The sequence below is a fragment of the Trachinotus anak genome, unplaced genomic scaffold (genome assembly GCF_046630095.1).
Source record: "Trachinotus anak isolate AG129_WGS33_773 ecotype Australia unplaced genomic scaffold, CSIRO_AGI_Tana_v1 ptg000024l, whole genome shotgun sequence".
Taxonomy (NCBI): Eukaryota; Metazoa; Chordata; class Actinopteri; order Carangiformes; family Carangidae; genus Trachinotus; species Trachinotus anak.
Genome location: NW_027273875.1, coordinates 2621285 through 2763536, shown reverse-complemented (window position 1 = coordinate 2763536; position 142252 = coordinate 2621285). Strand labels below are relative to the sequence as shown.

The 142252-nt window shown below is 37.9% G+C and overlaps 10 protein-coding genes and 6 long non-coding RNA genes across 18 annotated transcripts in view; 11 read left to right on the top strand and 5 right to left on the bottom strand.

The window, feature by feature from the left end:
- Positions 1-5496: 5496 nt before the first annotated feature.
- Positions 5497-10332, top strand: irf1b (interferon regulatory factor 1b). Of its 2 annotated transcripts, XM_071460553.1 has the most exons (10): positions 5497-5636; positions 6349-6441; positions 7203-7302; positions 7409-7576; positions 7772-7812; positions 8068-8194; positions 8370-8489; positions 8626-8654; positions 8839-8962; positions 9490-10332. In XM_071460553.1, the coding sequence occupies exons 2-10, from the start codon at positions 6355-6357 to the stop codon at positions 9591-9593; spliced, it is 900 nt and encodes a 299-aa protein (XP_071316654.1). In that variant the 5' UTR covers positions 5497-5636; positions 6349-6354; the 3' UTR covers positions 9594-10332. The 2 variants fall into 2 exon arrangements, with proteins under 2 accessions (XP_071316654.1, XP_071316655.1); XM_071460554.1 differs by lacking the exon at positions 8839-8962 and having other exon boundaries at positions 9490-9641.
- A 4789-nt stretch (positions 10333-15121) lies between these two features.
- LOC139607572 (uncharacterized) lies at positions 15122-33475 on the bottom strand. Its single transcript, XR_011684871.1, has 2 exons — positions 33338-33475; positions 15122-15167 (listed from the first exon to the last, which is right to left on the bottom strand). It is a non-coding gene; the product is annotated as an uncharacterized lncRNA (long non-coding RNA).
- An 890-nt stretch (positions 33476-34365) lies between these two features.
- Positions 34366-40315, bottom strand: LOC139607570 (solute carrier family 22 member 4-like). Its single transcript, XM_071460552.1, has 10 exons — positions 39818-40315; positions 39077-39180; positions 38797-38951; positions 38216-38387; positions 37843-37969; positions 37386-37486; positions 37043-37257; positions 36139-36321; positions 35417-35552; positions 34366-35097 (listed from the first exon to the last, which is right to left on the bottom strand). The coding sequence occupies exons 1-10, from the start codon at positions 40223-40225 to the stop codon at positions 35019-35021; spliced, it is 1680 nt and encodes a 559-aa protein (XP_071316653.1). The 5' UTR covers positions 40226-40315; the 3' UTR covers positions 34366-35018.
- A 1139-nt stretch (positions 40316-41454) lies between these two features.
- On the bottom strand, positions 41455-47954 carry slc22a5 (solute carrier family 22 member 5). The gene is made up of 10 exons (XM_071461603.1): positions 47437-47954; positions 47242-47345; positions 45155-45309; positions 44830-45001; positions 44568-44688; positions 44147-44241; positions 43705-43919; positions 42456-42638; positions 42203-42338; positions 41455-41560 (listed from the first exon to the last, which is right to left on the bottom strand). The coding sequence occupies exons 1-10, from the start codon at positions 47824-47826 to the stop codon at positions 41455-41457; spliced, it is 1677 nt and encodes a 558-aa protein (XP_071317704.1). The 5' UTR covers positions 47827-47954.
- Positions 47955-52398: 4444 nt separating this feature from the next.
- Positions 52399-64656, top strand: LOC139608008 (organic cation/carnitine transporter 2-like). Its single transcript, XM_071461425.1, has 10 exons — positions 52399-53066; positions 53434-53537; positions 55345-55499; positions 55607-55778; positions 58223-58349; positions 59841-59938; positions 60523-60737; positions 61039-61221; positions 62216-62351; positions 62591-64656. The coding sequence occupies exons 1-10, from the start codon at positions 52668-52670 to the stop codon at positions 62673-62675; spliced, it is 1674 nt and encodes a 557-aa protein (XP_071317526.1). The 5' UTR covers positions 52399-52667; the 3' UTR covers positions 62676-64656.
- LOC139608009 (uncharacterized) lies at positions 59943-65026 on the bottom strand. The gene is made up of 3 exons (XR_011684937.1): positions 64892-65026; positions 64530-64630; positions 59943-60068 (listed from the first exon to the last, which is right to left on the bottom strand). It is a non-coding gene; the product is annotated as an uncharacterized lncRNA (long non-coding RNA).
- A 1956-nt stretch (positions 65027-66982) lies between these two features.
- On the bottom strand, positions 66983-90823 carry LOC139607954 (organic cation/carnitine transporter 2-like). Of its 2 annotated transcripts, XM_071461331.1 has the most exons (16): positions 90781-90823; positions 90445-90681; positions 84067-84146; positions 83685-83782; positions 82504-83306; positions 79992-80115; positions 78142-78324; positions 76711-76814; positions 75512-75666; positions 75181-75352; positions 74435-74561; positions 73672-73772; positions 72628-72842; positions 71123-71305; positions 70836-70971; positions 66983-67326 (listed from the first exon to the last, which is right to left on the bottom strand). In XM_071461331.1, the coding sequence occupies exons 6-16, from the start codon at positions 80109-80111 to the stop codon at positions 67257-67259; spliced, it is 1566 nt and encodes a 521-aa protein (XP_071317432.1). In that variant the 5' UTR covers positions 80112-80115; positions 82504-83306; positions 83685-83782; positions 84067-84146; positions 90445-90681; positions 90781-90823; the 3' UTR covers positions 66983-67256. The 2 variants fall into 2 exon arrangements, with proteins under 2 accessions (XP_071317432.1, XP_071317431.1); XM_071461330.1 differs by lacking the exons at positions 82504-83306; positions 83685-83782; positions 84067-84146; positions 90445-90681; positions 90781-90823 and having other exon boundaries at positions 79992-80330.
- LOC139608114 (sodium-dependent phosphate transport protein 2A-like) lies at positions 85222-91095 on the top strand. Its single transcript, XM_071461602.1, has 12 exons — positions 85222-85357; positions 85480-85623; positions 85773-85884; positions 85977-86172; positions 86778-86897; positions 87117-87165; positions 87489-87656; positions 87783-87899; positions 88665-88789; positions 89766-89878; positions 90420-90703; positions 90812-91095. Exons 1-12 carry the CDS (start codon positions 85222-85224, stop codon positions 91093-91095), a joined length of 1848 nt encoding a protein of 615 aa, XP_071317703.1.
- On the top strand, positions 90834-97097 carry LOC139607953 (uncharacterized). Its single transcript, XM_071461329.1, has 7 exons — positions 90834-93022; positions 93364-93465; positions 93713-93774; positions 93970-94290; positions 94489-94812; positions 95438-95560; positions 96829-97097. Exons 3-7 carry the CDS (start codon positions 93720-93722, stop codon positions 96876-96878), a joined length of 873 nt encoding a protein of 290 aa, XP_071317430.1. The 5' UTR covers positions 90834-93022; positions 93364-93465; positions 93713-93719; the 3' UTR covers positions 96879-97097.
- Positions 97098-102582: 5485 nt separating this feature from the next.
- Positions 102583-105922, top strand: LOC139607929 (uncharacterized). Its single transcript, XM_071461286.1, has 5 exons — positions 102583-102639; positions 102887-103207; positions 103390-103713; positions 104332-104454; positions 105704-105922. The coding sequence occupies exons 1-5, from the start codon at positions 102585-102587 to the stop codon at positions 105751-105753; spliced, it is 873 nt and encodes a 290-aa protein (XP_071317387.1). The 5' UTR covers positions 102583-102584; the 3' UTR covers positions 105754-105922.
- A 4893-nt stretch (positions 105923-110815) lies between these two features.
- On the top strand, positions 110816-111725 carry LOC139607562 (uncharacterized). The gene is made up of 3 exons (XR_011684867.1): positions 110816-110924; positions 111087-111148; positions 111429-111725. It is a non-coding gene; the product is annotated as an uncharacterized lncRNA (long non-coding RNA).
- Positions 111726-112506: 781 nt separating this feature from the next.
- On the top strand, positions 112507-113798 carry LOC139608060 (uncharacterized). The gene is made up of 3 exons (XR_011684941.1): positions 112507-112824; positions 113144-113269; positions 113495-113798. It is a non-coding gene; the product is annotated as an uncharacterized lncRNA (long non-coding RNA).
- A 1228-nt stretch (positions 113799-115026) lies between these two features.
- LOC139607436 (uncharacterized) lies at positions 115027-117821 on the top strand. Its single transcript, XR_011684857.1, has 3 exons — positions 115027-115132; positions 115757-115879; positions 117406-117821. It is a non-coding gene; the product is annotated as an uncharacterized lncRNA (long non-coding RNA).
- A 5009-nt stretch (positions 117822-122830) lies between these two features.
- On the top strand, positions 122831-126086 carry LOC139608088 (uncharacterized). Its single transcript, XR_011684948.1, has 4 exons — positions 122831-122893; positions 123155-123475; positions 124017-124340; positions 126025-126086. It is a non-coding gene; the product is annotated as an uncharacterized lncRNA (long non-coding RNA).
- Positions 126087-132184: 6098 nt separating this feature from the next.
- Positions 132185-138929, top strand: LOC139607786 (uncharacterized). The gene is made up of 6 exons (XM_071460993.1): positions 132185-132289; positions 132573-132634; positions 132899-133219; positions 134158-134481; positions 134796-134921; positions 135147-138929. The coding sequence occupies exons 2-6, from the start codon at positions 132580-132582 to the stop codon at positions 135233-135235; spliced, it is 915 nt and encodes a 304-aa protein (XP_071317094.1). The 5' UTR covers positions 132185-132289; positions 132573-132579; the 3' UTR covers positions 135236-138929.
- A 1693-nt stretch (positions 138930-140622) lies between these two features.
- The window catches only part of LOC139608065 (cell adhesion molecule CEACAM5-like), a 3416-nt gene continuing 1786 nt past the window's right edge, over positions 140623-142252 (top strand). The window contains exons 1-3 of the mRNA XM_071461519.1: positions 140623-140710; positions 140945-141002; positions 141526-141846. Coding sequence (XP_071317620.1) covers positions 140948-141002; positions 141526-141846 — 376 coding nt within the window. The 5' untranslated portion in view covers positions 140623-140710; positions 140945-140947. The remainder of the gene's footprint in view (positions 140711-140944; positions 141003-141525; positions 141847-142252) is intronic.

The window sequence follows — 142252 nt, the reverse complement described above, 5'->3', positions numbered from 1 at the left end:
ACAAATAAACATTTTGACCTGTGGATAAAAACTTAAAGGATCACCAAAGTTAGTTCTTTAGCTCTTTTTATGGCAACCCATTCAATAACTGATGAGACTCTTAAATGGGCTATTTGTAAGTGCTGCTATTGCTACATAGCCAACTTTAGCATCAACAGCTGTTCATTTACCAGGATTAGTGAAAGATTTAGCCATCATTATGTTTAGAGGTTATAATAAGCACTCTGAGCAGCACTACTTCTTCAAGGCAGGGTAGATGCTATTGGCATTGGAAAGTGACAAGACAGTCTAGCCCGTCTGGGGCTAACCTATTCTCATGCTAACTTCAGTAGAAGTAAAGAAGTGACAGAAATAGAGGCAAAACAAGCATTAACATTGGTGTTACTTTCCACTGATGGATACAGCTCTTGTTGAGTAAAGGAATAAAGTTTGACATTGAACTCACAATGTATCGTCTACTGGTAAGTTAACAGCTGTAAATGCTGATGTTGGCTATGTAGCATTAGTAAAACTTACAAATAGCTCCTTTAGTCAGTCTCTTGGAAGCACCACAGAGAACATCACCAGAGTCATTAGGTATATCCTCTGAACACCATGAATTTCTGTACCAAATCATGGGAATACATCAGACAGTTGTTGAGCTATTTCCCAAAGTGGTGAATTGACTGACAGCATCAAAAAAAGTTTGGAGTTACCAAACAGTGTTATGCTGCAAGACCTGTGCCTATAATTAGAACTTTGCAAAGTCTAGAAGCAATAAACACAAAGTAAATGAAATTTGAGAAAACAGCTGAAACTTATGACTGGAAGAGGGAGAGATCTTTCAGATGTGTGGACGAGTGGCCTCATAAAACCAGCTAGGAGGATAAAAGAGGACAAATGTTGAGAGGACAAATAACCAGCAAAAACTGTCCATGTAAAAACCAGTACAAGGCAAGAGATTAAGATAAAAGGATGAAACTGACAAACTATAAAAGGAATGGAAACATATTGATTGTATTTTTATGTGCAAGAGAAAAGGGCCTTTTCTGTCTGTCTAGCTCTGGTTTCTTTATCTTTCCATATGTTTAAGATGTTTTTATAGCACTGGAGATAAGACACAGACGCCACAAGCATGACAACACTTTGACCCAGTGACCTTCTCGCAGGAAATGTAACAGTTTTACTACTGTCCTCTTTATCATTACCCAGATGTGTTCAGATAACTACGTCAATTCTTTCTAATGCACCCATCAAATGTGATACTTTTACACAATGTAACTTCAGTATAATTTAAGGCTACATCTATCTGACAGTTTTAGTTGCTGGTTACTTTTTAGATTTGACTCATTATTTCATTATTTCTGAGGTTCATGAGTTGCTAGCAGTGTCGCCAAATAGTGATTTCCCATCTTACATTGCTACATTTAAACTTTTTTGAGGTCCAAAGAGGTGAATATTTCACACAAAAAAAAAAGACCAAAAAAATCGGACACATTTATCCATATGTATCCATGGTTAGCAGAATTTTATTTTTCTTTGTTCCTCTGCCATTAATCATCTCATGATCCCTCAGATCTTTCTTGAACAAAATGAATAGTTTTACTTTTAAAACTTTAAGTAAATTTAGTGTATAAAACATCAGTTCTTTTGCTCAAGTAGGATTTTAAATGCAGAACCTTTAAGATGGAGTATATTTACTTATATTATGCGCCCCTGCTTATTACTTGCAGCCCAACTGACCATCCTCATGTTGCAGACAAAACTGCTGCTTTTGCTGAGCTTGCATGGTTTTATTGTGTTTTGGCTCTTAAGCAATACACTTGTTTGGCTGTTGGGAGTGCTAAACTGTAAAACCACAAAAGAAAAAATAGCACAACCAGGCCAGTTCGGGTGAAACCTGAGATTATTTAGGCCTGATTGCCCTGAGGGTTGAAGTCATTCATGGAAAGTTGACATGTTTACTCATGTTTTAAATTGTAATGATATTGCTAATATTGCCAACTTGTTGCAATAATACATTTAGCACTTTATCACCTCAATAGCTTGTCTTGCCTACTTCCCCACCTTTCCTCCACCTCCCCCCCCCCCCCCCCTCCTCCCCCACTCCACCCCCTTTTTTTCCACCAGAGTCACAAGGAAACTGAAACCTAGGGGAAAAAATCTTGGAATTTAAAATTATGGAACAATGGACTTTGATATAGCAGTGGACTGATTCTTTTTTTCTCACATGATCACAATTAATGTTTTTATACAAGAAATTCTCTACTTCATGGGTTTGTAATTTTCAAATAATTTCCTAATAATTTTGAATAGGTGTCCTGGAAATAACTATGGTTTGAATTTGACTGAATTGAAAAGATGCAAAAATACAAAACAACCTTAACAGTTGATGGAAGGCCTGCGGGCAGTATCAAGAGATGTAAAAACAAACAGAAATGTTTGTCTTACCATGTGAATGCTATATGCCCAATATATGTAACACAAAGGTGTCATAAATGAACTAAGTTTCACCTATAATTCCCCTGAAATTCAGATCTAATGGGGTACAATAGGTAGATCTTGTACTTTACCCCCCCCGCCCCCTGCATGAGGTTGCAGTGTAATCGCAAGCCAACTAACAAGGGCTTTGACTTGATCCAGTGTCAGTGAGCTGTCAAAGCAGATGGTCGAGGGCAAGATTGGATGCTCAAGCAGCTTGCCTCATGCCAAAGCCTCAAATTACTGTCTTATCCTTGCAGGTGGCCTAAATAGTCAGAATTAGCATCACTGTTTGCACAACAGTGTGAAAAACTGTGAAGGAATTTGCCAGTTTGGGTTTGAAAACACCTTATATGCAGTTCAGCAACGACAGTGCAAAGTAAACCATCACTGGTGTTAGACTAAGGTACAGTATATCCCAGGAATAGGTGAGGTAGTAAATAAAGTAGATTTGGGCTGAAACTTGAAAAATTGGTTATCTGTCACTGTGTAGTTATAGAAGATAGTCATAGATGAATTATGGATTGGGCCTACCGAGCACGGGCGCAGGGGCCCAAAGGGTCAGGGGCCGCTGGACCAGACAATGTGTATGAAGTGACTGTTAATAGTTCTTGTTCGAAAGTAAATCAGGCAAGTAAACATAAACGCAACAAAATACAAAGAGACACAAAATGAGACACGTTATTTTGTGAGACACAAAATAACGTGTCTCTTTAATTCTGTCAGTTTTGCTCATATACTGTAGGCGGGGGATCTTTTACATGTATATTCTCAGTAGTTAGTAATCTCAGATCCAAAAGATTTAAATTGGGAATGTATAAAGTATGATGGGTGGCATGGTGGTGCAGTGGTTAGCGCTGGGCTCGAACCCAGGGGCCTTTCTGTGTGGAGTTTGCATGTTCTCCCCATGTCTGCGTGGGCTCCCTCCGTGGATGGATGGATGGACAAAGTATGACTTTCAGGTTGCCAGATATTGTCTTAATAAATGAATAAAAATTATGTGTATTTCAAATGAATAACATCCTACAACTGCATAGCTCAGAGGGCTCATGTTCCCTTAAAATGAAGTGATGTCTCCATGTAAAATTGTTTTGTTATATAATATTTTAAAAGGTCTGACACTATCTAGCACTTCGCCAGAGAGCATGAATTACGAGAGAAAGGTCATGAAAATGTCCACAGTGTTCAGAGGAAATGCGTTTTTAATTCACTCCTTCTATTAATTATCTTGTGACACGTTTGGGGGGGGTCCTGACCTCCAGCTTGGCAGCCTTAAGACGCACAGCCTAAAGAACAACCCCTAGACAGGTCCACCTGTTTTGCCTCAGCCGCTGACTGAATTCCCATAATTCACTCTCACGGCGTTATCATCCATCAACAGTTTGCTTCAAACGCCCAAACAAAGCACCAGCAGGTAAGAAAAACCGGGATGATTTTCCCCTACAAATCCAGATTTCTGCCCTCATTGGGAAATCCCACGCACTGAGTGTCGGTGTAAAGTCCGCGGGAAAACTCCCTGCTATTCCCTGCCACGGACGCGCGCGCGCGCGAGCCTCACATGACGCGAGCGCGCAATCGCACCCCGCGGGAAGCCCCTATATGGACATGGACAGCACCGGCAGCTGCTGAGGCACCAGCGTGGGGCTTCCCACATTCCCATGAAGATAGCGAACCATGTGTATGCTCCCATGCTGTTATATAATATCAACCCCCCCCCAGGATTTATTAAGGGGGGAATCAGTGAAAGTGAGTAGGCTAGAATTCGAAATTTATGGCCCAATAAAATATGATGAAATCTTTGCGTGTATGTATATATATATATATATATATATATATATATATCATATCCTGTCATGTCAGTGTGCTTTACTTTTATGCGTTTCGTGCACTCTGAATGGTAAAGTGTGCGAAAAGCTTTGCATTCTGTCACACTGAGCAGCAGCAGCAGCAGCAGCAGCAGCGGCAGCAGCAGCAGCCGCAGCTTCCGTGTCGTCCAGCCCGGCTCATACCCGCTGTGCCGTCATCGCGTCAGACCTCCATGCTGCACGGCCCCGCACGGCCCACGTCCCAATGGCAGGAGAAAGCCTGTGCCACATTGCCCCTGTCGGTGACTGATATTACTACACCATTTCTTGTAAACGCCTGACTTCTCTGCTGGGTTGTCGTTTATACTAAAGGGCTGGTCCCCAGCACATGCTCATCATGCCAGATTGTGGGATGAATGCGCGTGTGAGAGAGAGAGAGAGTGTGTGCGCGTGTGTGTGTGTGTGTTAGGTAATCATGCTCTCTAAGCTTATTATGTTAGTTTATATGCATATTCTTTTAACAATAAGATACACTCTGCACAATCTCCAAAGCGCAGTATTATAGTTTATATCAATACTATTAAAAATAAAGCCCAAAGCCTACTGTGCATGATGCAACATACTACAATCAAATGACAGGCTGTCATGATTTAGCATTTCATTATGCTTTGTGTAAATATCGCATCAAAACAAAATTTGCAGTGTGTGACTTCACCTGCAAATAGGCCTATTTCATCGTTTGCAACAAGCAGTCCGACTGCAGAGTGTGCGGAGGTGTCACAAAAACAGTCAAAGACCGTCACAAACGACTCAGGTCAGCCAGGTGTAGTCTACGTGCAGCCAGCCACCGTCATTAACCCGTGTTGTTATTGACTTCCCTCTTGCTCTCAACAGCATGATTTCTCGGAAACGCATGGACTGCTGTAAATGAGGATCAACAGCGCATGCGCCACACGCTGTAAAAAGAGCAAAAAAACAACAAACACTCATCTTGACTTAATCAATATATTTGATGGTTTAGCACACTTCGTTTTTAAAAAGGCATGGCATGAATGAACCTGTAGTAGTAAAAACTGGGAAAGCTCTCATCATATCGTGTAGAGAGTTTTTAAATGATCTGTGAGAAACTTCATAGTTTTTCCGGTGTGGACATTTTTTACAGTGTGCCCAGCCTCCGTGGACAGCCGGGGAAAACCCGCTCGAACATCTACATATATATTGCAGCTCTCCTCACTGTCTTTACTTCTGTCTCAGAACTGTCTCTAGGTGGATAACACAAAGCCGAGGAGAAGTCTCTCTAGAGCAAACGAAATCCAAGCGGATTATTTTTTGTGCATTTTCCTCTTAAGGATCATTGAACAAACAAAGCCCGTAAGTGATCTGATAGTAATTTTACATTTCTACTTGCATGGAATACCTCATATTCAAATGTTTTGTTTTTTGTTTTTTTTATATTGCTGGGAGCTACTTATTTGGAATATATATATAGCAAATTTTGCAATAATGCACAAAACATCCCGAAGTGTCTAATTCAGTACTGCTTTTAATTTTTGCGGATGGTAGAGTTCGTGTAAATTTAACTCTTAGTTTTTGTCACAGAAGACGATTAAACAAGGGCTGAGGAGACTTTTTATTTTTTAGAACATGTGTGTGCTGTGTTGCATGCAGCGGTGCAGGAGGAGGCGTGCGCTCAGACGATCTTTTGGCGCACGTCTCTAAATGCTTCCTGCCTGAAAGAAATCAAGTTGCAAGAAGATTTTTCAACTTTTGGACTGCAAAATTGGTCCACGTAGATTTGTAAGCGCAAAAACCCTTAAAAAGAAAAAAGACTGTTTAATTTAGATCCGGAGTGACCCTCATAAGTAGGTTCACTCCTACGCGTAAGCGCCCCCTTTGCTCTCCTCCGTGCCCTGGCCGTGAACTCTGCTCACTCTTCCGCGCGGCGCGCTGCAGCAGTAAATCTAAAAGCGGAGGCAGATGTGGGAGTTCGTTTGCTCTCACTACTACATATCACACACAGCAATTCCTCCACCCCCCCTCCCCTCGTTTGTCTTACGACTTTACCCGTTGCTTCATATTTTAGGCAAACATGCCTGTGTCTCGGATGAGGATGAGGCCGTGGCTGGAGAAGATGATCGAGTCCAACACCATCTCGGGCCTGATGTGGGTGGACAAGGTGAGAGGCTTATTTCTCCCTGCAAAACACTGGATTGAGTCATTGTAAATGCCTTTACTAAAGATCTAGTATCTTGAAATAAGTAGAGGAATAGATGTTTACAAATGTATGTGTTGTAGGGGTGAAGCTCCTTCTCACCAAACAGAGAGGGAAATGATCTTTGTAAGGCTGACTTTTTTTTTTTTTTTTTTTAAATATTATCCTCCAGCCAAACACTGGATATCTGCATGCTACTGGTAAAGCGCCTTGTTTGAAGCTCCAGCTGGGCTGAATTTTGGTGTTGTACAGGACAAAAATAAAAAATAAATAAAGTGATATATTAGGGAGTTCAAGGATCAGCAAAACATTTGGAAAGTATGGCAGCCTTTTAAACTAAACACCCTCTGGAACTGCGAACAGGTGAAAATAGACACCAGGAGTTAGTAGTAACCCATATAGCAGATATCACAGCGTATTCTATCTCTCTTCCTGACATGATATGGTGTTTGTCACCTGGGTCAAACTAAAAAAAAAAAATTTTAAAAACTCACAAAAGTTTGTTTGCTGTGTGTGTGTTTTTCCAGTTACTACTACAACTACACTATGCTGGTTTTTTTTAAAACATTATATAGAATACTGCTAACAGCAGCCTGCCCAGTAGACGCTCAGTCCGAATGGCAGCTTGTTGCAACATTTTTGCTTGTGCTCATGTTTTCACTTATTCTATGTTGAATGTGTGCCCATCTTCATTCCAACTCAGTATGTCCTTTTGTATTTTACAGGAGAAGACCATGTTCTCAATTCCCTGGAAGCATGCAGCTCGACACGGCTGGGAGCTGGACAAGGATGCATGTCTGTTCAAACAGTGGGCCATCCACACAGGTGAGCAAGTGTGAACACACACAGCAACTGCAAAATAACAAAGCAGAAAATAATTCTTTGCTTTGGGTGAAAAAGGTGATGAAACTGAACAAAAGTCATTCTGCAGGGAAATACGTTGAGGGCCAGAACTGTGACCCAAAGACGTGGAAAGCCAACTTCCGCTGTGCGATGAATTCACTGCCTGACATAGAGGAGGTGAAAGACAAGAGCATCAACAAGGGCCACCAAGCCATGCGTGTGTTCAGGATGCTGCCTGCCACCCCAAAAACTAGAGGTGAGACAACTGACAGGAAGTGAGCGAGCAGGTTTTTTTTTTTTTTTATGAATTAGCACTGGTGTGAAGCATCTGCTGGCTGCCCATTCTTATTTTCTTTTTCTTTTTTACTCATGAAGTCAGTTTGTTCTACAGTCAAACTATGAACTGTTAAAGATGTAAAGTGACCAAAATGTTTTTCTTTCATCTGCACAGATAAACGAAGCAAAGGAAAGGAAGCAAAGTTAAGGAGGAAGGTAAATACTGCAGATATTGCACTATTGTGACATTGTATTATAGATTCCATGACACTTACTTATTCAAATTATGCCTATTCAAATAATGCGACACTCACACTGATGTAGATAATGTAATGGTATTATCAAATGATGTTCTTGTAGTGGCATTTGCGCAGTAGCTAGACATGTACCACATTGTACATTTCTTTGTTTTTGTTTTATGTTGAGTATTTCCTAAATGTCACTGATTTGGGCTATTATTTGCCTCTGCAGGACCCAATGGTAAAGATGGAGGAAGACATGGACTACAGTGATACTCAGTCTCCCTCGGATGCATCACTGCCGGATGAGACAACTCAGGAAAACACAGTGGACAGTACAGTGCACACAGAGCAGCGAGGTGAGGATGAAAACTTGGAGTAGTTGAAGAATACACCTGATAGCATTGTAATTTCCCGCGGCATGCAGTCAAAAATGTGAAATAAGCAGATACATGCATAAGCGCAAACTGCCTTGGATTTGGCACCAAAGGGTGGAGCAAGTGTATTTAATGTTATTGTTTACCACCCTTGCAGATTTCATGTGCGTGGCTTCATCTGAGGTTCCTGAGTGGTCTCATTCAGTTGAGATTGGGTCTGAGACCTTCTCAAGGAGCTTCTACGAGAGATTTGAAGTTTCACCTGAGCACAGCTTCGGTAAGACAACGACACATGTCACACTGGCTAATAAATGTTTTAGGATTAGTGTAAATTCACACAGTTGGAACGATATCAGTGCTGTACTCATGCATCCTCCCTCTTTTCTCCCTCTGTCTTCGATGTGATCCTCTAGACGGCAGCTATACCGACGACATTGTTGAGGTAAGCATGGACTTTGGCTTCTACTCTTTATAGCATGCGTTTTCATTGACAGGAATACCCATGTTTGTCTTATTCTGCCTGTTTGGCTTGTGTAATAATACCCAAAAACTATAAGATTAATTGTTAAAAAGTGGTGTGGGAAAACTGAAACGTAGATATACTCAGTCCAGTGTTGCTCTTTCAGATCTGCGAGCAGCTGGAGAGAGACTCACAATTTCAGTGGATGTCAAGCAGTGTAGATGGCAGGGGGTTCCTGAGCAATGAACCATGCACCAGTCCAGAGAGCCGGTGGAGTGACTCCTCCTCAGGTAAATGTTGCTAGTTGATGGGTCAGATGGACAACTTCCTCTAAATTCATCTGCAAAATAACACTGTGACATGAAGTTCATATGGTATCTAAATGATGGCTTTCCATCTGCTGTTTGAAAATTGCACTCCATGCTGGCAATTTAGGAGTTTAAGTGTAAAGATAAAGATGTAAATGTGTTTATTCAAGGATTTGCTCACCTAAAACACACTTAGTCATTGCCATTCATTTAGCCTACAAAATGAAGTACATATGCTTAGATATGGGAAAGGGATTTGTTGAAGACATGTAACTATAGCTGAAATTAGTATTCAAATATTTTTCAGAAACACTATTAAGTGCTTCTGGCTTTGAATGGAAGTAGGTGTAACTAGTGGTTAGAAAGATGATACAAGTCTTAAATCTTAAAGTCACTTTTTGAAAGTTTAGTCCCTCACCTTAGACCACATCTCCAATAAGCTACTAGTAGTCTAAGTTTGCATTGTCCTTCAACATCCTGACCATGGATTTCTTCTGTTTGATTTACAGTCGACGAATTAGACGACATGCCAAGTTACACAACACTGGGCTCAGACTTTACAAATTCCACAGACGAAATCTGGAACACCTTTTGCCAACCATACCTCCACTGAGAGCCTCAGGACGGACAGGACAGGACAATGCTTTGACATTTTGGACTAAAAAAGCTGTTTCTGCCCACCGTCTCCCCCCATCTTTTCAGCTGAGTCACCCATCATCACCCCTCCAGTCTGTGACAGGCAGTGTCCACAATTTAAGCTAAAACACTGCCCCTCAACTGCGTCTACTGTGCGTCTGACTCTGTACCAGTTTGGAGAGCTTTCCTCATTTCCCTCAACCTTTATGTGAAGTTATGAAGAGAAGATATGAAGTGCACTGCTGTTAAAGGACATTCTGTTCATTGTCTCTGTTTTTGGCTGGTTCAAGGCATTGTGGTGCTCAGTTTTTTGTCATGTTTAGTTCTAATTGGATAGAACTGTGTTTTGCTCAGGAAGGGTATTTACATGGTCATACTCAGCTATGAATACATACAAGCTAGTCAACACTTAACCATAAAGTGCAAATAGGCTCACATTCAGTGCTCTTCACATTTGATAGTAAGTCAGTAATTGTAGTGTCAAATAGTTATCACATAAATCATTTATTTTTCCGTTATGTGTACCCATCAATTCTAGTTAAAGGGATTATAAGACATTTTGTCAAATTATCTTCTTAACTCTCAACTTCTGGTAAAAGCGCTACTTCATTATCTGAGTTTTTCTTACTTCGGGAATTGTAGAAAGTTTCTGTAAATAGTTGTGTCTGTCTGTGTGTTTTTCATAAAATAAAAAAAAACTACTGTGTAAATGTGAATTAATATGAATCCTTATTATTAACACAAAGGGCTTTACGTTTATGCATGCAGAGATGAATGACTTTAAATTCTGTGTGGTGATGAAATCAATGACTTTATTCACTGATCCAACCACTAAATGTCCCTCCATTGGCAAATTAAGGGTCTTATTAAAAAAAGACAAATGATCTTGGTCCAGATGATCACAATATACAGTATAGGATTATATTAATAATCACTAAATCCTAAAAGACAGTCTAAAAAGGCCATAAAATATTTAATAGTATTTAATATCACATATCTCATTAATGTTTTATTATTAACAGTACAGCATGCGGGTTAAACTGGATTTGACTTCCAATTTAAGAAACCATTAAGACTAACTAAAAAACAAACAATACAAATTTTGTTTTTCTCACAAAAGAGGTAACTGCCTTATTGTGGAGTATAAATTATAAGGGTTGTTACTGCAATAGATATCACTATTGATTAACCACATAATTTATTTTTTACTTCCTTATCTGGGTTTCCCCTATAATCCCCTCAGACTTTGAGGAAATAGTGTCATTGCACAACATATATTTACTGAGCACATTATTAGGAACACCATAGTGCTGGGTAGGGCCCTTCCTTCGCTCTGAAAACACCCTCAATTTATTTAAAAGTATTTATCTTAAGAGATTTATTCACCATTTGTACACACACAGGTACAAAGGATTTTTTTGTGCAGAGTCTCTCAAGTCAGCAGTAGAAATGAAAGAAGTAAAATTCAGAAAAGATGATAAAGTCATGATAAAATGCAATAAAACACATGCTAAGACACTGTAGAAATTCCATTTAGATACAAGATAAATAATAAAATAAATCCTTCCTTCAATTTTTTGTGGCGTGGTTCATGTCAGCTGCACATTCATGCTACCAGCCCCCACTTCTACCACATCTGAAAAGTGTCCTGTTGGATTCAGATCTGGTGACCGGGGGTCAGGTGTAGTGCTGCTGGAGCGCACCACAATGATGCTCTTCCAATTCTTAAGCGCTTTTAGATCTGATCAACACTGAAGCGTGTATCATGCAAGAGAGCTAATAAAAACGAATTAAGTGGTCAAAGTTGCTTAGCTTCATTTTCACAGCCTAGCCTATTCGCTTCACTTGACCTCTTCCTAGACTGCAACTTTTCCTTTGGATGTTTCCAGTGCAGCTTCACTTGCTTGGCACTAGTAAGTAAATGAAATCACGACCTCTCTCATCAACAAGGCATTTCCGTCTGCAGAACTGCTGCTCACTGGATTTTGTTTGTTTTTGAGTAAACTTTGACTCTGTTGTGTGTCCCAGGAGAGCAGTTTCAGACCCCACCAAAAATCATCCCATGGTCAAAGTTCTTCATACTGCTGTTTGCTCCTGACCTGTATCTGCATGATTTTATGCATTTCACTGCACAAATAAGCAGATGTCCAAGTGGTCTTAATGAAGTACTCAGTGAGTGTACTGTGCCATGCAAGGTGCCATTACTCACAATATGCACAACAATAGACAGCATTAAGAAAGGCAGGAGGTGTGACGAATGCCCGCATCTTGATTGATGTGACAGAGATGTCTGCATATTTTTGGCAGCTGCCATTTTCCATCCTGCCAGACCACTGCACTGGCAGTACAGACTGAACAGTGATGAGATCTGCTTCATTCATTAAGTAACTCTTGTCAGATTAGCCCGGGTCTTTGTTGATGATTGTAAGCCGCAGTGATAGACATGTTAATCCACTTGAAAGATGAAAATGTGACGATAACCAGGTGATGAAGGCTGGAGGATTAAGTGTTATGTGGCACTTGTAGATACATTTTACAGTATATCATGTGACTTCATATAAGTGAAGCATTTTAAAGGAAAACCACACAGTTCCTGTTAAACTTTCAGAATAAAGGCAGAAGCTGCTAATTCGGTTAATTGTACTCTAAACCACACTTCTCTTTCCGCCACAACAACCGACAACTTTTGAGTTGACTGTATACCAATGAGAAACTTGTCTGCACTTCCACCGCTTCTAACTTCTCACCACATAAACAACCATCATCCAGCAGCAGAAGGTTACCATTTCATGTTCACAGTAAGCTAATGATACTCTGCAGGAATGTTTTGAGGCCACAGATGGGAAAAGAAGAAGCTGAAAAACAAGCTCCAACAAAACAACATGAGGGATGTTTGGTCTGGTACAAAAGAGATCACAGGTGTCAAGGATAAGGGAAATAATCAATCAGAAGGAAACCTCAGCCTCATTCTCCCCTCAACAGGTCCAAGACAGTACACTCCGCTGCCCCCCCACTCCTCCTCTGCCAGCCACACAGACCCCACACCCTTCTTGCCCCCACAGCTGCCAACCTCTTACACCATGAAGTAATCTCCGTCTGCCCTCAGTGACAACAAACTGGTTGCCCTCACATCCCACATAACGAAAGTCCTGAAGAGACTGGTATTGGTCCATCTCAGACTTCAAGATAATACCTCTCCAGACCCGCTGCAGTTTGCCTATGGCCCTCAGGCTGGAGTTGACGCCTCCTGCTCTCACCTGGACAAAGCTGCCACCACTGACAATCATGTTCTTTGACTTTTCTAGTGGCTCAAACAAATTCCAGCCTGTCCTGCTGAGAAGGAAGCTCTATAATATGCAGGTTGACGCTCCCTCTATCTCCTTGATCACCGACCACCTGACAGACTGATCACAGTTTGTGCGGCTGCAGGGATGTGTGTCTGAATGTGTGGTCAGCTATACAGGGTTGCCGCAGGGGACTGTTCTCTCACCTCATTTTTTATTTGTATACTTTTTATTAAGTTATTGCACAGAACTGCATAAACTCTACATGAGTAGTTGAGATCAAAATGAAGGCTGACTTTAAAGATGGTTATAATGTATTTTTAAAAAAGTATAATGTTATGATGTAGTAATAATGTAGTAATGACTACTGAGCACTCATGGGTCAGAATGTCAACCTGCTGCCAGGTGCCATGGCTGGTGTGACCCCATCACATGATGGTCTTTGGATTTATTTATTTTTTCCTTCCTACTATTATTAAGTCTTAATAAATAACATATCAACAACAGTCAAGTAAACAAAAAATGTTATGTTGTATTATGTTGTGTTATGTTTTGTTATGTCTTGCTATCTTATGTTTCATGTCTATGTCTTATGTCTATTCTATGTCTTAGGTCACTTTCTTTATCTTGCTTCATCAAATAAAATTATTAAAAAGATTATGATTAAATAGAATTTAAATGGAACAGAAGAATAAAACATGAATAAAAACCAGTATGACATTCAGCAATACAAAGGATCTAATGCCAGTTATTCTTTGCTGTTGAAATCACATTCCTTAGTGTATTTACACATTTCTTTGTGTATAAATAAAGTTGTTCCTCACAGGGCTTTTTCCGTTTCTACTTGATAAAGTGATTACCTACATTTTCCTGAATGTCTTTCAAAAACATTCAGAAAAAAGGACAAGTCAGGACCATAAAACTTGATTATATGGATTACATGCACAGTAGCTTGCAGGTCAAGTAGCTTGTAAAACACCTCAGTGCAGCTTGTAGCGGCAGCCCTTTGTCCAAAACACAAAGAGCGGCTCTGTAGCTGCACGCCACTCTGGTTTATCAGATTATTGTCAGTGGAGAAATGTAAGCTTCATATACAATCCATTTCTGACAGTGTGATTAATGAATGTTAGCGCAAAACTGTGAGTTTGTAAAGACGCAGTTGATAATAGTTCTGTTATGCTACAGAGGTGGAAAAAATATCCCAATACGACATGGCACTGTGTATTTTCATGACATATGTAACCACCGAACAAGTAAAGGTTTTCCAGGTTTTTAAATATTTTAATTTTACCCCCACATTTCAGAGTCCAATATTGTATTTTTACTCACAGTGGTCTGACAGATATAGCTGTTATTTTACAAATTAAGATTGTAGATACAAAACACTTAGTTGTTCGACCTTTGATAACTACAACAATTATTAATGCATCAATAAAAATGTTCTGAAAACATAATATATGATAGTCAGGGCTATAGCCAGGAAATTAGAAATGTTAAGGTCACAAGTCTAAGCCCCCTTGATGTGCCACCCTTCCACCCAAATCTGTAAAGGGATTGATATGAGCAACAATTATCTTGACCATTTAAAATACTTACTGGGGATTATAAAGCTCCCAAATGCCACTGTTTCTATTTATGAAACATGGATAGCTTTAATGGCTGTATTGAAAACCAGTGAATATAGCCTGAATCATCTTTCTTCACTCCTTTGTGCTTGAACAAAGGAGTGAGGGCTGTTGTGGTCTAACAGTCTGTCCCACCAGTTTGATAGACTGATGCACAGATACTCAAACGCTCACACCAAACTGCATTTGCTGCACTTTTTTTCTCACTCAGTGGTAAATTAGTCAAAAGGGATTATATAACTCTTTTCTTAAACACTCACAAACATGTGGAGAGTACAGATTTCCAGTTATAAAACATTTCACAAGTAATACACACAAAAAAGCTAATTCAATATGAATTGTATAGTTTTATTAAAACATATGGAAAATAGCAGCCTACAACATCCTTCCTGCGGTTGCTAAACTTCGGACTGGACAAACTGGTAAAACCATTAAAAAGCAGATGTGAAAGACTGTGTATTGTCTACAGACACGTACATGTAAATGTACCCATATTTTATTGCTGAATGTATATTTTCGCAGTTCCCACAGTCCGTCTTCATCTTCAGACATAGTTTACAGACTGTCATCTTCCTTCTTCTGTTGCACACGTAGAGTTTGGTGGCACCAGGACTACTTTTGATCCTTGATGCAGATATTAACCTATCAGAAAGAAGAACAAATAATTTAAAATGAAACACATTTATGCTTTATAATATTGTATATGCTAAATTTTGTGGTACACCTGTGAAAAACAATTAAACAAACAGGAGCATTCCCATCCTTTCCTGTAACTATACATAGGTACCAGCCATGTTAAACCATGTGTCAGATCTGAGGAATTGTACCATACGTGAATCAGACAAAGCAAGACAGAAAAAAGAGCTTGAGGAAGTTGCAAGGAAGAAATAAAAAAACCCAAAGGAAGAGAAAACACTGGAATTTTAGACGTGTTGATCTAAATCAACCAAAACAAGGAGTTAAGATGTGGAAGTTCCACAAATTTGAGAGAAAATTTTGTAATTGTTGCATTCAGTTGCAACATCGAGTAACATCCATACCAGTAGTAACCACAAAATGAAAATAATGGCACCTACCTAATGCCAACACAAACTCTATAAGCTCAAACAAAAAGTTGGAGGTCAAGGATGGAGTCATTGCACTATTGAGAAAGAAGGGCACTTAATATATGACACCAGAACACTGTACTCAAAGAATGAACATAAGCTGGTAGGCTAAATTACCTTTGCAATGAGCATTTAACTTATATATTTCCTCAATAACCCCTCCATGTGAGCCTTTTTCATTATCCTTTGGTAGCATATTGTAAAATATAATATATGATAATAATAATAATAATAATAATAATAATAATAATAATAACAACAATAATAATAATAATAATAATAATAATAATAAAATATTAGTGTTGTTAAAAATATTTTTCCAAAATTCAGTTTTGTTTCCCAATACTATACCCCATGGGTACCCTATAATAATAAGTATATTTTTTTCATTTCCTCTTAATTGACCAGGTGTTACTCCCATTTTCTTATTTTCTGCCACTGTACCTATATTTTAATATCCGAGGGAGCCGGTAAATATTTTACTGGTGCCTGATTCATACAATGAAATTACATTGTAAATAATGAGCTTCACTATAAAATGTTATCCTGAATTCCAATATTAGGATTTCTTCAACTAACTGACAAGCAGATTTTATTATATGGAGTTCATACACGTTGCTTACGAGTCAGCGTGTGTTATCAGTGGTTAGGGCCAATATGACAACAAATTGATCACAATTTGATCAAAGTGCAGGTGGAAAGGGATGCAACAGTTTTACTGTAATGATTTGTACTAATATGCAGCAAAGGTCATTAGTGAATTAAGAAAAACAAGTGCAGGCATGGGCGGCATGTGGTGCAGGCATTAGCAATGTCTTACGGTGCCTGTGTAGTTTTCCTCTGGGTGCTCTGGCTTCCTCTCACATTCCACACACATGCGGGTTAGGTTAACTGCCGACTTTAAAAAGAAATTACCCATAGGTGTTGTCTCTATATGTCAGCTGTATGATTGATGTATGACTGGTGACCTGTCCAGTGTGAACAGCATCTCTCACCCAGTGTCATTTGTCTATTTTACTGGAAATTGATCAGAAGTCACTCACAATGTGATCTTTTCTTTTCTTTTCTTTGCTTTAAAAAAAAAAAAAACATATTTCTTCTGCGTTTCTCTATGTTCCCTGAATTATCATCAAATGTTTGATTATTTATATGTGACTTTTCAAATTAATACTTTTACCATGTGTTTCGTTATAAATAATATGTTTCATAAAAAACAATCACCCTAAGTTCCAGAAATATTTTTCAGTATGAAACTACACTGTCATTTTTTTTGACTACATCAGATATAAAAAAAATAAATAAATAAAATAAAATTCTAATCTTTTTATAATTTCTAATGCTGTAGTTCAGTCTGAGGCAGAATATATCTCACAACAGACCAGTTTAAATAATTCACCTGAAACATTATTAATATTTGATGTAAATAAATAACAGGTGTGACTTCTGTATAGTAAACTCCGTCCAGGTGAAGTGAACAGGTGCTGGTTATGGTAAAAACACACACATACACACAGTATGAAAGGCAGTAACCTTTTATACTGTTTAATTTCAGTTAACTGAAACTCCGGGAATTAAATGACATAATAAAAATAATGTATAAAAACATCTATATGTTCAGGTTTTTTCTATAAATTAAGTATAATAAAGAAACTCAAAAGTTTCACATTCCTATTTTACACTACTGCACTGATGCATGCAACACACACACTATAGGCAACTAAATCTAGACCATAATGTCTGAAGTTCTTAAGTTCAAGTTCAGGTGTAACTGAATTGGGATTTCAACCATGACAAAAGGATTTCTTCAGAATCATGGCACATGGGGCTGCAGCAAAAAAACACCTGATTTCAAAAAAAGATCTGAGCTTTAACCAAAACAATATGCTTGATGGCAGAGCAAAAATAAAAACATGACACATATACAGGTAGGGTGACTAGCTTGAGATTGGGTCAACTGTTTTAACTTTGTTTAAATGTGTGGTCTGTTTTTTTTTTTTTTTCCTCCTTTGTGTTCGACCAGAGGTATAAATCTGCTGCAGCAGTGCGCTCGGTCATACAACCAAAGGTCACTGAAGTAGGAAGTGGAAAATGCCTCCTAGGAAATGTCTTAACTGACGTTTTCTTTCTTAAGAAAACGTTGACACAGAAGACCTACACCAACCAATTTGGTCTAGGGGGAGAAAACTAATGACAGGGGTGATGACTTATGGATATGTGTCTGGCTCTGCAACTATTAACATCAGGTTACTGTGGCAGCTAAGTGCTGTTGCAAGCAATATCTACTTCATTTACAGTTTTCAGCTTTTATTATCCCTTAGGTAGATTTAAGTCTGGAAAAATTATCTTATTCTCCTCTGTCTGATTGTATCACATACGTATTCTTTATTGATACTCTTCATTGGATTTTACACCAAGTGAAATATTCAAACCCTGTATTCCATATTTTCTTCACATCATTTAATGAAATGAAAATATTCTGGATATCTTGGGTAACATAAACCAGGCAATAATTATATTTCTCACCGCAACATATAAAGTAGCACACCTTACTGTAAATGCTAGGGGACAGGGTTGCATTTTATAAACATTTCCCGCAAAATTTAGCCTCAAATGTTAAGTATCTTTGGTATTATTGGGACCTGCAGTATAGTTTAAATTGAATATCTGAGGGTGTAAAAAATATGAAAATGGAGCTCTGTGAATGTAAGAACTTTATTTGGCTGTGTATATTTATATTTATATAAGCTGCTAGCATCAAAATTATTCAGGTTATTGCTGCTATGTGGATGTGCAATCCACTGACCATTAAGCAGTAGTTAAGATACTATAGTAAGTGCAAGAAAGTTGTTTACCATGTCTTTGTAAAAGGATATTTTTCTCATTATCAAATCCCAAGAACAAGTGACCCCGAAATGGGTCACACATATCTAGTTTAATTTAAAACAAAAAGGGCCAAATAATCTCCTAAACCAGATGGGAACTGTAGTTTTTAGCAAATGTAACTCAAACAGGAAAACATTTGTTGGGGATTATTTTCAATATTTAAACAGAAATTTAGTGCAGTAGTGAGTATTAAGGCCCAAAAGCATACAAAAGAATATGAAGTATTGTGCACCCTGTCCGCCTTTTTTAAAATGTGTTTGACTAAATTTCAGTGTCTGTATTCATGCTAATGAAGAAACATGTCACTGAGTGCAATACTGTGGCTTGTTGATGCGTTTTTAATAGTTTCTTGACAATAATGGAGGCACAGGCACTAATCTTATGAACAAAGAAATAAAATAAATTAAGCTTTGGCTACACCGACAACAGTTTTTAGCAGGATTGTTGGCGTTGAAACGAATCTGGTTGCAATCATGACAGCTATCCCAGAATTCAAAGAAAAGTGAGGAACTTAGGTGAGAACCCAAAATTCATAACTGTTCGTTCCCACCCTGTGCATAGATGAGATGGCTGCACCACACCTACCTAGAATGTTAAAACCACAAGAGAAGACAGTGGAAGGAAATAAAGAGGGAGGGGTACTGTCTGTGTGTGTGTGTGTGTGTGTGTGGTGGTGATTCAGCAGGGAAACGGAGCGAGATATCTCTGGTGCTTTCCACTGGCAAGTATAAACATTTCACTTGACTCGTGCTCATTTTAACAACCCTACACACTGACTCAGTTCAAACTGAGAATCAGCCGGAGTTGTTTTTCTTTTTTGTAAATAGTTGTGAAATGACAAAATTGTAGAAGTGAGGTTACTTCCCCTGCAGCTTCACAGATACATACACACCACAGCGGCCAGCATGGTAAAATCAAGCACACTTGGTATTTCCCTTGTTTTTTCTCTCTCGTGACACTGATATCACTCAAAATCCAACATGGGTTAATACCATGTTACACATTTACACATTTGATTGCATAGCACCTGTACTGCAATCAGGAATCTTGTGTCAAAATTCCACATTCTTTATCCAAAATTACATCATGTGCTCTTTAACATAGTTTTCGTGATAAAATTTACATGAAAGGTAATCCTGAGTTTTAGATGATTTCAAACAAGCTTATTAGTCGGAAGTTTGATAACAGAAACCCACAAGAGTATGTGTGTGTGTGTATATGTGTCCACACAGTCTGCTTACCCAGACTGGTTAACATGGTTTATTTTTAAAATTCATAATAAACATATCTTTGGAGACGGGTCAAATGTTTTAATATTGTTAATTATAGGAATATTTTTTATTTTCTTTTATTGTTCCAAAATCTGTTGTTTACAGTCAAAACTTCACTGACAATGTATTTAATGTGTTTTTGCCCAAACATTTGTTCTTGCACTACAATATCCGCTCGTAGTGACTATTATTAATATGTTTTAAAACTGGCAGCCCTTGGTTCAAGTTATGTCTGCTAATACAGAAAAATGTTCAGTGTGACTTGAGACACAACATGTTCATATACATTTAACCAAAACCACAATATTTCCCTAACCTTAACAGAATACTAGACTACCACACAGACGGGAGTCAGGATGCAAACTATGTACTTTGGTGTGACAGTCCTGCACTTGGTGGATAGTGAATATACAAAGCAGAGTTGCACAGGCAGTGCTACACACTGCGGCTTTGAAAACAGTTGTATTATGTCCTCTGTAGCTCTGTAGGAGATTTGGAAAAAAATGAAGTCTGAAAAAATTTGGTATCACTTTTGTCTTTGACTTTGACACTACATTTTTTTTTAACCACATTCCCTGAGTCATAAACTTGGATAAAGATGAACTAAACGTAAAAACATATACAGTGTAAGACTGAAAGTCAGGATATCTCTGACTTTCCTTCTCAGTTTCATTAGTTAATAGTATAGTATTTTATTTAGTATTTTGATTAGGAATTGCTGATTTGCTCAGCCTCCTAAAAACGCAGAACAATGGGCTATGCAACTGACTAATTTTTCCAGCTGGCAAATGAGCTGAGCGAACGCTGGCAGTCTATGATAACCCTGCAGCATCTGGACATGGGCCATCGTCTGGCATGGTGAAATATAACTGCTGAAGGAACCATTTATTATTTTTGTGTATGTTTTGTCTACAGCAAACCATATCACAGGTGGTAGTGTGGTCTAATGAGAGGTGGAGTTCATATGCGGCACAGGTGCAACAGACCTGCTAATGATGCATAGGTGACGGGGAGATTGCACGGAGATTGCAAGCTGGACACAGATGCTAAGCCAGTCATCATACTACATTCTCTTGTCCGCAATATGAAAGTTATCTACTGTGAACCTGAACCTTGATTAAACGGGAACTTCACCCATCAGTATATTTTGCTTGAACATCCAATGAAGCACGTCAAAACAGGATCTTCTCCCGCACCAAGCAGATTGGCTAATTTCTGGTCAGAATAGTCGCTACAACTGTCATTTGGGGACATATATATATATATGAAGTATAATAGAGTCAAGTTCATGAGAGGGCGATGTAGTAGTTATATAACAAATCTGCACAGAGATTGGCCCAATGATCTATGATCTGAAAGTTCTTAGTCATGTTTGGTATGTACATCATTATCTCTTTCTGTCAAATATTGGCTGCAACCTTTTCTGCTCTTCCAGTTCGGGCGCATTATAGTACCATGCATGTGTTTGCGTGCATATGCATTCATCTGTCATCTGAACATGTTTGTCCTGGCATAATGACAACAGATGACAGTTTACTGGAAACGGAACCCAGACAAGAGAAGCTATATGCCTTCCTAAAACAGGCCATCTTCTACCTGGGCACAAGCACAAAGGAATTTTCAGTGAACTTAAAAACAAACAACAACAACACAACACAAACAGCTGAATATGGGAGTAACTACAAACTGTGTTTTGTATATCCTTGGCTCTCCAAACATTAGGAACTCTTGGTGCTAATTGCTAAAACACATTAAAACTGAAATTCATCAAAACAAGAAAATGCAATTTCACTGCAGATGGAGGCCCACATTTTCAGGGGTCCCATTGTGCCTTTTTATTGCCACCAATTTTAAGATATCTCAAAGACAAATGAACCAATTGTGAGGAGGAAACTTCAGTTTCAATAAACTGCTTCAATTACACTTCCACACATTATTCTAAGAGGGTTACTGCTGCTAGCCTTGCATACACAGCCAATATTAGTTTTTATTGTGTTGTTTTATTGTAGTTTTTTTGGTGCGGTTTGTTAGCAAATGAAACCAGATACCAACAGAAAATGTGTTACTACTCTGTAATTAGCTGCCGGCGAGGGAGGTTTTTCAACCAGCTTGCAGCCAGTGTGTAGTTCTTCTCACCAGGCGGGAGATAGTGTAGTCATCAGAAATTAACAGTCCCAACAAAACTAAAAAAGCAGAACAGAAGACAAGAGGAGTTAAGTCTAGTTTAGAGCTGTAGATGAATATATCAATTACATGTCAACAGCGGGCAAAGTGCTGTATTTTCAGGTTTTAATAAGCATGTGCAATGTCATTTTCAGTGTGCCCTTAGTTTGACACTGACAGGAAATGATATCAAGCAGTGCTGAAAAACAACCATCTCCTTGTCTTTCATGTCATAGCCACAGTCTGTCAGTTTAACCTGGATGTGCTGGTCCCACATAATAATGATTCATTTTCACGATACTGGAACTGTTGTGATTTTAAGTTGCAAATAGCTCAAGGAATGTAATTATAATTCCCTTTTAATCACAGGGATTGGTCTGGGAAGTAGTACAGCAATTTGAGAGAATAGAGGCGTGTAGGTAAATGGGTACATCTTGTTACACCACTTTGCTGTCTACATTTATTTTGCAGATTTGATAAAATATGATGCATGGTTATAAATTACTCCATATTTATAAAGTAGTTTAAATTAGCTACCTTTCAACCAGCTACAGTATTTAAAAGCTGCTTCTGTGCTAATGCATCAGTAGTAATAATTAATCCAATAATATATTATTATGGCCATAATAATTACTTGTACTTTGCATATTATAACTGCATTTTTCAGAAAATAATTTCACTTAAGATTCTGAATGCAGGGCTTTTATTTGTGATGGAGAATTTTTGAATCGTGCCACTGAAACCTGTTTTGCTCTCATTTAATAACAGGCACCGATACAAATGCATCCCTCATTAAAAAAATAAAAATGGAAAATCTAAACAAACATGGGTGTATTACTACTCTGACGTGTCTGCTCTGACACAAGCAGACATGCAGCATTCCTAGTTTAATTAATATTTGATATGAAAGTTCAGGATGGAAGATTGTGCCAAACATAAACCAGACAATGAAACACGGGAGGTGGATTTCCCGACAATGAACCACAGCAGGTAGATTTTCAGGTTTGGATATGTACTTTTGTGTCATTTACTGCAGTACAAATAGAGTACATATCGTAATAACACACAACGCAGATGCATGAAGAGTGACAAAGGGTAATTTAATCACAAAAGTACTAATAACTGAGCTAATAACAGACTACATTCTTTCAAGAAAACATCTAATCCTTGATCAACCTTCTAACTGCCGGCTTGGCTACATCTTTATGTTCCTTCGGTTTTGTATCAGCCTTGAAAACAAAGAGTTTGTGTGTGTTAGTTGGAGTAAAAGTGTAGAGGAATAAGTGGATGGTCACATTTGAATGCTGGCCTGAGTGAGTGTTAGCGTTGTGAGAAGAAAGAGAGACTGCCAGTTCACACTTGCCTGTTGTGGCTCTCTTTGCGATTTAATGATTCGACTAATGATCGAAATTGACATCTTAAAACCACCAAAATAAAAATAATGTTCATCAGGTTAGGCATTAGTTTCATAATGACTCATACTAAAGGGCAACAATGGCTCATTACAGTACACGCATGAGCCCACAGCCCAAACGTATGATCAATCACAAGTGGAATTGTCATAAGCTGTGGCAGTTTCTCCCGAGAAGCCATGTCATCTGGAGAACATTTGCTCCATATGGTTTTGTACAAAGACACAATGTGGAATGACTTGACCAGGTCTAAATGGTTTTATCAACTGTATGACTGAATTAAAAGTATTGCAGAAGACATTCCTATAGGAGCGGTTAATAATAACTGAGATAAAGGGCAGCCCTGAGGAACCACAGTCTCTTACTGGGAGTACGTCCGTGTCTCAGCACTGTGTGTGTTCAGGGTCTGGCAGAAGTCAACCCAGTTTCATTCTGAGATTGGCGAAAACAATGGCAGGAAGCAGAACGCAGTTGTCATCCAGTCAGAGGTCTTATCTCACGTAACTGTAGCCGCACTTAAATTCAGATTTATGTCACTGCACCAAAGCACATTTAAGAGATACTTTTGGGAAATGTTGATGTCGTGTAGTAATCTTAACAGAGTGATTATTTTATTACTTTTAGTGACCTGTAATCACTAAGCTATTTATCGGATCAATAAATCTCAAGGCGTTACCATGACTACATGCACTGATACCAACTGATGTAGAATAATAAACCATACATAGTCATAGATGAATAATCTCACTCTGGTATTTGGTTGCATGTGAGGGCTTGAAGCTGAGAAGAAGAAAAAGCACTTTCACTGAGACAGATTGAATTTAGGGATGTTAATGGTTATGCTTGCGCTTGTTTGCGTGTTTGTGTGTCTGTGCCTGACAGAGATAGGGAGGGAGGGAGAGAAAGAGGGCATTTGAGTGTGTCTGTGTGTGTGTGATAGAGAGAGTCAAGGAGAGAGAGAGAGGGGGAGAGAGAGAGAGAGAGAGAGAGAGAGAGACAGAAACTAGTGATAATTAGTCTGCTGATTTACTGGAAATACCAAAGCTGTTTCAAACAAAAGAGAGATGGTGTGAAACTGGAGATTGCCACTCTGTTTATCATCTCTGCAGGATTCATCAAAACTGGACAAAGCTATTCCCTTGAGGTTAAAGTTTAACATTAAATTGCAGTGCCCTAATTTAACCAGTTGGATTGATTGTGAGGATAGAAAAAGCAGGATTGTGTCATTTAGACTTGCTGTGTTATTTATTTGCTTGAACGGCCAGCTTCAGAGTGCGCAGGTGCCTGTTAGAAACTGGGGTCAACCTGCAGACTGAATCCACCTTTGCAGTGTAAAATGTAATATATAAAAGATTAATTAACTAATGGCGGTAAATGCTGAAATGGTTTAGATATTCAAATTCCTTTGGATAGAGGGGTCATGTTTTGCCTCATTTAAAGGTTACTCATGCTTATGTACTCTTGACAACTCTGGAGACAAGAGAAAGCCATCTACCAGAAGTTTAATTCAATTTTTGATTCAAATGTGAACTTCCATAACCAAGTACAAAGGTTTTTGGAGTTTTGTTTTTATCAGTTGAGAAGTGTCTCTAAAATCAAACCACTTCTGTCTGCTGTTCACATGTAGAACTGGTCCAATGTAACCACAAAAAGAGGACATATTACAGTCATTTTAGCATCCCTTCATTGGCTTCCCATTGGCTCAAGAATACAGTTCAAAATTCTATTCATCACTGACAACAAGTAAAATGAATTCTTCTCGCAGTCCACGTTTGCAACCAGGGGTGACTGTTGTCTGCTATCATGGCACCTAAACTGTGGAATGAAGAACTGTTCACTATCTGTGTCACTACTTCTATTGCTATTCTGTTGCTATTTTCTCACTAAAAACACCTATTTCGACTAGCTTTTAACTGACTTGATTGGCTTTATATCTCCTGGGCAATATCATCAATATGCCTTTTACTTAGTATCTAATACATCTGGTTTTATTATTCATTGTATACATTTATTACTATCTCTCTTGTAATTAGCCTTTTAAAAGTGCTATACATATAAAGTTATTATTATAACAATGATTGTTAACCCTCTTTTGTGCACAGGCCTGAAGATAATTTATCTTTTTTTAAAATTCATTTTTTATTGTGTTACTTCAAGGTCCATTCAAAAAATGTGATGGCTTACTAGTCTTTTGTAAGTCATTTGTAAGACACAATGTAACCAAAAGTGATGAACCTGAGATAAACTAGATCATACAGAAGAAAATCAGAAAAGGTATCAAAGAAAAAGCCAAACCAATCCAAATAACTAAAACCAAATATTTTGATACTTGAATCATTATGTGATTGACAAATCATTGAAACATAGAGCTTCACATTAAACACACAGATGGACGTACAGGTGTGCTGTTTACTATCCATCTTTCTCATATTTTAAGTTTATTAAGATATTCTTTACATCCTAAAGATTTCATAAATAATGTCAATGAAAATGATAAATCCTAAATAAAACACTTACTGTTTTTAAATCCCTTTCATTATAGTCACAGTTTTTTCCTGTTTTCCTGCTTCTATTTTGTCCTCCTGTTACAAAATAGGAAACTGATGTCATGATGACGATGAGATCTTAAAATCTTAAAATACCTAGAGGGAATTAAGAGGCTTTGTGCATTCAGATGATACCCAGTCTGTAATGGCTAAGTGAGAAGTCAAGTGGTTGCCATCCCAAATAAGATAACAAACCCCCCTCACAGCCTGTATTCATGCTGCTGCTTGTTGAGACGCCATTTCATGTTGCCACACACCTCGACAATGAGATCCGGGTCAGTGCTCTGTCACAGGCTTTTGGAAATTGTCACATAATGTTGAACACAAAGAATTTCCATTTATTTTAATTATAAATTGTTGAACAACAGCTGTTCACCTCTGCGTGTCCATTTTGTGAAGGAAGAAAACTACTCACTGTTTGACCGTTTGACTTTACCACATATATTCAATGAATGGGGAAACAGCAGTTACAGCTGTCGTAGTGACAACAGTGGGTAAGCAAGTGTAAGTGGATCAAAAGCATATGAGCAAAAACTGATACACTGACACATTGTTCCAGATTATACTTACTGTTAGACTTTAAAATCTTTAACATTAGCACCAACTAATTCATCAGTAATAATAATCCAGCATTATGTTATTTAATATCATCACACTCACTAGAGCCAATCATTTGGAGTTGAGTACTTTTACTCTTGGTACTTTAAATAGATGCAAATACAACTTACTTATATGTACTTAGCATTTCCAGTGCAAGATATAAATGGAGTATTTTTACAGCGCGTTATTTTTTTACCTAAGTAAAGAATCTGAATACTGAATATTATATCACTGCTGCTGCAAAAAACTCTCAATCGGCTGGGCAGACAACTCTTTCATGCAAGCTCTGATGGTCAACGCAAATCAAATTGTGTTTGACGGTGATACTTTTGTAAACAGGAATTGCCTGTTTGCCAAAAATCCAAAGATATGAGAGCACATCCGTCTGTGTGGGGGAGTAGAAGTGGGAGAGTACTGTAGGTGTGGGTGAGAGAGACAGACAAACAAACAGAGGCAGAGCGAGAGAGAAAGGAGAGACAATAAGTCAGCTGACTTTTTAGAAAGCCCGAAACCATGTTTCTGTCAGCTTGTGGGAGAAGGCTGTACACTGGGCATACGGTTTTGCTTGGCTTGTGCATGTAACTGTGTGTGTGTTGGGGGAGGGGGGGTTGGTATGGGTAAGTCTGTGGGAACTTATAAGAGAGAAAAAACAAAAAGAAAGAAGAAGACAGTTTGCCAGAGTTGGCTGATTTACTGGAAAGACCAGAACTCTGTCTCTTGCTCTCTCTGTCTGTGTCTGTCATACTTACACACAGACACACACACGCACACACACTGAGGGGGTGGATGCCATACTCAGGATGGCATACCGCCCATACTACCACACCAATTAGCAAGACAAGGTCTACCAGGCTGCAGTTGGATTTCAGACCACATGCAAATTAACACTGTGGCAATAACAACCAATAAACTCCTCCACCTGAACTTTTGTTACAATAAATACACTTCAGGGTTTGGATAATCTTGTGACTGCCATTTTGGTGTTTTTCTGCTTTATATGAACAGGTTATCTGAAAGCATTTCTTGATTATTGATCAGTGTACACTTCGTCTCTGGAAAACATACACGCATTGCTGAAATCTTTATCTTGTGTAGTCACCCCTCTAACTTAAACAAGGGAGGTCTGGTGAAATGTTTGTCATAAATTATGAGCCTAAACGAGTCCATACTTTGGCTCTTGGTTCATTTTGCTCATCATTGGCTGGACTGCAAAGCACACTGTTTGTTTTCCGTGTGAGAGAGAAATATGTGTCAGAATAATATTGGGAATAAATCAGTTTTATGATTTCACAATGCAGTGGTTAAGGTCTGGTTAGATGTTGTTTAGGTGTTCAACTTTTTTTAGGGTTAGGGAAAGGGAATGGTGACTTAGCTGACGTTAAAGAAACATTTTAGTTAGGGTTAAAATGACCACTTTGTTGTGGTTAGTGGACCTTCATCGTCAGTGTGAAAGTAATGCTAAGGAACTCCTGCGGTCACAGTAAAAAGAAACCAACCCAGTCATTAGGAAACCTTAAACAAACTATCAATTCACCACCACCTCTTCCCTCGTCTGACTTTTTTTCTCCCAACGAACATTACACGATTTCTTCCTTTGCTCACGATGGACTAGAGTCACAGTTACAGACATCAGGGGCTTTGTCACTAGAACGTAAACACTAACTGAAAGTTAACACATATTTTGTTCATTAACAAATACAAGAATGTCCTTGTTACAGTGACAGCATATTATTAATGCCCTCATACTGTAGTACTTTCCTGGCTAATTTAAATATTAAAACATGCCCACAGAATCACTACAGCTTTTGTGTTCAGATTTGTATTGTGTCTGAGGATGTGGCCTCTACATATCTGTATCATAAGGATTTATAATTCCCAATAAAAAACATCACTGGAGAATGTTGGGGATGCTTGACAATCAGCAAAGACAGCTGTCAGCCTGCCACGTCCACCCATAATGTTCAGAGAACCTGCATTAAATCATTTGTCCACCTACTCACTCTCACGCTCTTAAAATAACCCTGCATATGTCAGCAGGTTCAGTGTTAATATCTATGGCCCTGCTATAAAGTGCAGCAAGACGTAAGCAAATTTAGGTAACTGATATGGTTTCTGGGTAAACATGGCAGGTCTGTGAACTTGGCAGGAAAATGGTGGGTCTTGGCTCCTAAACATGGATTCCTGGGCTTTGCTGTTTTTATCTGCCCAAAGGATTGAAAATTTCCTCTTCATTACTCATGGAATATTATATAACCCCTCAGCTGACAGCGTTTAACAGGTTTTCCACATAACAACAGCCACTATATTTCCCTGAGTGTAACTAAGTATTATATGTGTCACTGTAAAGGTTATCTGAGTAAGTAGGTCTCTGGCACAGCTGACAGCACTGTAAACATCCCTCAAGGAATGAGTTACAGCCATTCCAAACAATGAGGCGTGCCTGCTGTTTAACAGAGTAGGCATACATTCACATGATGAATGCATGACACAGGAAACACTTACCAATAATCTCACCGAAACCTCCCTGTCAACGCCTCAACTTTCCTACTGTTGGTGTGTAAGGTGTGTAATATGTTTAAGCCAATATGCAACATCTAACTCCATGTTCACTGCACTGAATCTAATTCTAATATCAGGACTGAGTCAAGTCAGTTCTCCATTAGCCTGAACTGACCTTTCAGTGGGAATGTCTTTGTGCTACCTTGCCATCTGCTGTGGGTGTGGCCACAGGTGAGGCAAAGCGGAAAGTCATAGCAACAACAGCACAAGCAGAAAACAAACAGCAGTGAGGCTGAATATGCGGGCTGCGAGACCTGTTCAAAGACATACCATAGAGTTTTAGTCATTTATGTTAGGAAAGTGTGAATGCATGTGGTTCAACGAGTGGCCTGCTGAAGTCCTCACTTCACCTCATCTTTCTTCACCTTGCTAACAAAGACAGAATTGCTGAGGTTAGGTGCTGCTCTGTTCTACCACAAGCTGTAATGTGGCTTGTCAATGCAACACCCCTCTAAACCTCTTTGATTTCTACTACAAGTTGAAAAAAAAAGCCTTCTTTTGGCATGTAACACCCTTCCACATCAAAATGGAAAATTTCAATGGTGGTCAAGCAAAAGCATGGCTGCCTCTCTGTGCAGAAAACCTAATACATTTATTGTGACACCAATATCATTTACATTAGAAACTCAGGTTGACTGACTCAAAATTTCCATGTAATAAAGAGAGCCTCAAAACATTATGAATCATGATGAAAATATTGCCTCATGTTGATTCCACAAGATCCTGAAGCCAAAACTACCACATGTGATGAACAGGAAAGCATGCAGGATTAAATTCTATAACTGAGTACATGCACGAGTACATGTCCCACTTACAGCCTATTCTTTACTCTACAATCTTCAGATAAGAGAAATAAAACTCAACAAACACATGAGGCAATTAAAGAAAACTGCTGACTCAAGAGCCTTACAGTCTGTCTGTTAAGAGCCAGGCTAGAGTGTGACCTACTGTAGGCTGGAGGCTCGATTTCTTATAAATCACGTGACTTGAAAGAAAACCAGTAGTTCTACCATCTGGCCAGAAGGTGGTGCCACTTGGATGGGATGCTAAACCATTTCTGAGAAACATGTGTGGAGTTGGGAAATCCAATTCTGGGTTTTATAGTCTCAGTATTCCCTCCCAGTCTTGTCCTGGCTGAGCTGCACCAGCATAGTTTGACGGTATCCTTTACAGTGGCAGCTGTGGTAAATCATCTGAAAGTGTCAGTGTGTCATTCTTATGACTATTTCTTTTTCTTCAGGGCACTGAATCAGCTAAATTCCACTAGATGAATTTTTATTTTGTGAATGAAAACAATGGAGTGGAGAGGAGCTAGCAGGTGACACTTCTCCTCTTGTCTTTCAGATCTACATTAGATCACACATGCAAATGATTGTTTGCTTTAGAAAGCTCATAGTGACATTTGGGTGGGGTTCACAGTGTCACGACAGCTTGCATAGTGTTAGGCAAGTTGTCAATCACAGGCAGAGTGCAGTAAACAAGTCAAATTAACTCCTGATAACCCATGTGCACTGAAATGGAGCAAAAATGAGACCTATGTGCTCAGTTACCAGGATAACAATCTGCAAAATATACATGACATTGTCTTTAACAAGATCATTTACTCTAGGGGCATGGTGTTTTTAAAAAGTCTATTGACTTACTGGATCACTCCTAACTTGCTTCTTACAACTTGAAACTCAACAATGAGCTATTGTGGCTTTCAAAACAGTGTGTGCGTCTCATCTGCTTACCCAGGCCATCTGTTTGAATCTGTGGTAGCCCGGTATCTCTTTGCCTTGCAGTTGTTAGATCTTTTCCAGTAACTGATCAGAACTGATAACAGAGACACTCATCGGTATCAGCAAAACAGATTGCATGGAAACCAGACAAAGGCATACCTAAAGGTCAAACTGCATACTGTCACACACACACACACACATACATACACACACACATGGTCACTGCTGAAGTTGAGTTGAAACTCATCAAGTATCTTTTTGTCATCTTTGTTTGTCTTTTGGAGTATTTTTGTGCAAAACTTCTGCCATGTGATGGTATGGGGAAGTCTGTCTCAGTATGGGATACCTTTTGCACTATTCTGACACTGGTCTGTGGTGCTTCCTGTAATGCTGTTATGTAAAGTCCAGCCTGCCGGTCGGATTCAAAGTAGTTCAAAGCTCACTGCCACAGATTAGAAGATTAATTTCCGGTTTGTACAGTGGGCCTCTTATTCAACAGCTCTGCAGGGTGACTGTGATTAAAATTAATGACAGCAATTGCCAGAGTCAGCTCTTCTCTAGATACGCTCACATGCATGCAAATTCCAACAATAAATGTGATCATGTCAGAAGCCAAGCCAAGTTTCAAGGCAAGCATATCAGAAACAAGGCAGATATCCATTAGTGAGTCATTAACAATGAAACCTTGATACTTCCTTTTTCACATGCATAAACAGAGCATAAGCACCAGATAAGGGCATCAGGGGTCATGTTGGTTATATTGAGGTCTTTGATGCCATCTAGTGGTGATTCAAAATAAATTCAAAATAGTGTTTATCTAAATCTTGACCAAAGGTGACATCTGGTGTTCAATCAAAAAAAAATCTGATTTCTGATGTTTACACCAGCTTCAGTTTAGCCTTCATAAGGAATAACCAATAGAAAAAGTATTTAAAACCTTAACTTCAGTAAAAGAAGTAAAGTATAGCATCAGTGTGCTTGAGTGTCAACAGTAAAGGACTCGTTTTGAAGCTTGGTCAACGCCAGATTGTTAAATTATTGAAGTGCTAATTATTATTGAAGTAAACAATATTGTAATGTTGTAGCTAGTCCAAATGGCCCAAATAGGTTTAACTGCTTTATTATCAGTGGTTATATGTAACTAAGTACAAATGTGAGTTACTTGCACTTTAGTTTGTATTTCCATTTCACTTTTACACACCTACACACTACGCAAATATAGTACTTTTTACTGCACTGCATTTATGTGACAGCTTTAGTTACGTCACAGATGACAGTTTTACATACACAAAGTAATGGTGGTTCATTAAATATGATACACTGTCCTGGATTAAACTACACAATACTATAAAAAACAGACATGGACCAACTGCAACTGCAAAATGTTACTAATATATAGTGCATCAGTGAGATCCAGTAACATAATATGCCATAGTGCAACACTCACTGGGACCATTTCTATCCATTATGAGTACTTTTATTTTGGACACTTACATTTTAATTAAGTGAATTATTCAATACGGAACTTTTAAATGTAATGTGGTATTTTTAATATTGCAGTATTGTTACTTTTACTTGATAAAAGGATTTGAATGCTCCACCCACCACAGTTTACTGATCAGCTCATATTTTACAAGATTGTTTTATGTTTTGAATAAGTGGTGGAAAAAGTAGCTGTGACGTAAATAAAACCACTAGTCTAATCTTTTACAATGTGCTGCATTTTACAAGTTTTATCATCAGCTTTATTGTGTTTTTAGTGTATAGTCTAACTAGTAACTATGGCTCTCAAAATAATAGTCAGTAGTATATAGTAGTACAGTAAAGCAGAAAGTAGGGTAAAATGGTAATAGTCAAGTAAGGTGCAGGGACCTGAAATGTAGTTAGCTGCTTTCCTAAGAAGAATACAGTGGATATATCTCCTCTGACAGGGACACAAAAATAGTCAAAGATATACAGCAGCACAGTCTGTTTCGGATAAATGTGAATTATCAGTTAGTATGTGGGACAAGTCACAACTGCAAAGATCATGTTATCCAAGCCGCAGACGCGTTTGGCGACCTCTGGCGGATATTTATTTATTAATACAGCGGTTTGATACATTTGACCCATTGGTGCACCGTTACCGCTGTCTTAAGACCACAGGCCTGGGGACAGCCACTCTAAAAACCTGTAAACAGTTAGAGACTGGCCTCACACCCACGGGCTGAAATGAAATCGATGACAGTGAAGTAGGTCCGTGTTGTTATTTGGGTTGTTTACGCTTCAATACCGAGACAGATCCGTTCAGTTAGTTTCCTTTTCCTGTCTCCGAATGCGTTAGCCTATATAAGATATACTGTTTCCTAATATATAAAGATTAGGCAACTGTAGGTTTGTACCCATCGGTGTGAAAATGATTACGGATCAATAGTGTGTTGCATTGTCTTTCAAAAATCACATTTCACGAGGTTTTTTCAGGGTTATAAAAAATAGGTGGCGTTTATATTATCAAACATAAGCGTCTCCATGCAGCTCTGTAAATGTACGGCTTCATAGAGAGAAAGCTCACCTTCAGTTGTGATCCCATCACTTATTCCATGCGGTGGTGGTCGTGTGAAGGATAATCCATCCACAAGCGCAGAAAGCGCTGGATAAACTGAACAAAGCAGCAGACGGGTGGACTCCGTGTCGGCGCAGTGGCTTGTGTACTTTCACTTTTACTTCAGTCAGGCCTTCAGGCAAAACGCCGCAGTAACTCCCATTCTCAGCTGTTCCCGTCCGCCAGCAGGGCTCAGACCAGTTCAGTGTGCGAGGTGCAACAGTTATGATTCATTTGAACTACAGAAAACTACAGCACGACGATTCCATAGATTTACATTTTAAACGGTGCGTGGCACAATTAAACTGAAAGTGAAATAGATGAGTGGATTTTTACAAGGAAACAGACGACACGTCTACTGTACTTACTGTAGTTAGTGCTTCCCCCAACATTCCTACAGCATTCAAAGCATATATGTAGATACAATCAAGAACAGAACAAAGGACATTTTGGCCTAGTGTGATATAAAAATGGAAGCACCCTTTAGCCAGTTTACTGCAACATGCTCGCACATGCATGTCTGAGAGCATCCAGCTGGTGCTGCAGGAGGAGAGGCTCCCTCAGGCTTTGTTTCATTTGGCAAGATTTAGATGTGATATTTATATCACGAAGAAGTGTTTGAACCTGTTTGATTTGGTTACTTCAGCATTTTGTTGTTCACTGTCTCAGTGCTGAGCAAAGCAAAATGATAATCTCAGTAAAATAATGCACCAGTTTTTTTTTGTTTGTTTTTTTTTTTCAATGTAAAGTTGCAGATATGTGCTGTGAAACAGATGGCTACAGATACAGAAGTTTCATACTCACAATGGAAATCCTGCACATGATATTACATATATTAGGCATATTCATAGCAATGAGAAATCGGTACAGCAAATTTGTGCAGGTTTCCATAATTAAGCTAATGTCACAATATAGAAAAATGCAGCTTGATGATGGATATAACAATTAACGTAATCTTTTAAGACTGGGAACACATTCGTACTAAATACAACAACTCCTACAATACAACTCCTTTGTTTGGACATGAAAAATGTGTCTTCTGCATTTTCATAGAAACATCCTGGATGTAGATTGTGGATAGTTGTCTAGTTTTGACAATTATCTCTGTTTTGATCATCCATCATGTCCAAAATCTAGGTCCCGTCAAATACAACCATTTGATTGCAATTACCTGCACACTATGTATGTTACTCATGGCTGTAGAGGGCAACTTGCTGATTCATATAATTAATATGAATCTATCAGAGTCATGGTTGTATGTGGTTCTCCTGTTTACCAGCTTGTGTTCTCAAGTCTTTGTCCCATTTAATCTTGTTGAGATGGATTTTTATCATGTTGACAGAAAAAAAAAAATCTGATTTGATACATAGTGATTTATTAGGTCTGGGAAAATTCTGGAAAAAAAGTTCCTTAAAAGACTTAAAAAACTAATTGAGTCTGAAATATTCTGTATCACAGCGCTTCAAAGGTGCATCTTGACATGCTTTACAATAAGTTAAGCAGGTTACAAATACAGTAACAACATATAACATTTCCAACAAGAATACATCGAACAAAACAGCTTTAGAGAATTAAAAAAATTCACTTGATGTCTAGTTACAGTCTGTGATCATCAAATAAACACAATACAAATAAACAAAAATCATAACAATTATAACTTGGATTCTTTACTCTGATATTCAGCTGTGCTCTCTTCATTTTCAGCTTCCTTTGCTTTTTTCCCTCTTGTCCTGTTTAAACATTGAGATGATATTTAGACCAGTGAAATAGTAACAATACAACTTTTGTGTCTGTCCTCTGTTGTTAAGTTAAACCAAGCTGTGCAAATCAATAAAAGTATCTGCACTGTGATATTCATTTGATTCATTTGCATTTTATTCATGTCTCCTACCACTCACCTAATAATGATCTGAAATATAATGTAAATATATCATATACTAGTGTAAGAAAGCTTTGGATGTGTGACTGAAGCAACTTGTTAAAGTTTGATGTAAGTGCCAGTGGCTGAAAGCTGAGTTAAAGGTAAAGCTGTTCAGTGTGTAAACTCACCAACAAATCTGCTGCATTTGTGATATGGTCTCTGGCAGAGCCTTCCCAAAAGTTTCTGGCAGCAGGAGACATGAGATGGCACCACAAATGGCTAAACTGCCCATTAGTATGTATGGCAGAGCCCTGATGTATTGTCCTGCAAAGAAAGAAGAAAAAATACCATGAGAAAGGCAGAGGAATCTGACACCTGGACGTGCACTTCTGATAAAAAACACAGCTACTTCCTGCTTCCTGTACAGTGATTGTTGACAGAAATAAGAAACCTAGTTATTTTGTGGGAAACCAAATCTGAAATTAAGGAGAACTTACCCAGGAGTTTCTCATTCAAGTCACTGACTATTATTGTCATTATTGCTTAAGATGAAAATTATTTTCTTGATTAACCGTTTATGAAATGTGACCAGGCTTCTAAAATGTGAAGATATTCAGACAAATAGCTAATTGTCAAATACTTGAAAAATTACTGAAATGATTAATTGATTGTTGCTGATTAATTTTCTCTTGATTGCCAAATCAATAACCCAATTTCATTGTGTAGGTGAACCTGTGCAATGACAATAAAGACTATCTATTTCTATAAAAAAAAAAAAGAAAAAAGAAATTAACTGACTAATCACTGCAGCTCTAAACTCCAGAAATAATTAAAAACTGCTTCTATTTGTGTCTGAGAAATTGTCTTAGCATTGGTTAAAATGCTGAAAATAGAAACTAAATGTACTTACCCAGGTAAAGGATGAAGGGGGAGATGATGGTTCCAATACGAGCGGCCATGGAGCAACAACCCATTGCTGAATTTCTAATAACAGTGGGGAAGAGCTCTGATGTGACGGCGTACACCACGCAAAATGCAGATGTGATGCCAAACTTCCCCACCATCTCGAGAAACACAGCCACACCTGGTAAATCTAAGTAAATCCAGAAATAATAATAACTTAATTACAGCAAACACTAAAAATCTGATCAGTCCACCACTTTGGTGAAGGCTAAATTATATCATATTTTGTTGACCTAAAATATTGTACAAACATTCACGGTTTCCAGGATGAATCCAAAGGACTTTGGTGATTCCCTGGCTGTCATCTAGCACCACCAGGTGGTTCACATTTGTGGTTTTGAGTTCAGTATCTCAGCATCTAATGGAAGCTGATTTATCTCTGTCACAGTATGAAATGTGATAACTTTTCCTCTAAATTTTAATCTGTCCAAAAGTTTGGTTTATGAGCAAACACCCGCAAAACCGAGGGCTTTGCCATTTGCCATTGTGAGTCGTTCATATGCTGTTTTGCTGCATGTTCATATGCTGACATTAGCTGTTACTTTGTTGTACCTCTTAGCAAAACATTTGACCTTCATAATGTTATTAGTGCATGGAGTTGGGTGAATTCTAGCGCATCTCCACCCAATTTCAGTCTCAGCAGCGGTTTAAGAACAACAGGGAGTGCAGGGCCTTCACGTACAGCCACACAGACTCCCTCTTGTCACATTTTTGGTGACAAAATCTGACTGTCTTTTGTTAATATATCCATCATGATGTTGACTCATTTGTCCACCTATGTTGACTACTGATTGTAACGTTCCATTACTCACTCACCAACCTGCTTCAGGAGCTGTAGATCTGAGCCTTACCTATTGGAATGAGGTGAACACAGAGAATCATAACGCCTCCAAGGAAGAGCGAAGAGGATTGGCAGAAGTGTCTGGAGCAGCGCTGGAGCAGTAACAAGGCAATTATGTAAGCTGGCACCTCAGTCACGGCAGACAAGAAGCAGTTTAAGTAAGGATCTCCATGCAGGTTTGATGTGTTGAGGATTAAAGCGTAGTAACTGATGGTGATCACGATCCTGCAGAGACATTCAGAGCACAAAAATTGAAAACACATGAGATCGGGAAACACAAAATGCAAAACCGAAAGCCGATGTAATAATTATCTTTTCAGACTTTTTGATGTAGGAAAGAATTGTAGACATACCACAGAAGTGAACAGAGTAATGTAATAGAGATAATATTGCAGCTGGTCAGGATGACTAAAATGCTGTATTTCTTTTCTTTCATTGCCAATGCATCTTCAACCTGGGAAAAACAAGAAGAAATGGTTACAACAATCAAACCTGGGCGATCCAATGCACAATCTGTGTAAAGGAAACATGAGCCCTGCCACATAAATGCATTGCATTATATTGTAGACTTTGTAGGGTTATTCCTATACCCATACAGACTGTTTAGACACCATGTGGTATAATGATTCACCCAACAAAACGGGCCAAGCTGAAATGCAACACTGTACCAGGAGATCACACAGGAAGAATGCTATAAGCAAAAAAAAACTTAAGATATGATTTTAACTTACAACATTTTAGGACCTGAGGCAGATATAGTTTGTTGTCACGTGCCAAAACTTAAATCATAAACTTACTGAAAAAACTTACCTCATCTTGTGTAAAAATGGCCTGTGGAGGCTCTATGTTATTTTTCTTGGCAGCTTCTCTCAGTATGGCCTCAGCCTCCTTCACACGTCCCTGAGAAAGCAGCCAGCGAGGAGACTCTGGGATGAACCTGGAGAGTTGATACTTCTTTGATTGCCACTTTAAAGGGATTGGTTTGTTAAAAGCAGTGATTTTACCAGTATTACTGTATATTGGTCTGCACCTCTGACTTTTTTCAGCGGTAACATTTCTAGCCAAGCAAGTCAGCAAGAACCGGGAGTTTACACATCACAGTTACAGTCTTACTGAGGGACACCACCATGCAATGTTACTGTGTGACTGTGCAAGCTCAAATACAATATATGAATATTCTCACCACCACAGAGGGATGTAGATCAGACCGGAGGCTGCCATGGGAATCAGCAACAGCCGCCAATCACGAAGGAAGTAGGCCACTCCAGGCATTGCCATGTACCCCACAGCTGAGGCCATAAAAACCCCAAGGGAGCAGAAGACCACTCGGGCTTTTGGGCTTAGAATTTCTGTACCTGTAAGTGTGATTAATATGAGGAGAGTTTGTCAAAATAAACACTCAAATTTCTGGCTTCTTTATTGCCAGTCAGTTTCATTCAAAGCAAATTTTGTGTGGGACCAGCAACCAAGACCAAGAGAATTGTAACTTTTCAATGCTGAATATTCTTAGAAATCAAAATCATATGCAACTATTTTGCATTAGCAATCAGCCTTTTGGGAAATGTGTATTGTCACCCAGATTTTTGTCAATAAAATCACTGATGCTGGCCTTTAGTATTGGCAGGTGCCGAGGTAAAGATGCTTTGAAACAGAGTGTTTCTAAGACTGGAATTAACCCACCTGATCAGGCGGGCCATTATAACATTAATTACCTACAAATACATCAAGCAGTATCAAATACTTCATCCTTAATGGACAACATACCTAGCACAAATGCAATGATATAGTTGGAGAATCCCCCAGCACCCACAAAGAAGAAAATTAAGCTGAAGATTTCCCAGCTTGGAGAGAATATCTGCGCTGTGATCGCCACAGTTTGAAGAACCATCATGGCAAATAGTGCTAGTTTCCTTCCATACCTGTATAGGAATGGCAGTTCAGTGCAGAGTTAATTACATGATTTTTCTGTATCCCTATCAGCAACACTGGATAGTTTAGTTAAAAAAAAAACCAAATTCAGGTAAATGTTGTGTACAGTACAGACCTGTCAGACATCTGGCCTGAGATAAATGCTCCCAGTAGCACACCAACATAATGGATAGAGGTGGTCAGTGGAGTTTTGTATCCATTCTCACATACCAAGTCCCACTGTGAAATCAGTCAGTGCAGTTAGAATGAGAGGGAAGTAAGTGATTATCTTAACCAAGCTAACCAAGTTTGTTCATTACTGCCATACGGTTTTATAAAAATATTGTGTTCTTTTTATGATATGCAATTTCATTTTACTAGTTTTACTAAGCAACTTTTTATATATTTTTTTTCCTTTTTAAATTATATAATGAGATGATACTAGGAACTGTTGAAGTTCATGATAATTAACAGGGGTAATTGTGTATGAACCTAACAAATGAAAGTTTGCCCTTTGACCCTGCTTAGTGATATTGTAACTTAAGCGCTGTTATTTTAGTCACTACTGTTTACTTAGTTTATTTTATTTGGACTACAGTAAAATCAGTGTCTGTCTGAGCTTTTTCATTACCACTGTTCACTCTCCTTTTTCAATTTGATTAAAAATACAAATATATTATGGTGATTATTTCATAAGTTGCCTTAATGCATGCATTAAGGCAACTTATGAAATAATCACCATAATATATGCATTAGTTGATTATTTTAACATTTAGCTCCCTAAAACTATAATAGCTACTAAAAGGCTACCAAAGACCATTTCAATGTGGGAAACTTAATAACATTAAAGGAAGATAATTGATGACTTATCACTCACCTCTGTGACAATGGTTGACTGGTAGATTTTTTTGCTGTATGTCCACCCATCCAGACAACTCTCCAAAGGAATTTCACTCACATTCACATCCACATTTGGGATGATTTTATTTTGAGAGTAGTTCCTGACAATTTCAAGGTTAAGCCTTGAGCAAGAGCTGCGCTTTGTAGCGCCATCAACTGTTTCCAATGGGATTGTCACATTTCTCCACATCTCACTGATGCTATAGTTTTCAGGAATATAGCACTCATGAGGTGGAGTGTCACCTACAAATACGATATAGATGCCAATGAAACCATTCGGGAGGATGCTGATGGCCAGTGCTAAAAAAATCCTTTGCTGAAAAGCTCCCCAAGATCCAAGGAAAGAAGTGATGCTGTCATAGTCTCTAATTTTTAAGTTGCCCATTATCTCACCAAAACCCTTGATATCAAAGAAAAAGTAAGGAGGAAAAAAAGACAAGCAGACACTCTGTCAGTACTGATAGGCACGAGAGAGTGTGCCCTACGGCTTTGCTTTTATATGCCTGCTCTGGGAGGTTACTGAGTTACATACAGTGCTGTAAAAAAAAACAAACTTAAACAAAAAAAGCTTAATGTCACTTACAATCATGCATACTGTCTTTGTTGTGCTACACAATGCTTTCAAAAATATATGATTTAGATGGTTTCTATTAAACTAAAATAATAAGAAATGTAATGATTATATAAAACGTCCTGTGAAACATCATTCAAGGTATCCTTGGATAGGGAGTTAATAATTTTCAAGGAGGTAAAACAGTAATGAAGCATGTCACTATCATTCACAGTGACATTTGAGTTGTTTATTGTGGCTGGTTTAAAGATAAAGAAGTTCCGACTCATTTTCTCAGGTGCTCATTTGTGGTCCTCTATAAACTTTGACAGGTGACCAAAGTCCTGTTGTACAACTGCCAATGAGGAATTTCATTCAGTGCCGAGTGCAGTTTGGCAAAGAATAATTAAAAAAAAAAAAAAGCTTGAAGTACTTCAACATTTATACAAATGCCTTCATTTTGTAAACAGTAACACTGAAGAATGTTGCAGCTCCTGTTAATTTCTGGTGCTATCTGGTTTGAATTCATCATTATTGACACCAGTTTCAAAGCTCATCTCTGTGTGTATACTCTCTCTCAGGCATATCAGGCTAATTAAGGCTGGCACATCTCTGCAGCGCGGAGCAACGCTTCTCTTTGTCAGTAAGTGGTTGCAAATTGCCAACTGAGGAATATGAACTGCCAACCAAGCTGTTTCCACCAGTTTTTTTGTTAAAAGATGAAAACAACCAAGGTATGTGCCTTAGAAGAGGTCATATGTTCATTTTTTTAATTTACATGCATTGTGTGACAAAAATTTTGAGACTAACAAGATTTATATGCATATCAATTTCCATACAAAAATTTAAAGAAGTCAAATTTTCTCTTTGCAACATTTCTAAAAAATGTTCTTAAATTGATAAGCACCAACTGAGTAAAAAAATAATAGTTATTAAAAATGATAAAAACAAAAAACATAATAACGAAACAAAACAACTGTTCTTTGAAATGGTCTTTTGAATCCCCACTATATGTGCTTGGGATTTTATTTTCAGATATCAGCTTATTTCCTTTCTCTCTCTCTCTATGGAGTAAGTGTCTGCACATCAGATTTGGCCTCATGTTGTATAGGTGAGTTCCCCCCTCCTCCATTTCCTGCATATTTCTTCTTTTTGGGTCCACTACACAACCTGTAATTGAAAGAAAGGGATGTTAAAAATGGCAAATGAGCAACACACATACCACAGAAACATTTTGGCAGTTTACATATTTATATTTTCTACTTATCTTCTTTTCTTTCATTGTGCTGTAAGTTATCACATACATATTTTTGAGCTTTGAGCATATGTATGGAAATAGCCAACATTCAAGTCTATAGTATCCTTTCTTTACTATAGAGCCAACAAAATAGAATATGAAATGCATCATCACCTAAACAGCTCTTTAAGCTCTTTCCAAGATGAGTACTCAAACCACTGTAACTTCAAACACTGCACTCAGTAGACCACACACACACACACACACACGCACACACGCACACACGCACACACCAAAGACAACTCACGTTGTGCAATAACTTCATACACCAACCATATAATTTCCATTATCTGCTGCTATTGTTATTGTATATTTTGTAAATATCCAATTGTACATATTATTACATATTATTATCTACTATTACTGTCCACCCTGCTGCAACTGTACATTTCTCCACTGTGGGACTACTAAAGGGTATCTTAATCTTAATTGGTTTAGTCTTTATGTTGCTGACTTAGTGTTCTTATCTAATCTAAAGCAACGTGCTAACGGTGACCTGAGTGCACAGTACCCACCCCAGACATTCTTGCATCTGCTCCACTGTTTCTGGAAGATCTTTGTTGAGAGTCTCCGGAAGGAAGAAGTTAACCACAGATGAGGCAATGGTGAGACTTCCCATGAGGATATAAGGCAGAACCTTATTATAAGTGCCTGTAAATAACAAAGAAGCAAAACCCATTAAAGTCTGTATCTTTTAGATACATTGAGCATATCATAAGAGAGAATGTCAATCATTTTTGTGAGATACTTGAATCAACCTTCACATACCTAAATAGATGACATAGGGCGCTGTGATACTGCCAATGCGTGCAGCAGAAGAGCACATTCCCATGCCCACGTTCCTCAGTACAGTGGGGTAGATCTCAGCAGTGTAGATGTAGACGATGCTGAAGGCCATGGTGAAGCCAAACTTCCCAGTCATTTCCAGAGCCAGAGCAACAGACTGAAGGGCTGAGGAGGTGAGAGAGGAGATATCTGGAGTGATTTCTGAAGAAATGCTCTAAATTTACCAAACTGCCCTCATCTTTAGTACTTTAACAAAAGGAGACAAAACTCTTTTAAAGACTAAGTAATTAACATCATCTGATAACTTCATTACACAAATTTGGAATTTGTCACATGACCTATCAGCTCACATGACACTGGGTTTGTTTAATATGTAGCCTAGTTATATATTAATTTCTTCACAGCCCTGCAGCATTCTGCATGGCCTTTAAAATATACTTTGAAACTGGTTTCATAAAGAAACGTAATGATTGCCAGTGTGGATTTGGAAACTGCTTTCAATGGATACAGTCAAAGTACAGATCTGAAAAACACAATCAACAGCATAGGTGACACTTAACATCTGTTACAGAGCAGCCTGCAATCAGTTTTCTAAGAATTTCTTGTGACATATCTATATTAACCTGTCACATTTTACATAACCAGTGCCCTCTTATATAAAGCATTCTTCTTGGAAACAGGCTTGTCAGAAAAAGAAAGGACAATCACTTGACAAAGGTCACAAGGATGTGGAATGTATTTTTAACCTTTAGCAGAAGTACTGAAATTTTGTTGCAATATCGCATTAATATGTTTATATACAAACTTTTTTTTTTCACCTACCACCAGTGCTCTTACAATTCATGCTACTTTGTACAACAGTCCCTACATAACCAATGTTCTGTGGATTATCCAGAGAAACAGGGATATATTTCTGGAAAGAGGTGATGCCTTTGAATTATTTAATTTTTTGTTTTGCTTTACAGTATTTAGGGTGACAGCAGACATGGTCTCTGAACAAACAAAACATAGGCTACCTGCTTGTCTAGATACCAAAAGGTTTAAGTGAGAAAATATTTATTTTATCATTTTGTTCTATGAATGTTATGCTGCCATGTAAATGTGAACACTCATCACCAATAGCTGTGGTAAGAACTTATCCATAAATGTTTTAAATGCAGTACATGGAGTTCTAATGTAAATTACTGTGTGTCTGTTATGCTGTCATTTTAAAAAATAAAAGAAGTCTTACTGTCAGGGATGAATTGGATGAGCAGAAGAACTCCTCCTCCAATGACGAGGAACGATGACAGAAGTACTCTTCTGGGACATTTCTTTAGCAGCCAAGTAGAAACAACGTAGGCAGGGACCTCAGTAGTAGCTGATAAAAAACAGTTCATGAAGGGATTTCCACTCAGGTTTGAGGTGTTCAGGGATAAACCAAAATACCCAATGTTTATGGCCATCCTGAAAAAAGAAGAATTTTATTGTATTATCAAGTGAATGTCATGAGATGCAGGTTTTCATTGTAAATGTTTCCACTGGATTCTTGTTAACCCGTCACCGTGAATTTCTAATGCACTACACACATATGCATATAAATCAATAGCCACATCTTCACCGATTAACAAAGTTTTGGTGATTGTGAATGACCATTACTCAGAGCAGAATGAAGCAAAAACACAATCACTCACCACAAAAGCAGACACATCAGTGTGATGCATCTGATGTTCTTGGATTTCAGAACATCAAGCATGGTATATGTCCTGCTTGGAGGCATTGTCTGCAGCTAAAACCAAAGCAAACAAGAGCATTTGTATTGTTATGTTTTAAGGATTGCACACAGAACATCTCAAATATGTTATGAGCAGATTCAGTTTAGTCTTTGTCAACAACTGTTTCAGACATGGGAATGAAAAAAAGTTATGTGACAACTTTACAGTTGCCACATAACTTTTTTGAAATAGATTTACTTCGACTAGGCAGAAGCAGTCATAATAACAAGTAGCATACATGAACTGGAAGAGGAAACCTCCCTTCTGCTCGCAGGAGAAAACAATAAACTGTGACCTCACCAGTTGCATTGCACTCATTGTTAAAAACAATGAACCTCACCTCTTTAAAAATTACAGGTGGAGCTTCAACCTTATTTTTTCTTGCAGCATCTCTCACTATGGCCTCAGCCTCTTTCACTCTTCCCTGAGTGATCAGCCACCGGGGAGACTCTGGGATGAACCTGCACAATAAATTTAGGTTGGTCACAACAAATCAGAAAAAAAGGTTGTGTTTGTTTGCTGTTAAAACATGGATGCTCACTATCGGCACATAATATTCATGCACAAAATATAGAGATCAAAAAGAATTATGTGTAACGTACCACCAGAGAGGGATGTACACCACAGCAGTTGTGGACAGAACGGCAAGCAGAGTCCTCCATTCTCTGATGCCATATGCAATCCAGGGTAGAGTCATATACCCAATGCAATAGAAAAGAAAGGCTCCGAGAGTTGTGAAGAGCACTCGCATAGTCTTACTCAACACCTCTGTTCCTGTCCAAGACAAAACTGTTACTGAGGAGCTTGTGATTAAAAGGCGATAACCCAGAGGATAGTGAAAGCCAAAGTGTTGAGAGAAGTCACATTATCCATTTGTTTGCATCTTTTTGTGCAGCTGAGAAAAAAAAGATATTTTACATTTCATACCTAGTACAAATGCAGAAATATAGATGGATATCTGGGAGGCTCCAACAAAGAGGAACATGACACAGAACATTCTCCATGACTGAGAGAAGGACTGAAGCAGGACCGAGACACACTGGGCACCGAGAGAGATGAAAACGACCTTCTTCCTCCCAAACCTGAATGGACAAAAAAATGCATCATTGACAGTGATTCATAGAGAGAAACAATGATGGCAGTGGCATGTTTGTGATTGCTCTGTCCCTTTTTATACTATAATAACACAATTTTAGGATAATACAGCTGGGCAGGAGTCATAAACAACAACCAAGGACTTTTTTATGGTCAAACAGAGGAATTTATTAATTATGGGTGTTTGTTTCACTTGTTAAAGACCAGACTGAAGGCAAAAAGTTCACAAGCAACAAGTGAAGCACAAACCTGGCAGAGCATCAGCAGGGAAGATACCAAATGTCCGCTTATGTCATTGATACACTATTGACTTTAATTGACTTTATATGTCTGCATTTTGTATATATATATATATTTTAAATTTTTGTCACATCCTCCCTGCAATGAACAAGAAGCTGCTTTATATGTTTTTTGTAATCAGTTTGTTGCAACAACCAAGCAAAATGCTGATAATGTATCATATCTCATTACTATCAATCAGGTACAAGTGGGACTTATTGAAATCTAAGACATATTTTCAAGATTGGTGTAAGATTGGTGTATTATGTCCCCCATTGTCTACCATGCAGTTTAAAAGCTGCTCTGAAACAGTGACAGCGTCCATGCAGCCCTCCAATAAAAACAAGTTGCATGTACTGCTTCCTTGTATAATGCCATCACGGGACACTGTGCCTTTGACCTTTGCACCATTCTCTCTAAACACTACAGATGGATTTGTTGCTTGACCTCAAAGAGGGAATGTTAGGAGAGACTAAGTGAGCAGTAATCCCTGAACTGATAACTAACATGCAGTGTTAACAGCTTTATTGTAATCCTTAAAATCCTAGTATGACACAATCATGAAAAAGCTCAAAAACCTCAAAGACGCTCACCTTTACCCTTCCCTGTTTCCCATCCATTGTGCACAGTTTTCACAGCTGCAAAGTGTTCCTCACTGCTGCGACCTGAGCCACATGCTTTTCTACAACCCAAACTACACGACACTGAAGTCTGTTATGGCTGAACCCTTAAAACAACTAATATCAAATGCTCCTTGCGCAGTACTCTGACAAAAACACACCTGTCAGGTTCAACAACTCTACACTAACATCTAACAGCTGCTTGTCTCCCAGATCAAACAATCATCTGGTTTACATGGACAGGAAGCACAACCAGTACAACCCAAGACAGTGCTGAGATAAATCACAGTCTTATAACTAGGAAATGAAACAAGTATTTAGGAGTAATTAAATTCTAAATTAAAATAAATAACTAGTACAAAAAACAGCAACAGTTCTGGTAAGGACAGGGTTGTGTGGCAATAATTTCAAACTTTTCTTGTAAGGGGTATAGCTAATGGATGGGTGGATTTAGGAGAAGTCAGAAGGACTCCTGTCCTCTGGCTGCACATTTTAGTACCATCCACCACTATTATAATTTACACATTTGCCCTCAGGTTGTAGATGCTCTCTTAGTAAACTAATCCTGGCTGAATGTATTTCTGTCATTCCAGACCACTCCTGAAGGACAAAGGCATTTTTACATTTTACATTTGTGTACCATCACTGTCAGAATGACAATGATTTCAGTGTAGGAGACTTCAATCTTAGTGAGGAGAAATCCTCTCTTGGAGAAAATCAGCTTAAACAGTAGATGGGGCTGTTGCTACTATAATAACAGCTTATTAGGTCCAAGTCTCTGTTAACATTCACTGCAATGTGATATCCTCACTTAATAAACCACAATCCACTTATTAGTCAGTCATGCATTTTCCATTTTTCTTAAGACTTTAAGCAAAATGTACTGAATGATAGGATGAAATACCACATATGTAGTAAATGACAGAAAACTTTTACAAAACACAACACGTAAGTTTCGTACTGGAATATAGTAATATAGTTCATTATGTGGAATTTCACAGATGATTAAGGATGAAATACCTGTCAGAGAGCTGTCCTGAGATCAAGGATCCAACAAGGTATCCCACAAACAGAGTCGAGGAAGCAAAGGGAACTTTCCACTGGTTGTCACAAACAAGATCCCACTGTGAAAAGACACAAATTACAAACTTATTTCAAACAAACACTTTCATGACTTGCACCTTACACAGAAAACACATGCATGTTCATACTGACCTCAGTGACGATGTTGGATTGGTAGATTTCTTTGCTGTAGTTCCATCCATCTAAACATCCCTCCTGCTCCAGGTTAGTGAGGTTGACATCTCTTCCTGGTATATATCCTTCAGCAGAGAGATTTCTAACCACATCCAGCCTATATCTGCTGCACTGGCTCGGCACCTTTTCACCATCCACTATTGTAAAGGGAATGATGGCATTTCCCCACTCCTCAGTCAAGTTGACATCTGGAATGAGACAGTGGTGTTTCGGAGCTGCACCAACAAAGACAATGTAAAGCCCGTTGAATCCAGTTGAGACAAAAACTGTGTTCAGGAGGAAGAATGTGGTCCAGAAGTAAGGACCAGTCTGTCCAAGGAATGCAGTGTCTTCATCATAGTCTCCCATTCTTTATAAAAAAAATATCTCCCTGCTCCAGAGGGAGAAAAAAAACCTCTAAAATTCCTCAGAGTATGAGACGTTGTATCCCTCTTTAAGTCTTCAGCTTAGTACCAGAGTTGAGCTCTCTGTGGGGCACAGTGAGCTGGTCCCTCAGTGGGATGGAGTCACAATTCAAAAACTTCTAGTCCTGAGACCATTAAACCTCCTTTCAAGAGGACAACTTTTTCATCCTCAGACCGCTGGATCCACTGTCTCTCAGTTTATGAGCAGAAAGGAAAGCTATTTATCTGAGATTAGTGAATGAGAGATCTCTCACCCACTGATTTGATTTGCTAAAAGTGAAATGATCAAAAGCTTGAGAGTGGCCAGTCTGACCACCCAGCCCCCGCACCACTGTGGTCAAAGTGGTATTTTTTCTAAACAACATTCCACACTTTTAAATACCCCAAAGAAGTGCACGTGCCTGTACTCTAAATGTTGCTAAGTAGCATTAAGACTCCCACTGGACTATTTTTAAGACTCACTGCAGAAGCAAGCAGAAATTATAACAAATCTCTATTTTGGCTTGAAAATGCATAAAAAATATGTTAATTTAATTATATTCTGAATAAATTGCTAGAATACCACAAATACAAAAAAAAACTACACTTAATTTTACCGTAATACATATTTAGTCTGTTGTCTAATATGACCCCTGCATGCTGATTGTGTATACTGGTAATCTCATGAATATTCAAATATATAATACCAAACATAGAGAATACATTAATAAACCACAATTAAGCTATATTAATAATACAATGTGATGCATGTATTTTATCTTATCTCATCCTATCCTGTCTGTCATCTCTCTCTCTCTCTCTCTCTCTCTCTCTCTCTCTCTCCTGGATTAACTGTAGATTTTGGTCTAGTGTGAATGGTCTGCTAATGCACACAAATCAATATCAATTCAACAGTACAACAAATGCAGCCTCAGTTGGCTCCCTTCCCCTTCTAACACAACCATTGTTAGACCTGTACAAATACCTGGATCACAATGGAAATGCATTCATCTGTAATGGTCAATAAGGTAATCACAAATGAAATGTTTACATGGCATTTAAAAAAAAGTCAGCAAAATCTGAAATCTCATCATATTTAAGTCCTCTTTTCTCAGCATACTGCAACTACAGAGTAAAGCTTTCATTATGAACATTATTTCAGTCAAATTTTTCAGGTCTTCATTAGACCTTGAGCATAAGACAAAAGATTTTACTCAGGCTCCTATATTGGAGGGCCCTCTTCATGATGGGGCCTTGATCAGTTTAATCAGTACTTGAATTACCTTCCTTTCCTGAAGATAATCAGGAATCTTTCAACTGAGCAACAGGATGCAAATGCTAATTCTCTATTTGCAAGGCTCTGTGATTAAAGACATTTAAAATGTGACAAGATTAGATCATTGTCATCTGTAGTCTTTTATCACTGAGGACACCCATTGGATCTCAAATACAACTAGTCAAAAGTCCACAGACTGAATGATCTACTCCCATGAAAGTGTGAAAAGATGTTTAGGTTCTGTGGTGTAAACCAAAAGTAAAGATGCTCACATGCTGCTGTAGGTTTATTATTGGAGGAAGTTTGTTACTGCATCTGAACCATGTTTCTCATGAGTGGATAATGAGCTTAAATGATTTATTTTAACCATGTTATGGTAATCACATGGCAACTGAACTTCAGTTTACTTCTAAACTAATATAACACAGCATACAAAAAGCGTCTCCCGAAATTCTGTCTATATACTTTAAATTATGTGTATAATAATACTATCTGTCTATTTATCTATTTCTGAAGCTGTTATTTTCTAGTACTGAATGTGATACAGTTCAAAAATATGGTCATAAATAACAGATTGCTGAATTTCCTTTGCACACATTGCATAAGTAAGCACATTCCTCAGTTTCACAAAAAGCTAAAGCTCAGTCTGTGTAATCATTAACCTGGGCATACATGGCATAAATAAAAGACTCCCATCAACTAATTTACACAGTTACAGGCTTTACTGAGTGCTTGTGAAAGTGATTTCCTGCACGTGACATGTGAGAGCACATGATTGCCATCAGCACATGCATCCATATGTGAAGGGTCTGTGTCTGGTATCTAATTTGTTTTTGTTTCCTGTTTTGTGTGGGTGTACCTAGGACTGGAGCATAGTTTTTTTTGTCTTGTATTATAAATAAAATATTTTTTATTGTATTTTTATTTATTATTGCTTGAATTCTGAATTTTCAGCTCTTATACATAAGTTACTTATGATTTATTCTTCAACATTTATCCTTCAGGGAATATCAATCAAACTTTCAAATATATTGTTTTTCATTTTTTCATTTTTTAGCTCGACAGGTTGTAAACAAAGGGGCGGTTCTCTCTATGACCAATCACTTTTATTAATTAAAACAAATGAACAAATCACTATAGATTGGTGTGCAATCATTTATTTATAGTGGGAGTAGGTACTGCTGTACATGCCGGCATGTCAGCTCATGCAGCCATTATAGACAGAAGCAACATGTGAACACAGACAATTGTTCCAAGCATGAGTTAGAATTCATACTTATGCCTATTTTATGTATGTAGATAATATTAGCACTGGAAGATTTTATCCTGCTCTTTGAATACAGGATACACTGCAAACAGCCTGTCATTCTGGTGTGGGATGCTAGCATGAATTTGTCACAAATACAGAGAAAATTTAAAGCAATTTCTCTGCTGCCTGAAAATTTTAATGTTGACTGGAACATTATTGATCAGTGGGTGCAAAGAGTGTTATCTAGGCCTGATGCTGGAAAACTCTATTCAGTTCTAATTTACTACGGTGTAAAGAACCAGGAGTTAGCCATAAGTTTCATCCATGAGCCACCTTTTTTCAGCATTGCTTATTGGGGTCAGTGTTTATAAGCGCAGTGGAAACATGTTCTTGCTGTATGTTTTGTTTGTAAGTTTCCTTTAATTTGTGAAGGATAAAATTAATCTATAAAACTGGTTTAAGATTGTATCCATGAGTCTAATGTCTAATAAATACTCATTAGGCAAAAAATAATTGATTGACAGTGGCCTGCACCTGGGCCAGATGGGTTCAGATTAATTCTAGGCATCCCGTTACACCCTTCTTAATTGAACTTTGTACCATTACACTATTGTTTCTTTATTTGTTTTTATACTTACCATCTCAACCAAAAATAATGGTGTCTGATAATCCCTAGGTAGAAACATAACAAAGTTGGTTATCATATATTCCAGTGCTACTCCATTCTATATTCCATCATTTCCTGGAGGACACTTGAGGTTACAAAAAATAAAATTGTATCAAACTTCATTCTGCTTATAATATAGTAAAACAGAAAATTACACTTTAAATGAAAGTGACAATAAATGCCTACATACATCATTTGTATATTTGATAAAATAAGTAAACATAACATAAGCACTCATCATAGTTAGTTAGTACAAACATGAGTACAAAATATTTCCTACACCTTATTTATGGTTGAATGTGACGATGGCAGTCCTGATGTTAACACTAAATGTATTAAATTTGTAAAAATCCTGTAAAAAAAAAATTTACTGATATTATTCAGCTTGTGAGTTTTTAGACTTCATTTCAGCACCATGAATTGTTTAAATATCTCTTCATGATGGGGGGTTTAGATGTCTCTTGTATTTATATTGTTATTGGTAGCTATATTTGTGAAAAATCATACAAAATTCTTAAAGACTTCAGCTTTTAAGTAGGAGCCAAATATTTTCGTTGGAGGGCCAGATTTGGCCCACGGCCTGTTATATGCCTACCACTGCTATGAAGTATGATAATCAGTCGTTGAGGGAATGAGGCACTGGACATGCCAGTGAAAGTTTCTGCTCTTCTGGGAGGCTGAGACAGGAGATCTTTAAGGAGTTATACCATGGGAGAGTATAGTGCTTTTTATTCAGACCTTGACATGTATAGCAATGCCACTCATTGGTTTAATATTGTATGAGGGACGGTAGATTAATTATGTCATACCAGTTCATAGGAGGCTATCCAACCAAATTTGATTTGATTTATATTTACTTTTCCATGTAGTTTCCATGCTGTACATTTGCTTTAAAGAGATAACTAATGAAAATTGTAAACAGGCATGGTATGACGGATATGGAGTTTTCATCACATAATTCTAATAGGGAAAAAATAAATGTGTTATCTCACTCATCTTAGTTAGCCTAATCTTTTTGGTAAGATACTTACTGACTTCAAGACACAAGCTCTCAGCTCATGATTATACATTCTGACACTGACAACTATATTTTCTATGTTGAAGCTGAAGAACATTATATTACTTGGTAGGCCTACTATTTTTGACAGTACAAAAAATAAAGACGCTGAAAATATCTAGCTTCCTGCAGACCATGAGATATGATACCACATAGAAAATCCCTTTTGTTTCTCATCTGTGCAACAATAAAACTTCATCCCCGTTTATTGTGGTATAAATAGGCTATAAAGCAAAACAAAAAAACACTCCTGTTTTATTACTGTGTGGCATTTTATAACAATGTGAGTTAGTAGCAAAATGGCAGTTAATCCTGCTGGCAGTGTTTGGAGACTTCCAGTGTTTTGGTTTAATCTATAGTAGGATCACGGACTGTTCCTTTAGAGATGGTTAACTTAGGGTAACACAGCCAAGTGAGTGCAGCGGGTGGTGGGTGGGATGGTTTTGAAGCTGAAACAAAACCACTGCTTTTCAAATGCCCATTCGTGTCTCCCACGTTAACTCTGCCCTATTTTGCGCGCCTGGGTTGTGCAGGACCAGCACTCGCTGACTTAAAGCATGACCGACTACGAGGCAGAAACCGCCTTCCTCGGCGAGTGGGGACGTTTCCAGCAGCAGATCTTTTTCCTCCTTTGTCTGAGTGTCATCCCCAACGGTTTCACCGCCCTGGCCATTGTGTTTCTCGCTGACACGCCGCCTCACCGCTGCCTCGTTCCCGCGCACCTCAACCTCACCGCCGCATGGAGGAACAGCAGCATCCCGCTGGAGGAGGAGAGCCACAGCGGCACCTTGGTGCCCAGCAAGTGCTCCAGATACAAACTTGATGATATGCTTAGTTTCTCGGAGAGAGGTTTACTGCCCGGTGTAGATGTTAATCTGTCAAATGTGCCAAAAGAAGGCTGTCTGGACGGGTGGGAATATGACCGGAGCGTTTACATTTCCACCATCACAACTGAGGTTTGTGTACCTGCGCAAGTCCCAAATTAGGAGAAAGCTGCAGTTGCTTCCATGAGAGAGAATTAGTTGCTGCGTAAATGTACCTTTTTTATGGAGCATAAAGCCACCAAAAAGTATGATCTTAAGAGTAAGATGAGACTGATTTAATCACCCGCTGTGATTACTCTTGACCACAAAAACTACATTAAAAAGTTATGTCAGAATAGATATTGGGACAAAAACAAAAATGCCCAAGAAAAAACGAACAAACAAAAACAACCATGGTACTGTTTTTGTTGCTAAAGAATAACATCTTAAAGAGTCAACTCTTTTACTGTAGCCTACTTTACTCTGATCTATAATGCATGTGAGTGTGTTTGTGTTGCAGTGGGACCTGGTGTGTGATGACAGGTGGAAGAACCCACTGACCTCCTCTGTCTTCTTCTGTGGAGTTCTGACTGGCTCCTTCATTTCAGGACAGCTTTCTGACAGGTGATAAACAGAAGATTAACTTAACCTTTTTGTCAGGATGGACATGTCACTGAACACATTCTTGTGACTGCAATAATTTTGTGTCAATCATTAAGTTCCCAAGTTCACTCTGCCCTCTTTAATCTTTAACTGCATGTCTTCTTTCAGCCCTCAACATTGAAATAAATATCTCCCTTTTTCAATCAGCTACTAGATTTTTAAATTATTTATTATTTATTAATTATTACTTTGTCTGCTTGTCAACTAGGGGTAACAGGTCTGGTCAGCAACATATATGCAACACTACTCTTTGCATCGTTTTTCTGTAGAACTTGAAGTACAGGTGAAAGCAGAAGCAGAATTTCACACAGTACGGGATAAAGAAATGCATTATGTAATTTGTAAAATCAAGATGTAACCTAAATTACCGCTTTGCAGTTGTATGCCTCTGCCAAACAGCCAAGTTGCAGGAAATACAGTCACACCCTTTCTGAGTTACAGCAATGAATACTATCCAAGGTGTTTTTGCAGAACATTATGATGTCACAGCGAAGTAGACCATTAATGTAAATTGGCATCACTTCATTATATCCTTATAAACATTTCAGTTAAAATGTGTCATTCTTAGTGTATGAATATGTGGGTAAGGTCACAGTAACCTTGAACTTTGACCACGAAATTCTATTCAGTTCATCCTTGAGTCCAAGTGAATATTTGTGCCAGATGTAATGAAACTCCCTCTGGGCATTCCTGATATAATGCATTCACAAGAACTTGAGGTCACTGTGACGCACCAAAATCTAAAGTCATCCTTGAGTCCAAGTGAATTTGTCCCAAATTTGAGGAAGTTCTGTCAAAGTGTAACCCAGACAACCCAAAACATAATACCACTGGCCCTGGCTGTTGCTGGCCAGAAAAATCAAACAGCATACAGTTTTCAAATTTTCAAAGATCTTGTGGGCCTGTTGAAAGGGAACTGATTCTGCATTCTTTTCAAAGTCTGTTTACAGGTTTTTGTAAGTCCTACTGTATATGTGAAAAAAACTTTTATAAAATCTTCTGTGGCTGCAGATGGAGCTGCATCTGATCAGTTACCTAAAGTGCTGTAAGAAATATTAAAGAAAAAAAAAAGAACTGAGCTGAACAGACCTCTTTAGCCAACAATCATTTCTGCTTGGCACTAGCAGCTCAAGTCTACAGTAACTGCTGTCAAGTCGCATTGTGGCTGTTGTAGGTGCCAGGTTTTAATGAGGAAGTAGGACATGTGAAATAAAAAAGATGATATCTCTGGTTTTGCTGCATTCATTCTGATCTTTTATATTACATTTGTCCATCATGAGCCTGACAATATTGTTTGAGTACAGTCTGTGATTTTTGACAACTTGGGGGCAAAAGCTTTTCTAAATGAGCTAACAGACACACATGCTTGACATATCACCATATATAGTTGATATAGATAACTTGCCATAAGTCACCCCCTTACACATCCAGCAGACACAGAGCAACATTGCAGTCATGTTTCCGGCCACTCAATGAATACAAGTCTAATGTTCATTCTCTTTTTAGCTGTGGTTTGTCTAGACCAACTCTGGAAAGAAAAATGTGGCTCTTTAGCTTCTATATGTTTAATTTTCTTCACCAGCTAGTCCCTGACTTTGCCATTTGGTGGTGGACAGGGTTAATGATAGACAGGTTAGAGTGAACTATACTGTCAGTGTACCATAAAACCTTAACAATGAGCCAGAGGAGCCTAGTAGGCGCACTACAACTGAAGACATGACTGATAATTCTTTATGGGTGATTTACCTGTGCTTTATGTCCTTTTCAGGTATGGGAGGAAAATAGTGATGTTTGTTACCATTGCAGTCCAGACAGTGTTCACACTCATCCAGGTCTTTTCTCCATCCTGGGTCATTTTCTGTGCTGTGTTCTTTGTTGTCGGGCTGGGACAAATCTCCAATTATGTGTCTGCATTTGTGTTAGGTACTTTTTCCCCTATACTCATTGATTCTCATAATTATTTAGTCACTAACTTGTTCATGATAATGCAGAAAACTTTGACATTCCCCCCTTTTTTCTTTTGTGTCAAGGAACAGAGATTTTGGGCCCACGTGTGCGGACAATTTTCTCCACTGCGGGTGTGAGTCTGTTCTTTGCTGTGGGCTACATGCTGCTGCCAGTGTTGGCTTTTTTCATCAGAGACTGGAGGATGCTTCTCCTAAGCCTCACCCTGCCTGGCTTCCTTTGTTTGCCTCTCTGGTGGTAGGTAGGTGTGTGCTTGCTTGTGTGTGTCTGTGTGGGTTTTTATAGGTGATGTTATATATTTTGCCAGCTATGTTGTTACTTGATAATGCTTTGCTGCAACACAGACTGGTGTATAGAGGGCCTGTGGCAGTGCCAAAGAATTTTCCAGTGTCTTGATCATTCCCATATCTTTGAGGTGGAGTGGTACTAACTAGATATAGTTGGGCTTAATTCCTCAAACAGCTCTGGCTCTAGAACCAAACTCCTGGAGAGGGGCTGAACTCTATCCTTTCCAGAGTTGCCCAGGGTGAGAGGTACTGGGTGGGTGTGGGGATACTCATGGGTCTCCGGCTGAGTGCCGCTGTTTTGAAAGGGGGAAGACTGACTGTTGTTTGTGCGCCCAACAGCAGTTTGAAAACTCTGGCCTTCTTGGAAATCTATGGGTCAGATACTGAAAGCGGCACCACCTGGAGACTCTACAGTTCTCTTGGAGGAATTGAACGCTAATGTGGGTAATGATGACCAGGATGACCAGACCAAGATTAATAAAAGTCATCGAGGCAAATACTTCACATCAAAGCTTTGTTTAATCTATATGTTGGCTCAGTCGTCACGGTTGGAGATGAAGTGGTTCCTGGTTTCATGCTAAATCACAGTAAAATGGCAACATAGTATTACTATTTAAATACTAATAAAAACTATAACTGTGGCCGACTACAATGGTTAATTACTGTAGATTCACTTTAGGTACTGTGGCATCAACCAGCAACAGATGCATGTGCACAAGCAGGTTTGTTTTGTGTTAGCTGGACAATCTGACTTCTTTGCAAACAAGTCCAGTCACCCCTGATGGTCATTATACAAAATGCAGATTTAAGCAACTTCTGCATCTGCCTTACTTTTCAGACCTGGAGTCTACGTCCATTTTCATATACAGTCTATGGACCAGACCTAGTAAACACATATGTATAGTGAGAATGAGCTGGGAAGGCCTGGCTGAGACACCTGTCTGTGAGGTCTTCAACTCCCACCTCCGGAAGAACTTTACATGCACTGGGGACGCTGAGTTTGAGTGGGCCATGTTCAAAGCCTGTATTTTAAATGTAGCTGTCAGGAGTTGTGGTCAGAGAGTCATCTGTTGTGGTGGTAAACCAACAATGCGCTGATGGACACCGGTGATAAGGGAAGCCATCAAGCTGAAGAGGAAGCCTTTTTGCAACTGGCTGACCCAGGGGTTTCTTGAAGCAGCAGATAGGTACCGGCAGGCCAAAATCGGTGCATCTGGGCAGGACGCAAAAGCCCAGGAGGACTTGAGGGCTCATGGGAATTTGCCCTTTCAGTCTATAATGTGGTTTGTGGACTTGGAGAGGGCTTGTGACTGAGTCCTGTGGGAGATCACGTGGGGGGTGCTGTGGTAATATGGGGTTCCTGGTCTGTTGCTGTGAGCATTCCAGTCCTTGTATTACCAAAGCAAGAGTTGTGGCCACATTCTCAGAAAGTCAAACATGTTTCCACTGGGTGTTGGCCTCCAGGGTTGTCCCTTATCACTAATCCTGTTTGTGATTTTCATGGACAGGATATCAAGGCACAGCCTTGATGTTCCGTAGGTGGGAGATGGGATTGTGTTTGGTTTGGACACAGAATTGAATCCTTGCTATTTGCAGATGAATTGGTCCCATTGGCTTCATCAAATTAGGACCTTCAGCCTGCACTGGTGGGGGTGGGGGTTGGGGGTGGGGGTTTGATTTATCAGTTGATCGATGTTCCTATCCTCACCTATGGTCATGAGATTGTGGATACAAGTGACCGAGATTAGTTTTTCCCCCCCAGGGTGGCTTTGCTTAACCCTAGAGATAGAGTGCGGAGCTCGGACATATGGAGGGACTTTGGAGTAGAGCCGTTGCACTTTTCTGTCGAAAGGAGCCAGTTATGGTGTTTGGGCATCTGATTAAGATGCCTCCTTGTCCAGTAGAGGTCTTTTGGGCACAAAATGTGCTGGAGAGATTATATCTTGCATCTGGCCTGGGAACACCTCAAGATCTGAAAATGTTGCTAGAGGGATGTTTTGCTTGACCCGCTGCCACTGCGACGTTGACCTGACCCTGGATTAAGTGATTGAAAATAGATGGCTGGATGGATGAACTATCTTCAGGGTTTTGGACTGTTGGTCTGATAAAATACTTTTGATACAGTTATTACAATCATTGCTTTCTTAAAATTTTGAAGACTAAATGAACAAAATAATTGGCAGATTAATCAATAATAATCTGCTCATGCCCACTTTATGAAGACTAGTGTTAGGTAGGTTTTACTTTTATGGAGGTGTTCAATTTAGAATTACAAGGAATCAACATGAAGAAAAAGAGAAGCATCAATCAAATTTTTGCTGTAAAGTGTGTTTTCCTCTTTTCCAGGTGATTGACGCTCTCTCTCACTGTCCACACTGTTGTGTAATGACGCAGGTACATCCCAGAGTCACCTCGGTGGCTGCTTTCTCAGGGAAGAGTAGAAGAGGCTGAGGCCATAGTGAGGGATGCTGCTAAGAGGAACAAAATTGAACCCCCGTCTGTCATCTTTAGTCCTTCGCAGGTGAGATCTCAGTGAAAAACTGGCTCATATGAGTGCATAAACACCAAGCTGCAGGGAACTCATGGCTGCCATGACCAGATGGAGGAGTACAATATTTAAGTCAGTACAAGTTGTTACTGTAGTCTTCCCTGAGTTGTTGAACTCAGGGACTGTGGAGTTAAACCTATCTTTTCAGATAGCCTCAAGTGACTATCAGTTTAGTTTATCATAGTAGTGTTTGTGTTTTACAGTATATGACACATGATCATTTTTACATATATCAGTATTTCTTGTAAATTTGACCAACTAAAATTACTGTGCCTATGCTTGAAGATAATGACTCAGCTCTTTCCCCTCTCCTGCTCTATGAAAATAGGTTTACAAAGAAAGCTCAAAAGACTGTCAGTGAACTGAGTCTCAAAAATACAGACCAAATCAATGTCACCACACAAAATTCGCAAAAAAGAAACATCATCACTTCATAATTTATCACCAAGGCCATGGGGAATGACAATGAATTCTACTCAACTGAATGCACAATACTTCAGCTATAACCGATATACCTAAGCCATTAACCAGACCATACAACTGGGAGATGATATTCCTTTAAGGGCGCTCATTGTTTTGTACGGTTTTTCTGCACATTTTATTCTTTCACCCAGAAGGCCTCAATTACTCACACCTTTAAGCTGTGAACTGCCTCTGACAACCTTTCCTCTGTGTAGACACTTTGTCCTGCACTGTCCACCTTGGAAACTGACAAGGGACCTCTGCATGGGTCAGAAAGTGATAGTGGTAAAATTCATAATAAATGTTTTAGAAACATAATTTAGTAGCACAAGGGCATAACAGTCAAGTTTTATGTTTATGTTTATGTATACATGTCCTATATTGTTATGCAGGAACATTTTTATGTTGTTGATATACATAGAACAAAATAAACATTTCAGTTTGTACCACTAACATTTGTTTTGCCTCTTACTGGTGGGAACTGGATGAGATGGTACTGCTATCACCCTTGTGTTTGTGTGGAGTTGGTAATTAAAAAAAAAAAAAAAAACATTCGATAAAGCTACAGGCTGAATTCTCTGTTGTTTTCCACTGAAAATAGCAAAATCCAGAGTCATGAGATTCAGGAAGTTGCGAAAGTTGTTAGCATACTTGTTGGTTAGGAAGGATTGATGTATGAATATCTTACAAATATAACCAATTATGTACATGCAGCAGCACTGAAAAATTAATAGTATGATAAAAATGAACACTACAGAGGGATAAAAACACATTACTAGTTATTAAGTATTTTTGCTACCTCATTTTGTCATTTCATATCAGACTTCTACCTTAATTTCTAGTCCTCATGTTTGGTAACTGTATGTGTGAACTTGTGCACATGCATGTGTTCACTCACCAAGTGGCCATGCCATCTTATTGTTCTCTGTAATGAAATTATTTCCAGACTGATGGCTCTGCTTGTTAAGTGTCTGTTGTTCCACGTGCTCTGCTGCCCCACAGAAAGAAAATCGGTCTGAGAAGACGCCAGCCCACAACATCTGTGACCTGCTACGTTCTCGAAACATCCGCTGGATCTCTGTCACGCTGTGGCTGGTCTGGTGAGTCCCTGCTGTCCCATCTGACCTCCACATTCAGTACAGTGACCCTGCATGCTCAACTACACACACACATATGCGCACGCACACAAACAAACACACCTAAGCACTCATATATAGACATATACACATGCTGTTACACATACACGCACATGCACACACACACATACACACACACAGTTTTAGCCCTCACAGGTCTCACTTCAACCACATGTCAGCCCATCTCAGTAACAACAAATAATGATCTGTCGGGTGCTGTGAAGCCTGCAACTAAGATCAAAATCAGGTTTTATGTAACTGCACAGTATGCCTGTATCCTTCCTGCACTCACTTCCTTGCTGAGTCTGAAAACAGGTGCAGCTTCATTTTTCTTTGATTTAGAAACAATTCCATTTAGTCTAACACTAAAAAGTCATAAACTAATCACAGCAGGTGGCTAAGCTTCTAATTTCCATGTCATTTTTTGCTGCTCTTGAAGGACTTACTGACTTTATTTTCTGAAAGTGCTGTAGTGCCATGCCATTCAGCTGTACAGGGTGATAAACACCACCAAGACTGTTATGTATGATTAATAATTATCCCCACAGGAACACCGTGACTATTGCCTACTTTGCACTTTCCCTGAACACGGCGAACCTTCATGGCAACGCGTACTTCAACTGTTTCCTGTCAGCGCTGGTAGAGATTCCAGCCTACACTTTGTCATGGCTTTTGTTTCGCTGGTGTTCCAGACGAATGAGTCTCTTCTCAACCCTCTTCATGGGAGGATTGTTTCTACTCTTGATACAGTTCATACCAGCAAGTATGGCACTTCAATGGACAACAGTTTAACGCTACATTAATATAGCTTTAATTTCTGCAATTTTTCATTTGTTCTTTAATGTAAGATCATTACATATCATCATTTTATCATTATATAGACAGAAAAATAAGGTTTATTTTCTTCGTCACATGCAAGCAGATAAAGACATACAGATATACACTTAATCTGAGATGTTTTCATTTTAATCCAGGGAAAATTTGTTTGAACTATTGTTTGAATTGTCAATTTATTCACTAACTCACATGTAACATTTAACGATTTAAAATTTTATTTCCTCTAGACCTGATTTATTTTGCCATAACACTCGAGATGACAGGGAAGTTTGCAGTGACAACAACATTTGCCATCGTGTACGCCTACACAGCAGAACTCTACCCAACTGTACTAAGGAATACAGCTCTTGGCACCTGCTCCATGGCCTCCAGAATAGGCAGCATCATTGCTCCATACTTCATTTACTTAAGTAAGGAGGATCTTACATCTGCCTAAAGCACATTAAATGCATCACTCAGCTATCTGTTGATCCTATTATCCTCATTCCCTTCAAGTTACTGGAATACTTTGATTTCCTCAAAACACTACATGGATGTGTTTCAAGTTGTAAATTGTCCATCCATCCATAATCTACACCACTCATCCTACTCAGGGTTGTGTAAGACTGGCTCCTCTGTTACAGGGATAATGCACTTGGACACTCACAGTCATGCTTAAGAAAAGATTTAGAAATCCCAATTCACTGTTCTTGGCTTTGTACTGTGGGAGGAAACTGCAGCACCCAAAACACAGAGGACCTGAAAACTCAGAAAAGCCCCAGACAGCTGGGTCGCTTGGACTCAAACCCAGGACCTTCCTTCCTGTCATACGGTGACTTCAAGGTGGTTATGTTCTAAAGCACAAAGAAACACCCAGCAAACATTCGTCTACTGTGGAGACAGGGGCTGTGGAGTGTTCATTTTCTACCTCTGCATTTCCCCTTTTCATCAAACTCACACAAAGAAACACAAAGAAGAACAAAAAAGATACCTCTGTGTTGTTTTCATGTATGTGAAAAATACATTTTTAAATTCTCCATGGGTCTCATTTGTCCCATCTTAACCATTCATCAGATGTGGATGAAGTGTCAAGAAAAGCAGTCCCCCTCCACTACTGACTCATACTAAACACTATTAGAAACAAAATGCCAACACAAGGCTGGATCCTCTCCAAAAACAGAACAAGAACAAATGTCACTAGCACAAAAACATAAAAGCAGGCTTGATTAGCACTCAGTTTGGATGAACCAGCCTAGTTTAGAAGGCAGTTTAGTTTCAGTGAAGATTTAGTGGGTTGGGTTAACTGATGCGTGATACTGATTTTTTTAAGTCTCCACCTTTTGTGTTTTTGTTTTTAACTGCTCTGTAGTACCATTGTAGTCAGAGTTGTTTTTTAGTGTCTCTTCCTCTGCTGTGTTGCCACAGGAAGCTATTCGATTTCACTGCCTTACATACTCATGGGAAGTCTTACAACTCTGGCGGGGTTGCTGAGTCTCCTGCTGCCTGAGAGCTATGGAATGCCTCTGCCTGACACCATCACTCACATGCAGCCCTTCCCTGGGTAAGACTACCCTGTCATTACATTTCCTAGAGACTCGGGTTATTATAGATCTGAAGTGGTCATTAGTTAAAATTTTTTGTTATATTTTTGTACATTAGACAGTGTATCAGATACATTTTTAAAAAATGATCCTATTTTGGGCCAGGCTTTACGTGCTCGCCTTGTTCAACCACAAGGTTGAACTGCTCTGTGTAGTCTGTGAATCATGACTGCAACTTTATCGCTGTTTATTACTCTAGATGTTGTCAGAAGAAGTCTTATGTGGCCACACACACTGATGAAGGAGAAAATGAAGGGGAGAGGAAGTCTCCAGTTGTCCCTTGAACAAGGAGTAGCACTGATATCCAGCTTCAGGAGAATAGCTGGGCAGACATCAAATCTCTGTCAGGTATAACTCAAAGGATAATTTTTTGTCATTGGATTGTGAAATTATGCAACTTCATATATGTACATATAACATATGATAGTGCCTTAAAATATCTCCACAAACCTGGTATGTTTTCTCGAAGACAGAGTCACAATACTGTCCAATGAAGAGTGAACCAATGCAGCTGTTACCATACTTACATAATACTGCCCTTAACAGTGGTAAATTATAAAAATAGTGCAACTTTGAATAAGTAAAATTAACAGTGCATATATGTAGAAGAAAGTGTCTAATATTCTGGTATTAAGTTAATTGGAACCAGCGGCCACATTTAGGGTCTAATGGTACTGCAACTACAACTTTTGTTTCACCTTTAACACGAAGATAACATGCAGAGTGACCTGAAAGGTAGAAAGTCCTGTACATTTTAATGCAATCTAACAGTTCTGTAATAAACACAACCTTTGTGAGACTTGAGTGGAGTATTTAACTAAAGAAAGCATGTAATGGCTGCACGCCATTTTACATGGTGTTGTTTTATTGGATTTTACCATGATGTATTTGTAAATTAGGATAGTAAAATATTGCAGACAACTTCAAACACCAAAACAAAACACCATAGAACACCACAATGTGCTATAGCGTTAAGTCAACATAAAAACAATTTTGAATAGTAAAATCAGTAAATGTTAGCTATGAATAAGAATATTTTTTTTATTGTTTTAAATTTTATCTCATTTATGTAAGTTAAGTTTGAGTTGAAAAGAAGTGACTTTCAGAAATCACCAGAGGTTTTGAGCGCTCTTCTCTAGTGATGAATAGGCATCTTAAGCAAAAGACAAACTGTCATTATGATGATGATGATGAAGATATACATGGTTTTGACTGTTACACTTAAAGACTAATATGCAACATTTTCTGTTTCTGTTGCCATTGTCATGTCTGAACACCCAGTATCAGCTGGGCCTGTCTAGAGCAAATTTATTTTACACCTTTTTTTTAGTAGCCGCAGGTGGACTACAAGAGAGGACTAACACAAAGTTAAACATGAAATACATTCATTCATTCATAACGGCGTCATGATTGTCTTACAGTGTTTTGGTTGTTGCATTCTCAAAACATAATATTTTTCTTGAGAGGTTTTGATTTCAAGTCATTAAATTCATTTTTCCGCCTGTTAACTATTTAAAACCCACAACTGACCCACATGTTTTGATTGTAGGATGAAACCACACAGTTAGAAAACAAGACTAGGTCGAACAAATTTGAAACAATTACTGAAACATGGCCCATTAAAGCTACATATTAACAGGCAGCTGGTTAAAAATTGCTAGCCTCTGCCTGTGCTTGGGAGGAGTCTGGAATCACTCAGGACTGTTGTGGGGAGAAGCATGGACTGTAAGATGCAGCCATCTTGGAGAATACCAACTACCCTCTCCACAAGAGAAGTAGCTACAGCAGCAGGTTTTGTGGGTAAAACAAATGTTATTGCACAGAGCAGTGGTTGTGTTTTACTCATCATCCTCCTCAAAGAGCCTTGTTTACAGATATTGGTGTATTATTTCTTTATTGGCATCTAATCTATCCCTTCATATCTAGTGGTTACACACACACCAGTTGAATGAAGTTGATTTTCTAGAATATGAACTAAAACATGCACTGAATGAGTTCCAAATAGCACCTGTGCACATCCTCGACTGTACATGTGCAGCTACGCGGAATTAAGACACACGTAAATGTGAATGTGTAACTATGAGTAATGCTTAAATGTAATTGCTTGTGTATACTAATTGCTCAGACTGGATCCTTACCACACCACGCACAGAATGACAGTTGTTTTTCTGATGTTTCTGGTCCTCAGCAGCCTGACGACATTGTAATGCTCCTTCAGGTGTGTCTCTGTCTTATCTGCCTGCAAAATACAAAAACTCAGTCTCACCAACAGTTTGTTGTGTTTTAGCTATGCTATGGTGACAGTATGGGCTGCTATGCAATTTTGTACAGACATAAATGCTCCACAGACAAATCCTTTGTCTTTGGCGATTTTAGCAATCGTGAAATGTTTTGACAACTATTGGGATGCAGTGCCTGGCAAATTGGTAGACATTTATGTTCCTTGTACAAATTTAGTCCTGTGTCAATACCTGCAAGATTTAAGTCAAAGCCAACTTACATGTGTAATATAACCACAAAAGATGACCTGTGGTGCCTCAACTTTGTTGTTCTTAGCAGCGTCTCTAATTATGGCCTCAGCCTCCTCCAGTTGTCCCTGAGAGAGCAGCCATTGAGGAGACTCTGGGACGAGCCTGCCTCAGTATTCGACACGGAGATGTTCAGCTGGATCAGATAAAATACTGCGGTGAGAGGGTGCATACAAGTTATAATATTCCTATAGATAAAGAGCCAAGTAAGAGCCAAAGATTATGACATTCATGGTGCAATGTAAGGTAAAATTAACATAAATACATTTTTTTGTAATTAAAGTAACCTACCACCAGAGGGGCAGGTAGAGCAGCCAGGCAGAGACGCAGCCAACAGGAGAGAGAACCAGTCTCTTAAAAAGTATGTGAAGAGAGGCAGCATCATGTAGCCAAAGGCAAAGCCCAGAGTTACACCCATAGATGAAAACATGACCCCCACACTGCCAACCAAGGTTTCAGTGCCTGCACAAAGAGAGAGAGAGAGAAATACAAATAAGTGCAAAGGTAATAAATGAGAAGAAACAAGATAAACAATTGTACTTTTATATTGCTCATTATTCAAAACGATGCATCGCTATAAAATATAATTTTACACTGTACAAGAACTATAAAGCAGCCAAGTAAATTGAGGTAAATTAAAAAGAGAATTAGCAAGTTCAAAAGTAATTTTTCTTAGCACTGTGTTGATCATTTCATATTGAGATGGTGTTTTTGTACTGTCAAAGTTGTTCTGACAAGAAGGATCCAACAGGAACTCCTCGTATAGTACTGACAAAAATGCTATATAAAAAAATCACACTCTAAATATCAAATGACCATTTTTTTTCATGACCTAAAATGAGTGGCATAGTGTTCAGTGTATATCACACGGTGCTGGTGTTTTCAGTACCTGTCTAAGAGCTGTCCTGAAAAGACGGATCCCACAAGAACTCCCAGGAAGTAAACTGTGGATGTCAGTGGCACACCAGGTCGAACTGAATATTCATGCTAGAATGATTAAACAAGCTGCAGCACTCAATTATTAGTCATTATTACTGACTCTATGTCAGCACTACAACAAAGACCTGTGTATAACAAATGAACATACAGTTTAAGAACAGACAGATGTACAGATAATTCACAGACATACAGTACATTACACATTTTCACATGTAAGAAAAGCAGGAGCAAAATAAGGCAAGTGCAACCTTTTAAAATGTTCCAGTGAAATAATATCAACATAATCAAGTGCAGATAAAACGGAATTGCATAACTCTCTTGGGACTTGCAGAAGATAAACATGATTAGTTTCTGTACTAAAATCCAATTTTTCCCTTCAGTTTTCTTGATTGGTGTTCCACATGGTCTTAAAAGTGAGTTTTGACGTGCAGTGCAAGTGTTAACTTCTGTGAATTAGGCAGTAAATCATAATATAGCCATAGCTGTCAGGAATAAAATAAATGTTATTGATGTTATTTGCATAAAACAAATAATTGCAATATTTAAATTCATATTTGACCACAAACTGACCCTTATGCTAACTGTAACAGAAACGTGTTTCCGTTCAGGAAAATGAAAGAAAATACCTGTTTTCAAATTCTCTGTTTTTTATTTTTCTTTCTTTTTTTTATTGTCACTGTTGGGTTATAGATTACAAAAGTAGAGATAAAAAATTACAATTTGATTTGATCAACAAACATATGAACTTTGAAGTGTTTACTTGAAAACTTAAAAAATATAACCAGCTTTTTAAAAATATATTGGAGCAGCCCGGTAGTGAGTGGTTGGGGCATGTACCACATGAGCGCAAGATGCTCTTAGCAGGCAGTTGCTGGTTTGACTCCCGACCGCCCCGACTCTTTCCTGCATGTCATTCCCCTCTCTCTACCCCTTTTCCTGTCAGTCTCCAATGTTCGATAATAAAGGCACAACACCCCCCCACCCACCCCACCACCAAAAAAAGAAATGTAACCAAACCAACAGGCTTTTTTTCCGTTTTTAAATCACAAAAACAAGAAATTCTTGAAAAAAATTCATGTATGACTCGGGATTTAATTTCACAATAGACATAGTTTCCAAATGTATCAAATTGAAAAGAATAGGTTTATTTTTGATGAATTTCTTAAACAAAAAAACAAACAAACAAAAAAAAACAAGACAACAAATATTCAAATAGTAGTAACTGTAAACAATGGTAATGACACATGTTTAAGCAGTAAGACAGAAAGGCGGAGAGAGGCATTACCAGCAGCAAAAGGCCCAAGCTGGATTCAAACCCAGACTCCTGTGGTAAGGGCTCAGCCCTGCTATGTGGTACACAACATCTCACCTACTGTACATCAGTAATCTTCCAGATAATCATAGTGAACTGCCCAGGTGCTCTGTGGGTACCAGGGTTCCTTTTCTACCGATGCATGGACACTTTATCCTGTAATAAGGAAAAGACAAGTATTTGTTTATATTTGTTGTAATGTTCTGCAACTAGGATAAGAAAAGTATAAATACTACTTTAGTTTTTCTTTTTTGCTGCCTTCAATTTTCATTAGCATCATCACAAGCAGCTGCGTTCATCAAGTGGCTCATGTCACATTATCATATCCACTTAGAACATGTTTTGTACACATTTTAATGGGACAACTATTAGATCAAGAACGGTCAAGGGGCCTCATGTACAAACGCTGCATACACACAAAAACATACACCATGTTTCACACTCATGGTTGAGTACATCAATAGTGAAATGAACATAAGAATTTGCGTTTCTCTACGCCAGCTTCATGCCTGGCGTACACACGGTAATGGTTTCGTCAACTGCTGACACTTTGAGGTGATATTAGGAACTGTTTTATGAGACTGTTTGTATGCATGTGAAAACAACTACTCCTCAAATTAATTTACACAGCATAGACACAAGGGCCTTATTGTAAACAGTAACACATTGTTTATGTATTTAAACAAGTGGACATAAAAGCATGCACAAAAGGATGCCATGCATGCCCTAATAACAATAGCAGCTTTGATTATTATATCTATGCGAAACACAGAATTAGAAAGGAACGGGTATTAAAAACCACGTTGATTGTTTTGGCCCATGATGAATGATTTATCAGCTGTTTCAGTTTTCCTAGTGCAATCCTCCTGTGTGCTGAGGCTTCGGAGAGGGACAGAGCGAGGAGTTACACATTGACTGACTGTTCCAGTCCAAAACATCACCATACATTGTTATCCATCAATTATTTGAACACACTGACCAATATCACAGTTGCAGCAACACTACTGGAAGCAGCAGTAAACATGTTTTAGACCTCTACTTTTATAATGAGAAACATTCTTGTTTCGATTTGACATATTTTACTAATCACTCTTCTTTTACAATCTATCTTTGTTTTATTGTGCTATATGCTACATTTTATTTATTTTATGCCAGGTGTCTACTTTAAGCATGACCTTGTCTTTTACACCTTCAATTTCACTCTCTTTTATTCCCCCTGTATGAAATGTTTTGAACTACATTTTATTTTATTTTTATTACCATGATATGCTATACAAATAAAGGTATTATTATGATTATTAATTGCTTATTGTGGGCACACACACACAAACTAGTGTAGTGTGTGTGTAGTGTCCTCAAATGTCCACTAGTCATTAATAGGCTTACACTAAGAACAAGGAACATAACATGGTAGCCTAACCTCTTAAATCATCTTGGCATATTTTGAATACACACACACATCTTGGAATAGAAAAACACAAATGTATAATGTGTAGTGTTTTCCAAATGATTAAAAGTGACACTCGCTGAGTAGAATCGTTATAATAAAAAGAGATTAGCAGCCTAACCTGCTGTTGTAATGACCTGTTGCTAGCTTGACATTTCTACTTGCCATTGCAAGTAACGAAGGTTAGAATACATCTCCAGATCAGCTGATGCTTTAAATAAAATGAATTAAAGTCTTTACAGTTGGATTCTACAAAGGCAGAGTGAGGTCATCCCACTTTCTTTCTATGCTTAGCTCATGTTCCACGTTAATATAAGTGAGTGGAGACTAGCTAGACTAGCGGTTCTCAAACTGTGCCGTTAGATAGCTATAATAACATGTAAGGTGTACCTTACAACTTCTTACACCCACAGCCTTAGCTCATTAGCTACCACCAGATGCCAACAACAGCCATGTGACTACTGCGAGCTCTCTCTGTCTCCCCTCACTCGCTCTCACACTAAATGTGCACGTGCCAAATAGTGTACAGTCAATCTGCTGCTTGAATGACACAGAGGACCCAAAATATGGGCTACTTCCATTTTTGATCAACAATATCACGTTATTTTCAAGGGCTTTAATGCATAATCGGAATGACTATTGAAAAGATTCTGGACTATTATTTTCTTATTTTTGCATCAAATAAATAAATAAATATTTGAGATCCATGGCTATTCATAACACACCCAGCCCTAAAGACGCCTATGGTTGCTTGTAAATAGTTTTCTTGTAGTTTATGCAAGTTCTGTTGGTTGAAATGACTAAAATAGTTTACAGTAGTATTTCACATTATATTTTAATCATTTCAACCAACAGAACATGCATAAACTAGCATGTCATGTCATGTCACGACCCCATCACATTTACAGCCTCTGCCACACTCTCCCCCTCCATTTGTTTTCTCTCATTATTAATGACGGCGGACAGATGCTAAATAAAATCTTTTTTTTCTGCACCAGACCTTGCAACTTGGTGAAATGTCTCCTTTTGGTTACATACCACCTGATTTTGCAATTGTTTCTGATTCTGAAGAGCGAGGTAGTCCAGGCATTAAAAGTCATTAGCATATTAAATTTAGGGCAGTGAGAGGGTGCAGCGTGGTGTTTGTGCATATGCGCTCAATTTCACATCAGTTCAGATGCACAAAGAAAATGTGCATGGAATCCTGTGTGTGCACAGTTTCATACACCTGAATTGTGTGTGTTCGTTAAGTTTCAGTATGAATCCTATACAAGGCTTTGTACATGAGGCCCAAGGTCTGTGATCTTACCCACTTAAATATAATAAAGGTCAAATAATAAAGATAATTTCTTCAAAAACTGATCTTTCTGGCCAACACTGACATATCATTACATGTTTAATTAATATGGTGAGCTAAGCAAGTAGGATATCCAGCAGCAGCAGAGTGACAATACCATTCATATCATTCATACTGTATTTCTGGCAAATAAAAGTCCAATATTTGCTCTCTTTTAGCTCTGTTTTTGGTCTTTACCAGCTCCTGAGGGAAATATTTATCTCTTTAGCCGCTAAATGCACCACTATGATCACAAGCTAGGCTTTGTCTGCTGTTTGTCATTGGATAGGAAGTGTACAGTGGGTTTATCAGAGCTTTTCTTTGAGACTATTCTATTTTTAAAAGAAATTGTAAAATCTGTTTACAGAGTTTTAAATTACATTTTTCATATTCCATTTACCAATATGTCTCATTATATTCCATATGAAAATCATTTTGTCAGTTTCACTCTAATTCAAAGATCTGTAACTACTGGGACACACTAAATATTATATAAAGTCGATAAAGATGAAGCAGATTTTTTTAAATCTATTGTGCTGTTATGTTTTTTCCCACTGTGAATATTGGACTTGTATACTGGACTGTATACGTATAATGGCACACTGTGCAAAAGCAGTTTCACTGGTAAGATAATTATATTGTGCCAAAGAGTTCTAAATACTAAAGCAGTACACAGTCAACTTAATTTGGGATGCTAAATAAATAGGTAAAATCTAATAGTGTAAGAGAAAGTAAAATTACTTTAGAATGTGAATTCAGTTTCACGTCAAAACTATCCTGTTGCAATTAAATACATAAACCATCTATTATAATTTAGTATATAGAGATGAGTTTGGCACAGGAGAGGATTCGTAAGGAAACTGTATTTCATAAGCAGAATACCTTTCTCTTTTATGCATCTGTTGAATAGTTTCTGGAAGAGGGCGTCCAAAACTCTCTGGAAGGAAGAGAGTAGCAAAGGCGGATACTACAGCCAGAGTCCCCATAATTATATAAGGAAGGTATTTAGAGTATAGACCTAAAAAGGAGAAGGGGCAGTTAGATGGGAGGAAAGACTTGGTCCTCTGTGCAATGAGATGAAATCTGATGTAAAAGTAGCTGATTAATAAAAAACAAAACACAATTTATAACAAATGTCATTTTTTAAAATCTAAACTCAGTTTACTCACTCAGCTTTAACAAAATTGGTGTAAGGCAGCATCCCACTCTTGAAACAGTGGTGCATATCCCTGTCGCTGTGTTCCTGAGCACTGTTGGGTAAAGCTCTGCTGTGTAGGTGAACATCAAGGAGGAACCGGTGGTGATAGCATATTTACCCAACATCTTCAGCACAAGGGACAGATCTGATAGATCTAAAAGATGAGGAAATACTTTCTTTTTAATGGAATAGAAACACATAGAAAGTCTTAACAATTTTGTAACTCTTAATTAATTACATTTAATTAAGTTTTTGGAAGTCAGATGGGCAGACAAAGCCTTATGAAGCTATGGAACTTTCCTTATGTTTGTGCTGAAGACAGATTTGAAGCTCAGTTACTGCTTTTAAGGGCCTGCTTATGGTTATTTAATGATATGTTTTACATCTATTTGCTTTATTTAGTCAGTCTTTTGGCGCTTGCCAGGCTGCCATTGTGAAAAAGAAATTTTTATATGTCTTGCCTGGTAAAATAACAGTTAAACAAAATAAAAAAAATATAGTGAGCACAGTGAAATCTGGGGGCTCACACTTATGGCAGCCTCTCAAGGCTGAAGCTGAAGCATCTGCTATACTTTTGTACGGAGATGCTGCATTAAAATGTTGACAATATTGTGCAATAGGTTACAGTAAAATAATTAGTAAATACATTGTCCAAAAAAGATATAAAGATATGCATCATTTTTACTGAGATTAAATATTAATGTAATTTATTAATGCAATATAGTCCCAGCATCAACTGTGCAAATGCTTATCCATGGTTGATATTTATGGAACCTTCATCATTAAATTTTTCTTAATTATGATTATGTCTTTCTATGCCACAATTTTTAGTTGGTCTGCTCTATTTTTATCCAACAAATCTACCTATCACATGTTTAGTTGCAAAACTTTAAAACTGTCAGACTGACTGAATGAAGCCAGTGTTGTTTGAATAAGACATCATTGGTCACATGGTGTTCATCATTTGACATAAGCTCCAATACAGTATTTTACCACTGTGCATTTCAGAGGAGAGAAACAATCCTACAAGCTTCGATATCATGTGTCTGTCTCTACCCCCCAGTAATGCTCCATAATAAGTCTGCAAAATACAAGCTGATGTAATGCAAAATTAATGTATGAGTGATGATGAATTAATACATCACTTAATGCAGGATAAACCATGAGCTCCTGTTGTTCACAATTAAGAAATGATCAATTCTATGATTTATGTGATTCTTAATTAGTGAATAGCTTCATTGTCATTAAACTTGTTTTAGTTCTTAGAAAATGAAATAGCTCAGTATAATTTGTTTGACTTTCACCACATGGACCATCACTTTGCACTAAGAATCTCTGTGAGTATAGTTGTGGGTTTACTACAGGGAAAAGAAGGTAAGGATACAGAGATGTGCCTGTTTACTTATTATTCCCACTTCACTCCTTGTGCCTGGAAACTCAAGTGTCTTGTAATACTGGGCATAGTTTTTTGCTTACTTTGAGGCACTAGTTGAATGAGGTACAGTGGCACTGCTCCAAGGACCAAGGTGCCGATGACAGCCCAGCGTCGTGGAAGAGATCGCAGAGCCAGCCAGCTGGAAATGTATGCAGGAACCTCTACAGCTGCTGAGATGAAGCAACTGATGTAGGGGTCAGAATGGAGTTGGGATGTGCTCAACGACAGCCCATAGTATCCAGTAATCATAGTAAACCTGGGCAAGTCAAAGATATGTAGACATACAGCAGAGATGTTTGAATACAAAACTGGATGAAAAGATAGTTAAGTGATACATATTATATTTGAGTAAATTTTAACCACACTTTATGTTTGATTTTGTGCAGTATGGTAACACCCTTATTTCCATATAGGTAGAATATTCTCACAGAAAAGCCTAATTACCCTATTTTACTGCTTCTAAATGTGGTACTTCAATTACTTCTTGAAACTCCCCCTGTTTTCCTGGAGGTGCAGTCCATAAAAGTGGCTCAGAACAAGAGGCCTCCCATACACAGTTCAATGTAGCACACAAGTGCATAGACGGCTTAAAGCTCTTAATACTGCAAAACACAATATCTATAATAATAATAATAACTTAAGCCTTTTTGTTTTTATCAAAAATGTCTTCATTCTCATTGGTTGGTTAGAGTGAGTTCTCTGGGAAAAACACATGCAGACTTTGAGACATTGAAGATATAAAGTTCAGACAGTAGAAACAACTTGCAACATTTTTTCTGTTTGCTTGTGTTTCCTGTATTTGCAGTGTGTTGCGTGGGCCATGCCTGTGTTGCCAAAAATGTTACCACGTTTCTCAGTTTGACTTGTGTGTGTTTTGATATTTTCTTTAACATTTGCATCAGCTTTTTTCTACGACATATGTGTTACCCAAGTGGTGAAGAGATTTGTTTCATTATGTTTTTTCCATTTGTACAGGTTTTCATAATTTGTAGTAGAATGAGTTCTCACTGCCACTGCACTCAATGTTAAAAATGTTATCCCATTGTGAGTTTATGGTGATTGAAGTGCTCAGACGGTTAACTCACGACACCAAGCAGAGAATGAGGGTTGTGATTCTCATGTTGCTCTCCCTCAGCAGATCAAAGGCATTGGAGTTTTCCTTCTGGTGTGTCTTTGTCTTATTAATCTGCAAGAAACAAGAACCTCAGTGTCACTCTGTTTTAAGTATCTTTTCTCAGTAGCCTGATATTACAGGGCTGTTTAAAAAAACCTATAAATACATGTTTCTCAGACATAAATAAAAACACGCATATGTAATATTCTGATGCCAGATAAATTGTGTTCTAATAGATAAGCATGTTGTCACTGTCTTAAGTTTTAACGTTTTATATAAAATCTTGGTCCATTAATATACTATCCTATACTAAAGAATGATTTTGAAACAACTAGATTCATTCATTTCAGTCTGTCCTGGGTGTTTTGTTTATACCAAACAAACTGATGACGTAACTGACAGAGATAACCTTATATATAGTTTACAGTGCATGCCAACAAAAAGCATCTGCATTAACAGAATTTACAGGGGGGTTCCTGTTTGAGCATAAACTTAAACTTTGTTCATTCACATTCCTTTCCATGATAATTTTTGTTGAGTATAACTTTCTTTTGTAAAGGGCAATTTATTAATTACAAAAGAAAAAAAGAAATATATATATATATATATATATATATATAAAAAAATTTTCTCTTATTTTTGGATTTTTGTCAGCATCTTCTACATACTATTTTTTTCATTGCCCAGAGTGGGTCTTTTTTAGTCCTGCATGGTTAAAGTTGAAGTCAATTTACACTGTAATCTTCAAAGACGACCCTAGGAGCCTGAACTTTGTTCCACTTAGCAGCCTTTCTTATTATGGCTTCAGCCTCCTCTGCTCTTCCCTGAGACAGCAGCCACCGAGGAGACTCTGGGATTAGCCTGCCTCATTATACAACACAGACACACAGAGAAGACAATGACAGAATAACAAGGCAGGTGGATCAAAATGACCATCTAAAACCATAAAATCAAGTCTTAATACATGGATACAGATTAAAGGGCCATGCAGTTGATTTAGAATTAAACTTTGGCGTTTGTTGCAGTGCTTAGATTTTTTTGGAGACTCTTACCAGAAGATAAAAATATGTAAGACAAGTACAGCCTTTGATTTGTAAGCTTTGTTTTACTCAGCCTTAACTTTAAGCCCAAAAAATATATTAAAGTGGACACAGGTACAAAGTACCGTCTGTTCTTTCTGTCTGTGGTTTCAATTGTAGCATAACTTCAATGAAACTGACTTTTGAAACAAGACTGTTGCTTATGATCTATGTGTTTTTTTTCATGGACAATTATGTAGTCAGTCAGCAAGCCAATCTGCTATTCTTAACACAACCAAATGTTGTCATTTTTCTTTTCTTTTTTGTAGTGTATTTGGTACATAATAAGGGGTTCTGTTTTTCATTTGCACAAATACACAAATACCCTGGTCAGAGACAAAGTGTATGATTCATAGTGAAGTCAACACAATATAAGCTTTCTTGTAGTGAGTGCAACCTACCACCAGAGGGGGAGGTAGACCAGGCCAGGTAGAGACAACGCCAACAGGAGACTTCTCCAGCCCCTTAAAAAGTATGCACATAGAGGCAGCAACATGTAGCCAGCAGCAAAGCCTAAACATGTGCCAAGAGATGAGTAAAGGACTCGCACATTGCCAGTAAAGATTTCAGCTCCTACACAGAGAAAAAAAAAGCAAGGTTATGGATGTGAGGTGAACAAGTATGAGAAGTTCAGTATTTCTGACAAACTTAGTTATTTGCCTTATCTACATTCATTCATAAACTTGAAAATGTGCAAAACTATCGAGTATAAAATGAGATGTTCATATTTACCCAGCACTAAGGCAGCTACAAAGTTGGACATCTGCCCCAAACCATTGAAGAAGAGGAGGATGGTGAACGTAGTCCATGAATTAGAGAAAACTTGAGCAAAGGTAAAAATAGTCTGAAATGCCGTGGTTACAAAAAGAATAGGTTTCCTTCCAAATCTGTAGAAAGAATTTGAATGAACCAATGAGAATAAAGAAATAATACCAAAATACATATACTGAACACAAAGGGCAACTATTTTTTCTTCCACACTTGAGGGGTTGGAGATCTGATCAGCAGATATGTTAAACAGAAAAACATAATGAATTCAAAATAATTAACATAATGTCCGCCAAATCTTACACAGTAGTCTAAGGCTAAATGTAGTACTAGGTATAGTGTCTCGTCAGTGGTCAGTAGTCAAAGCAGCATTTCCAAAATGTAGAAATAAACATTTCCAAGTACAAGTTGTATTCAAAAATGTACTTGAGTAAAAGTACATAAGTGCTATGCTTCAAAAATACTTTGTATGAAAAGTAAAAGCACCCATGTTGCAGAATCGTTACTTTAACGTTGCTCACTGAGTTACAGCTAATTTGAACTGGTTGAAACTGGATTGTTCAGAGTTCCTACAAACCCATGATCCACTCCTGCAGGCATTTTCACAAATGTTGTCTTATCAAACTTTTTCTTTGGATTATGTCACCATTCACAGACTGGGCTTGACTGATATTTTTTTCCTGTCAGTTCTGCTGCGGGGCAAGTTACAACTTACTCCTCATTATTAGATAAAGTAATAGAAGAATTAGAAATGCATTTTACACAAGTTGACTATATGTTTTAAAGCAAAATCCAAGTAACTGCAACTGTTCAACAATATTTGCCTCTAAAATGCAGTGGAATAAAAGTATAAAGTAGCGCAGAGTGGAAATACTGCAGTAAAAAAAACCCTGAAAATGATATTTAATTATACTTAAGTGTAATTAACCTGACCCTCTGCCACTAGGTATCATGTTGTATAGTACTGACAAAAATGGTATATAACATATGTTACATACCATATACTGTGGTATATAACATATATTGGTATATCACAACACAAAAATGGTATATAAAGGTATAATGGTATATAATGGTGTACCTACACACTGTAGGTACACCATGACCTAAAATAAGTGGTGTAGTGTTCAGTGTACATCACATGGAGCTGGTGTTTTCAGTACCTGTCTGAGAGCTGTCCTGAAAAGAAGGATCCCACAAGAACTCCCAGGAAGAAAACTGTGGAGGTTAATGGCTGCTTCCACTGCTCATTGCACACCAGGTCAAACTGGAATAACCATACATGAACAGTTGAACAATGACATATGTGGACAAGAGGATATTCATATTAATTGTATTGATTTAATAAATTTGATTTATGACAATATTTATTATATGGTACTTATTCTAATGTTCTGTCTCTGGTCTGGTATACCTGGTCTGGTCCTTACACATCCTTACCAAAACTAACAATGCATTAGTTCACCTCTCAACACTTTCTGAGTTGCCAGAATCTCATCCTAAAGCACCATCTTGAATGTATGTGGGTTGCAAAAAATCTTTGCTTTCATAGCAAATATGTGGATGTCCTCATGCCTGGATCCAGTCTAAGATTATAAACAACTAACCCACAGTGAGAAAATAAAGTCTGTGTGATGGTAGTCAAAGCATGATATTTAAATAGGCGTGTTTGGAGGAATTAACAGAATTTCCATCATTGCTTAAGGAGACATGTAAAAGAAAATGATAGGCTACACGTGTCCTTGAAAGGCAAGGCAAAGGCAAGGCAAAACAAATTTATTTGTATAGCACATTATCCTACACAAAGGTCATTCAATGTGCTTAACAAAATGAAAGAAGCATAAAAATAGAGGTAAAAAGCATAATAAGACAACAGTATAAAAACATTCATAACACAATTATAGAATAGATAATATTGAATTAAAGTGCAATTAAAAGATTAAATGAAGGCAGTAGAAATGCAAATTGTTGACTGTGTTTTGTCATTCCTACACCCTTACCTGAAACGTGTAATGATGCATCAGACGTTAGTGTCATGTTCAAGATTTGAGATGACATATTTTGTTACATAGGAATCTTTGGGACTTCTTTTGTGTTGTCCTGTATGTCTTACATTGTGTGTGTTACCCACCTTAAAAGTATCCACCCAACCTAGCAGTGAAAGAGTTGACGTAACACTCACTTGAGCCACATGCAACAACAGAGACACTGGAATTACATTCAAATCCTTCCTGCAAATTGTCAAAGGGTGTGTCTCTCTCAAACACTGGCGAATTTCCCATTTCCCCATGGGATCAATAAAGTATTTATGTATCTATCTAAACAATAGAGTAGCCAATGAGTAGCCTCACAATTCCAGGGGGTAAATTATGCACTGAACACACTGGAGAAATGCAAAAAAAATACAGACACAGGCAGGGAGGGAGGCTGATGTTGAGCACTTGCAGAGAGAGTAAGCTGGCACTCGAGAGGCCTAGAACATACGCAGACTAGGGAATGAGGATCGAGGGAGAAGAGAGAAAATGAGAAGACTGCGTAGTGACAATGACAACAGATTAAGGAAACAAGCCCATGTCATGGTCACATACACTCACCTCAGAGACTATGGTGGATTGGTAGATGTCTCTGCTGTAGCTCCACCCATCCACACAGCCCTCCTGCTCCAGGTCTGTGAGGTTGACGTCCCTACCAGGAATGTATCCATGAGCAGAGAGATTTCTGACCACATCCAGCCTGTATCTGCTGCATCTGCTCAGCTCCTGTTTCCCATTCACCACCTCATAGTCAAAGCAACACAAACTTCATTTGAACAATATGGTGTTGACAACTGCGTCCTTACAATGCCTATCTCTCTGTATACCTTCATTTACACACATGGACAAAATTGTTGGTACCCGTCCGTTAAAGAAAGAAAAACCCACAATGGTCACTGAAATAACTTGAAACTGACAAAAGGAATAATACATAAAAATTTACTGAAAATAAACTAATGAAAATCAGACATTGCTTTTGAATTGTGGTTCAACTTTGTTTATAAGCTCAGCTGTTGACTTTTTACAGCAGGAAAAAAAAAAACTAGGAAAAAATATGCATTCGATCAATAAACAATTACAGCACACATTCTGGCAAACCTGCAGTAATATAAAACCCAATAAAATCTTTGCCAACCTAATGGTTTCATTTGTAGTGGTTTATGCTTTAACATAACAAGAACACACCTCACTGTAACAATGACTTTCTTTATTTGTTTTGTACTGAACTTTTCCCGACTGACAAGCAATACTGGGAATGGACAATTATATGCAGGCAGAAGTGTGCACACGCCATTATGCTGGAATGTAGCCCAACCACTTTACTGGCTGATATATGAGGAGTTGACTACATGCAGCAACACTGTCAGCTTTAAGCCAAATTGCCACAGGTAATATGCAAACTTAAAACCAGGAGTGAAATGACTGTGGATTTAAAATAAAAGTCACTGCACTGAGCAGATGTATTTGACCAAGCAGAAATTGTGTCTTGATAGACGAAATACATGTGGTAAAAATAATTGAGTGAGCAGATTTTTAAATAGATGTTGCAAGGGTGCCAGACAGACCAATTCCCAGCCAATCATTAAAGGGTAATCATTAAAGGGTATGAAAAAAAATTGTGTAAATAAATAAATGGTGTATCAGCGCTCCCTCTCCTTTTTAACTGTGCAACCTCTGGTGGTCTCTAGGTGGAGACAGCTGCAGAACACATAGACATACTGCTGCACACAGATGTTATATGACTAAGCAGAAGTAATTTTTGGCAAGATACACTGAGTTGTCGCCTAAAATCTGGCAAATCCTGCTGAAGTTTTCAGAACACCCAGAACATAGTCAGACTACCTCAGACCTCACTTACCTGCTGTGAGCTAGGTAAGTTATAGCTGGCGGTTAAGGATAAATATGTAGTCAACACGTCACAATCAGTTCACTCTTTGTGCAGTTCAACAGTGCACATTGTACAAGTTCAGAACATCTTTGCATCCATTTAGCCTCTTGCCAGCTGTCTGTATTTTTATTTGATGCAAATATTGATGTGGATTGTGTTGCTGCCAAAGTAGTATCACTGTTTCATCTGGATAGCTCTGCTGTTGCTATTATTTCACGAAATGATGACAGGAATACTGTTGTACAGTGTTGTTTCTATTTTGGTTTGGTTCTATAAATGTGTTACTTTAAACTTCATCCAGAAGATGAGTTAGTACAAAGCCCTGAAGTCCGGGAAAAAAAAAAAAAAAAAAAAAAAAATCATATATATATATATATATATATATATATATATATATATATATATATATATATATATATATATATATATATATATATATATAACATGTTTATATATATATATATATATATATATATAAACATGTTTAGGGAGCAGCTTTCATCTTTACTAACAGCCTACTCACCATTATTGGGATGGTGGTTTTACGCCAGTCCTCTGTGAGGTTGACATCAAGTACCAGACAGTGGTGACTTGGTATGTCCATCAGGAAGACGAGGGTGAAAGCGCCAAATCCATTGGGCATGATGCTGATGCAGAGCAGGAAGAAGACAACTTTCTGAAAACGTCCCCATTGACCCAGAAAAGCTATGGTATCAGCATAATTCCTCATAGTCAAAGTATCCTCTTTCTTCTACGACTACTCTTGTATCCGCTGTATTCCTGCAACTGTGTCCTGCACGGTCATATATCTTTAATCACCTTCCTTTCCTTTTTTTTTCTCTCTACAGTGTAAGCAGAGTTGAAAAAACCCTGCAGTCATGTTGCGACCTGCCTCCTCACAATCTGCCATTCAGCAAGCCAGCCAGTGCAAAGTATTAACGCATAATGAATAAACTTGCTGCATACCTATGATCAAATGAAAAACTTGAAAGACTTGATGCAAATTGGGATGAATTGTGCACAGGCAAAAGAGTTCATTGTCCATGAAGTAATCGTCCATTGACATGAAAATATAAAGAGGACAGATCCAGGCTCCCAAAGCGGTCTACCTTGACAAACCTGTGGTATTACTGTTGTCTACATACATACATACATACATACATACATATATATTATATATATAGTGAAGACTTTAAAGGGATTTAATAAAAGGTATACTTACTGAACAAAAATATAAATGCAACACTTTTGTTTTAACTGTGAGTGAGCACTTCTTCTTTTTCCACAATAATCATTCACTTGACAGGTGTGGCATACCAAGACAGTGGTTACACAACATCGTTACTGCACAGATGTGCCTCAGGCTGGTCACAACAAAACGCCCCTGTAAAATATGTGTGTAACGCATCCTGTGGGTGAGCGGTTTGCTTATGTCACCATTGTGAACCGAGTGCCCCACGGTGAGTGTAGTCATGGCTTCGGTAGGCATAAGTTACAGAGAACAAATACAGGGGCATTTCATTGATGGAAATTTGAATGCACACAAATAAAGCGATGAGATCCTGAGGCCAGTTGAGGGGAACAGCAAAGAGCATGTGAAGTATTTATATTCAAATGTCTGAAAGGACTGGAGGTAAGCTGGAACAAGTGTTAACATTAGGTAATACAAGTCAGCTAGCTAACCTGTGGTTTAAGACCTGGCCATCTCCTCCTACACTTTTTGTTTTGGGGTTTGAGCTTGCAGATTCTGTTGCTAATGTGACTACACTGTCCACAATTCTTGGAAGTTGAAAAAATCCCAGACAAGTCACCAGTTTCCAGCAACTTTGCACAGCCATTGAAGAGGAGCAGTCCAATATTCCACCTAATCCACTTGGTATGAAAGAGATGTGTTGCACTGCATTAGGCAAATGGTGCTCACACAAGATGCTGTCTTGTCTTCTGATCCACGGCTAGGGCTGCAGCCATCGATTATTTTAGTAATCAAGCATTCTAACGATTATTTGAGTAATAGGATAAGTAGTTCTTTCTTATTAAAGAATAAGATATAAGAAAACAATAGAATATATAGGAATATACTGTACAATATAGAAAATAGAAAAAAGAGAAAAGAGAAAAGAACACAGGCCTCCTAAAATGAACAACTAACTGGTTTCCTTTTAAGAAAGATCAACATCTTTATTGTTTAAGTTGCTACAATATTATCTGTCAAAACTAAACCCATTTAGTGCCATTAAGTGGTAGTCTAGTTCCTGTAGGCTAGTTCTCTTTTTTGGGTTGTCTGTCTGTGTATGTATGTCCACCCCATTCTTGTGGATGCAATATTTCAGTAACACCTTAATGGAACGTGACCAGAATCTAATCAGTTCATCCTTGAGTTCAAATGAATGTTTGTGCACGGAGTTGTCGTCATCTGTGGAGCACTTTCAACTGCACTAACCTGTATAATAAGTACTATACAAATGTTTGCATGTGTGACAGCCCAGGGCCATATGTGTTTTCCTGGCTGGCTGACTGGCTGGCTGGCTGTCTTCTGTTGCAGGTGTTTGGCCTGCTTCCCTTCTTTGTTTGCATTTCCTGGCTTTATGGCTCCTGGGAGACTCCGTCTAGCTTAGATGGGTTAGTGGCTGTGTCTGAGGAAGAGCATCAAAGCCAGGCTTCCTCGGTTCTATGGTTCTCTTGCTCTGGACAGCCGAGCTCCTGACATTTTCTGTTTGTTTGTTTTTTTTTTTTGTAACATATGGTTTTCCCTGCATCCCAAACCTCCACCACACACTGACAACTGATCTCCCATCCCATAAACTCTGTTATTATTTTGAATTAAAAGAAATGTTGCTCTGACTCAAACCTACCATGTGGATCTCCCGTAATTGTTATGGCTTAAATGAGCTGGTCTTAACAAATGATTGATTTCACTGACTTTCGGAAAGCCTTTGACAGCCTTCATTGTGACACCCTATTGAATCATGGGAGCATATGAAATCCCTCCATAAAAGTCACATTGTTGTTAATAGAAAGCCATCTGAATGGTTCACCGTTGAGTCTGGCATGCAGCAGGGGTGTATCATGTCTCCTGTTCTCTTCCTCTGCTATCGACTGGATTCTGAGGAACTGGCCTCACTGTTATCTGCTGGAGAAAACGACAAACTGAACAAATTTGCCAAACAGACTTGAGACCATGATAAAGATAAAAATACTAACATATGTAATAGTTTTTAGTGAAGTACCTGCAGAGTTCCCAAATATGTGAGGGAGAGAAAAACTTCATGCTCTACTGCTAGCTGTAGCTCAGGTCCACCATTAGATGTTGCTGCTTTACTTGCTCCTACTGCAGCTGACTTTGTCATAATGTCTGTATATGGCAGTGTTGTTTTGAAACCACGTTTCCTTTTGACACTCCTGTAAATGAGTTCCTTTGATTTCATGTCAAGGTCATATCCAAGTAAATTATTTCACCGTAAAATAGCTGTAAATTACTGGCATCCCTGTTACCAGTAATTTACTGTTATTTTACGTTGAGTGTACTTTAATTAATTTTAACAGTATATTACTGTATTTTAGATTACAGTATTTGACAGTATGATAAGTTACTGTAATTTTACAGTATATGCCAGCATGTTACTGTCTATTTACAAAGGGTAATACAATCTGTTACTTTTGCATTTGAATCCCCCCCTTTAAAATCGGCTACTATTAGGGGATTCAATTTTAGTGGAAAGAGGGTGTACGACAGCAAATGTGACAGGGAGAAACAGAGAGGAAAACGATGGACCGGTGACCAGTGAGAGAGGACGACTGCAGAGTTTGGCTGGTATCCTCAATCACCAATGACCAGTGCCTGTAAAACAAACAAGCAATAAAAAAGTGAGCACTGATTGATACGGAACAAACTTCTGAACTTTTGGAAAGTTCTGTGACATGCAGGATAAAGACACTGAAAAGAAGCACAGGATGTACAACTGTGCGTCCACATTTATATGAACATATCAGTGCAAGTCTCAGCATGCGTGTCGCAAAACTATAGTTTAGCTCTTGTTAAATGTCAACACGGATGTATTGTGGTAAAGGATCTTTGGTATCTTTGGTAAAGCAACAGCACTGCATGTTAGGCAAAAATGGCAATGCTAGGCTAATATGACAACATTCAGTCATTCAGACAATAAAACGTGTTTGAACTTGTTTTAGTGTTGCTCCTGGGATTCACACGCTGACTCACCTCTCTTCTCCATCTGCTGAGAGAGACTCCTAAATCCAGGCCCCCACTTGCTTTTGCAAATCTTCCTATCCTTCCACTTTGTGCTTGTACAGTCAGTTCTATAGGAGCACAAGTAAACTCAGGTTAGCTGCTTCTTCACCCTGCAGTCGGAGAGTAACTTTAATAAAGTTAACTTTACTGACTTTTGAATGAAACAGCTGAAAACAACACCCTGTTTGCTGTTTGCTAGCTAACGATGCTTGACCTACAGAGCTTTGTTTGCCAATTTCAGCAACCGGACCTAATGAAACCTTATCTGACACGTCAACAGTTCAATAATCATGCAGAAAATAATAATAATAATCATGAACAATGCCAATTTGACACAATAAGCTAATGTTACCTTCTTGGTTGAAGTCCGTGTGGACCCTCTCCACCAAAGCCGTGCTCTCCGAGGTCAAGCTCAGAAACAGCCAGACGCATCTTGACACCCAAAAATGAGTTGTAGGGAAGTTTGATTATTAATAATAATAATCCAATAATCAGTGCGACAATGACAAAGTGACAGAAGTAACAAAGCACTTATTTCCGAAGTTTGAAAAATGCTGTTTTATGCTGTTAAATTAAAGTTATGTACTGTTATTGGTTAACCGACCGCTATAACTGTAAATGTACATGTGAGGGATGAATATTTAACAATTATTATGAAATACAGTGTTATACTGTTTCAATTCCCCCGTAAATTTACAGCAATTCTTTACAGTCTAACAGAAAGTGCAAGTCATTATTTTATATGGTTTTACATATTTTTTTCAGTTCTGTAGTGTAATTATAACTACTAAAGTGAAAATTCAGCTGAAACAATGAAAGCATATGACATACACAATTTAGACAAGATGACAAAGAGAAATTTAAAGAAAAAAAAGAATGAGGAAGACAGTCTTAGTGTTCCATTATACAATCTGTCATCCATGCTGTACTAATAGAGTTAATGTACACTACACAGTAGGACCTCCCTTTCATTTTCTGCCATATCTCTTTCTTCTCTTTCCCATCTTCTAATTTCTCATGTCAAATTTGGTCTCTTTTAGCTTCCTTTTTTTACTATATAAAAGTGAATTAGGTAAAAAGTGCACTTCTTTGGTTCTTTTATAGTTTCTTTATTTCCTACTTATTACTATCAGCTGCAATCTAAGTCAGGAATCCCTGTCTGAAGGAACTGCACCATTTCAAGACCAAGGTATGTTAAAATAGAAATCTATATACTTGAAGCAGCACTGATTGCATGTAATATGCTGATCACAATATTTGATCACAGTATTGGTTAGAATGAATTTTGTAATGTTAAAAACACGTTTGCTTTTTGTTACATTAATATTAGTACATTAGTAGTATAGCAGTAGTAGTGTTACTGTAGCCTTTCATGAGTGGACTGTCCTAGTAAAATCATTAAATAATACAATGACAAGTATTTCCACCATTATTAATACTACTTGAGCTATAACTACGATTACAACTCATATTACTACCCATAATTGATGCCTTCCAGAATCAAGCCATGGAAACTCAGCTGAGATCTGAGCGACTGAATACAGTTGTATCCGCTCTCTGCAAAATCCCACTCCTCTTTCTACTTTTGTACTTCTTCGTGTGCTCCCTTGACGTTTTAAGCTCTGCCTTTCAACTATCTGGAGGTAACCACTATCATCCAATTGTCAGTTTTAGTTACTCTTACGATAAACTGTATGCTAAGCTTGATTTTGAATTTTCAAGCAGTCCTACTGTCTGTCTCTCTTAATCCGCCTCTCCTTTCTAGGCAGGGTAGCAGGGGATATCTTCCAGGAAAATGCCATCCTGTCTAACCCAGTGGCAGGGCTGGTGGTGGGGATACTGGTGACAGTGTTGGTCCAGAGCTCCTCAACCTCCACATCAATCATAGTCAGCCTTGTCTCTTCGGGTTGTGAGTTAACATTTTAACACTCCTATAAAAGTGTTAATTTGAGTTCATCTAGAGAAACATCTAACACCAGCACTTTGACAAGACCTGGCCAAAAGAATACCACATACCACCCATCAACATATTTTGTCTAATTATGTCTTTCTGTGAAGTGCTGGATGTCCAGTCAGCCATTCCTATCATCATGGGCTCCAACATTGGAACATCAGTCACTAATACTATTGTTGCTCTAATGCAGGCTGGGGAGAGAGAGGAGTTTGAAAGGTACAGCTGTGTGTGTGTGTGTGAGATGTGTATATGGTAAAATTTTAGGTATGTGTATTCAAAAATAACATCTGTAATTATGTTTATTCCAGGGCATTTGCTGGAGCTACAGTCCATGACTGTTTTAACTGGTTGTCAGTTTTGGTGCTTCTCCCTCTGGAAGCTTCGAGTGGGCTCCTGAGGTATCTGTCACAGGCTGTAGTCGACACACTACAGATCAGTACTGGAGAAGAAGCTCCTGAACTTCTTAAAGTCCTCACTGAGCCACTTACTAAAATGATTATCCAGGTACGCAGAGGAAATATTTTCTTTCAGTATTCAAGCCAGTAAGGGGCAGACACCTGGGTAGCACAACTTGTGCTAACAAGAAGCTCCTCAGAATGGGTACTAGACATGTTTGCTAAAAATAGTGGCAAATTCTTAATGAAAAACATTAGCTTACATCCATCTAAAATGAAGGGAGAGAAAATGTCACCTGTTGAATGTCACCTATTTTGCATAATTATTCCATATCTGTTTAATTACAGTCAGACACGGGAATAAAGGAAATAATGGTTAGAGACATAAAATTAAAAACTGTGTCACAAAGAAGAGAGACACAGCTTTCGAGTCATAAAGTTCAAGTGGGAAAGGAGCAAAATGTGCCTTTATACGCACTTTTCACTGTTAGACATTATGACATTATGTACATCTAAGTAAGGGATACAAATGTCAATTATTTTATAGTATATAGTGAGAAAAAAACAAATGAATTGGCTACCAAACCAAAAATAAGAAGGCAGGTAATATTCCCATCCCTAAGGTTATTTCTCTGTAGACAATCAATGGCAGCAATAAAGTGTCATTCCAGCACAATATAATTATAATCTAATAAAATGGTTCTGGCTTTGTAGCTGGATCGGTCAGTCATTACAGCTATCGCTACCGGAGACCAGAGCGTGAGGAACAAGAGTCTGGTGAAGCAGTGGTGTCAAAGCACAACTGTGGAGGTAATTAATACAAAAAAGTGTCCCATATTAATGTCAAATTACTACCTGCTGCTTCTGTTGTCCTATTCCCTTTTACACCAGATTGACACCTCAAGCTACCTACATATATGTTCCACTATCTACAACTTAGTGTTGCTTATATATTGAATGTGCAAAACTAGAAGTCTACTGAATATATTGCATCCTCCCAGCAGTTCTTTGCCTCAGTGTGCCCTCTACCTGTTTTGTCATTGCTGACAGGACAATGAAACATCCTGGGGAACACACAACCTTTCAGAACATATACAGAAATGTATGCAATTTTGTTCTTTTTTACTATTTCTCTGATTTTTAGGATGTCTATAGAATAATATCACTCCTCTTCTCTTATACATTTTCCCTTCCTTCTATTTGTCTATTTCAATGACTAGATTTCACTTCTGCATCAATCATCAACATGCACTGCAAGTAAAACATGCTGATTATCAAGTTTTAAATGTTTTCCAGTTGTTCCCAGAGAGCAGCTGCATTCTCTCCTTCCTTTACATTTTGGTAGTTAAAGTTTATTTCTCACTCAAACACTCTTGGTTTCTGCATCAGACCTTAATGATATCTTATCTCTGTCTCTCTGCTCAGGCAAGCATCTTTTTGTGGACTGCTCTTTGTCCGACTTGGCCATAGGTCTGATCCTCCTGGCTTGCTCCCTGTTGGTGCTGTGCAGCTGTTTGATACTCCTTGTTAAACTGCTCAACTCCCTGCTAAAGGGCCAGGTGGCCAGTGCTATTAATAAAGTCATTAACACAGGTAAGATAGCATTCACTATTCCTAAATGCATTACAGCTTTTCCAACCCAAAATTTGTATTAAATTGTAATCTTAATTTTACATTGACAATGTACTCCCTCCTCTCCTGTGTTGTCATGTTCTGTAGATTTCCCTTACCCTTTTACCTGGCTGGCAGGTTATCTGGCTCTACTAGTAGGAGCAGGCATGACCTTTTTGGTTCAGAGCAGTTCTGTCTTCACCTCTGCCATCACCCCTCTCATAGGTAATACACACAAAGACTAAATTAAGGGTATAAACAGAAATACATTTCATTAAAATATAATTTAAGTGATTTTCATACCCAGCAAACCGATTTATCAACTGCACTCAACATTTGCAACATCACTATTTGCGACTTATTATACATGAAATAAGTAATTTATACTTGGAAATGGTAGCAATATGTCTTTTGCTATCCACTTCAAAAGTTAATAAATTACCTCCCAACTGTTTTTACAGTTCAACATTAACAGGACTGGCCAGTTTATGGTTAAACATGTTTGCAAAAAATGCTCTATGAGTAGGAGATTTGTTCAGTTCCAGACATACCTCAGCCAAATAAAGAAAAAACCTTCTCCACATCTTCATTTCCTCAGTATCTTAAATAATTGCGTTGTGGCATAAACTGTAAAACCCACATGAAAAACAGATAAGGATTGCCTGCACTTGAGTATTACAACTGTTGACTACATACAGGTCCTGTGACTGGAGGCCTTGTTGGTTCCACTGACTATGCTAAACCTGTAGGATTTTAGTCTTTGCTCTCTCTCTCTCTCTCTCTCTGTGTGTGTGTGTGTGTGTTTTAAGGTCCTAATCTGACATTTCAGTAAGCCTATTACTTTTGTTTTACCAGCTTGTAGCTCATGCAGTTGATCTTTCTTGAAGCTTGTGTCTTGCTCTCTTGTTTTGAATTGACTCAAGTGTAGATTATGTTAAATGCAGAACTGGAGGTTTGGTACCTGTTGCTGATCATACTATGAACCCTCAGGGATTGGTGTAATCAGTATTGAAAGGGCCTACCCTTTAACCCTGGGGTCCAACCTCGGAACCACTACGACAGCTACACTTGCAGCCCTAGCTAGTCCAGGAGACAAGCTACCAGCTGCCACACAGGTACACACACACACACACACACACACACACACACACACACACACACACACACACACACAAACACACACACGTTCTTTCCTCAGTCGTTACTCCTGTCATTAATATGTCTGTTCACCAAAGGGCAAAACCATCACAGTCTTCCTATCTCTCTCCATGGTGCTGAAACATTTCATTGTACATTCTTACAAATGTGCTGAAACATTAAACTCAAAACACCAACTCATGTATAAAATGAATCTCCGGTCACCAGTCGTAATGCTGCTAGAAAGTTCCACTAACATTGTTAGTGTAAACACATTTCTGGGGCATTTTCACCACAATCACAGCCTTCCTCATTTGATTCTCACACATTTCATTGTGAAGACCGATGCATTGGGTAAATATTCACACTCATCTCCTATGTCACTTGTGTAGCCCCGCCTTCCTTCTATCCGCATACCTGTAACTCATTTGTGTCATGTCTGTGTTATATGTGTGTGTGTGTATTTTATTTCAACACTAATGAAGGCTTCTAGTTGAAAGGCATTGGCAGCCGTTTCATATAAAAGGTTTTTTATCATTATACCTAAAAACTCAGAGTGTCTTGGATTTTTCCTCTTTGCTTGCCAACGAAAAAATTAAGGAGTTAATTGAGAAAAAAATCTTCAGAACTGATAATGAAAATAACTGTTAGTTGTAGCTTCAATTAAAACCTACGGGGGAATTAAAATTTGAGATGATGTTTACTGAAATTTGTGTCAGCTCAAACAGTAACAGGAACACACTTGTGAACACACTTGTGCTTCCTTCCTGTGGTTAACACCCTGACGATAAGCCTTTTCTCACATTTTTCTGTGAAAATGCCTTCTGTGGTGTCTTCTTCCACATACATTCCACTTCTCATCTATTATCTCCCCATTTGACTTGTTCTTGTGTAGTTTTCTTTGTGTGACTCTTTTGCCAGAATCTTTTATCATCACTTCTGTGTTTGTTTCAGGTTGCTTTATGTCATTTTTTCTTTAACCTCCTTGGTATCCTGCTGTGGTATCCCATACCAGCCACCCGCTTACCCATACGTATGGCCTGTGCCCTTGGCAACTGCACTGCCAGGTATGAGAAGCAATAGTTTCTATTTTTACTCACTCATGGCTAAAAAATGTCAGCAAGACCTTCAAGGGAAATCAAAATATGCTATTACTGAAAAACAGAAATTGTTTGACTTTTAACTAGAATTACCTCCTTGCATTTGTATACTTACAAACGCAAGGAGCATTGAATAATGGCTATAATGTTTTTGCGGAGCATTATGAAGTGAAGTTGACCTTTGACCTTAAAATTCTAGTCAATTCATCCTTGAGTCCAAGTGAATGTTTCTGCCTGATGTAATGAAATTCCCTGTGGGTATTCCTGATATGTCAGTGTCACAAGGTCACTGTTACCTTGAACTTTGACCTTGGAACATCAAAATCTTATCAGTTCATCCCTGAGTCCAAGTGAACTTTTCCAAATCTAAAGAAATTCCCTCAAGGCATTATTGAGATATTGCATTCACGAGATTGGGACATATGGATAATCTGAAAACATAATGATTCCAGCCCTGGCTGTTGCTGGAGTGGGGACATAATAAAACTCATAATTCATACATGCACAGATACCGCTGGTTTGCTGTTTTGTACCTCCTCCTCTGCTTCCTGCTGCTTCCATCCCTCGTGTTTGCCCTCTCCATGGCTGGCTGGAAGGTGATGGCTGGGATTGGTGTGCCAGTCGTTATGGTGATTATATCTGTTGCAACTGTAAACTTGCTCCAGGCAAGAAGACCAGACTATTTGCCACTCAGACTGAGGAACTGGGACTTTCTCCCTGTTTGGATGACCTCACTGGAGCCCCTGGATAACCTCATTGCCGGGGTGACCCTGTGGTGCCGGCAAGAGAGAGGTAAATATCTCAGCTAGTGTTGTGATAGAATCTCAACCACTTTATTTTCTGTTGTTGGCATTATTGCATTGATTTACCTCTTCCTTGTCTCTGCTCCTGAAATTCCAGGTTGGAGTTGTATTGACATTTCTGTCAACCCTGAGAGAAAAGCGAAGGAGAAATGGAAGCAGAATGGGAAAACACAAGAGACTGATGAGAGTTGGCAGAAACAAAGAGGACTCGGCAAACCTGGATGTTATGATCTACAATATAATGAGGAAAACAACAGAGACAACAAAACAAACAGCATGTCTTCAGAGAACAACATCTGTAACATGGGTGCAGTGTGGTCCATCAAGATAAACACAAACTCAAACAATCAGGCCACTCAACTGACCAGCACTCACTTGTAGTGCCATTATCTTGTGTTTAAGATGTTGCCAGATGCCAGATAATTCATGAATGTAATGACCGGTATGGACTATTCATTAAGAAATTATTATAATAATTTAAAAACAAACAAAAGTACAAATGTCATGTAAATGTAATTTGTAATCTGTAGCTGGTTGCACCAACTCTCATCTGAAAGTAGACCAACTCTGGGAAGGTGGTCTACTTTCAGAGGAGTAAAGCATGAATAGTTAATCAATAGCATTTTGGTTTCTTACCATCATACAAAGACAATTTTTAACAGGCTAACTTTTATTTAACACAACTGATGCAATGGTGAATTATAACTGTGATATTTGGACTTTAGAACAGGGGTTGGCAACTGGCGGCCCACGGGCCAAAACTGACATTATATCTCGTCATGGTTATGACCAAGGTCAACAGTTGCACACTGAATCACTTCCTCTAGCAATTTTTGTCTTTTTATCTTGTCTACAAAATCAGTAAGGAAGTTCATTTTTCTGCAATTCTTTGTTCAAACAAGCTTTTAGTTTTTATTGTGAAAAGTTCTCACAGGAGGTTCCAAAGGTTCTGTCGCTAACTTGACAGACCTGAAATAGCGAAAAAAAGATGTTTGATAAGAAAAAATAACACCGGTTCAATAAATCAGTCAAACATATAATATGTGACTGTGGGCCACACTGCTACATGTGAACAGTAATTAAGTAAACTGAAGTTGCATTTATTAGCCTTTGATTATGTTCTAGCCCGCCATGTAATGGGTTAGAAAAAGACTGGCCTTAAGCCTGCTTTAGAAGGTTAAGTCAGGTGTGAACAGGCGAATCCAAGACATAAACTTGGTTCATAATAATTAGGCCTGGAATATACTTGCTGTTTGATCAAGCGTTCGCGTAAGTAACGGCTGCGTTGTGAACGAATACTTGCTTCTACACAACGCGGCACGTGATACGGGAGGTCTCCACTTGGGGGCATACCACAGAAATCAGAGCCAGAGTCATAAACAGAGCCCAGTCTTGCATACTCATGTAAATAAACAACATGATTACACTGGAAGAAGTCTGTATTTTGCTTTTGCTGCGATTGCGGCAGAAAAAGAGACAACGGTGCCATAGTAGCAGCTATTTCATTGACCTTATCTGACCCTCTGACCTCATGGTCACTGTACTCGCACGACCACCCCTAGCGTTCATGTATAATTTTGCAATATTGCAATATTGCATCTTGTGTACACATTGCGTAATTTTTGGCAACGTGCATGACGGATGCACCAAACGAACGCAGGATATGCATGGCAGCCACGATGCATACACGTACGCGTTGTTAAAAGCAAGTATATTCCAGGCTTTAGAACTTGAAGCATTGCAGTACCTTCCCTTATTTGTTATGTTGCTTTTTTCCCTCAATGAAAAATAAAAAAAATCTATGCTGGAAAAAAGTGTGAAAAAAAAAAAGATGTTACTGGGTCTGATCAACTGTTCTTACAGGAGATTAAAAGCTGAAAATGGTATGTTAGCTGCCTTTCAAACATATCGTACTTGTGGGTGCTGCTTGAAGTGAAGCAGAAACGAGACTAGTCAGCCTTGAGTGTCAAGCTGGGTGTTGTGGCTTTAGCAGAGACAGAGAAAGAAAAAAAAAAAGTGTTTTTTTAACTGTTGGCCATGCACATGACATAATTATTTTTTTGCTGTGTGAAAGCAATGGCCAACAATGACCTAGACAGCAGAATTCATTTTTTATAGTAATTGATACATACAGTAGTTATTTCTTAGCCAAACCTTACATTAATGTTTTGAGTGCATTCATAAAGTGTCATACAGCCTCCCACATAATGACTGGAACATCTCAAGACATTAATGACAGCATTACATGCAAACCTTTCACTCTGAAGACTTACATTGGGCATTGTTTTCATCTGAGAAACCCTAGAAGGTCAGATAAGATGTTAATTAAGTTTATAATTGCAACAGTACAGGATCGTAGTACTTTGTTCACTGGCAAATTATGGACGATAACACAATAACCACTTCCTTGATTCATTTTACACAACAAGAATTTTTTGGTGTGTCCTGTATTAAGTATCTCTGTAGAAAATGTAAAATCTGTTTTATAGTAGCTGATAATACATTTCTAAAACTATGTGACAACAGATTTAATCTGAGTAATGTCATATGTAAGATATTCATCTTATAAGTGCAGGAGTGGAGAATCTAGTGCTTTATTCACTGGCAAATTGTTGGCAACAGCACAGTGACCACTTCCTTGATTCATAGAACACAACAAGATGACGAGCATAAACCAACCGTCTCTCAGTGGAAAATTCACAGGTTAGCCTTTACCAGCTACGAAGACGGCATTACGCCATTTCAAATGTGGTGAGTGAAAGTTTTTAATTTTAAGTAGATTAGTGATAACGAGCAGCAACGTTGTGAGCATAAATTCTTATCCATTTTCAGATACTGTCAGATTATGAAAATAAATAATCTCACACATGCTATACATATTGTTCGACTTCAAACTAACAGCTAACTTTAAGTGTGGTCATTTTACAGTATATGAATAAAATCAAATAAAAATAAAATGTAACATTTAAGTTTACATTTGATTAATGTGTTTCAACAGACAAACAATGATTTCCATCTACATGATCCTCACTGCTCTGGCAACACTGGTTCTGGGAAAAGGTACATTTCACTGTTTAAGTATGATACTGCAGTTACCAGTATGTCCAGACAATAATTCAGTTTGGAAAAAAAAGATATAATAATATAAAAATGACACATAACATCAACGACATCATGATAAAATGCTGAAATTATGTTGTACATACATATACATTTAAAAATTGTCCTGTACAGTATTATTCCTTTTCTCTTTAGGGGCTGTTGAATGCAGTTTCTCTGAATCTACTGGAGGTCAGCAGTGTCTTGGAGCAGTGGGGCAGTTGTTGCTTTTTCATCTGCCAAATGCACTAGGTACATATATCGTGTTAAAAAAGGACAACAAAGGGCTGATTTTAAGAGTCAAAAATCAGACAGCAACTCTGTATGAGGAATATGCAAATCAGTCCGAACGCTTCACTGGTGGAACATTAAACCTTGGTGACGCAATGAAGAGACACTCTGGAGATTACGTGTTGGAGGAATTTAAATCTAATGGTCTTTTACTGAAAAAAATTCATGTTCATCTAGAAATACAAGGTAGGTTAAATTTTTGTAAATGTTTTTCTGAAAGACAGCAGTTTTGGATGAACAAATATTTCAATTGTATACCTACAACAGAAATAAAAACTTTTTTAAATTGTTAGTACAGGAAAAAGAAATACTAAGTATTGTTAAATATTACTGTTAATCAAGAAGAAAATGTCTTTACTCTGTGAGTGTGTGTTTGTTTTCCAGCTCCAGTGTCTGAGCCAGCCGTGTCTCAGATGTGTTTGTCACCAGAACAGATGACGGTCAGCTGCTCCTCTGAGGGAGATGGAGTAGAGTTCACTTTGACTGTGAACGGTCAGTTACTGAAACACACCAGAGATCACAGTCTGTCCCCAAGTAACTGGACAACAAACACACAGTCACTGACTGGGAATACAGCTAAAGAAGACAAATCCGGTGCTTCAAACGTTACCATCAGCTTACACGGTTCACTGACAGGAAACTTGACTTGTGATGTTCAAAACAACGTCAGCAGAGAGGAAACTGTTATTCACCTGAAAAGCTGCAAAGGTACAGTGTTTAAAGAATGATCAATTTCTTTTTTTTTTTGCCTCTTTTGTTTGACATTAGCTTCCCTGTGCCATTTCACTTATTTTTGTTACAAATAACAATCTTAACATTTTTAATATTTTTAGGTATTTATACGTGTCATGGTTGCAGTGGCAAAGAAGCTCCTTAAATGCTCATGCTATCCAAATCATTTGAGTGAGGACACAGGTGTGCAGGACTTCATACCAAACGCCAAAAAGAAACCAAACTAGTTGTGTTCATGTGGAGTAGCAGCTGTTTAACTTAAAGTTCCCTCCATGCCTTTGCTTGTTGTCTTTAACCTATGAAAATGGAAGATGTTAGCCCACTATTTGAAAAAGCTAATTTATTATGTTATGTGGTCTTATTCACTGGGGCCATGACCCAACCTCAGTCCACTATGATGTTTTGCAGTAGCACAGGCCCTCACCTGCAGTCAGTCTCATGCTTGTGTCTCTGACATTCTTTTCTTTTCTAATTACACATCCGCTGCAGTAGCAGGTAACAGAAGATATGATGATAGACTATAACTATTTGATAAAAAAGTACCTCTGAACACTCTCATCATATCATCACAGTTGGTCTGATATTTGTTTCTGTTTTCTAGCTTTGACTTTTCAACTTGTGGCTGTGGTTGTGAGAGCTGTTGTCATCACTCTTCTTCTTTTCACTCTGTGTCTTGGTATCTTCCATTTACTTAAAAAAACAAGACCCATGACTGTCAATGAAGGTAAGATAGTTTAATATACAGTTTATAAAAGCTAGTGCTGCTCTTGTCCGACTTATTTTGTCTCCATGTGTTGGTATAAAGTGTTGTTAACCCTGTTTGTTATGGACTGACTGAAGTGGTTTAAAGGATTTAGGATCATGTATAATTTTCTTTGAAGAAAATATAAAATGCAAAATTAAACAAAAACATCCCATTACATGATGTTTATTATGAAAACCAGTAGTTCTGCTCTTGATACTCTGCATCCTTTTTCCTGAAGAAAGGGGAACAAAACACTTTTGCTGAATTAGAGGGGTCGCTGATTATTTTCAAACCCATCCAAAGCATGCGGGTGTTATAAATATGACAGATGCTTGGCAGCTGATGACCAATTATTTTTGATACTGCTCCTGTGAGAACACTGTAAAAATCATACATCCCTGCCTTTGATACCCCTCCAATTCTTAAGTTGTTGCAGAAAGAACAATCACTGGAGGATTTTCTGCATTATGTGGTTTACATTGATATTTTAGAGAAGAAGAAATTGTGGTCCCCAGCCTGCTCATTGATATATAAGGGCTGCAGCTCATGCTTGTTTTTGCATAAGTCTACAACCATCTCCTTGGTTTTGAAGATGTTTAAGGTTCAAGTTGTTCTGAGCAAAACACTCAACTAGAGAGGAGGCTTCTGCTCTGTATGCTGTTTCATTACTCCCAGACAACTAACCTAGACATCAGATCCATCAAAGTAGTGTCATCTGCAAATTTGAAGATTTTAACTGAGACAGAATGAGAAGTACAATTATTAGTGTACAATGAGTACAGGAGAGTCAACAAAACACAACACTGGGGAACACCAGTCGTTTACTCATGGGCACTGACCTTGATAACCTGTTGCAGACTTTCACTTCTTGTGATCTATTGGTCAAAAAGTCAAGGATCCAGCTACAGTAACTAAACTAAAGTGACTAAAATCAATAAACAGTACATGTGCATAGGTAGCACCGGCCTCTAGCTGCTGCAGGGTGCAGTGAATGCGAAGGGATACAGCGTCCTCCACAGACCTGTGTTTTCTGTAAGCAAAATGAAAAGGGTCAAGTGTCACACTGCCATTTATTTTATCTAAAGCATCTGTGTTATAAAATCTTGTGTGGAAAAACCACCTGCCAAGGAGGCACTCATTAACAACCTATCCAATATTGTATTTGAGAAAGTCTTTGAATACATAAGGATGTTCTGTAAAATAATCTTTTTCTGAAATAATTCTAAGCTTGTTTTGAACTTTTCCAGGTATTTCCAAAGCCGCCATTCTCTGCTCAACTGTAACGAATCCAGCATAATCTTCATATGAAACATTGATCTTGCAATGAGCCTTGCCTTAATTGTGTCTCAAATTATAGACCTGTTAAAAATCTATCTGCTATAATTTTGAAACTGTGGGAATTGTTTAGCCTTCTTGCATTTGCTTTCCAAATGGGACTATTGTGCTATTTTTTCAGTGACTTTTGTTTGGTATTGTGTGTATTTTTTTGAAATAAACATCTATTGAAAGACTTATGATCAACACAATCAACAGATTTCCTTTTGACTACAATGTTGAGTTGTTTCCTGACTGTGTTTCACCATATACACACTTGTTCTATGTGAATGTGGAGAGACATCTTGAAAGTAAAATGGAATATCACTGAGACTGTCCATACTTTATCATCTCCTCTTTGTATTATTAAATCACTGTGAAATTTGAACTTTTGGAAAGTTAAGATAGTGTGACACAACACTGAAGGAAATAAAAGATAGAGAATAGAACAACAATTCAACTTCTCAGCAACAGTGCAGGGAACATGTTGTAACTGAGACCCAAGTATTGAGCTGCACGTAGTGACCACAAGGTGGAGCCAAATGTCCCCACATGTAACTAGAAAGTAAAAACATCATACAATTTTGAGATACTTATATTCTACTTGTTAAGTTAAAAGCAATTTTTATTCCATCATTTATTTGACAACTACATCTGATCTGTCTAGCTGAGGCCAGTTCTTTGTCACTGTGCTGTATATTACAACACACAAAGCAGTGCTTATTTGGAATCATATTTGTTTTGCTAATACTAGCAGCATACAACTATCACAGACACTTGGACCATTCTTACCACTACCATTACTTGAGTTATTATTATTTTCACAGCTGCATCTGCTGCTGCTGACATAACTACCAATAATACGATCTAACCACAAGCACCACCATGACTACAGCCATTATCACTATTAATAATATGAGTAAACACTGTTCCATTCTCATTCCTAATGACATATGTAGTATAGTAACATATAGTACATGTAATTGCCTGCATGTTTTATTCACTTTTATGGATGCTAAGCTTGATATTGAATATGAAAGACCTCTCCCTGTCTCCTCCTTTATCTTTTTCTCCCTTCCAAGATAATATCATCATTCGCTGTATGGTCACAGTCTCAAAACTCTCCCTCTCTCTCTGGAACCATAAAATATAGCTGTCACTACTGCTACTGCTGGTATTAACATCAACATGTCCATTGTAGCTGAAATACAGTTGCTACACTGGCTATTTAGGGGCAAAAAAACACAAGCTGTCCAGCACTAAAAGTCATTCACATAATGCGATGTGACACCTCAGCAGCCACTTTGCAACACCCCCAAACCACACAGACCATCAGACAACCCAGAATGTAATTACAACTACCTAACAATAACAGACTGATAACTTACTGATAACAGTAACTGAAAAAGTAATGTACAACACTCACATATAAACCATATCCACAAATTTCTTTGTGATTATCCAACAGTCAACCAACTGTTTTGCAACACCCCAACAAAAAACTAGTCCAGAGTTTTAATCCTAAATTTTTTGTTTATGCTCATGTGTTTCAAGTCTAAATGCTCAGTAACCCTCTGAGTCTGAGGCAACAAAAACACAAAGGACCACACACCAAATGTTATATTATTTTTAACAATTATTGTGCCTCTTATTTTCTTGATTAATCGATCACTAGTCCGGTCTATTAATGTCAGAATATGGTAAACAATGCCCGTCCAAGCTGATGTCATCAAATGTCTTGTTTTGTCCGACCAAAAGTCCAAAACTTAAAGATATTCAGTTTATTAACACTTCAGACGTAGAAAAGCAGAAAATCGTGGCTTACAATTTACTTTCTACTTTAAAACTTACCATTTATCGATTAACAGAAAAATTACTTGATCGACTACTTCTGTTGATCAAGTTAGTGTTACAGCTCTAATCCAGATTTTGGAAAAAGGCACTGTCATTGGGTTGCTCTGTGTCTTCTAAGAAGTTGGTTGCACACAGACAGGTGGTCAAGCAGTCCTGATTTGATTCCATCTGGCTGATAGGATTGTTGCTACTTGTCTTGTGTTGAGTTGATATGGTTAGTGTACTTTCCCAGTGTTTTAAGTAGCATTCGCATAAACGTTAGCATTAGCATTACCATACATTTTAAGATAGCATGAGTTAAGGGGTGGTTCTGGTAGTAATTAGATGCTCTTTTAAGGGCCTGCACAGCCATATAAGTATGCTGCTGGGGTATGTCTGTGCTAGGATAAATGGAGGGAGGTGCAGAGATATGTGTCTGTGCATACAAATATGGCATATGTTAATTGACTGACAGCAAACTACCTTTGGTTTGTTTCATAGGAGGGGCTTCCAGTATGAAAACAGGGTAGAGGCAGTCCTCTTTTGGGAATGCAGTTTGGGCCTGGAAGGGTGAAGGTTGTGTTTGTTTTTTTGGGTGTTTTTAATGGCACGAGTTACCACGAGTTTTTGGATTTAGTTTTTTGTATTTTTGTCATCATTGTAACAAACTTTGCACCTGAAATGAATGTTAAGGAAATCTGCATTTGATTTCTCTTGTGCAAATGGTGATGACCACAAGAAAAAAAAAAGCACCAGGTGAAGATTTTTGAGTCAAAGCCTCCTTCTTCCATCAATGAGCCAAATCTTACAGGCAACACCTGGCTGATAAAAACCTTGAATTGGAGCCCATGGTCCACTGTGTTCAGATAAGCTGCTTGAGGAGGCAGAGACAAAGACAAGGGAGGAGACCAGTACCCACGACAGGGATTACATCTCCCAGCCAGCCAAAAGCACACAGGACCTTTCAAGGAGGGAGAGCAAAAGGAAGTTGCTATCGAAACTGAACACTGAAATACCCTGAAATAGTGCCTGAAAGCAAGCTTACAACCAAATGAACAAAAAAAAAATGTTGATAAAAAAGAAAAAAAACGATGATAATGTTTCAAAATAGTTCTACCCACTCATCGAGTGTGAGGTGATCTGTGTAAGAGCACTTCCTGTTGCATATTTGAATACTGACGTTAAGAATTGTTTCAAGTTGCTGATTTGGAAGACAATGCTCTTTGTCTGTCTCTTTGTCATACTCTGATTAACTGTTGTAACATTAAACAAGATGGCGGCGCACATGAATGCAGCGGTTTGGTGCCGCTCATGTGTTTTCTACTGCATCACAACGTGGTTTACCAGCTGCACGAAGAAGGACCGGAGGTCTCTACAAAAGCTCATCAAGGCAGCGCAGAACATCACTGGGACCTAGCTCCTTGAACTTGACGACATCTACCAGGCAGGGCCACAAACATCATCCGTGACCCAACACACCCTGGCCACCATCACTTTCAACTACTCCCCTCCAGCAGGCGAATGAGGACTATCTCTTCACACACCACAAGACTGAAAAACAGCCTCTTCCTCCAAGCTGTGGAACTGATGAACATGCCCCCGGTCCCCCACCCCCCCTCCTTGACCCACTCACTCACTCACCCACATTAGCACACACACAGATGTTTACATACTGTTTATGTTTGCATTCTGTTGCTGCTTTGCAACACTGCTGCTGCTGCTCATCACACTTTATTTATTTTTCTAAATTACACATGGCAACTTTCTGTCCTCATTCTTGTAATGTTTATGTTTTGAAATTGTTTTTATTGTCTTAACTGTTTTGTTTTGTTTTGTTTGTTTTTATTTGTCCTGTTTTTGTAACTCAGGGAGCGCGACCTGAATTGCGTTACATTGTTGTTTGACTCCAGTGTAATGACAATAAAGCTACTACAACTACTATTGCTAATAAATAAAAAGATTATTTGGCAATTGTCATATTAGTATGCCATAACCACCTCTTTTTGAGTTCAGCAAAGTGAAAACAATCTAATTCTTGACTGATTTATATATGGAAACGAAACTCTTAAAAAAATCAAGTGGTTGCCTGCTGCATGGTAATGCTGAATGCCAACTAACTGGACAGTTGTGTCAAACAAAAACAGCTACGTCTATCTGTGTTTACCACAGACAGCGAGTCTGAGAGAGTTTCAAATGCAGGACCGTGGCTGTGGTCATGTTAGGGAGAAAAAAAAGCTGTGGTTTTTAACTGTCAGTCACACTCAAGGTTTAATTGTTCATTTCCCCTGTTGCCCGTGAGAAAGTTAGTGATGTAGATGTTTTTGAGTAACATGTAGTATATATATTTTTTAATACAAAGCTTGGCTATACAGTACATTGAGAGACAGGAAATGTTTTTTGCTTCACGTGGCCTTTGCAGAAATACAACACCTTTCATCAGGTCGGTTTAAAATGTGCTCATAAGATAGTTAACTGAATTATCTAACAGGCTATACATGCGTGTTGAAAACATTTGGTTTTTAAAATGTGGAAGACAATGTCTCCCCCCTCTGATTGCACCCTGCACCCATGCCTTTATGAACAAATGTTCTGCACATAATTATGACATTAGAAATGGGATGGTGAGCACGGTTCTTCAAACAATGTTTATCAGAGAAAGTAGCATTTGCACAAGACAATTTATAAGTGGATTCTTGCAATTTGTGTAGTATAGTAAGAAGATAAAGTGCTTTTTAGCACCAGTTTGACAAATGTCTAAGAAAAATCATTCACACCTTGAGGCTTTTTGATTGTAGTAACATCAGCAGCTGGAATAGCAAGTAAGGAGTAAGGATCTCTGTCCTTTGAGAAGGTTGCTCTTTATTCAGCTTTCAGTGCTCTGCAGAACTACAGGCTTGAGCACTATTGTCAGCAGTGGCCATTTCTACATGACCATTACAAACTAGCCTGTAACTTGGCACTCTGTTCTACGACAGTTATTTTATTGCTCTCAGGAAAATAACTTGAGTAAGAGGCTAGTGTAGAAGAGGTATTAAGATTGACAAATCCTAGTAACTAAAGGTTTCATGGTGATCTGAATTTCACCAGTTCCATCCAAATACACTTGTGTAAAAATTAAACATCATGTTTTGCCAACGTTATGAACAACAGAGACAAAAGTCTGTTGGTGTGTCCTCTGTATTAAACGTCTCAGTGGAGACACACAACAAGCAAAGGTTATGGACTAGAACTACCCAGCCTGCAGAATTTTTACTGAAGCCGATAATACACATCTCATAATTAAAATCTGTTTCATAGTATCTGTCAGAAGATTTAATCTCTCAGATGTAAGATGTTCAGAATATAACAGCAAAAGCAGAGAATCTAGTACTTTGTTCACTGGCGAATTGTAGGCAACAACACAATCACTGCTTCCTTGTTTCGTGTCACACAACAAGATGACAAGAAGAGCACAGCTGTCTCTCAGTGGAAAATTTACAGGTCAGCCTTAAACAGCCACAAAGATGATATCACACGATTGTGAATGTGGTGAGTGACGCTTTTGAATTTGAATTTATTTATAAAACATTCTTGTTTTTTTTTTGTTTTGTTCCCATGATTTTACAGTTTATATAAATGGAGTTTATAAAATGAGTGACTATAAATTCTCCTTTTTGGAAACTGTCTGATTAGAAAATATATTATGATGCATAGGCTATTCATATTGTTCAAGCTTCATTTTTTATGAAAATGAATTTTCTAACTTTAACAACAATTAACCTTTACTGTAGTAATTTAACACCATGAGTAAAATCTAATATAAATAAAATGTAACATTTCAAATAACTTTTGATTTATGTGTTTCAACAGACAAACAATGATTTCAATCTGTGTGATCCTCACTGCTTTGGCAACAACAGCTCTGGGAAAAGGTAAAAAAAAGAAAAAAAAAAATTGAGTATGGCAGAAAAGTTTACAAAGACTATTGCTAAATTTATGAAGGAGTTACTTACTTATTTCAAAAGTATGACGTTCACAAAAAACTATTATGATATAATAATATAAAACTAGAATGACATCATAATAAAATGTTAAAATTATGCTGTACACTATTTCCATATTTCATTGTATTTGTGTTTTACCTTGAGCATTTCATATTTTTTTTGCTTTTTTCTTTAGGGGCTGTTGAATGCAGTTTCTCTGAATCTACTGGAGGTCAGCAGTGTCTTGGAGCAGTGGGGCAGTTGTTGCTTTTTCATCTGCCAAATGCACTAGGTACATATATCGTGTTAAAAAAGGACAACAAAGGGCTGATTTTAAGAGTCAAAAATCAGACAGCAACTCTGTATGAGGAATATGCAAATCAGTCCGAACGCTTCACTGGTGGAACATTAAACCTTGGTGACGCAATGAAGAGACACTCTGGAGATTACGTGTTGGAGGAATTTAAATCTAATGGTCTTTTACTGAAAAAAATTCATGTTCATCTAGAAATACAAGGTAGGTTAAATTTTTGTAAATGTTTTTCTGAAAGACAGCAGTTTTGGATGAACAAATATTTCAATTGTATACCTACAACAGAAATAAAAACCTTTGAAAAAGAAAATACTAAGTATTATTAAATATTACTGTTAATCAAGAAGAAAATGTCTTTACTGTGTGAGTGTGTGTTTGTTTTCCAGCTCCAGTGTCTGAGCCAGCTGTGTCTCAGATGTGTTTGTCACCAGAACAGATGAAGGTCAGCTGCTCCTCTGAGGGAGATGGAGTAGAGTTCACTTTGACTGTGAACGGTCAGTTACTGAAACACACCAGAGATCACAGTCTGTCCTCAAGTAACTGGACAACAAACACACAGTCACTGACTGGGAGTACAGCTAAAGAAGACAAATCCGGTGCTTCAAACGTTACCATCAGCTTACACGGTTCACTGACAGGAAACTTGACTTGTGATGTTCAAAACAACGTCAGCAGAGAGGAAACTGTTATTCACCTGAAAAGCTGCAAAGGTACAGTGTTTAAAGAATGATCAATTTCTTTTTTTTTTTGCCTCTTTTGTTTGACATTAGCTTCCCTGTGCCATTTCACTTATTTTTGTTACAAATAACAATCTTAACATTTTTAATATTTTTAGGTATTTATACATGTCATGGTTGCAGTGGCAAAGAAGCTCCTTTAATGTTCATGCTATCCAAATCATTTGAGTGAGGACACAGGTGTGCAGGACTTCATACCAAACGCCAAAAAGAAACCAAACTAGTTGTGTTCATGTGGAGTAGCAGCTGTTTAACTTAAAGTTCCCTCCATGCCTTTGCTTGTTGTCTTTAACCTATGAAAATGGAAGGTGTTAGCCCACTATTTGAAAAAGCTAATTTATTATGTTATGTGGTCTTATTCACTGTGAAATCAACCTCAGTCCACTATGATGTTTTGCAGTAGCACAGGCCCTCACCTGCAGTCAGTCTCATGCTTGTGTTTCTGACATTCTTTTCTTTTCTAATTACACATCCGCTGCAGTAGCAGGTAACAGAAGATATGATGATAGACTATAACTATTTGATAAAAAAGTACCTCTGAACACTCTCATCATATCATCACAGTTGATCTGATATTTGTTTGTTTTCTAGCTTTGACTTTTCAACTTGTGGCTGTGGTTGTGAGAGCTGTTGTCATCACTCTTCTTCTTTTCACTCTGTGTCTTGGTATCTTCCATTTACTTAAAAAAACAAGACCCATGACTGTCAATGAAGGTAAGATAATTTAATATACAGTTTATAAAAGCTAGTGCTGCTATTGTCCAACTTATTTTGTCTCCATGTGTTGGTATAAAGTGTTGTTAACCCTGTTTGTTATGGACTGACTGAAGTGGTTTTAAAGGCTTTAGGATCATGTATAATTTTCTTTGAAGAAAATATAAAATGCAAAATTAAACAAAAACATCCCATTACATGATGTTTATTATGAAAACCAGTAGTTCTGCTCTCGATACTCTGCAACCTTTTTCCTGAAGAAAGGGGAACAAAACACTTTTGGTGAATTAGAGGGGTCGCTGATTATTTTCAAACCCTCCCAAGCATGCAGGTGTTATAAATATGACAGATGCTTGGCAGCTGATGACCAATTATTTTCGATACTGCTCCTGTGAGAATGTGAGAACACTGTAAAAATCACACATCCCTGCCTTTGATACCCCTCCAATTCTTAAGTTGTTGCAGAAAGAACAATCACTGGAGGATTTTCTGCATTATGTGGTTTACATTGACATTTTAGAGAAGAAGAAACTGTGGTCCCCAGCCTGCTCATTGACATATAAGGGCTGCAGCTCATGCTTGTTTTTGCATAAGTCTACAACCATCTCCTTGGTTTTGAAGATGTTTAAGGTTCAAGTTGTTCTGAGCAAAACACTCAACTAGAGAGGAGGCTTCTGCTCTGTATACTGTTTCATTACTCCCAGACAACTAACCCAGACATCAGATCTATCACAGTAGTGTCATCTGCAAAATTGAAGATTTTAACTGAGACAGAATGAGAAGTACAACTAATTAGTGTACAATGAGTACAGGAGAGTCAACAAAACACAACACTGGGGAGCACCAGTACTTTACGAATGGGCACTGACCTTGATAACCTGTTGCAGACTTTCACTTCTTGTGATCTATTGGTCAAAAAGTCAAGGATCCAGCTACAGTAACTAAACTAAAGTGACTAAAATCAATAAACAGTACATGTGCATCGGTAGCACCGGCCTCTAGCTGCTGCAGGGTGGAGTGAATGTGAAGGGATCCTCCACAGACCTGTGTTTTCTGTAAGCAAAATGAAAAGGGTCAAGTGTCACTGCCATTTATTTTATCTAAAGCATCTGTGTTATAAAATCTTGTGTGGAAAAACCACCTGCCAAGGAGGCACTCATTAACAACCTATCCAATATTGTATTTGAGAAAGTCTTTGAATACATAAGGATGTTCTGTAAAATCAAAAGCTTGTTTTGAACTTTTCCAGGTATTTCCAAAGCCGCCATTCTCTGCTCAACTGTAACGAATCCAGCATAATCTTCATATGAAACATTGATCTTGCAATGAGCCTTGCCTTAATTGTGTCTCAAATTATAGCCCTGTTAAAAATCTGCCCTCACATTTATCTGCTATAATTTTGAAACTGTGGGAATTGTTTAGCCTTCTTGCATTTGCTTTCCTAATGTGACTATTGTGCTATTTTTTCAGTGACTTTTGTTTGGTATTGTGTGTATTTTTTTTAAATAAACATCTATTGAAAGACTTATGATCAACACAATCAACAGATTTCCTTTTGACTACAATGTTGAGTTGTTTCCTGACTGTGTTTCACCATATACACACTTGTTCTATGTGAATGTGGAGAGACATCTTGAAAGTAAAATGGAATATCACTGAGACTGTCCATACTTTATCATCTCCTCTTTGTATTATTAAACCACTGTGAAATTTGAACTTTTGGAAAGTTAAGATAGTGTGACACAACACTGAAGGAAATAAAAGATAGAGAATAGAACAACGATTCAACTTCTCAGCAACAGTGCAGGGAACATGTTGTAACTGAGACCCAAGTATTGAGCTGCACGTAGTGACCACAAGGTGGAGCCAAATGTCCCCACATGTAACTAGAAAGTAAAAACATCATATAAGTACAATTTTGAGATACTTATATTCTACTTGTTAAGTTAAAAGCAATTTTTATTCCATCAGTTATTTGACAACTACATCTGATCTGTCTAGCTGAGGCCAGTTCTTTGTCACTGTGCTGTATATTACAACACACAAAGCAGTGCTTATTAGGAATCATATTTGTTTTGCTAATACTAGCAGCATACAACTATCACAGACACTTAGACCATTCTTACCACTACCATTACTTGAGTTATTATTATTTTCACAGCTGCATCTGCTGCTGCTGACATAACTACCAATAATACGATCTAACCACAAGCACCACCATGACTACAGCCATTATCACTATTAATAATATGAGTAAACACTTTTCCATTCTCATTCCTAATGACATATGTAGTATAGTAACAACCCAGAATGTAATTCCAACTACCTAACAATAACAGACTGATAACTTAGCAACAGTAACTGAAAAAGTAACCTGCGACATTCACATATGAACCATATCCACAAACTTTCATCTAACAGTCAACAAAAACACAAAGGACCAAACACCAAATCCTGTCTGTTTACATATCTGTACACTAACAGAAACAAGCTGCACCTCAACAAACTCATGACAGAGCATAGAAATAGTTTACAGTACACATTTAGGCCAAAAGCCACAGCTTTGAGGACCAACTATACAAATTAGACAGAGGGGTTGGGAATTTGGATGACTTGGACATGTAAGTAATGATTATTTTTATGAACAATTATTGTGCCTATTATTTTCTTGATTAATCGATCACCTGTTTGGTCTATGAATGTCAGAATATGGGAAACAAATGTCTTGTTTTGTCCGACCAAAAGTCCAAAACTTAAAGATATTCAGTTTATTAACACTTCAGACGTAGAAAAGCAGAAAATCGTGGTTTACAATTTACTTTCTACTTTAAAACTTACCATTAATCGATTAACAGAAGAATTACTTGATCAACTACTTCTGTAGTTGGTTTTACAGCTCTGATCCAGATTTTGGAAAAAGGCACTGTCATTGGGTTGCTCTGTGTCTTCTAAGAAGTTGGTTGCACACAGGTGTTGCACACAGACAGGTGGTCAAGCAGTCCTGATTTGATTCCATCTGGCTGATAGGATTGTTGCTACTTGTCTTGTGTTGAGTTGATATGGTTAGTGTACTTTCCCAGTGTTTTAAGTAGCATTCGCATAAACGTTAGCATTAGCATTACCATACATTTTAAGATAGCATGAGTTAAGGGGTGGTTCTGGTAGTAATTAGATGCTCTTTTAAGGGCCTGCACAGGCATATTATCAGAATCAGAATCGCCTTTATTGTCATTATACATAGTACAACGAAATTTGAGCGCTGCTCCCTTGGTGCAAACAATGGTAATTAAATAAAATAAATAAAAACCTAAAGAGAACAAAAAAATTAAAAATAAAGGAGGTATAAAAAGGCAAGTAATATGTACAGATATTTACACGTGGTATGAATGAAAACCCGATTATTGCACTTTAGGCCCAGTTTTATTGCACAGGTAATTGGTAGTTATTCAATGTGATCATCCGGTCATCCGGATTTCTTTTTGTCTTTGTTGACTGCAGTGATAGCCCTTGGGAAGAAGCTATCCCTGAGTCTGTTGGTCCTTGTTTTGTGTGACCTGTACCTTCGGCCCGACGGTAACAGGTCAAACAGGTGGTTACAGGGGTGGGAGGGGTCCTTGATGATGTTGCCAGCTCTGCTCAGATAGCGAGAGTTGGCAATGTCCTCCAGGCTGGGCAGAGAGCAGCCAGTGATCTTCTGGGCTGTGTAGACGACCCTCTGTAGTGCTCTCCTGTCAGCTGCTGAGCACCCCGCGTACCACGCTGTGATGCAGTACGCCAGGATGCTCTCTATGGTGGCTCTGTAGAAGGTCACCAGCAGCCTCTCCTCCAGGTTGTTCCTCCTGAGCACTTTCAGGAAGTGGAGACACTGCTGGGCCTTCCTCACCACCGCCGAGGTGTTCGCAGTCCAGGAGAGGTCGTCGGATATCTGCACACCCAAGAATCTCATGGTGTAGACTCTTTCCACACAGTCCCCGTGGATGTAAAGTGGGGCCGGGTCCTCTCCGCCCTTTCTGAAGTCCAAAATTAGTTCTTTAGTTTTTGTGGTGTTCAGTTGGAGGTTGTTAACCGAACACCACGCAGTCAGTCTTTTGACCTCATCTCTGTAGTTGGACTCATCCCCCCTGGGTTAGTATGTCTGTGCAAGGATAAATGGAGGGAGGTGCAGAGATATGCGTCTGTACATGCAAATATGGCATATATTAACTGACTGACTGCAAACTACCTTTGGTTTGTTTCATAGGAGGGGCTTCCAGTATGAAATTAGGGTAGAGGCAGTCCTCTTTTGGGAATGCAGTTTGGGCCTGGAAGGGTGAAGGTTGTGGTTTTTTTTGTGTGTGTTTTTAATGGCACGAGTTATCTGATGATAATTTGAAGAGTTTCTATACTTAGTTTTTTGTATTTTTGTCATCATTGTAAATTGTAACAAACTTTGCACCTGAAATGAATGTTTTGATTTCTCTTGTGCAAATGGTGAAAAAAAAGCACCAGGTGAAGATTTTTGAGTCCAAACCTCCTTCTTCCATCAATAAGCCAAATCTTACAGGCACCACCTGGCTGATAAAAACCTTGGATTGGAGCCCATGGTCCACTGTGTTCAGATAAGCTGCTTGAGGAGGCTCAGGCAGAGACAGAGACAAGGGAGGAGACAAGTACCCACGACAAGGATTACATCTCCCAGCCAGCCCAAAAGCACACAGGACCTTTCAAGGAGGGAGAACAAAGGAAGTTGCTATTGAAACTAAACACTGAAATACCCCGAAATAGTGCCTGAAAGCAAGCTAACAACCAAACAAACAAAAACAAAAAAAGTTTATAAATAAAACAATGATGTTTCAAAATAGTTCTACCCACTCATTGAGTGTGAGGTGATCTGTGTAAGAGCACTTCCTGTTGCACAATTTGAATACAGACGTTAAAATTGTTTTAAGTTGCTGATTTGGAAGGCAATGCTCTTTGTCTGTCTCTTTGTCATACTCTGATTAACTCTCTGGCAACCTCTTTTTGAAACAATCTAATTCTTGACTTATTTATATAAGCAAACGAAACTCTTAAAAAAATCAAGTGGTTGCCTGCTGCATGGTAATGCTGAATGCCAACTAACTGGACAGTTGTGTCAAACAAAAACAGCTACGTCTATCTGTGTTTACCACAGACAGCGAGTCTGAGAGAGTTTCAAATGAAGTGCCTTGGCTGTGGGAGTGACAGGGAGAAAAAAAAGCTGTGGTTTTTAACTGTCAGTCTCACTCAAGGTTTAATTGTTAATTTCCCTGTTGCCTGTGAGAAAGTGAGTGATGTAGATGTTTCCGAGTCACATTAGTATATATTTTTTTGAATAAAAAGCTTGGCTATACAGTACATCGAGAGACAGGAAATGTTTTTTGCTTCATGTGGCATGTGCAGAAATACAACACCTTTCATCAGGTTGGTTTAAAATGTGCTCATAACATAGTTAACTGAATTATCTAACAGGCCACACATGGGTGTTGGAAACATTTGGTTATGACATTAGAAATGGGATGGGGAGCACAGTCCTTCAAACAATGTTTATCAGAGAACCTGGAATTTGCACAAGACAATTTGAAAGTTGATTCTATTAAAATTTCTTCAGTAAGTAAGTAGTAAGAACAAAAAGTGCTTTTTAGCACCAGTTTGACAAATGTCTAAGAAGAAACATTCACACCTTGAGGCTTTTTGATTGTAGTAACATCAGCAGCTGGAATAGCAAGTAAGGAGTAAGGATCTCTGTCCTTTGAGAAGGTTGCTCTTTATTCAGCTTTCAGTGCTCTGCAGAACTACAGGCTTGAGCACTATTGTCAGCAGTGGCCATTTCTACATGACCATTACAAACTAGCCTGTAACTTGGCACTCTGTTCTACGACAGTTATTTTATTGCTCTCAGGAAAATAACTTGAGTAAGAGGCTAGTGTAGAAGAGGTATTAAGATTGGCAAATCCTAGTAACTAAAGGTTTCATGGTGATTTGAATTTCACCAGTTCCATCCAAATACACTTGTGTAAAAATGAAACATCATATTTTCTGCTGCCAAAGTTATAGACAACAGAGACAAAAGTGTGTTGGTGTGTCCTCTGTATTAAACGTCTCTGTAGAGACACAGAACAAGCAAAGGTTATGGGCTATAACTACCCAGTTTGCAGAATTCATTTGACGAAAGCTGATAATACACATCTCATAATTCAAATCTGTTTCATAGTAGCTGCCAGTATATATCTATTCACACATTTCTATCATTATCTGTCAGCAGATTTAATCAGTCAGATGTAAGATGTTCAGAATATAACTGCAAAAGCAGAGAATCTAGTACTTTGTTCACTGGCGAATTGTAGGCAACAACACAATAACTGCTTCCTTGTTTCGTATCACACAACAAGATGACAAGAAGAGCACAGCCGTCTCTCAGTGGAAAATTCACAGGTCAGCCACAAAGACGATCTCACACCATTGTGAATGTGGTGAGTAACGCTATTCACTATGGTTCAAGCTTCATTTTTATAAAAATGGATTTTCTAACTTAAAACTGACAACTAACCTTTACTGTATCATTTTACACTGTAAAATCAAATATAAATAAAATGTAACATTTTAAATAACTTTTGATTTATGTGTTTCAACAGACAAACTATGATTTCCATCTGCGTGATCCTCACTGCTTTGGCAACAACAGCTCTGGGAAAAGGTAAAAAAAAAAAAAAAAATTATAATATTTAAGTATGGCAGAAAAGTTCACAAAGACTATTGCTAAATTTATAAAGGAGCTAAAAACTGATTTGATACTTATTTACAGGAAAAGTACTTTCACAAAAAAATTTAATGCTGTAATAATAATAATATAACACCATAATAACATAATAATAAAATGTTGAAATTATACTATTCCCATATTTCATTTTATTTGTGTTTATTTGTGTTTTATTTGTTTTACCTTAAGCATTTCGGTTTTTTTGCTTGTTTTTTAGGGGCTGTTGAATGCAGTTTCTCTGAACCTACTGGAGGTCAGCGGTGTTTTGGAGCAGTGGGGCAGTTGTTGCTTTTTCATCTGCCAAATACACAAGATAGAGAAATTACTCTGAAAAAGGATAACAAACATCTGATTTTAAAAGTCAAGCATACGAACGTGACTCTGAATGAGGAATATGTGAATCAGGCCGAACGCTTTACTGGTGGAGTATTAAACCTTGGTAACGCAATGAAGAGACACTCTGGAGATTACGAGTTGGAAGAATTTACATCTAATGGTGTTTTACAGAAAAAAGTTCACGTTCATCTAGAAATACAAGGTAGGTTAAATATATAAATAAAAATAATGATATGTTCAACACCAATTGTGAATGAAGAACAAATAAAATATGCAAATAAGGGAATACAGTGATGCATTAGATATTTACAATTACTGCATATATCCATGCTTAATACCTGCAGCTTAAAGATTTATTTTTTTTCCTACATTTTTAATATACATTTTGTATTAGCTAATTATTTTCAACTTGACAAAACATACATGGTAATTTTTTCAGGAGCATTTTGCCTTAATTAGACAACCCAGCAGAGACAGTGACAGGCCTTGTGATATGTGTCTTAAGCCATGAAACTCACAAAATAATCTAGAAAGAAAAGTAGTGACTGGATTTATTTGTTTAAAAGTGTTGATGAAAAACTTGTGATAGAGGCAAACTGTTGCATCCGCCATAGTTTAATTATTTCATGGGCCATTATTCATTGTTTCATCATCATCTGCCTCTATGCCCCACGTGCCACAAAACACAAAGTGTTTTGTCAGCATTAGGTTTCAAATGTTTAATTACATTGTTTCAGTTACATAGATACCAATAAAACCTGCAGAGAAAATTATCCAGTACTCAAATACTTTGTCTTTCTAAAGAATAAGTTTACTGTCACTGTATAACTCTGAATTATTTTAGGCCTCAAAAGTTTTTCTACAGTTGAAATAGAAATTAGAACATATATCCAGTGGCACTTTGCTTTAAATTATGTATTAACTGAAAATATAAATATGTGTTTGTTTTCCAGCTCCAGTGTCTGAGCCAGCCGTGTCTCAGATGTGTTTGTCACCAGAACAGATGACGGTCAGCTGCTCCTCTGAGGGAGATGGAGTAGAGTTCACTTTGACTGTGAACGGTCAGTTCCTGAAACACATCAGAGATCACAGTCTGTCCCCAAGTAACTGGACAACAAACACACAGTCACTTACTGGGAGTACAGCTAAACAAGACAAATCCGGTGCTTCAAACGTTACCATCAGCTTACACGGTTCGCTGACAGGAAACTTGACTTGTAATGTTCAAAACAACGTCAGCAGAGAGGAAACCGTTATGCACCTGAAAAGCTGCAAAGGTACAGTGTTTAAAGACCGGTTATTTTCATTTCATAATTTTAACTCTTCAATGCTATTCCATATTTTTAAACCAATAAATATGATTAAATTAATCTTCACTCTCTGATACTGTACATCTCTGAAATCTTGTGAGTGGGAAGGACCATCTTGAATCTTAAACTGTATTCTGTCTTGTGCTATAGTTGTTAACAATAAATTTTAATTCACTGCTCCTGTAGATGTTCCTGTATGTCAAACATCTGATAAAAGAAAAAAAAATTGAGAAGTGTCATCATGATGTATGATAATTTGGTTTGCTATTTTTTTTGTGTTTCCCAGATGTTCCTTCTTCCTTCCCTGTGGTGACTGTGGCTGTGATAGCTGGTGTTATCATTCTGCTTCTCCTTTTTGCTTTGTGTATAAAAAATCTTTGTAACAAATCGAGACCCACGACTGTTAATGACCGTAAGTAAGAGATTGTTCTCCCATGTCATCTTCTGTCTCAATAAAGACCATACTGACGATTAGGTTACCATAGTTTTATCATTTAACTTATACTTTAGGTGGCTACTGCATTACCTTTATATTTTGGTAAGAGTTACTTAAGAAAGGCTGAAAAGAAGACATGATGTTCTCTGTGAGGGGATGTTTCTTCAAGTCATCTTTCATGTCTATTTTTAATTTTCCCAGGTAACTCTGAAGATGAAATCATCTACACAGATGTTAGAGTGATAAGAAATACAAAGAAAACCCAACCCACCATACGCAACGCACCGTAATTTTTTCTCCCAAGGCCTCATTAAGTGTCAACCTTTTTTTTCTTTTTTTTTTAACCCTAACCTTTACCTTTACCTCATATCTAAACCGTGAAATAAAAACATCCTCAGAGACAATTGTCTCTGTGGCCTGAAGCAAAGGTGGGGCTGGGGGTGTTTGTCAAATTAATTTCCATCTATAGGCTCAAGTTTTTTCTTCTTGTGTGGGTTATGATACTTTCCATATCTACGGTGTATTGCACCATGGACTATTCACAGTTAACAGAATAGCTCTGTTTTCTCTTGATTTTTATGATTTTGTTTTGAGCATTTTGGATTTGCTTTTGAAAATAAGAGATTTAGAATTGTATTTCATTTTTTTTGTCTTGTAATTGGGGGACACTGTAGACAAGTTTTAAAACATTTTAAAGTGTTTTAGCTTGTATTTTCCAAATAAACATACTATATACGTATAAGTTTTGTTTTCATACAAACCATCAAACCAAGGTCAAACTGAACAGAAAGAAGATGACTGTTTTCAGATTTCCATGAAACTGATAACAAGTATTTGCTTTATATTGAACTTTATTTTATTTATCAATAAAAGCAGTAACCCATGGGTGACATCTGGAGGATACACACTGTTCTTGCAGTTACTAACTGAAAGAGGAGTACAAGCTTTGTAATTGTGAAACAATGTTGTGACCACGAGATGGAGCTAAAATTCCTGTCCTGTAATGACATGAAGGTCATAAAATGATAACCATTTAATGTGTCCCCCCCCCCCCCCCCCCCCCCCCCCCCCCCCCCCCCATATCAGAGCTGAACTCTCTCTCCTTTGAGAGTTACAGATTAAACATAAAAGTCCTATGTGAAGTTTTATATGAAACATTACAGGTAATTACACCTAATGGCGTACAAAAAGCCATACATTAAGAATCAAGTCAAGGCTAAAGTGAAAGCTTGATTTGTTAGTCTTCAGTGTATTGACTCTACTTCTGGACCTCAGTCTACCACAACACGACCACATCTCTCTCTGTTTTCTCCGTCTGTTTTCTTTGATCTTGTATTCTTTATCTGCAAGTCAAACACAAACTGTCTGTCCCTGTTGGTGAAGTAAACATATCAAAAGCTTTGGTTTTCAGCTACACTAGTAAATGATGCATGTTGATATTCAGGCCTGCAAACCAACCATGCCTCATAGAAGTTACTTTATATCCTACTAATCTGCAACATCAGTACTTTAAGGCAACACAGTGCAGATTAGGTTTTCTAGTAATATAAGGATTAAATGTCATATAATAAACATATTTGCCGAGTTGTAAAATGTTGGCAGTGAACATATTGGCACAATGTTCACTGACATCATAGTTAATTTATTTTCCTACAGTATCCACTCATAGCAACAAAAGCATGATTCAAGTTGTTTACCTTGTGTTGTATGTTAAGGCACTTGGTCTTCTGTCAAATGTTACCATCAGCTTACACGGTTCACTGACAGGAAACTTGACTTGTAATGTTCAAAACAACGTCAGCAGAGAGGAAACTGTTATTCACCTGAAAAGCTGCAAAGGTACAGTGTTTAAAGAATGATCAATTTCTTTTTTTTGCCTCTTTTGTTTGACATTAGCTTTCCTGTGCCATTTCACTTATTTTTGTTACAAATAACAATCTTAACATTTTTAATATTTTTAAGTATATATCCGTGTCATGGTTGCAGTGGCAAAGAAGCTCCTTTAATGTTCATGCTATCCAAATCATTTCAGTGAGGACACAGGTGTGCAGGACTTCATACCAAACGCCAAAAAGAAACCAAACTAGTTGTGTTCATGTGGAGTAGCAGCTGTTTAACTTAAAGTTCCCTCCATGCCTTTGCTTGTTGTCTTTAACCTATGAAAATGGAAGATGTTAGCCCACTATTTGAAAAAGTTAATTAATTTATTATGTTATGTGGTCTTATTCACTGGGGCCATGACCCAACCTCAGTCCACTATGATGTTTTGCAGTAGCACAGGCCCTCACCTGCAGTCAGTCTCATGCTTGTGTTTCTGACATTCTTTTCTTTTCTAATTACACATCAGCTGCAGTAGCAGGTAACAGAAGATACGACAATAGACTATAACTATTTGATAAAAAAGTACCTCTGAACAATCTCATCATATCATCACAATTGGTCTGATATTTGTTTGTTTTCTAGCTTTGACTTTTCAACTTGTGGCTGTGGTTGTGAGAGCTGTTGTCATCACTCTTCTTCTTTTCACTCTGTGTCTTGGTATCTTCCATTTACTTAAAAAAACAAGACCCATGACTGTCAATGAAGGTAAGATAGTTTAATATACAGTTTATAAAAGCTAGTGCTGCTATTGTCCGACTTATTTTGTCTCCATGTGTTGGTATAAAGTGTTGTTAACCCTGTTTGTTATGGACTGACTGAAGTGGTTTTAAAGGCTTTAGGATCATGTATAATTTTCTTTGAAGAAAATACAAAATGCAAAATTAAACAAAAACATCCCATTACATGATGTTTATTATGAAAACCAGTAGTTCTGCTCTCCATACTCTGCAACCTTTTTCCTGAAGAAAGGGGAACAAAACGCTTTTGGTGAATTAGAGGGGTCGCTGATTATTTTCAAACCCATCCAAAGCATGCGGGTGTTATAAATATGACAGATGCTTGGCAGCTGATGACCAATTATTTTCGATACTGCTCCTGTGAGAATGTGAGAACACTGTAAAAATCATACATCCCTGCCTTTGATACCCCTCCAATTCTTAAGTTGTTGCAGAAAGAACAATCACTGGAGGATTTTCTGCATTATATGGTTTACATTGACATTTTAGAGAAGAAGAAACTGTGGTCCCCAGCCTGCTCATTGACATATAAGGGCTGCAGCTCATGCTTGTTTTTGCATAAGTCTACAACCATCTCCTTGGTTTTGAAGATGTTTCAGGTCAAGTTGCTCTGAGCAAAACACTTAACTAGAGAGGAGGCTTCTGCTCTGTATACTGTTTCATTACTCCCAGACAACTAACCCAGACATCAGATCCATCACAGTAGTGTCATCTGCAAATTTGAAGATTTTAACTGAGACAGAATGAGAAGTACAATTATTAGTGTACAATGAGTACAGGTGAGTCAACAAAACACAACACTGGGGAGCACCAGTAGTTTACTCATGGGCACTGACCTTGATAACCTGTTGCAGACTTTCACTTCTTGTGATCTATTGGTCAAAAAGTCAAGGATCCAGCTACAGTAACTAAACTAAAGTGACTAAAATCAATAAACAGTACATGTGCATAGGTAGCACCGGCCTCTAGCTGCTGCAGGGTGCAGTGAATGCGAAGGGATACAGCGTCCTCCACAGACCTGTGTTTTCTGTAAGCAAAATGAAAAGGGTCAAGTGTCACAGTGCCATTTATTTTATCTAAAGCATCTGTGTTATAAAATCTTGTGTGGAAAAACCACCTGCCAAAGAGGCACTCATTAAGCCTGTGAATATTCTCATTTGTCCAGGTCATAGTATCTCAAAGGAATTTTAAGTCAAAAGCAACTGGACTTGGTTATTTGTCTAGGAAGACGTTTCACCTCTCATCCAAGAGGCTTCATCAGTTCTTTCTTGCACCTGACCAGACCTGGAACTGGTCCTCTCTTGGATGAGAGGTGAAACGTCTTCCTAGACAAATAACCAAGTCCAGTTGCTTTCGATTTAAAATTCCTTTGAGGCATTCATGAACAACCTGAGTATCCAATACTGCATTTGAGAAAGTCTTTGGATACATAAGGATGTTCTGTAAAATAATCTTTTTCTGAAATAATTCTAAGCTTGTTTTGAACTTTTCCAGGTATTTCCAAAGCCGCCATTCTCTGCTCAACTGTAACGAATCCAGCATAATCTTCATATGAAACATTGATCTTGCAATGAGCCTTGCCTTAATTGTGTCTCAAATTATAGCCCTGTTAAAAATCTGCCCTCACATTTATCTGCTATAATTTTGAAACTGTGGGAATTGTTTAGCCTTCTTGCATTTGCTTTCCTAATGTGACTATTGTGCTATTTTTTCAGTGACTTTTGTTTGGTATTGTGTGTATTTTTTTGAAATAAACATCTATTGAAAGACTTATGATCAACACAATCAACAGATTTCCTTTTGACTACAATGTTGAGTTGTTTCCTGACTGTGTTTCACCATATACACACTTGTTCTATGTGAATGTGGAGAGACATCTTGAAAGTAAAATGGAATATCACTGAGACTGTCCATACTTTATCATCTCCTCTTTGTATTATTAAACCACTGTGAAATTTGAACTTTTGGAAAGTTAAGATAGTGTGACACAACACTGAAGGAAATAAAAGATAGAGAATAGAACAACGATTCAACTTCTCAGCAACAGTGCAGGGAACATGTTGTAACTGAGACCCAAGTATTGAGCTGCACGTAGTGACCACAAGGTGGAGCCAAATGTCCCCACATGTAACTAGAAAGTAAAAACATCATACAATTTTGAGATACTTATATTCTACTTGTTAAGTTAAAAGCAATTTTTATTCCATCATTTATTTGACAACTACATCTGATCTGTCTAGCTGAGGCCAGTTCTTTGTCACTGTGCTGTATATTACAACACATGAAGCAGTGCTTATTAGGAATCATATTTGTTTTGCTAATACTAGCAGCATACAACTACCACAGACACTTAGACCATTGTTACCACTACCATTACTTGAGTTATTATTATTTTCACAGCTGCATCTGCTGCTGCTGACATAACTACCAATAATACGATCTAACCACAAGCACCACCATGACTACAGCCATTATCACTATTAATAATATTATAAATCACTGTTCCATTCTCATTCCTAATGACATATGTAGTATAGTAACATATAGTACATGTAATTGCCTGCATGTTTTATTCACTTTTATGGATGCTAAGCTTGATATTGAATATGAAAGACCTCTCCCTGTCTCCTCCTTTATCTTTTTCTCCCTTCCAAGATAATATCATCATGTACAACACTCACATATAAACCATATCCACAAATTTCTTTGTGATTATCCAACAGTCAACCAACTGTTTTGCAACACCCCAACAAAAAACTAGTCCAGAGTTTTAATCCTAAATTTTTTGTTTATGCTCATGTGTTTCAAGTCTAAATGCTCAGTAACCCTCTGAGTCTGAGGCAACAAAAACACAAAGGACCACACACCAAATGTTATATTATTTTTAACAATTATTGTGCCTCTTATTTTCTTGATTAATCGATCACTAGTCCGGTCTATTAATGTCAGAATATGGTAAACAATGCCCGTCCAAGGTGATGTCATCAAATGTCTTGTTTTGTCCGACCAAAAGTCCAAAACTTAAAGATATTCAGTTCAGACGTAGAAAAGCAGAAAATCGTGGCTTACAATTTACTTTCTACTTTAAAACTTACCATTTATCGATTAACAGAAAAATTACTTGATCGACTACTTCTGTTGATCAAGTTAGTGTTACAGCTCTAATCCAGATTTTGGAAAAAGGCACTGTCATTGGGTTGCTCTGTGTCTTCTAAGAAGTTGGTTGCACACAGACAGGTGGTCAAGCAGTCCTGATTTGATTCCATCTGGCTGATAGGATTGTTGCTACTTGTCTTGTGTTGAATTGATATGGTTAGTGTACTTTCCCAGTGTTTTAAGTAGCATTCGCATAAACGTTAGCATTAGCATTACCATACATTTTAAGATAGCATGAGTTAAGGGGTGGTTCTGGTAGTAATTAGATGCTCTTTTAAGGGCCTGCACAGGCATATAAGTATGCTGCTGGGGTATGTCTGTGCTAGGATAAATGGAGGGAGGTGCAGAGATATGTGTCTGTGCATACAAATATGGCATATGTTAATTGACTGACAGCAAACTAACTTTGGTTTGTTTCATAGGAGGGGCTTCCAGTATGAAAACAGGGTAGAGGCAGTCCTCTTTTGGGAATGCAGTTTGGGCCTGGAAGGGTGAAGGTTGTGTTTTTTTTTTTGGTTGTTTTTAATGGCACGAGTTACCACGAGTTTTTGGATTTAGTTTTTTGTATTTTTGTCATCATTGTAACAAACTTTGCACCTGAAATGAATGTTCAGGAAATCTGCATTTGATTTCTCTTGTGCAAATGGTGATGACCACAAGAAAAAAAAAAGCACCAGGTGAAGATTTTTGAGTCAAAGCCTCCTTCTTCCATCAATGAGCCAAATCTTACAGGCACCACCTGGCTGATAAAAACCTTGAATTGGAGCCCATGGTCCACTGTGTTCAGATAAGCTGCTTGAGGAGGCAGAGACAAAGACAAGGGAGGAGACCAGTACCCACTACAGGGATTACATCTCCCAGCCAGCCAAAAGCACACAGGACCTTTCAAGGAGGGAGAGCAAAAGGAAGTTGCTATTGAAACTAAACACTGAAATACCCTGAAATTGTGCCTGAAAGCAAGCTTACAACCAAATGAACAAAAAAAAATGTTGATAAAAAAGAAAAAAAACGATGATAATGTTTCAAAATAGTTCTACCCACTCACTGAGTGTGAGGTGATCTGTGTAAGAGCACTTCCTGTTGCATATTTGAATACTGACGTTAAGAATTGTTTCAAGTTGCTGATTTGGAAGACAATGCTCTTTGTCTGTCTCTTTGTCATACTCTGATTAACTGTTGTAACATTAAACAAGATGGCGGCGCACATGAATGCAGCGGTTTGGTGCCGCTCATGTGTTTTCTACTGCATCACAACGTGGTTTACCAGCTGCACGAAGAAGGACCGGAGGTCTCTACAAAAGCTCATCAAGGCAGCGCAGAACATCACTGGGACCTAGCTCCTTGAACTTGACGACATCTACCAGACAGGGCCACAAACATCATCCGTGACCCAACACACCCTGGCCACCATCACTTTCAACTACTCCCCTCCAGCAGGCGAATGAGGACTATCTCTTCACACACCACAAGACTGAAAAACAGCCTCTTCCTCCAAGCTGTGGAACTGATGAACATGCCCCCGGTCCCCCACCCCCCTCCTTGACCCACTCACTCACTCACCCACATTAGCACACACACAGATGTTTACATACTGTTTATGTTTGCATTCTGTTGCTGCTTTGCAACACTGCTGCTGCTGCTCATCACACTTTATTTATTTTTCTAAATTACACATGGCACCTTACTGTCCTCATTCTTGTAATGTTTATGTTTTGAAATAGTTTTTATTGTCTTAACTGTTTTGTTTTGTTTTGTTTGTTTTTATTTGTCCTGTTTTTGTAACTCAGGGAGCGCGACCTGAATTGCGTTATATTGTTGTTTGACTCCAATGTAATGACAATAAAACTACTATTGCTAATAAATAAAATGATTATTTGGCAATTGTCATATTAGTATGCCATAACCACCTCTTTTTGAGTTCAGCAAAGGGAAAACAATCTAATTCTTGACTGATTTATATATGGAAACGAAACTCTTAAAAAAATCAAGTTGTTGCCAGTCTGCTGCATGGTAATGCTGAATGCCAACTAACTGGACAGTTGTGTCAAACAAAAACAGCTACGTCTATCTGTGTTTACCACAGACAGCGAGTCTGAGAGAGTTTCAAATGCAGGACCGTGGCTGTGGTCGTGTTAGGGAGAAAAAAAAGCTGTGGTTTTTAACTGTCAGTCACACTCAAGGTTTAATTGTTCAATTTCCCTGTTGCCTGTGAGAAAGTTAGTAATGTAGATGTTTTTGAGTAACATGGAGTATATGTTTTTTAATACAAAGCTTGGCTATACAGTACATCGAGAGACAGGAAATGTTTTTTGCTTCACGTGGCCTTTGCAGAAATACAACACCTTTCATCAGGTTGGTTTAAAATGTGCTCATAACATAGTTAACCGAATTATCTAACAGGCCATACATGCGTGTTGAAAACATTTGGTTTTCAAAATGTGGAAGACAACTTCTCCCCCCTCTGATTGCACCTTGCACCCATGCCTTTATGAACAAATGTTCTGCACATAATTATGACATTAGAAATGGGATGGTGAGCACGGTTCTTCAAACAATGTTTATCAGAGAAAGTAGCATTTGCACAAGACAATTTATAAGTGGATTCTTGCAATTTGTGCAGTATAGTAAGAACATAAAGTGCTTTTTAGCACCAGTTGACAAATGTCTAAGAAGAAACATTCACACCTTGAGGCTTTTTGATTGTAGTAACATCAGCAGCTGGAATAGCAAGTAAGGAGTAAGGATCTCTGTCCTTTGAGAAGGTTGCTCTTTATTCAGCTTTCAGTGCTCTGCAGAACTACAGGCTTGAGCACTATTGTCAGCAGTGGCCATTTCTACATGACCATTACAAACTAGCCTGCAACTTGGCACTCTGTTCTACGACAGTTATTTTATTGCTCTCAGGAAAATAACTTGAGTAAGAGGCTAGTGTAGAAGAGGTATTAAGATTGACAAATCCTAGTAACTAAAAGTTTCATGGTGATCTGAATTTCACCAGTTCCATCCAAATACACTTGTGTAAAAATTAAACATCATGTTTTCTGTTGCCAACGTTATGAACAACAGAGACAAAAGTCTGTTGGTGTGTCCTCTGTATTAAACGTCTCAGTGGAGACACACAACAAGCAAAGGTTATGGACTAGAACTACCCAGCCTGCAGAATTTTTACTGAAGCCGATAATACACATCTCATAATTAAAATCTGTTTCATAGTAGCTGTCAGCAGATTTAATCTCTCAGATGTAAGATGTTCAGAATATAACTGCAAAAGCAGAGAATCTAGTACTTTGTTCACTGGCGAATTGTAGGCAACAACACAATAGCTGCTTCCTTGTTTCGTGTCACACAACAAGATGACAAGAAGAGCACAGCCGTCTCTCAGTGGAAAATTTACAGGTCAGCCTTAAACAGCCACAAAGATGATATCACACCATTGTGAATGTGGTGAGTGACGCTTTTGAATTTTAATTTATTTATAAAACATTCTTGTTTTTTTTTTAGTTTTGTTCCCATCATTTACAGTTTATATCAATTGAGTTTATTAATTGAGTGAGTATAAATTGTCATTTTTGGAAACTGTCTGATTATAAAATATATAATGATGCATATGCTATTCATATTGTTCAAGCTTCATTTTTATGAAAATGGATTTTCTAACTTTGACAACAACTAACCTTTATTGTAGTAATTTAACACCATGAGTAAAATCAAATATAAATAAAAAGTAACATTTCAAATAACTTTTGATTTATGTGTTTCAACAGACAAACAATGATTTCCATCTGCATGATCCTCACTGCTTTGGCAACAACAGCTCTGGGAAAGGGTAAAAAAAATTAAAATAAAATAATATTTAAGTATGGCAGAAAAGTTAACCAAGACTATTGCTAAATTTATGAAGGAGTTAAAAACCGATTTAATACTTATTTACAGAAAAAGTACTTTCACAAAACTATAATGATATAATAATATAACACTATAATGACATAATAAAATGTTGAAATTATGTTGTACACTATTCCCATATTTCATTTTATTTGTATTTTACCTTAAGCATTTCCATTTTTTTTTTTGCTTGTTTTTTTAGGGGCTGTTGAATGCAATTTCTCTGAACCTACTGGAGGTCAGCAGTGTTTTGGAGCAGAGGGGCAGTTGTTGCTTTTTCACCTGCCAAATACACAAGATAGAGAAATGATGCTGAAAAAGGATAACAAACATCTGATTTTAAAAGTCAAACATCCGAATGTGACTCTGAATGAGGAATATGTGAATCAGTCCGAACGCTTTACTGGTGGAGTATTAAACCTTGGTGACGCAATGAAGAGACACTCTGGAGATTACGTGTTGGAAGAATTTACATCTAATGGTGTTTTACAGAAAAAAGTTCATGTTCATCTAGAAATACAAGGTAGGTTAAATAAATAAATAACAATAATGATGTGTTCAACACCAATTGTGGATGAACACATAAAAATTGCAAATATACATATATGCATAAAAGGGAATACAGTGATGCATTAAATATGTATCATTACTGTATATATCCATGCTTAATACCTGCAGCTTAAAGATGATCTGTCATTATCTGAAAATAAGTGGCCAAATGGACTGTGCAATGAAACATTTTTCTTTAATAATTTTCTTCTTCAAATATTTTTTTGATTACATATTTTTTACATTTTCTATTTTTATTATTTACATTTTGTATTAACTAATTAGTTCCCACTTAAAAAAAAACATATATGGTTATTATGTTTTTGGGAGCATTTTGCCTTTATTCAACAACACAGCAGAGAGAGACAGGCCCCGTGATATTACTTTGTTTGTTTAAACATGCTGATGAAAAACATGTCATAGAGGCAAGCTGATGCACCAGCCATAGTATAATTATTTCATGGGCCATTATTCATTTATATATATGTATATATGTGTGTGTGTTTGTTTTCCAGCTCCAGTGTCTGAGCCAGCCATGTCTCAGACGTGTTTGTCACCAGAACAGATGACGGTCAGCTGCTCCTCTGAGGGAGATGGAGTAGAGTTCACTTTGACTGTGAACGGTCAGTTACTGAAACACACCAGAGATCACAGTCTGTCCCCAAGTAACTGGACAACAAACACACAGTCACTGACTGGGAGTACAGCTAAACAAGACAAATCCGGTGCTTCAAACGTTACCATCAGCTTACACGGTTCACTGACAGGAAACTTGACTTGTAATGTTCAAAACAACGTCAGCAGAGAGGAAACTGTTATTCACCTGAAAAGCTGCAAAGGTACAGTGTTTAAAGAATGATCAATTTCTTTTTTGCCTCTTTTGTTTGACATTAGCTTCCCTGTGCGATTTCACTTATTTTTGTTACAAATAACAATCTTAACATTTTTAATATTTTTAGGTATTTATCTGTGTCATGGTTGCAGTGGCAAAGAAGCTCCTTTAATGTTCATGCTATCCAAATCATTTCAGTGAGGACACAGGTGTGCAGGACTTCATACCAAACACCAAAAAGAAACCAAACTAGTTGTGTTCATGTGGAGTAGCAGCTGTTTAACTTAAAGTTCCCTCCATGCCTTTGCTTGTTGTCTTTAACCTATGAAAATGGAAGATGTTAGCTCACTATTTGAAAAAGCTAATTTATTATGTTCTGTGGTCTTATTCACTGGGGCCATGACCCAACCTCAGTCCACTATGATGTTTTGCAGTAGCACAGGCCCTCACCTGCAGTCAGTCTCATGCTTGTGTTTCTGACATTCTTTTCTTTTCTAATTACACATCCGCTGCAGTAAGTAACAGGTAGAGAGGTACAGTAACAGAAGATATGATGATAGACTATAACTATTGCAAAAATCAGACCCATTCTGTGTCGAAAGGATGCTGAAAAGCTAGTTCATGCATTTGTTACCTCAAGACTGGACTACTGTAATTCTTTATTGTCAGGATGTCCCAAAAATTCAATTGATCCAAAATGCAGCAGCACGAGTAGTGACAGGAACTAGGAAACGAGATCACATCTCTCCTGTGTTAGCTTCTCTGCATTGGCTCCCTGTAAAATCCAGGATAGAATTTAAAATCCTCCTCCTCACCTACAAAGCCATTAATGGTCAGGCACCATCGTACCTTGGAGAGCTTATACTTCCCTATTTTCCCAATAGGACACTTCGCTCTCTAAATTCAGGTCTACTTGTGGTTCCAAGAATTTCTAAGAGTAGAATGGGGGGCAGAGCCTTCAGCTATCAGGCTCCTCTCCTGTGGAACCAGCTCCCAGTGTGGGTTCAGGAGGCAGACACCCTCTCTACCTTTAAGATCAGGCTTAAAACTGTCCTGTTTAGTAAAGCTTGTAGTTAGGGCTGGCTCGGGTATGTTCTGACCCATCCCTTAGTTATGCTGCTATAGAGCTAGACTGCTGGGGATTCAAATGATGCACTGGGCTCCCTCTCTCTCTCTCTCTCTCTCCCTCTCTCTGTCCTCATTCTGCAGGTATCTCTGACTCTGGAGCAGCAGGATCCAGATCCACCATTACTCATCATTACTATTAACCACTATTATCTGTCATCATTATTGATAACACCATTACCTACACAGCTGTTCCTGGTCTCGGTCTCTCTCTCTCTCTCTCTCTCTCTCTCTTTCTCTTTCTCCTCTCTCCTCCCCCCACCCCCCCCCTTTTTTATCTCCTCCTAAACCCAACTGGTCGAGGCAGACGGCCGCCCACCCTGAGCCCGGTTCTGTTGGAGGTTTCTTCCTGTTAAAAGGGAGTTTTTCCTCCCCCCTGTCGCCAAGTGCTTGCTCTTTGTGGGAACTGTTGGGTTTTTCTCTGTAACAAAGTAAGGTCTTGACCTTGCCCTGTAAAGTACAAATAAAATTGAATTGAATTGAATTGAACTACTTGATAAAAAAGTACCTCTGAACACTCTCATCATATCATCACAGTTGGTCTGATATTTGTTTCTGTTTTCTAGCTTTGACTTTTCAACTTGTGGCTGTGGTTGTGAGAGCTGTTGTCATCACTCTTCTTCTTTTCTCTCTGTGTCTTGGTATCTTCCATTTACATAAAAAAACAAGACCCATGACTGTCAATGAAGGTAAGATAATTTAATATACAGTTTATAAAAGCTAGTGCTGCTATTGTCCAACTTATTTTGTCTCCATGTGTTGGTACAAAGTGTTGTTAACCCTGTTTGTTATGAACTGACTGAAGTGGTTTTAAAGGCTTTCGGATCATGTATAATTTTCTTTGAAGAAAATATAAAATGCAAAATTAAACAAAAACATCCCATTACATGATGTTTATTATGAAAACCAGTAGTTCTGCTCTCGATACTCTGCAACCTTTTTCCTGAAGAAAGGGGAACAAAACACTTTTGCTGAATTAGAGGGGTCGCTGATTATTTTCAAACCCATCCAAAGCATGCGGGTGTTATAAATATGACAGATGCTTGGCAGCTGATGACCAATTATTTTCGATACTGCTCTTGTGAGAATGTGAGACCACTGTAAAAATCACACATCCCTGCCTTTGATACCCCTCCAATTCTTAAGTTGTTGCAAAAAGAACAATCACTGGAGGATTTTCTGCATTATATGGTTTACATTGACATTCCATTTTAGAGAAGAAGAAATTGTGGTCCCCTGCCTGCTCATTGATATATAAGGGCTGCAGCTCATGCTTGTTTTTGCATAAGTCTACAAGCATCTCCTTGGTTTTGAAGATGTTTCAGGTCAAGTTGCTCTGAGCAAAACACTTAACTAGAGAGGAGGCTTCTGCTCTGTATACTGTTTCATTACTCCCAGACAACTAACCCAGACATCAGATCCATCACAGTGGCGTCATCTGCAAATTTGAAGATTTTAACTGAGACAGAATGAGAAGTACAACTATTAGTGTACAATGAGTACAGGAGAGTCAACAAAACACAACACTGGGGAACACCAGTCGTTTACTCATGGGCACTGACCTTGATAACCTGTTGTGGACTTTCACTTCTTGTGATCTATTGGTCAAAAAGTCAAGGATCCAGCTACAGTAACTAAACTAAACTGACTAAAATCAATAAACAGTACATGTGCATAGGTAGCACCGGCCTCTAGCTGCTGCAGGGTGCAGTGAATGCGAAGGGATCCTCCACAGACCTGTGTTTTCTGTAAGCAAAATGAAAAGGGTCAAGTGTCACAGTGCCATTTATTTTATCTAAAGCATCTGTGTTAGAAAATCTTGTGTGGAAAAACCACCTGCCAAGGAGGCACTCATTAACAACCTATCCAATATTGTATTTGAGAAAGTCTTTGAATACATAAGGATGTTCTGTAAAATAATCTTTTTCTGAAATAATTCTAAGCTTGTTTTGAACTTTTCCAGGTATTTCCAAAGCCGCCATTCTCTGCTCAACTGTAACGAATCCAGCATAATCTTCATATGAAACATTGATCTTGCAATGAGCCTTGCCTTAATTGTGTCTCAAATTATAGCCCTGTTAAAAATCTGCCCTCACATTTATCTGCTATAATTTTGAAACTGTGGGAATTGTTTAGCCTTCTTGCATTTGCTTTCCTAATGTGACTATTGTGCTATTTTTTCAGTGACTTTTGTTTGGTATTGTGTGTATTTTTTTGAAATAAACATCTATTGAAAGACTTATGATCAACACAATCAACAGATTTCCTTTTGACTACAATGTTGAGTTGTTTCCTGACTGTGTTTCACCATATACACACTTGTTCTATGTGAATGTGGAGAGACATCTTGAAAGTAAAATGGAATATCACTGAGACTGTCCATACTTTATCATCTCCTCTTTGTATTATTAAACCACTGTGAAATTTGAACTTTTGAAAAGTTAAGATAGTGTGACACAACACTGAATGGAAATAAAAGATAGAGAACAGCGATTCACGAACAATGAATGAAATAACATTTGAATGAGACTGATTTCACTGCCAATATGGTGTTGACTGGACAGATAACATCACAGTGTTACAGGAATTTAATACCATCCAGAGCCCAACCCTGACTTTTAAGCTTTGCTTTGACCCCCACCCAAAAAAAAAAAAAAAAAGGTTGATTTGGAGACTTCATGTCGTCATCTCAAATCCCTGTAAATTGACCTTGTTAAGACTTCACGGGGTGGCCCTCAAGTTTGATTAAGCCTTTGAACAACAATTCAACTTCTCAGCAACAGTGCAGGGAACATGTTGTAACTGAGACCCAAGTATTGAGCTGCACGTAGTGACCACAAGGTGGAGCCAAATGTATCCACATGCAAATAGAAAGTAAAAACATCATACAATTTTGAGATACTTGTATTCTACTTGTTAAGTTAAAAGCAATTTTTATTCCATCATTTATTTGACAACTACATCTGATCTGTGCAGCTGAGGCCAGTTCTTTGTCACTGTGCTGTATATTACAACACACAAAGCAGTGCTTATTAGGAATCATATTTGTTTTGCTAATACTAGCAGCATACAACTACCACAGACACTTAGACCATTCTTACCACTACCATTACTTGAGTTATTATTATTTTCACAGCTGCATCTGCTGCTGCTGACATAACTACCAATAATACGATCTAACCACAAGCACCACCATGACTACAGCCATTATCACTATTAATAATATTATAAATCACTGTTCCACTCTCATTCCTAATGACAAATGTAGTATAGTAACATATAGTACATGTAATTGCCTGCATGTTTTATTCACTTTTATGGATGCTAAGCTTGATATTGAATATGAAAGACCTCTCCCTGTCTCCTCCTTTATCTGTTTCTCCCTTCCAAGATAATATTATCATTCGCTGTATGGTCACAGTCTCAAAACTCTCCCTCTCTCTCTGGAACCATAAAATATAGCTGTCACTACTGCTACTGCTGGTATTAACATCAACATGTCCATTGTAGCTGAAATACAGTTGCTACACTGGCTATTTAGGGCAAAAAAACACAAGCTGTCCAGCACTAAAAGTCATTCACATAATGTGATGTGACACCTCAGCAGCCACTTTGCAACACCCCAAAACCACACTGACCATCAGACAACCCAGAATGTAATTACAACTACCTAACAATAACAGACTGATAACTTAGCAACAGTAACTGAAAAAGTAACCTGCGACACTCACATATGAACCATATCCACAAACTTTGTGATCATCTAACAGTCAACAAAAACACAAAGGACCAAACACCAAATCCTGTCTGTTTACATATCTGTACACTAACAGAAACAAGCTGCACCCAACAAACCCATGACAGAGCATAGAAATAGTTTACAGTTCACATTTAGGCCAAAAGCCACAGCTTTGAGGACCAACTATACAAATTAGACAGAGGGGTTGGGAATTTGGATGACTTGGACATGTAAGTAATGATTATTTTTATGAACAATTATTGTGCCTATTATTTTCTTGATTAATCGATCACCTGTTTGGTCTATTAATGTCAGAATATGGTAAACAAATGTCTTGTTTTGTATGGCCAGAATTCCAAAACTTAAAGATATTCAGTTTATTAACACTTCAGACGTAGAAAAGCAGAAAATCGTGGCTTACAATTTACTTTCTACTTTAAAACTTACCATTAATCGATTAACAGAAAAATTACTTTATCGACTACTTCTGTCGATCAAGTTAGTGTTACAGCTCTGATCCAGACTTTGGAAAAAGGCACTGTCATTGGGTTGCTCTGTGTCTTCTAAGAAGTTGGTTGCACACAGGTGTTGCACACAGACAGGTGGTCAAGCAGTCCTAATTTGATTCCATCTGGCTGATAGGATTGTTGCTACTTGTCTTGTGTTGAGTTGATATGGTTGTTGCATAAACGTTTGCATTAGCATTACTATACATTTTAAGATAGCATGAGTTAAGGGGTGGTTCTGGTAGTAATTAGATGCTCTTTTAAGGGCCTGCACAGCCATATAAGTATGCTGCTGGGGTATGTCTGTGCTAGGATAAATGGAGGGAGGTGCAGAGATATGTGTCTGTACATGCAAATATGGCATATGTTAATTGACTGATTGCAAACTAACTTTGGTTTGTTTCATAGGAGGGGCTTCCAGTATGAAAACAGGGTAGAGGCAGTCCTCTTTTGGGAATGCAGTTTGGGCCTGGAAGGCTGAAGGTTGTGTTTGTTTTTTTGGGTGTTTTTAATGGCACGAGTTACCTTATGATAATTTGAAGAGCTTTTGTACTTAGTTTTTTGTATTTTTGTCATCTTTGTAAATTGTAACAAACTTTGCACCTGAAATGAATGTTTTGATTTCTCTTGTGCAAATGGTGATGACCACAAGAAAAGCACCAGGGGAAGGGCAACACCTGGCTGATAAAAACCTTGAATTGGAGCCCATGGTCCACTGTGTTCAGATAAGCTGCTTGAGGAGGCAGAGAGAGAGACAAGGGAGGAGACCAGTACCCACGACAGGGATTACATCTCCCAGCCAGCCCAAAAGCACACAGGACCTTTCAAGGAGGGAGAACAAAGGAAGTTGCTATTGAAACTAAAAAAGTTTATAAATAAAATGATGATGTTTCAAAATAGTTAGTGTGAGGTGATCTGTGTATGAGCACTTCCTGTTGCACAATTTGAATACCGACATTAAAATTGTTTTAAGTTGCTGATTTGGAAGGCAATGCTCTTTGTCTGTCTCTTTGTCATACTCTGATTAACTGTTGTAATGTTAAATAAAATGATTATTGGCAATTTTCATATGAGAATGCCATGGCCACCTCTTTTTGAGTTCAGCAAAAACAGACAATCTAATTCTTGACTGATTTATATAAGCAATCGAAACTCTTAAAAAAATCAAGTGGTTGCCAGTCTGCTGCATGGTAATGCTGAATGCCAACTAACTGGACAGTTGTGTCAAACAAATACAGCTACGTCTATCTGTGTTTACCACAGACAGCGAGTCTGAGAGACTTGCAAATGCAGGACCGTGTAGTGACAGAGGTAGTGACAGAGAGGGAAAAAAAGCTGTGGTTTTTAACTGTCAGGTTCACTCAAGGTTTAATTCTTCATTTTCCCTGTTGCCTGTGAGAAAGTTAGTGATTTAGATGATTCTGAGTAACATGTAGTATATTTTTTTTAATACAAAGCTTGGCTATACAGTACATCGAGAGACAGGAAATGTTTATTGCTTCATGTGGCCTTTGCAGAAATACAACACCTTTCATCAGGTCGGTTTAAAATGTGCTCATAACATAGTTAACTGAAATATCTAACAGGCCACACATGGGTGTTGGAAACATTTGGTTATGACATTAGAAATGGGATGGGGAGCACAGTACTTCAAACAATGTTTGTGAGAAACTGGTAGTATTTGCACAAGACAATTTAAAAGTGGATTCTGTTAAAATTATAGTAATTCCTAAACTGGCACCAGTTTGACAAATGTCTAAGAAGAAACATTCACACCTTGAGGCTTTTTGATTGTAGTAACATCAGCAGCTGGAATAGCAAGTAAGGAGTAAGGATCTCTGTCCTTTGAGAAGGTTGCTCTTTATTCAGCTTTCAGTGCTCTGCAGAACTACAGGCTTGAGCACTATTGTCAGCAGTGGCCATTTCTACATGACCATTACAAACTAGCCTGTAACTTGGCACTCTGTTCTACGACAGTTATTTTATTGCTCTCAGGAAAATAACTTGAGTAAGAGGCTAGTGTAGAAGAGGCAGCAGATTGGAAGAGATAACATTCAGGTTGGCCAAACCAAGTGACTAAAAATTTCATTGTGATCTGAATTTCACCAAGTCCATCCAAAAACACTTTTGTAAAAATTAAACATCATATTTTCTGTTGCCAAAGTTATAGACAACAGAGACAAAAGTGTGTTGGTGTGTCCTCTGTATTAAACGTCTCTGTAGAGACACAGAACAAGCAAAGGTTATGGGCTTTAACTACCCAGTTTGCAGAATTCATTTTACGTAAGCTGATAATACACATCTCATAATTAAAATCTGTTTCATAGTAGCTGCCAGTACATTTCTATGCACACATTTCTATCATTATCTGTCAGCAGATTTAATCAGTCAGATGTAAGATGTTCAGAATATAACTGCAAAAGCAGAGAATCTAGTACTTTGTTCACTGGCGAATTGTAGGCAACAACACAATAACTGCTTCCTTGTTTCGTATCACACAACAAGATGACAAGAAGAGCACAGCCGTCTCTCAGTGGAAAATTCACAGGTCAGCCACAAAGACGATATCATACGATTGTGAATGTGGTGAGTAACGTTTTAGCTTTGCTGTCATGATTTTACAGTTTATATGAATGGTGTTTATTAAATGAGTGAGTATAAATTCTTATTACTTTTCAGAAACTGTCTGATTAAGAAAATAAATAAGGACACACATGCTATTCACTATGGTTCAAGCTTCTTTTTTTTAATAAAAATTGATTTTCTAAGTTCTAACTAACAACTAACCTTTACTGTATCATGTATGAGTAAAATCAAAAAAAATAAAATGTAACATTTCAAATAACTTTTGATTTATGTTTTTCAACAGACAAAAAATGATTTCCATCTGCGTGATCCTCACTGCTTTGGCAACAACAGCTCTGGGAAAAGGTAAAACAAAAAAAATAATATTTAAGTATGGCAGAAAAGTTTACAAAGACTATTGCTAAATTTATAAAGGAGTTAAAAACCAATTTAACATTTATTTACTGAAAAAGTACTTTCTCAAAAAACTATAATGATATAATAATATAAAACTATTATAACATCATAATAAAATGTTGAAATTATGTTGTACACTATTCCCATATCTCATTTTATTTGTATTTTACCTTAAGCATTTCCATTTTTTTTTTTTTGCTTGTTTTTTTTTAGGGGCTGTTGAATGCAGTTTTTCTGAACCTACTGGAAGTCAGCAGTGTTTTGGAGCAGTGGGGCAGTTGTTGCTTTTTCACCTGCCAAATACACAAGATAGAGAAATGATGCTGAAAAAGGATAACAAACATCTGATTTTAAAAGTCAAACATCCGAACGTGACTCTGAATGAGGAATATGTGAATCAGGCTGAGGGCTTTACTGGTGGAGTATTAAACCTTGGTGACGCAATGAAGAGACACTCTGGAGATTACGAGTTGGAAGAATTTACATCTAATGGTGTTTTACAGAAAAAAGTTCATGTTCATCTAGAAATACACGGTAGGTTAAATAAATAAATAACAATAATGATGTGTTCAACACCAATTGTGGATGAAGAACACATAAAAATTGCAAATATACATACAGCTCTGTATTAGCATTAATTTGCAGACAATGACAAATGGTCAAAATAATAAAAAAGATGCAGTGTTTTCAGACCTCAAATAACGCAAAGAAAACAATTTCAACAAGAGTGACATTCGAGTGCGCTCACGGTATCCCTCTGCCAGTAAAGCCAGAATTGAATTGAAATTGAGTGCATAAAAGGGAATACAGTGATGCATTAGATATATAGAATTACTGCATATATCCATGCTTAATGCCTGCAGCTTAAAGATTTCTTTTTTTTGTTTTTCTACATTTTTTATCTACATTTTGTATTAGCTAATTATTTTCAACTTGATAAAACATATATGGTTATTTTTTCAGGAGCATTTTGCCTTAATTAGACAACCCAGCAGAGACAGTGACAGGCCTTGTGATATGCGTCTTAAGCCACGAAACTCACAAAATAATCTAGAAAGAAAAGTAGTGACTGGATTTATTTGTTTAAAAGTGTTGATGAAAAACTTGTGATAGAGGCAAACTGTTGCATCCGCCATAGTTTAATTATTTCATGGGCCATTATTCATTGTTTCATCATCATCTGCCTCTATGCCCCACGTGCCACAAAACACTATCTGTTTTGTCAGCATTAGGTTTCAAATGTTTCATTATATTGTTTCAGTTACATAGATACCAATAAAACCTGCAGAGAAAATTATCCAGTAACTCAAATACTTTGTCTTTCTAAAGAATAAGTTTTCTGTCACTGTATAACTCTGAATTATTTTAGGCCTCAAAAGTTTTTCTACAGTTGAAATAGAAATTAGAATATATATCCAGTGGCACTTTGCTTTAAATCATGTGTTAACTATAAGTGTGTGTTTGTTTTCCAGCTCCAGTGTCTGAGCCAGCCGTGTCTCAGATGTGTTTGTCACCAGAACAGATGACGGTCAGCTGCTCCTCTGAGGGAGATGGAGTAGAGTTCACTTTGACTGTGAACGGTCAGTTACTGAAACACACCAGAGATCACAGTCTGTCCCCAAGTAACTGGACAACAAACACACAGTCACTGACTGGGAGTACAGCTAAACAAGACAAATCCGGTGCTTCAAACATTACCATCAGCTTACACGGTTCACTGACAGGAAACTTGATGTGTAATGTTCAAAACAACGTCAGCAGAGAGGAAACTGTTATGCACCTGCAAAGCTGCAAAGGTACAGTGTTTAAAGAGCGGTTATTTTCCTTTCATAATTTTAACTCTTCAATGCTATTCCATATTTTTAAACCAATAAAAATGATTAAATTAATCTTCACTCTCTGATACTGTACATCTCTGAAATCTTGCACGTGAGAAGTACCATCTGGAATCTTAAACTGTATTCTGTCTTGTGCTGTAGTTGTGAACAATAAATTTTAATTCACTGCTCCTGTAGATGTTCCTGTATGTCAAACATCTGATAAAAGAAAAATTGAGAACAGTGTCATCATGATGTATGATAATTTGGTTTGCTATTTTTTTGTTTCCCAGATGTTCCTTCTTCCTTCCCTGTGGTGACTGTGGCTGTGATAGCTGGTGTTATCATTCTGCTTCTCCTTTTTCCTTTGTGTATAAAAAATCTTTGTAACAAATCGAGACCCACGACTGTTAATGACCGTAAGTAAGAGATTGTTCTCCCATGTCATCTTCTGTCTCAATAAAGACCATACTGACGATTAGGTTACCATAGTTTTATCATTTAACTTATACTTTAGGTGGCTACTGCATTACCTTTATATTTTGGTAAGAGTTACTTAAGAAAGGCTGAAAAGAAGACATGATGTTCTCTGTGAGGGGATGTTTCTTCAAGTCGTATTTCATGTCTATTTTTAATTTTCCCAGGTAACTCTGAAGATGAAATCATCTACACAGATGTTAGAGTGATAAGAAATATGAAGAAAACCCAACCCACCATACGCAACGCACCGTAATTTTTTCTCCCAAGGCCTCATTAAGTGTCAACTTTTTTTTTTTTTTTTTTTTTTATACCTCATATCTAAACCGTGAAATAAAAACATCCTCAGAGACAATTGTCTCTGTGGCCTGAAGCAAAGGTGGGGCTGGGGGTGTTTGTCAAATTAATTTCCATCTATAGGCTCAAGTTTTTTCTTCTTGTGTGGGTTATCATACTTTCCATATCTACAGTGTATTGCACCATGGACTATTCACAGTTAACAGAATAGCTCTGTTTTCTTTTGATTTTTATGATTTTGTTTTGAGCATTTTGGATTTGCTTTTGAAAATAAGATATTTTTTTGTCTTGTAATTGGGGGACACTGTAGACAAGTTTTGAAACATTTTAAAGTGTTTTATCTTGTATTTTCCAAATAAACATACTATATATGTATAAGTTTTGTTTTCATACAAACCATCAAACCAAGGTCAAACTGAACAGAAAGAAGATGACTGTTTTCAGATTTCCATGAAACTGATAACAAGTATTTGCTTTATATTGAACTTTATTTTATTTATCAATAAAAGCAGTAACCCATGGGTGACATCTGGAGGATACACACTGTTCTTGCAGTTACTAACTGAAAGAGGAGTACAAGCTTTGTAATTGTGAAACAATGTAGTGACCATGAGATGGAGCTAAAATTCCTGTCCTGTAATGACATGAAGGTCATGAAATGATAACCATTTAATGTGTCCTCCTCCCCCCCTGTTACGTGCCATGCAGGGGCATAGTGTTTTTTGTTGTTGTTTTCCTCCTCCCTCTGTTTCCTGTCTTTCTCCCTCACCTAGTTTTCCCTCTAGGTGCTGATGGGTTGATTGGATTACACCTGAGCAGACTGGAGGACGGCCTATTGGTTCCCAGGCTGTCCGAGTGGCCAATCATCTGCCGGGAGTTTACATAAAGGGGAGCCTGGATGAGGAGCTCCCTCTCTCATTTTCCCCTTATTGACCTAGTAGACTGCCTGTGTTGTGTCGTGTTGACTAGACTGTTACTTGAAGGTTTGTGTGGTTCTATAGTTAATAGAAACTGATTCCCAGTTTTACTTTTCGGCAGCAGTCCTACACAATCAACAGTCACCCTATCAAATGGTTCACCTGTTACTGGTATGGGACAGAGAGGAGCAGGGGAGGATCACCTGATTTGGTTTACCAGCGAGTTGGCACACATGACAAGTACGACAGTACTGAACAACATCAGATTTCAGTCTTGGCCAGAAGAAATGTTTAAGGACCCTGTTATAGGTTTTTGTGATCCCCATGTGTCCCAACCATGGGTGATCATGAGCCAAGGATAGCACCTGGGAACGATAAACTGTAGGCACTACAACCTGATAAACCACGCCCCAGTCTTCATCCTCTGACACATCACTAGCCCAGCGGTGCATCAACAGTCCATTATCAAGGATGTAGGCCACTTTCTTCTGCTTAGCTGCCTCCTGACTAAGAACAGAGGAGTGACATTTGATGAGTGTGATATCACCTTGTTGGGCCGTGATGAATTCTTTTCTGGCAAGTTTTCAACCCCTGGACTGGGGAGAGATGACATAATGTCCACTGGCTGGGCCTTGGAGGGACTGTTGGACTTAGTCACTACAACATCAGGAAACTGTTCTGCACCCAGAAAAGAATCAGATAAGTCAAGGCCATATTTTCTCGACTGGGCTCTGGTAACCACACAAGCAGGAAAAATATCAGGAAGTGTTTGTGTAGTATAGTTGTTTACTGTACATATTGCATTGAGGCATAGCACTGTTTCCACCTTGTTACCAGTGTAATATCATGTCAAAGCTGGTTAACTCTGGTTGACCTTTATTCAAGGTTGTGCTACAAAAAGGTCGGACCTTGATAAACTTGTGCTACAACATAATACATCATGTGGCAATGTACTGCATTAGCCAAACCTTGAACAAGCGCACATTGTTTGTTGACCTTTTAACAGCGTAGTTCTGCACAACAGTAAAAATCTTTTGTCATAGCATTACAAACTGCTTTGCAGTGTTTTGGCATGTGATACATCAATTCATTAATCTGGCCTTCTTGGACTGTACTTACATCATCTTATGGGTACCTGTAGATATGGGTAAACTCTCCCTCCTTTGAGAGTTACAGATTAAACACAAAAGTCTTATGTGAAGTTTTATATGAAACATTACAGGTAATTAGACCTAATGGCATACAAAAAGCCATACATTAAGAATCAAGTCAAGGCTAAAGTGAAAGCTTGATTTGTTAGTCTTCAGTGTATTGACTCTACTTCTGGACCTCAGTCTACCACAACACGACCACATCTCTCTCTGTTTTCGCCGTCTGTTTTCTTTGATCTTGTATTCTTTATCTGCAAGTCAAACACAAACTGTCTGTCCCTGTTGGTGAAGTAAACATATCAAAAGCTTTGGTTTTCGGCTACACTAGTAAATGATGCATGTTTATATTCAGGCCTGCAAACCAACCATGCCTCATAGAAGTTACTTTATATCCTACTAATCTGCAACATCAGTACTTTAAAGCAACACAGTGCAGATTAGGTTTTCTAGTAATATAAGAATGAAATGTTATATAATAAACATATTTTCTGAGTTGTAAAATATTGGCAATGAACATATTGGCACAATGTTCACTGACATCATAGTTAATTTATTTTCCTACAGTATCCACTCATAGCAACAAAAGCATGATTCAAGTTGTTTACCTTGTGTTGTGTATTAAGGCACACACAACACATGGTTAAGGTCAGGTCAATACTGTGATCCTTATTAAATATGGGTAACAGGGACTTGAAGCATGGGACACAAGGTGTCCAAAGTCCGGCCTGCAAAGTCCATAAGGTCAATAGGAACATTGATAGGAAAAATAATTCAGGCAGAAATCACATATATACATTCCCAAAATGTGATTGGGAGAGTTAGAAAGTGAATTGGTAGTATAATGTTGTAATTTGGTAGACAGGATTGTTATGTTAAATTATGTACATATTTTTCTGGCTGACATTCAATGGTAACTTTTGATAAATCGTAGAGCACATTTATTACAACTCTCACCCAATAACTATACTTGTCATACTGCATACATACTTCCTGTTTCCTAACCACCAAGCTGCCTATGAATCTGTTGTGTTGTTGCTCTGGTTGTTGCTTAGGCCTTTCTTGTCCTTGCTGACTGACTGTGTTTCCAAATGTTTCTGTTGGGCAAACCTTTCTTTTTGCTTCCCTTTATCCCATGTTAGTTTTGTTGCATTTTGCTACATGTGTTACTCTGATAATAAACACCAACCCCTGTTGCACATGCTATGTTCTTTGTTGTTGTGGTTTGCTAGAGTTAAAGTAGAATCTTTATGTTACTCCCTGCATTCCCCTGGACATTGTCTTCAAAGGGTTGTAACACTAAATTTATGATAAAATGTGGCAAAATGTGTTTAATCTTTTAAAGTGATCTGATGTATTCACAATATAAAGGCCAATAGGTAAAGTTACATTCCCTCTGTACTTGGCCTGTTGAATTCACTTTATAGTTAAACATTCTTCCAGAGTACATGATAATTCTCAATTAAAGAGTACATGCACAGACTGCAGCTATCCATGCAGTTCAAGGCAGTACTTCAGTGGGTCTTAGGTGAACACAATTAGTCACTTCCTCAATTCTACCCACACAGCAAGACAAGAAGAGCATTTTACAGACAGGTCAATAAGCCATAAAGAGGACATTCTATTTTAAAAGCTGTGAGTGAACGTTTTAAATTTGAGTTTACTAATGCTGACATGATTGCAAGTACGAAAAAGTACAATTTCATTCATTGTTGCTTGATCTTTATGTTAATCTTTATATTAATTAAAGTGTTAACTTGTCTTTTTGAGGAAAACTGAACTAAACTTAATGTTTTTTAAGCCTTAAAATATTTTTCTTGAATAGAAATGGAATAAAATGGTATTTGAAGCAGTATTTAGACAATTTCACTTTTTTGGCTGGACTGCAATAGTCGGGTCAGCTCTATCTGGAATGTCCCTGACTCACTGACTGACTGGGTGATCATATTTCCACCACTGGTCAGCCGAATGCCACGTCACTGAGTTGGAGTTTCTGGTGCAAACAGGTTCTGTTAGGGGGCTGTTTACATCCTGCAGTGTTATTAACTTAGTGCATTGTCTTTTGACTTTTATCTCAACAAGACTGGGTATAAACCTGGTACATGTCCAGACCATGTATAGATGCCAACCAGGGGCTTAGGGCTACACCTCTTGTTACAGGCAGTCTACTGAGCTGCTCTGCTTTCTGACAGATGCTCAGGAACTGCAGGGAAGCAGAGGAGCATTTTCAATTCACTGAGCCTTGTCACTATTACAACAAATCTTAACAAAGTTAAGATAACGTATCCAGCAGATCAGAATAGCATGCAAATAACAGAAACACCAGCATCTGGAAAAGAGACAATATGCTTAGTGCAGCACAGCAATAAACGCCCTGTTAAGACAAAAAGGGTTTCTAAACACTGAAACACGACAACGCTTTAAATATGAAACTATTACAGGAAATGTTGAGTTTGTTGAGGTGTTAAACAAGCCTCTACAAAAATGATGGAAAGAGAGAAGTTTGAAATTTATCAGGTTTGTCATTTGGAATGGTGGTGGGATGGCGCCCATATAGATGACCATGCCAGTGCAAAGTTTGCCACCAGCAGAGTGACATTAATAGCCAGCTAGCAGAACTATTCTCAAATGGGCAACACCATAATCACCTGCTGTCATGTTTCCTCTTCTCTGAAGTCAACAATCAGCTACTGTAAGCAAATGATATCCAACACCAGTTACCGTTGGTTACATTTGCTAATGGGCTAGAGTTAGCCTTGATTCAACAAGTAGGCTTACATTAAGCTTGCGTTTGCATTATCACTTTACCAGCAATGTTTTGTGGAATGAATGTTATGGGCTTCTAGCTAACACAACGTTTCTCTCTTCCTCTGTGTGTGTGTGTGTGTGTGTGTGTGTGTGTGTGTGTGCTTCAATACACTAAGCTAACTTAGCATAGTGTTGAATGAGAGATGGTAGTGGATTTGTGGGACAGAATCTCTGCAAGGTAGTGCACTGTAATGTAAGTCAGTGTCATCCACATAACAGCTCATAAAATGCATCATTCAGAAACGTGAAACCAAACACAGCAAAGAATAGCTAACCTCTGCACAAAATACTGTCAATGTGCGATGGTCTGAGATTGAGAAACCATATTCTAGTTAATATCAGTAGTTTTTAATCAGAATATGACATGAAGCGCAGTAATTTTGCCAACATGAGCACAAACTAATTAAAAATCAGTTTGGTGCTTCAGTAGTACTTAGCTGAGTGCAAAAAACTGTTTCCTCAGTTCTCTCAACAGAGCAAAAATAAAAGGCCAGAAATACACTGCCCTGCTTTCAGTAGAACATTTACAAGCCACAAAGAGGACATCCTATTGTAAAAGAGGTGAGTGATAGTTTGTGTGTGTATATATATATATATTTAAAAATACTGTGTAAACTGTAAGTATGCATTATGTATATAATCAAGACATACTGTTGACATAGTGTAATTTTTATTCAAGTATCTTTTTAATTTTAACTTTATCCCACTGCATAGTCCACATATAAAAGTAAACAACTTTTAATTGTGGAAGACACTGACCTTGTTTTAAACACAAATTTGATTTTGTGACCACAGAAAATGAATTTCATCACCATGATCATCACAACTCTGGCAACAACAGCTCTGGCAAAAGGTAAACTATGATAAACAATTTATGTAGTAATACTAGTGGTGTATAGATCAAAATAACTTCAAATACTGTATTATTATCATTATTAAAAACAGTTAATGTATCACATAATAAGTTATGATGACTATGTTAGTTAGAAAATTCAACAAAAAACAAAAACGCAAAACAAAATTGCTGAAACACAAGTATTCAATCTAATGCAGGGTAATTGCATCATTCGTAACATAGTCATATATAATCACTCATTCAAGATTTATGATATGATACTTTGTGATTGAAAACAGCTATTATCTCATTGGAAGTTTTCAAATGTTCCGGTAGCACATGTGATTTATTACGTTGATAATTACATGATAAAATTATTAACATCGATTGCAGGTCAAAAGTACAGGAAGATAATCATGCACATTCAGTATTTGGTCGACATGATGAAGTGTTTTTCCTTCTTATTTCTAGTTAAATTAAGTGTCACATGCCAGTTACCAGAATAATGTTTTTATGAGTATTTTGTCCTTTTTCCTACCAGGGGCTATGGAGTGCAATTTATCTGAAACCACTGCAGCTCAGCTGTGTCTTGGAGCACTTGGGAAGCCATTGATTTTTTACCTACCCACTGGTACAAATAAACAGTCAGTTCTGACAAAGGATACTCATATCATTTTAAAGGTAACCAATAATACAGGCGTGATTAACAGCCAATACAGTGATCGCTCAGCATTTTTCACAAATGGAACCTTTAAACTTGAAACGGTGACAAAAGAAGACTCTGGAGATTACCTGTTGGAAACACATCGACTTACTGATGGTGTTTTATTGCATAAAATCAACACCCATCTAGAGATGCAAGGTAAGGCCAAAAGAGTGAAAGAATTATTTTAAAAATTATTATTATTATTATTAATAGTAGTAGTAGTAGTAGCAGCAGTATCCTAAAAGTTACAGAGTTTTCTTATCAGTATTCATTTTTATATACCTTTTATAACATTTGCATTTAAATGCAGTGTGCAAGTGGTGAGTTGCCTACTTTTTTTCATTGGAGAAAGCTTGCTGGCAAATTTTACAAGCTCCCTTTGATGAAAAAGTTTTTATTGTTGAATACAACCTATAGTGATAGTTATTAGAACTCAGAATGTTTTTTCAAATTGAAATAGATACAGATATATATATATCTATCTATCTATCTGATATAGTCTATAGTTTCCAAGTTGACTGTGTATATTATTTTGCATTTGGTACTGTGTGTATATGCGACT

Excerpts from the sequence above, each read along its gene's own strand:
- irf1b (XM_071460553.1), top strand. The coding sequence starts at position 6,355 with ATGCCTGTGTCTCGGATGAGGATGAGGCCGTGGCTGGAGAAGATGATC. Across the intron at positions 8,490-8,625 it reads TTCACCTGAGCACAGCTTCG|ACGGCAGCTATACCGACGAC; the intron begins GTAAGACAACGA and ends GTGATCCTCTAG. Across the intron at positions 8,963-9,489 it reads GTGGAGTGACTCCTCCTCAG|TCGACGAATTAGACGACATG; the intron begins GTAAATGTTGCT and ends TTTGATTTACAG.
- LOC139607570 (XM_071460552.1), bottom strand. The coding sequence starts at position 40,225 with ATGGGCAACTTAAAAATTAGAGACTATGACAGCATCACTTCTTTCCTT. Across the intron at positions 39,181-39,817 it reads AGTCAACCATTGTCACAGAG|TGGGACTTGGTATGTGAGAA; the intron begins GTGAGTGATAAG and ends CTGATTTCACAG. Across the intron at positions 36,322-37,042 it reads TGTTCACCTCATTCCAATAG|ATTTACCAGGTGTGGCTGTG; the intron begins GTAAGGCTCAGA and ends GGATTTACTTAG.
- slc22a5 (XM_071461603.1), bottom strand. The coding sequence starts at position 47,826 with ATGGGAGACTATGATGAAGACACTGCATTCCTTGGACAGACTGGTCCT. Across the intron at positions 45,310-47,241 it reads TCAGGACAGCTCTCTGACAG|GTTTGGGAGGAAGAAGGTCG; the intron begins GTATTTCATCCT and ends TTGTCCATTCAG. Across the intron at positions 44,689-44,829 it reads GTGTACATCCCTCTCTGGTG|GTTCATCCCAGAGTCTCCCC; the intron begins GTACGTTACACA and ends TTTATTGTGCAG.
- LOC139608008 (XM_071461425.1), top strand. The coding sequence starts at position 52,668 with ATGACCGACTACGAGGCAGAAACCGCCTTCCTCGGCGAGTGGGGACGT. Across the intron at positions 53,538-55,344 it reads TCAGGACAGCTTTCTGACAG|GTATGGGAGGAAAATAGTGA; the intron begins GTGATAAACAGA and ends TGTCCTTTTCAG. Across the intron at positions 55,500-55,606 it reads TGTGTCTGCATTTGTGTTAG|GAACAGAGATTTTGGGCCCA; the intron begins GTACTTTTTCCC and ends TTTTGTGTCAAG.
- LOC139607954 (XM_071461330.1), bottom strand. The coding sequence starts at position 80,198 with ATGAGGAATTATGCTGATACCATAGCTTTTCTGGGTCAATGGGGACGT. Across the intron at positions 78,325-79,991 it reads AAACCACCATCCCAATAATG|GTGGTGAATGGGAAACAGGA; the intron begins GTGAGTAGGCTG and ends TTTGACTATGAG. Across the intron at positions 71,306-72,627 it reads CATTCAACTAGTGCCTCAAA|ATCTATCAGATCTGTCCCTT; the intron begins GTAAGCAAAAAA and ends CTCATCTTTTAG.
- LOC139608114 (XM_071461602.1), top strand. The coding sequence starts at position 85,222 with ATGGAAACTCAGCTGAGATCTGAGCGACTGAATACAGTTGTATCCGCT. Across the intron at positions 86,173-86,777 it reads TTACTAAAATGATTATCCAG|CTGGATCGGTCAGTCATTAC; the intron begins GTACGCAGAGGA and ends CTGGCTTTGTAG. Across the intron at positions 87,166-87,488 it reads TTCAGAACATATACAGAAAT|GCAAGCATCTTTTTGTGGAC; the intron begins GTATGCAATTTT and ends CTCTCTGCTCAG.
- LOC139607953 (XM_071461329.1), top strand. The coding sequence starts at position 93,720 with ATGATTTCCATCTACATGATCCTCACTGCTCTGGCAACACTGGTTCTG. Across the intron at positions 93,775-93,969 it reads AACACTGGTTCTGGGAAAAG|GGGCTGTTGAATGCAGTTTC; the intron begins GTACATTTCACT and ends TTTTCTCTTTAG. Across the intron at positions 94,291-94,488 it reads TGTTCATCTAGAAATACAAG|CTCCAGTGTCTGAGCCAGCC; the intron begins GTAGGTTAAATT and ends TTTGTTTTCCAG.
- LOC139607929 (XM_071461286.1), top strand. The coding sequence starts at position 102,585 with ATGATTTCAATCTGTGTGATCCTCACTGCTTTGGCAACAACAGCTCTG. Across the intron at positions 102,640-102,886 it reads AACAACAGCTCTGGGAAAAG|GGGCTGTTGAATGCAGTTTC; the intron begins GTAAAAAAAAGA and ends TTTTTTCTTTAG. Across the intron at positions 103,714-104,331 it reads TCACCTGAAAAGCTGCAAAG|CTTTGACTTTTCAACTTGTG; the intron begins GTACAGTGTTTA and ends TTTGTTTTCTAG.
- LOC139607786 (XM_071460993.1), top strand. The coding sequence starts at position 132,580 with ATGATTTCCATCTGCGTGATCCTCACTGCTTTGGCAACAACAGCTCTG. Across the intron at positions 132,635-132,898 it reads AACAACAGCTCTGGGAAAAG|GGGCTGTTGAATGCAGTTTT; the intron begins GTAAAACAAAAA and ends GTTTTTTTTTAG. Across the intron at positions 134,482-134,795 it reads GCACCTGCAAAGCTGCAAAG|ATGTTCCTTCTTCCTTCCCT; the intron begins GTACAGTGTTTA and ends TTTGTTTCCCAG.